Source organism: Brachionichthys hirsutus, chromosome 23 (assembly GCF_040956055.1).
Source record: "Brachionichthys hirsutus isolate HB-005 chromosome 23, CSIRO-AGI_Bhir_v1, whole genome shotgun sequence".
Classification (NCBI taxonomy): Eukaryota; Metazoa; Chordata; class Actinopteri; order Lophiiformes; family Brachionichthyidae; genus Brachionichthys; species Brachionichthys hirsutus.
Window position 1 is genome coordinate 2,091,259 of NC_090919.1, and position 144,179 is coordinate 2,235,437.

At 46.5% G+C, this 144,179-nt stretch overlaps 1 protein-coding gene across 1 annotated transcript; it reads right to left on the bottom strand.

Moving 5' to 3' along the window:
• Positions 1-12,399: 12,399 nt before the first annotated feature.
• On the bottom strand, positions 12,400-86,863 carry pcdh7b (protocadherin 7b). The gene is made up of 3 exons (XM_068756082.1): positions 83,789-86,863; positions 50,299-50,518; positions 12,400-12,869 (listed from the first exon to the last, which is right to left on the bottom strand). Exons 1-3 carry the CDS (start codon positions 86,861-86,863, stop codon positions 12,400-12,402), a joined length of 3,765 nt encoding a protein of 1,254 aa, XP_068612183.1.
• Between the last annotated feature and the right edge of the window lie 57,316 nt (positions 86,864-144,179).

Sequence of the window (144,179 nt, forward strand, 5' to 3'; positions counted from 1 at the left end):
TCCGCCTCTCTTTTCCTTCTCGTCTTCAGCATTCAGCAACGGTGGGAAAAGCACCCAAAATCTCCGGCTGCGGGATAAGCGAGTAGGAACGAGGCGGGTCCGTCGGTCACACAAGCGGGGGGGGGGGGGGGGGGGGGCTCTGGGTAGATATATTTTTACATCCAGTTGATGCAAGAGGATTGACCACTGCTTTATAATGGCTCCTGCAGCACACAGCATGATGTAAACACACGGAAATGCAGAGCAACTCGTCCGGATGTGGCAATAGAAAAATCTCCACGCCACCATAGAGGCGTAGCGAAACCTCCCGGGGGGTTATTCCGTTCATGTATCTGCAGTTTTATTTCATTCTTTTAAAAGAAGTGAAAGTCGAGGGGCTTCAGGCTCATCAGAGGGGTGCCTAATTGAAAGGGGAAGAGGAAGCCAAGCACGAGCGCCGTGGTCGAGGAGCAGGCCCCCACGGGAATTCCAGTGAGCGCTGGTGATCATCGCTGTGTTAGGCTGGGCTGCGGGGGGGACGGGCTCTGTGGGGAGGGGGCGAGCTGTCGTTCCTCCTTTTCCAGGTTCTTGTACCCGGATTTCATACCCGCACGCACACAACCTGACTGGCGTTGAGCTGCAGAAAAGGAGCTGCCTCCCTTACAACCCAACAGATGGGGAGAGGAGGCATGGTGCACTGCGAGTACAATCTAACCCCCCTTCCTCCCTGTCTGTCCCCCAACCCTCCGGCTAAACACGCTCCATTGTATTCCTCGTGTTCACTCACAAGTAAAAGTGTCACCAGCGTGTGCCATCATCCGGCTCCTCGGAGGGGAGTGGTGGCAGCGCCTGTGTGTGTGTGTGTGCGTGTCTGTGGGCGGGTTGCCATCCGTCCTTCTCCTCCGTTGAACCGATTGGCATGGCAGCGGCGAGCGCAGACACTAATCGCATGTGCCAGGTCGGAGGCATCACGCGGGCTGCTATCGCTTCCACGGATAAACAAGTTACTGTCACAGAAGTCACGCTGCCGGAGTTCGTCAGCGGACTCCATAAATGACAGCAGGAGGACCGGGGAGTTGAGGCGGCGCACAGAGGTGACAGGCCGACGTACGACGAGGACGTCCGACAGGCCGCAGGTTCAATGGAAATAGAAGGGGACACTTTGTCTCGGGCGAAAGCGCCACAGTCCCTTCGTGAGTTACAAACATTTGCAGACCTTCCTGCCGCCTCCATTGTCCATCCTGTCTCCTAGAAGTGATCCTAAAAGTCTACGTATCAAACAGCATCATTAATAAAGGCTAAAGGCGTGAGGTCGAACATTACGGTGACACAAAAACATCACTTCTGTTTCCTGAGGCTGCTCCCAGGAGCTCCCGCTGCTTAGCATCGACAAATCCATGTGGATTTATTGCATGTGTGTTTTTGTACGCGTGCACAACTACACACGCAATAGTAAAGTTGTTTGCTTTTTTTTCTTCTTGCAATTGGCTAACACACTTGCACAGGTACACACACACTTTCTCCCTGAGGGAGTACAAGCAGTCAGCAGAGAATTTTTAGTGACGGGTCCAGAAACACTCAAGCATCTGCAGGAAACGCACTTTCCGTCCTCGACACCCATCCGGCTCGCCTCGTCCCATTGGCTGCAGCTCAACAAGGGAGACGCAAGATGTTAGCGAGACGGCCACAGGGAACGCGCGGCTCACGCTTGGATGGCGAGAGTGTGAGAAATGAAGAGGAAGAACACAAATGGGGGGGGGGGGGGGGGATATTTTAAGAAACAAACCATGTTTTTGAAAATCGCCACGTGTGACATCACGCTACAAACGCACGGATGTCTTGCAAAGTCAAAAGCATCTGGCTGAGATGCAGCCTTCTGCTTCAAGACGATATATTAATGCAAATAAGCAGATGCAGCTTGCATACATGCACACACACACGCACACACACAAACCAGGGCACAAACATGAACGCTTGATAATTATGCTAAAGCATGCATGCAAAAATGTGCTCACGAAGAACCTCAAAGACAAAGTGTTGTCCTTTTTCAAATATGATGCGTGCATAAATACATATGTTCTCCACGTAATACTGTTCTGTTTGTTGCTGTTGACTGTAGCAGGGATGAACTCGGCTAGCAAGAGGCCGCCGTTCCCAGAAGGATCGCTGCCCGGCTGTCGTCCAGTTTATTGTATCGGCGTGCACGTCGAGCCGATCCATCGATCCCGGCGGAGGCAGAAATTAGCTAATTAATTAGCGAGTCGGACAGATTCAAAAGTTGTCCGTGCACCAAACGCGGACCTGAAGTCGCCCCGGTACTTCTGCTGGCTGCAGGTTTAGGCTCCTTATGTAAATACACCCTGTTGAATTATTCATGGTTAAAGAAGTGTCATGGGCAATGTTGCTTTGTTATGCAAATTGGATACATAAATTGACAACATGTTGGACCAGTGGCTGTTTCACGGGATCGCTGAGGGATCAATAGTTGAATGGTTTAGAGTGGGCGAGTTTGTTTATGCATTTGCACATGTTTCTGTCAGATGCTGCACAGGTGAGCGTGAAGCCGCCGATGGGGGGGGGGGTCAGCATTGATGGTGAGGTCATCATGGAGCCACTTCCAGTTTTCCCTCCAGTTCTGTTTTAGTTGTTCGAGGTGAACGGCGCCGATCACGCTGCTCTGTAACGGTTTGTTAACTTTCACATCAAGGGGAAGGCTCTCGCGCTTCCCTCCCCGGGATGAGTCCAGGAGAACCGAACGATGGTAAAAAATCTGTTCTATAATTAGCGATGATGACGTCGGGTGACAGGCGGTTAGTCTCGGGTGCGAAGGTCGGTGCACGAGAGAATTCAGAGCCAAATCGCGACCCATATTCATCCAGTACGGGCTTGTATCATATTTTTTTTTCAGCGAGGGGCTGAATCCTGTGTTCTATGAGACGTTCCAATATTATGTGGGATGAGTAGCGGTCCTAATGAAATCGGAACGCTTCACGGCACAAGCCAAAATGTGCCTTGTGGTGACGGCGACTGATGTCTGGGTGTTATTGGAAGAAGTTCTGGTGGGATTTTTAAGGGGCTGCATATCTTATAGGAACATCATTCCTCCCATACGTCCCCTTTTCTTACCCCTCCAGCCTGCCAGGAGATTTCTTTAGGTCTGTCAGTAATGAGAAGCGCACCAGAGTGGCGGCTCTCGCCAGGGCGCGGTGGGAGGGGAATGGCTGGGTGCCTATCAAAGTGTCAAAAATGGAATATAGCTGTGCTGCACTTTGGCCTTGAGCCACGGGGATGTAAGAGATTCAACCCACACATACATGCTGACACACACCTACAATGTAAGGGTAACACAATCACCTCTGGGTGGGAAGAAAAAGCCGTGATATAAAGGCAGATAGACAACAGAGGCATTTGGGAAAGGGTTAATCATGGGGCTGGACGTCTATCACACACATCTGCTGTGTACATTACACATTCATCCACGTGGGAAATAATGAGATCACGAAGATCATTCTCTCAGAAACAGAAATCTGTTGCATTTTCATGGATGCTGCCCCGTGCATGTTAGCAGCACGCGAGTTGACGCGCACCAACTCGCTCCCTCGCTCTGTTTTCTCTCCCTCGCTCGTTCCCTCTGGCTTTGCTTAATGCAAAAAAATATGAAAGGAATTAGAGCATGTGTGGAAAATGCACGAGGAGTCCACAGATGGCGATAAAGGGGTTGAATCAGGACAGAAAGAAACAGGAAAATGAGACGTGAGCGTCTCGACAGCAGAGGGAATCGCTGTCAGACGCGGCTAAATGTGCAGACGTCAAATTCAGCTTCCTGAACAGGAAGGAAACAGCGAGACGTTCACCCAGCTTGGTTCGTGTGTGACGTCTCACACACGACTCATATGTCAAAGATGATCCGTGCTGCAAATGAGAACACACTACATGAGGCGGCCTTTACACGAGTTAATTAACTTTAATCCACAGGAAAGATTGAAAATGGGTGCGACCGAAAGGTTTTCGTTGTTCATGCAAACGAAGAGGACGTTTAGTTCAGATGAGCAGAATCGGACAAAAGTTGTTAAGTAAAGCGAAGGAATAAAACTCCCAGACACCTGGAGGAAGTCGTTGTTGAACGAGATCGCCGCACCTTTTGTTTTGACCGTAACCGACCTCAGATATGTGGGCGTAACAAGTTTGGATGTTGCCGCTTCCTTCGGAATTTGTTTGCGGAGGTCAAAAGATAATTCTGCCAATTTCAGATTTTATTTTTTTTGCCTAAACGTGCTTCTTTCCCTCCCAGGCATCCGGAGTCTCTCACTCTCGTTCCAGAATGCAAACATTTTCTACAGTAAGACACAAAACAAGCATTCCAATAGTTTCCTGCATCGTTTGATGGCTTTGCTTTTGGCTGCACTCTTTAGGAAACTTTCTTATTCTAACTTTAATTCTCAAAAATGGGTTCATTTTTGCCTCGGCTCATTCCTGCTGCATTTAATCGCCTCTGTCCGTAACCTTAGCGATTGGAGAGCCCGTCAGATTTGTTTATTCTCATTTAACGATGTAACAAGAGTGACCCTGTTTTCTTTTATTCGTCTTGATAAAAAACCAGGAAGAGAAAACTAATCCGCAGGATTAATTAATTCTGAATATTTCGTAAAGGATATTTTAAAATGCTTTTTTTATAATTAAGGACATTGTACGCCTCAAGGATAATGCACAATGAAAGTGAGTCTTTTTTTTGTTTGGACAAACCTTTTGATGTTTTATTATTAGAAATAAATTGATTGTGTTGAAGGTTCGGGGGCGCAGAGGCGCCATGAACCTGCTCGAAACCACATTGCATGCATGAAAAAGGGAGCAAGGTTTGGACGGTTGACCGTACATACAGTTAAGACTATTTTCTATTTTTACTTAAATTAAAAAGGAATGCAAAACAAATTTGAACGATGCGCTAAAAGTTCAGAGCTTCACTTGTCGGTGAGTGACGGCCATTATGACGGGGGCCAACGACATTTTGGAAACTGCATAACTGTCATGACAAAGGGAGGGGGAACCAACTCGCAATTCCGTATCTTCTGTCGAATGCCACATCTCCACCCAAACTGTCAAAAATTAAGGTGGGAAGTTGTTTTTTTTTGTGATTTACAATGTTGAAAGCAGATGTTAGCATTTCCAAAACTTCCAGGAGAAAGAGCATTCCAAAAGGAAAAGTTTGGGATGATGATTTTTCATGGGTTACCTTCTGGAACATGACGTCTGGTTATAAGGTGTCATGGCGGCGGTGGGGGGGGGGTACCAGATAGTCAATCATGCAGCCACCTTTTTCTCCATCCTTTTGCCCCACGGTCTACTGCCATCTATTTGTTATTTCTCTACCTCCTCCAGCTCTGTCTTCACTTTATTTCTCACCCGCTCTCTTTTTTTCCCTCCTGTGTACATAGTTCTCGTTAATCATTACTCGGCTTCTACCGCTCAGGCTTGTATGGATTTTTGTCAAATTGCCTCTGCCGCATAAATACCACATATACATTTGCACGCATTCAACCCTCAACCGATGTGTGATTAACGTGGGAGTGGGTTTTTGACCCGGACAACAACAAGTAGCGTTCATGCCTCGTCTTTAGCGGGAACGGCTCTGTCGAGGCTGAAGGTCACTGAAGGTCGCAGATGGAATAACTAATAATAATAACTAATGACCTGCACGCCCCTCACTCCTTTGTTCTGTCTGTTCCTTTCTGCTTTGTCCTGGTTTTGCAGTTGAAAACAGTTTGTCATCTGCAAAAGCAGACAGATGAGAGCAAACCGGAGACGGTGGCGACGACGCCTTCGCTAGAGCCTCCAGTTCCCCGCGTTACTACTGGAGGCTGTCTTCAAAGGACGATCGGGCTAAAGCATGAATCGTATTTATGACGTTAATAACTCGAGAGTTATGCAGCTGTCTGCTCATTAAGTCTGCAATTTAAAATCATAATCATTAAATCAGAGTTCGAGACGTTGTAAAAGAAAAGCTCTGATCCCTGTAACCAATTTATTGCAAAATGTATTTACAATGACAATTATTTTATACATGTGATTGATGTTGATTAATTCTGATTAACCTGCCGCCTATTTTTTAATCGATAAACATCACTAATTTAAAAGTGGGTCCTCCCGTTCTGTTGCCAGGCGCCGGATGGCTCCGTCTCCTGGCTTTTTAAAAACGCTTGTGAGGATTATTATTAAAATGGTGCATACAATAATTTCAATTGCTAATGTGGCTGCTGATGCTAATATTGATCATACATAAATAATGGCCTTTAGAGTATCTGACTTTTCCGTCAACTGCGAGTGAATGAATTATCATGTCTGGCACGATGATGCTTCACAGATGATGCACAAACCTGAAACCCTCAGGACAGTAAATAACACACACGCACAGAGAGAGAGAGAGTAAACCAAGAGTTTGACCAATTGTTATGGAAATCAAGGAATATTAATTGGCTAAATTTAATTCATGAGAGGAATTTGTCACAGACGACATCATTAAAAAGCAGCACTATTCTTTTCATTAAACTCCACGCACAGACCTCCCGTGCACTGGATGCGCCTTTGGATATTTAGAAATGTTTAATCGTGTTGTTCACTTATTTTTACTTTAATCATGAAATCAGAATATTTCTCACAGATGAGCTGTTCGCAGCAATTGCTGTTAGCCCGTTAGCCCCTTAAATAGCATCCTCCTTGCCTGTGTTTCCTCATTGAAGTGACTCTTTGTTGGGGATCCTGAGCTCTTCGTGCTTGTTAATCTTTCAGGTGTCCAGTAAAGTTAGCCGGTACTCAGCGGTGAATAATGAGCGCCGCTATAATTTGGCCTTGCTGCACTGTGTAATATCCAGGGCACTGAGCTGTCGCTGAAAGCCTCATTAGCCAATGGGAACGTGAATAAATAGCCAATCACGTGAGAGGATTGTCTCGGCTGTAAAAGCAAGATCAGGAGAACGCTGCAGAAAGCGGATGGCGATTAATAAATAAATAGTTTAACTGATTAAATAAATACACTTCCTGTCAAAGTGGGGATAGCTGTATAATATTAAGGTTGTAAATTTTATTTAGATTTCCATTAGAAAATGCTGACTGAAGCAAAAGACAAGTCATCGCGTGGTGAGTTGGCTTGCCCATCGATAGCAATTCACTGTAATTAGATCCTTCTCCAGAGGGGGAGGTGATCGAATGTGTCTGATCTGATGAGTTCTCTCTTGAACTCGTTTATTTGTTAGCCGCTCCTCAGGACGTCGGCGAAACAAATATGAAACAGAAATCCATTTAGCAAAGCCCGAAGCCATTTCCTTGCAGTTGTGCTAGCAAAATAAAATTCTAAGACAATCAAAAAGCCATAAATTGTGGCTATCAAATGGCTTCCTAAGGTTTACGGTCCAATTCCCCTTGCTGATGTGATTTGGAGTCGTTATTTTGCACCAGTGCGCATAAATGGGAATCGAATTTATATCGAAATGGCATGCCTCATGTTAGATGTGGGAGAAGTGATCAATGATTTCATTAATTGGTTTTCACAGCTCTTATGATGCTCTCCTTCTTGGCCATGTGCCGCTAAGGCTGTTCCCCTTACCCCTTAGAGAGGAGGTCAATGCATGACCTGATCTTTAAGGGTGGAGCCTAGTGGACGCTGGAAAGGTCGATTTAAAAGGCTTAGAAAAAAGTCAAAAGTAACGGACATGAACGCAGTTATTGACTTCACCTGCAATTCCAAATTGTCGAACTTTCCCCGAGGTGATTTTTTTTTTACAGTGTATTGTAGTTCTCTGTTAAGAGTCCATTAGCCGTCTGACAGTGTTCGAGAGGCTGTGAGATGCTGTTAATCAGAGCGTAAGGAAAGGAGTGGAATTAATCTCTAATCACCGAGGCTGTAATCACCCCATATATCAGCAGGGCATACGGGCAAGAAACGGGATTGAGTGCACGGGATAAAACGCGGTGCACGTGGTGAAAGGAAAGGCATCGGTTTCCCATGCAGTTTTGGACACAGCTCAGTTGCTCCGTGTGCATCTTAATTTTAATGCACATTCCTCATTCTCTTAAAAAACTACAGTTTATAACTTATTGCATTTATTATTATTCTGCGATAATTTGTACCACTATCTATTTGCATTTAAATAAACTCACCAATTAATTTTTGCCCTCCACTGGAATCTGGGTCTGATAGCAATGTGTTTGTTCTCTAAGTTTGAGAACTTCGGCCCAATGGTTTAATTTTACGGCCATAAATCAGAAAAAATAGTGGAGGGGAAAAAAAGCTTTTAAAATGTCACGTCCTGTCAGGTTTTCTTTTCTTTTTTTATAGCACAGGGGGTTGATGGAGACCAAAATAGAGATTAAAAGGAGTGTTTTAGGAATTAAGATGGTAGGAACATGAAAAATTAAAACTCGTTGTCAGTCAAGTCCGCTATGTGTAAATAATCTATTTAGAGAAAAAAAAAAAACACATTCTTTTCTGCCCCCTAATGGCCACTACGTTTTAAGGAGAGAGAAAAATGACAATTTTTGTTTGGAAAAAGAACTACATTGTTGCAAAATTTGTTGGGATCAATGAAGTTGGAAGGAAAATGGGAATTTAAAAGAGTTTGAAAGCAAATTTAATATTTTCTAATTGCTAATTGTCTAAAAAAAACACAACAAAACTACAGACAAAAAAATATTAATTTTACCATGTTATATTTTAATTTCTGCAGAGACAAAAATGACAAGCAATTTATTTACACAAAACTGTACAAAAGCAAATAAAAAAAAAATATGTAAAATATCTCATAAATAGAAGTGGACTTGCGCTCAATACACTTTGCCATGTTCGGCTAAGCTGCGTGCATAGTGACTCAAATTCAACAATGACAAAAATGTGTTCCTCAATTTTCTACGTCAACATCCAAGTCGCAGGACAAATAGTAATGGTTAATACCACGAGTCTCATTATTACACACTGTGAAGGCTATATGAATAGAGGGAGGGTCTGAACTGAACACACACCTCAAGGCAGCAAAAGAAATAACCAACTCATAAACAAACAAACAACGGCGTATCGACGGGGGCGGGCGTTGTTTATTCAAGGATCCACTTCAGAGTCCCTGCTTTTATCTGATCTATAAATTCAAAGGCGCACCTTGGAATCATCACAGCAAACGTCGTACCGCTCTCGGGGTTTCATCACCTACTCGTATGCATATGCTGTAAATCTGCATTTTCCGTGTTGCGGCGCTCGCAGCATCCTGAGGTGTGCGTTCTGTCGTCGACTCTCCCTTGCAGCTTTTTTTTTTCCCGTTTCCACTCCTCCTAGTAAGCTGTCACGTTTGCATTTTTTATTCTCTAGGCTCCCTCTACTCTCTGCACCTCTACCGCTTATTTCATGCACAGATAAGTTTAATTGACCTCTGATGGGTGGAACACGACAAAAAAAATCCATTATTTGTTTATTACTACCAACGAGCAACTTTTGAATGTACCTGTACTCACTCTGTGATGCAATATGCGAGGAATGGTTAATCCAACAAGGTAATTGAACCTGATGAATAATTATCATTTGAGAATTACCTGTCAGGTAAACTGACGTTTGACCATTTGACATCATCGGATTTCATCTAAGATATGCAAACTTATTTGTCCATATAAGTCCATTCTTAAATGTCGCTCCATCTACTTTAGTAACCACGTCGACATAATTGCTTATGCACCGTTTCAAAACCGTCATTGAATCATACCAATTGGTATAAAAGGCACAATTGCATATTTGCATTCACACTAGTATTTTTTTTATAGTATTTTTTTCTTCTTCAAATTTTTCAGAAGCACTCTAAATATACAAAGCGGCACAAGATAAAGGAAAATAAAACACACCGTAGTACATTTTCATGATAGTTTTCTGTGGTTTTGACTGTTATCAATGTGAGAAATGAATAAACGGGATTATAAAAGTAAAATACAAGATTGTAAAAATATGCAGATTTGACATTGTGAAGATGACATAAATAAGACATGGTGACTTGCTGATATAATTGAGCGAAATACTATAATGAAATTTGAGCAATAGAGGGGAAAAAAACTCTGATCTTAAGGGATGTACTAAACTGTACTACATTTCTCTTTAGGTATAACAAAAGCAAGCAACAAGGTGTATTACAATGTTTACAAGGAAAACATTTTTTTTGTACATTTTGTTTTACAGATTTTTCTTCTTCCTTCTCAGCAAGTGAAGTAAGTTCCCATTAAAACGTGCAGTAAAAAGTAAATATTTCTGTATACAGTTAAGTATAGGAGCACTTTCCTTCAAACGACAAGTAGTACTTACAGACTATAGATCGGCAGAATGCAAAAAAGAAAGCAGCTCCAGTCAAACCAAAGGGGAATCTGCTAACATACAAAAAGTTCCATTGCATCTGATTATTCTTTTGCTTCGTTACAGACATGAGATTTTGTGCCTCTGTAGTTGCGAAGAAAGAAAAATCGTGACGGTTAGACGGGAAGCACAACATCTCAACATGGTGATGTGGCCGCCGGTACGTGGTCTGTAGGCGCCGGTTTGGAGGATTTAATGGGTATTTTAGTTGAGGCATCACATTCTCATCATTCAATCTCAATCTTCGTGTTATGCATACTTAAAGCAATGCTCTCCCAGAAAGCTATCTTTGTGTGTGGTTGGCGAATGCTTCATCCTGTTTGGCGAAGATTTGGTTTCACGTCTTTTCGCAAACCTTTATTCCGGATTTTTTTTTTATTCGATATATAATTAAATCCTTGTATTTCCACTTTTTTGATTGAACTTTCTTGAGCTGATTCTTACATTCGTGCTCAAAGGGGCGCCTTGGCTGTTTACTATGGAAAGCAACATCTACTAGTGCTAAAAGGGCTCTTGGACAGCCGTGCGTAGGTCGCCGTGAAAGGCTCGAGGAAAAAGTGACAAAAGAAGTTGATGCTTGTTGGTTTTATGTGTACATGATGATATTTATTGCTCAGTCTATTACACAAGGAGAAAAAAATGTGAGACATGATGATAAAAAGCTGTCCTTGAAGCTGTTTTAGCACCAGCTTGGCCACATTAAGCCCTAATAAGCCGGTGTATTATCGGTGTACAGAGAGTATACACTAAATATAGCTGGGACACACGCTGTATATACTGCATATCTTACCCATAAACACACAGAATTTCAATTTCACCTCCAACATTTTAATCAAGGCATGCCACACAATGTTGTTGCCCAAGCATTTCGATCAGTGCAGCAGCGCCACTGGCCTGAATTACATGGATCTCGCTTTTCTGCCAATGTGTGTGCGTCTGTGTGTGCTATTGACAACAAACAGGGTAAGTAGTACGAACAGTGGAATCCCACCGGAGTGATCCGAATATGCGCAAACATGCTTTTCTAGCCAAACGCGGCGACATGTCTTGGTTTTAAAATGTGCAGTTTCGCGAGACAGGCTTTGGTCTCGACCTAACCAATCAAAGACAGGGAACAAGAGACTGAGGAAGGGAGACTAAACTGAATGACAGCAGTTAGCATTGTTGCTGTGGGTTGATGTGTATGTACAATGAGTTACGTTCCACCTGTGAAGAGTGCGCACACTGGTAGGTTAGTCAGCCAGCATACGTCCGTCAAGGTATACCAGTAGTGTCGCAGTCTGAAGCAAAGTGTTGCAGCAAATCCCATTGGTCTGTCCAATAGTCTCTCATCCGGACAGGACTAAGTGGTTTTTTTGGGCTGTATATTTAAAGCTTAGTCTTTGCTGTCCAACTTGAATACGGTCAAGTTTTTGGTCTTTGCTATAAAGCAACTTGTATTCCAACAGCCAAGACGATGGAATCCAGAGGCAGCTCAGTAAAGCAGAGACCATTACATCTTATATATCGATACAGCCTCTGAGCATTGTGGCTGGAGTGTTCCACACAAAAAAAGGCATCGCCAGACACACTTTAAAGTCAAAATAGTCCACATGTACAACTCGTTTCTACAAAAGTCACAAACATAAAAAGAAATGGTCTCTATTTGTACAGTGCCATCTTCGCAGGATGGGGTCTCCCCTGGGGCGACAGCAGGAAATGCATGCATGTACTGTATATGTAAAATGAGCTGATTATTGTACAGATCGACTGACAGGGAGCAGATTGTGTCCAAAGAGCCCAACTCGCCACGAGAACAGCCTCGTATTTGCCCTCGGTTTTCCCTCCTCCTCCTTTGTTCCAGGTAATGGCTGGAATATCACTTAAAAAGTGGTACTATATTTATATTTCTACTCCATTAAGGAGCAGTCCTAAAAGTCTTTGGAGCAAGGTTAGTCCTCATGTGGAACAAGGGCAGCACAAAGTTTCTAGAGCTGTCGTGGTGGTACGACCCTACTGAGAGTTTTTATACCGTACGTTGTGGCACAGGTGCATCCAACCCTCCCATCTCACAGGTAGACCTCCCGCCGTTTCAGAGTACCACATGATGTGGGCTTGTACTCCCCAGTAGGTGCAAGAGGGATTTCCTCAATGGGGTGACCTAGCTCTTCCTCCCCGCTTCCTGGTGAGTTGCAAGAGGGTGATCCAAAGGCCTCGTAATTGGAGGAGGAGGAAGCCATCTTCTTGTTGAGCAGGTTGCGATTGTGGGCGGCCGCGGGGTCTCCATTGGCCATGGCGGCCATGGCGGCCATGGCGAGGGTCTCTTGGCTGCCGGGCTGCTCTGCGCTGCTGCTGCTGCCGCTGCCAGTGCCGCTCATGAAAGTGGAAAGCTTTGGTTGTTGTGGAGTGGTGGTTGACTTGGAAGGCCGTCGCTCGGGCGACGTGCGCACAGGCATCCAACAGGAGTCAGAGTGGCCGTACTCGTCGCATTCCCGGGTGCACTTGCCAGTCATGGCTACGTCAGGCAAAGGCCGGGCGTCTAGAGGGAGCAGAAGGAGACAGACTAAAGTCAGTGATACAGTTTGCTTCACCGAAGAGTGATATTTTTAGCTAAATAAAGTCCCCTGCACTTAGTGTTTGTGTGTGATATGATTATGATTTCCTTAATTAGATGTGTGAATATGTATTTTCTCCCTAGTGGGCTCATCACCACATCCAAATGTAAATGGGTAAAGTGGAAAAACAACAAAAACTGCTGACAATGAGAGCCAGACACATGTTGCCACAGCCGATGCACGATCACTAGTGGACAGAATTCAGCTTCGGTGGATAAAAAATTGTTTTTCATGCAGAGCCCAAACCACATGACAGGAAAACAACGGGGAAAGGAAGACTCCCACGGCTACAACAAAAGCCTCAAACTGAAGAACAATGGCGTGAATCCGAGTTGAAATAATGTCATGCTTCAAAAACATATTTATGCAGGAGGGGAAGGGAATGAGAAATCGATGGCGTAGAAAGGAGGTCGGATTCTGTTGTCTGACTTAGCTTCTAGAATTCAAGATGCTGAATTGAATCTGCTCCGTTTGTCTGTATATTTGTAAGATAGGAGCGCCAACAGCACCATGTTTTCTTATCTCATGATTGACAGATGGCAATCACGCCATGATCTAAGTAGCTTAATAGCTTTGTGAGGCTAAGGCGTCCTGATATCCTCTTAAACCCACTAATAGGGGCCTTAACCGATTACCTAGCGAAGAGCTGGACTCAGATTACCTACATCTACTGCATTATTTTGGAAGGCAAACTGTTTGCTTACTGTGCTACGCCGGGGACAACACGTTTGACAGATCCCCCTACTGTCAGATGGTACAAGAGTTAATTCCAGTGCAATATACGAGATGTAATTATCCCAAATGCAGCACGACAGAGTGGAGCAGCTGGCTCAATGTAAGACTGAAAGGAAGGAAGGGGGGGCTGCTCCAAAGCCACGGCCGTATGCTCAGACGTTGTGCAGTACAGAGTCAAGAGGAGTGTGTTGTTAGATGCTACGTTAAACATCATTTATTGAATGAGAAGTGCTGTGAAGTATGGAAAGAAAATCAAGCAAAGTGAAGGTGAGTGCAAAGCAAGCCAAGCATACCTTTCACCCATAGTACAAAAAAAAGAGAAAAAAGCAAGAATTTGGACCATGGCTTACTTTTAATGCTCTTTTTCTCCTGTAAAAGAAACAAAATAGAACAGAAATCACTCTTTATGCTTTCCACTTATGCATTAGTATATATATATAGGTATAAACATGTAATGTAGGAGAATTACTTGAGGAAAAAAACCCGAAACGGCACCACAACACGGCGTTATGCAGAGCAGACACATGGCTGAAGACACAATGAAGCCGAGACAGAGACGGCAAAGACAGAGAGCGTAGGACAATAGAATGAGACTCGTGTGGCCCTACCCGTTTAAGTTTTTTTAATCAAAAAAATCAATTAATCGTTTGGCTACGAATAAGAAAAGTCAACTCACTAAGAGTGACATTCATGTGCTGCTTGAACTCCAGAATCCATTTTCATGCAACGAGCATAAACTGATAATTGCCAGCTATATAGCAAATGCCTCAGGGAGCAACTTTCACTTGAGAGAGAAATCAAATAAGTTTTTTGTTGTCATTAGTGAGCTCCAAACAAATGAGCGTCTCTGTTTAATGAAATGAAAACATCTAAGCAAATGAGGAGGCGGGCATGAAAACAAGAGTGGCAATATACAAATGGCTAACATGCCAGTGGATGGTGGTGAGAAGGATCATGCTGGCTTATGGATCATAGAATCTTTGACGTATTTGTCTCACTCTTCACCGTCAGCTTGACAAACAAAACCCACAATGCCTGGTGTTTCCTGTGAGGTTGCAAGCAGTCCGCCCGCCCTGCCTGCTAGTTAGCTTGTGCTGTGTGCGCTGAAAGGCAGATTATGTCTAAGCCATGGTCCATTGACTCTGCAGGGTTGCTAAAATTGAAGACGTTTCCAACTGAGCTAATGAATTAGGCTGCTATATCATGGCAAAAAAGTGTCACCTCCCTCTGAGGTCGGGCTAATCAATAAGAGTGTTTTAAAACCACTGCAATAAATCCGTCCTTCAGATCAGCCTCGGCGTTAACTAGTACTTGAACCTGTTGGCTGAAGGAACGGCTGCAGGGAGCGCTAAATTAATTTCAGCGTCCTCTCAGCCTGGTTTTTATTATTTATTCATTCTGACAGGATCATAAGTCATCAGAGTTAAAAAGCAAATTGCATCACAATATGGTTGAGATATAATAGGTTGCCTCGATTATTTCTGAGAACGAGGCACGCAACGTCGTTCTCAAACGTATCCAAAGGCCATTTCGAGACCCAATTCGAAAAAATCAGGACGTAGAAAACATCTTTGGAGAAAAGCCCTTCAAGCACATGGAGCGCTGCGCCGGGCTTTTGTGACTCGATCACAAAAACATCCTGCGAGTCACAACGCGACACAATGCAAGTGGGTCATTAAGCTGTGTCGAGAAAAAAAAAGCCTTCCTGCACGACCGAAGGCCTTCCATCCCAGGTTACATCCCCCAAAGGCCTGTGCCTTTTCATTTGGGGATCAAGAGCTTGAAAGCAGCAGCATTAGCCTTCTTTTACTGAAAAAACGCTGAGCTGGAAGCAGGAAGGAAGGGTATACGGGAACAACCGAGGGGCAGAAAGGAAGTGCAGCCCCCTTCCCAGAGTTCTAACTCCATGTGGACAAAAGCGGCTTGTCACTGGAGCGATGATTAGCCGACATGGAAGAGATATTTATACCTCGTGTCTACAGTGCAGACTTTCTCCATTTGTGCCGGGCTGAAAGTGGGCCAGTGGCTTTTCTTAGATGGCTTTAGTCAGCCACCCAATCAGATGACTAGCTTACTTTGTGGGGTGTTTCATAAGAGCCTCCTCTGGTGGGACCCAGCAGCGATTCGATGCGGCGGCTTTAGCGCTCGCTAAGATCATACAGTGGTGGGGGGGAAAAATGAACCAGAGACTTGTACTGTTGCCCCTTCTGGGCAAATATGCTAGCTAATAGCTGCTGCGTGGGCAATTACAGTCAAGGTGCTGTGCACTGGGATTCCAATGCAGCTTGTCATCAACATCCACTCTCCGCCAGTCTCGTCTCAGCATCGCTTCTTTCCTCGCTATATTTTGCGATGAAACTCCGGAGCTCTCTGACCTCTCAACCCCCTTTTTTTTCAGGCCGGCGGATTCGAGTATGCATCAGAGACTCCGAGAGAAAGGCACGGAGCGAGGGATGAGAAAGGAGAGGGAAAGAGGACGAAGCAGAGGTGAGGCGCCCGCGTGCATTATCGCGCGTCTGTACCGTGTCTTTGACGGACGCCGCAGTTGTAACGGACAGTGGATAGGGGTCAAAGCGGGAGGGGGGGGGGAGGATGACAAGAGGGGAGGGAGGGATCAAGGAGCAGAGGCTCGAAGGGCGGAGAGCGTTTGTGCCACAGGCCAAAGAGAGGAGACGGAGAGGAGAAGGGGAGGACAGGAGAGAAGGAGCGCCGATAAAGAGGCCTTTGATAATAGAAGTTTCAGCATACTTTAAATAAATCATGGAAACATGTGCTCTCAGGTGAAGCCTCGCATTAACCAATCATTCAACAGCGAAGCCTTGTGTGCCTCCCCACTAATGCGGCCTAATATGCTTCCATCACGTTACTCGCGTTAAGAAAGCTAAAATGAGACGCTCGTACCTCCAGATGGCATCTACCCCCAACCCGCGTGGTTTTAATTCAGACCGAAACCAAGCTTCTATTTGATCCGGACAGGCAAAGGGGATGAGGCAGAACGGGACGCGAGAGGGCGCCTGTGTGGGAATGCCGAGTGGTGCTCGGGAAATGGCTTCCTGATTGCCTCGCACCCCCCCCCCTCATCAAAAGGCCTCCCCGTATATGGACGGATCTATTTTGCACGGCAGAGCAATCAGCGCGAAGATGACAGTGTACATTGGCGGGTGTCACACAGATTACTCCGTGTGGCTGAGGGAGAGAAAATGAAATATTTATCCCGGGAAAAACCAGCTGTGGGAAATGCTCCTGACAAAATAGGAGAGGAGAGGGAAAAAGAGACGAATAAAAAGTGACGCGAGGAGACAGCGACATCGACACGGATGAAAGTCGACGAGAAAAAAACCAAAGAGCTGTGGTTTTATTCTCTCTCCCTTTCTGCTCGTTCTAATAGGATTTCTTTTAATTCAGTGAAAGTTGATGACTAATTGTGGCGGAAGAGCGCGTCTCCGTGTCTCTGCGTCCCGTCCCCCCCGCGCCCCCCCGCGTAGCATCGCCTCGGAGCTAAGAGGTCGTCTGATGTCGACACTGACAGAGACGCTCGTCCAAGGAAAGGTGGAAGCTTGGGAAAAAATGTCAGAAAAAGAAGAGAGGCCAGAAAAAAATACAGTGGGGGGGGGGATAATCGCTGCTGCATTATTAATGTTGCGACGGCGAGTTCAGACGGGACAATATCAACAGGAAGAAGCGACATTTGTCTTTCTCTCGCTAAGATGTTTGCCAGATAATTAATGGAGGATGGAGGAGGGACAGATACGCAGCAATGCAGGAGAAAAGGAAGAACAAAAGGGGAATCCTGGGGAGCAACGACCTTTTGGAAAACCAAGTTGTGGCGTGCTCAGGGCGCATCGGCGTTAATTGATGCCGATGGCAGTGGAGGGATTTTCAAACGGTTCAAATCTCAAATGCACAACCCCAAAATCTCAGTCCCGTTGGAAAAGTACGTTAAATAACGCGCTTTCACCGCCACATCGATAGGCAATAACACAATTCCTTTCTCCGACGTAACCTTTTCCCTTTCGGAGCTGTGCTCGGAGGCCGGCGACAAGAATGCCTCGAAAAGAGGCAGCAGGAGATCTATTGTCTTTCCTGCTGAGCTTCTTGAAGTATTTACTGCTTGGCAAGGGCATCTGAGGGAATAATCTGGAACCTCCTGCTACGCCTTGAGATGTGCAGGAGAAGAAAAGGAGGGTTGACTGAGCGAGGGAGTGAAAAGATACCTAGACCTCCTCGAGGTCTGTGATGAGCTGTCACCTCCTGACTTGCAAATGCCCGATCTCTTTTTGGAACAAAGTACACAAGATGGAAGATGTGTTCTAGACACACTTCCTTTTGATTCCCCCGCTTTGCTAGTTTAGCTTGGGAGGTAAAGCTTGTGGTATGGGGTGGATGTTTGTTCTCACAGAAGGGTCACCCCTCCTCCTGGGATGATGGATGCACTGCGGCCTGCTCCTGAGGTAATTAATTGAGGATAAATCACTTAGCATAATTTCATTCCGTGACAACCTCTCAGCCAATCATCGGTGGCGACTCAGACTCTTCCTCCCCTCTGGACACATCCTCTATAAGTAAAGCGTACCTGCGTGTCTGTGGTCGTGCACGCAGACACGCTAACATGCATGTGAGAGGATTTGCAGGTGAAGCTCCTATCTGCAGCAGGTGGTGTTTACTGTCTCGGGTGTTTGAGCAGCACAGACGAGCATCCTCAGAGCTTTTCCGACCTTTGACCTCATCTATAAATGGGGCCAACAGGAAGATGACGTGGAGCAAAGAGTACAAAAGTGACTCATCCACCCCAGCTAATAAGAGTGATGGCGCTGGCTTCCTGCCACACACTGAAACAAAAATTCTGCCACGCTAAATATGTTATAAAATCCACAAAAAGCTGAAAACAGAAAACATTTCTTCAATTCATAAATGCTTGAAGAGACACCCAATGGCAGCATGAAATAAAGCACTGCAGCTCCTGTTTTTCGCGCCACTCTTTATGCAGCATTCTGAGCTTATACAAAATACTCCAGAAGACCCGCACGGATTAGCGTTAGCCGCTCTGCCGCGACGCGCACGCTCAAAACACTGCTAGCAACCGATAAAGCGACGTGGCATCTTCGCCTCATTTTTACCCACAAACGCCGTGGGGTTGAAGCAAACCTTGCATTAGCCATGCAGCATATGTGAAGTGTGTGTGTGTGTGTGTGTGTGCTCAGCATTCCCAGCCACAGACAACGGAAGCACACAGTATTCATTTGGAAAAGACAAACACAAGACAGGGCGGTGGGTGTGTAGAAAATGGTAGGGCTTGCACTGAGCTACTGTGAGTGTGTCAGCGAGGGGTTAAATCAGTTGGAAAATGTGTAGTTTTGTTTTATTGTTTATTATTCCTCTAAATTCCCTCTCACTCCGTCGCTCCCTTCCTCGCCATCCCTCTCCAGTCTTGAGAAGAAGTGTCGTTGCTTCTCCTACACTCTCGCTCTTATCGCAGACGCCCAGGCACGCTCGCACAATGGCCTGTTTTACACCGTTAAATGGTTATTTGTCAAAATACAATTTCGATTAAATTCTCCCTTAAATAAATAAAAATCAGAAGAAAACAAAAAAGGAGGGAGGGGTCGGTGCGTTTGCTTTTTTCCCCACTGATCATTCTAATAAGATAAAACATCTAAATCATAGCGAGAGTTAAAAAAACAAATCTGGTGGCGACTGCGGCGTTCCCTGATTTTCTTTTTTTTTTATCTCATGCAGTTAAAATGATGGTGCCTGTATAGAAAACAATTCGACCAGCAAGCAGTTTCTTAATGTGACAAAATAAAATCAGTCTGAACTCTCATCTGCGTCTCACAAGCGCCTCAGAATATTGCTAATTTAATCCTAAACTATATTTTCTTATCTCCTTTACAATCTTCATCATGGAGTTTAGCTCCTTTAAGAAGAACAAATAATGATGCTCAGCCATGTTTTTTTTAACGACACTCTTATGTTGTGAGCACTTTTCATGACCTCGCCAATCCCAAAGAGGTTTTGCATGTTGGAGTCAATTATGTAGCCGAAAAAAACCCTCATCTGAACATTTCGACTATCTTCTCCTGCTCGGCCTTCTTCGGCGACCGAGGCGGAGCCTGGGTGACGTAACCGTTCATCAGTGCGTGATTTCCTGCAACTAAGTCTGCAGGGAGACGACAAGGCTCTCTCCAGTCATCACTCAAACGTCGTTTACGGTTTAATCCCCTCCAAAAAACGAGTTTCATCAACATTGGCACGTATTGCATGGATGAACAAGAAAGCGAGATGCCCCAAAGTGGAGTCAATAACAACGCCACTCTTTCAACCCACAACACACACACCCTCCTTAAAAGGCCAGTTTAGCAGCGTAGAGCTACAGCGGCGTGGCTGGAGTGATACACAGTGCATTATTTAAAGCACCCAGGGCCCAATTTGTCACTCTGGTGGGTTCATCACAGGCGAACACCCTTTATGAAATGCACTTTTCACGCTGCGTGTCGGAGGGATCAAAGCAGCAGCAGCAGCAGCAGCCGCCGCCTCGCCTGTGTCTCCCTCTTCAGTCGCCCTGCTCCGTATCCCGCTGACAAAATGAGTCCATTTAAACCAAATGGATCCCCCCCATCAAAAATCACAAGAGAAGTGGGTGAGGGGGGGCTAGACGGGGAGAAAGAGATTCGTATTGTGGCTGTTTGACGTTTGGACAGGTGGCCAGTAACTAGGGAACAGGGACAGCCTGTCACTTATATTGACTAAAATTGGTTGGATAGAGGACATAAATGCCACATCACTGTATCAGAGCTGAAGTCGGCTTCCTGCTAAATTGAGGAGAAGGTCAAAGCTAGCATGTAAAAGTGCAGCGTGTGATGAAAATAGTCTTGTTTTCTCTGCTCTTTCTGGGAGTCAAGTCACACATTTTATTTTATTTGACTGAACGTGCTGGGTATCAATAGTTCAAAGGCGAAACATTACTTTAAGGCGAATTCAGTACATTGGACTCTTTACTGCCATTATGCATTAGCTGCTAGCGCGTGCAGCTAGCTCAGAAGGCATGTGATCAAGACTTTGAAGTGGACAGCAACTCCAGCAAATACGACGAACAGGTTGGAGATTTTTCGTTTCCACGGTTTTAATTCCCAGCGGTCAAAAAGCCGTAACGCAGCACTATCCCTTCGCTAATCAGCAGTTCTCGAGAAAGACGGTAAATGAATACCTGGGAGTGTGTTTGCCTCAGCATTCTCTGCATTATTTCCGGCTCATGCGAAACTCAAATTAATTTGACATGATGGCGCAGGGTACATAACTTCACCGTGGCTTTTCTCCTTTGCCTTTGAAGCACAGAAAACACGCTTCATTAGTCATTCAGCTTGACAGGCCTATTCCCCCCCCCCTCCACCTCCTCCTTTTTTGCAAAGCTCCCAACCAATTGATTTTTCCTCTTTCCTCTGCCCCCCCCCCCCCCCCTTCCCGTCCTTGATTCTAATGCTTCTTGGTTGTGGGAAATATTTATTCAGATTGATCGATGACGGAGCTAGTCTTTCATGAGCGTTAGAACTCAAACTCTTTTTGTCCCACTGATGTCTCCAAATATCAATCACCAGTGGGTAAAGGGAGGAAGGCTGGACTACTGATTAGGGGCCCCCAAAGGCCAGACTCATTTTCCTTCTGTACTATAGAGAACAGAAGACGATACCGCCACACATCTGATGATTTGTCTTGCAGGCTCATCGCCATTAAAACTTTTGTGCCAATGGTTGATGCACCTGAATCACATCCAGACACCAGTGAGTTTGGGCCGGAGGTGGAAAAAGTTGTTTGCTTGCTGTGCGTGACGCATTTACCGAAGGCTAGAGGGTGTCCTCCAATGATAATTCCTGCTTCTGTGTTGTTACCATTAAAATTGCAGAGCCAACAGGATATTTTCTGCATCAATTTTTTATAACATCGAGTCTCGACACCCCCCCTTCTGACACCCTTACACTGAATAATGATAAAGTCCTCAAAGCCTTTGCATCTCCCTCTCTTTCCGGATGAATGCAGGAGAGGTTTTATGTATCAGGCATGTATTCGGGATGCAGACAGGACAGCGGTCTACCTCAAGGGACTTGGACTTTTTTGTGTGTGTGTGTGTGTGCTATCGCCCAGATGAGCACCTTCACATGCGTGGATGCACACATGCGCCAACATCCTCCTTGTCTGCACAAAGGGAAACATGAATGCTACCCCAGCGAGGCTGAATTATTGTTTTCACCAAAAAAGAAATATCTCCAGAGGTGACCTGGGAACTCGATTTGCTGTCATATAAATGCAGGAGAGAAGAATATGTGCATGCATTTAAACAGCAGCCCCCACACACACATACTGTACTGCACAGCCCATTGAAATAATGTACAGTAGAGATGGCAGCCAAGTTAGTAAACGCATTACGTCTAATCCTCATGAATATCACAACCCGATCTGACTCGACTGCTCTTTTCGTGTTTTCATTTTCATATTCTGCTGTGACATCCAAGATAAAAGCACATCATTGCAGCAAACTAAAACTCCGCAAAGCCCCGTTACACCAATTGCTGCATGCAAGGTCATATGTAAATATGCTTCCCCTGCAGCTGGGGAGACGGAAGCATCACGAGCCGTGTCGGCGTCGTAAAAAAAACGCTCTCATTTTAGCCTTAGCAAAATACGTTGTGAGGAAATGTTCCGGAGGTACAGTCAAAACACTGGTCACTTCAGCCTCATTAACATCCTCGCGCCGCACGCGCCTGTGTTCGCCCGTCATGCGCGGAGACCAGAAGTAGTCTAGCGACTCGTTTGTGGTCCCGGTTAAACTCTTATCATGGAGAGAGTCTTCAAGAAAGAGGTTGCAAAAATGATATTAAACTAAAAGCGCTGGATTTAGCTCTTTCTATGCGCAGAGCTGAGGCAAAAAAAAAAAAGAAAGTATCTTTTGGTGACTCCCAACTTAATCCTGGCAAAGCCGACAGAGTATCTGCTTTCTATCCGTCTCACTGGTTGAAAGATTAGCATTATCTTTGTGCTTTAGATGAAAAGAATTTACTCCGAGTCGGAGAAGATAGTTAGATCCAGAACAAAACACAGACTGTAAATGAGCCATTAAAGTGGAGTTAAGGAAGGACGTGGCATTTTAAAACCTGATGGGCATCACTCCCCCCCTCTCACAAATACATGAGATCAGTTAGACGGACACGGAATCTGCATCGTTGGCGGCTCGATGATTGCAACAAAATTAAGCGTAAGAGGGAAATGCAATCAACGAAAGGTAAAGAGGGAGTAAAGGATTCAATGGAGAGAGAGAGAGGCAACATACTTGGGAATTTAATAAGGCTGAGCGCTCCTCAATAATATCACTTCACAGAGTCCTCTGGGAAACATGAAATGTGCCGATGAAGGATGATGCCTTCCTCTGACAGACGGGATGTACTAAAAGTGCAGTAGAAAAAAAACATCAGAATGCATCACTGCAATATCTAACGTACATGCAAATGTGCTCCAGGCATCACTTTAAAGAATAAAGTGATGCTCCGACCATAAACAGACGGCATGACGAAGGTGTGTAGCCTCCTAAATCTTGCACCGATGTGTTATTGTTTATTTGTGTTTCTCACTCTTCGTGGCGAGTCTTTCCACGAGAGTTTGCTCCACTAGTGTCGAGCATCCCACAAATCCTATCGTCAGTTCTTTGTTTTTGGAATATCTTCTATTCGATTCTCGAGCTAACTCACGCACGTCAAGCCCAACGTGTTCATGTTGTGATGCCAAAACGCCGGAGAGGTGCTCCCCGTGAACCGTCACGCCCCGTCTACCTAACATAAAAAGACAGCCTTTCACACTGCTGAGTCCGATGACACTTACATGCCACACTGCCGGGCGATGCAGGAATCACCCTGCGGCTGTACCGAGCCTTGAATTTAGGACATGGACTTTTTTTCGGTCCCATTCCCGTCTCCTGTCACTACCTCACCGGGACCTGCTCATGCTTGACAAAAAAAACCCAAACATGTACCTTGCTCACCGCCGCCAAAACGGACTAGCGGTTTTCAGATGGGGGACACAAAGCGTGAAAGGGGGAAAAACATGGACCTCCCCCACCCCCCCCCCCCCTTCTCTCTTCCTTGTTGAGCAGAAGCATCCTCCCCTTCCTTGCGACTCTGCTCACCTGCCCTTTTGTCTCCAATAATCCGCTCTCACACCCTCACTCAATCTCACTTTTTTCCCTTCTATACCTTTAAATATTTCCTCCAAGTTGTCCCCCCTAGTCATCCCTGCTCTCCTCACCCCCATCCATCCCTCTCATCGTCTACCTACCTCCGTCTCTGATGATCGGCCAACGACTCACAATTGGCAACATTTTTTTGCACTGGTGGGTGGATTTACTAAAAGGCCCCCCCTCTCCTCCCTGAGACAGCGCTCCTATACAGCTCTGCTATGTGGGGACCCACGCCCCCCCCCGCCGGTAAAGCTCTGAAGCCCTATCACTTAGCATGCACTGGGCTCGACTCCCAGGAGGAGAGAGAGGCGCTATGGAGGAGCAAGGGAGAAGAAAGCAGTAATGTCTGAGTGAGTGGAATACTAATAAAGTGCAGCACTCGAGAAGGGGAGGCGGAAAAAGACGGCGTTCTGCAACAAAATTGGCCCTTAATTTAATTCGGGGTGGTAGCATCTCTGCTTGCAGTGTGCGACACTGTGCGTCAAATTATGCGAATGTGCGTATGGCTGTGTGTAAAGTGCGCCAACAGGCCTGCTAAGACGCAGAGTTTGGGAATTCTCCTCTTAAGATATGCACACGCCTCAAGGGACTCTGGGCACAGCTCCATTCGCTCTCTTTTCTTCAATGTGTGCATGCACACAAGTTTGCGTTCTTGTGCGCAGTCGGCTTCTGCGAGCGAGGTGGCAATAGCATGGTTAAAAAGGACGGTGGCAAGCGACCGCTGTCTCAGAGAAGCCATGTGGCCGTCATGACGGGACGAGGGCGGAGCCCACGAAGACGCGCAACGCTCTCTTGATTTGGTACCGCAAGCGACGAGGGATGATAAGACGATTTTGAGAATTTACATGTTGTGCATGGTATTTTAAGAGCCTGTGTGTGTGTGCGCGTGCATCAAATATTAATGGGCACACATGGTCGATGGTGAAGCCTCATTATCACAATTTCTTTTGGGGAAAGAATACAGAAGAAAGACTTCCTTTCATTGCTACAACTGCTGAGTTGCAGGCGAAGGCGCGCACTAAAAATAGCCTCAAGGTTTAACGTGCTGTAAACCCAAATCTGTGCTCTCCTATTTGGTGGAGAGGGTGGCAAAATATCTTCTTAAACTTGCGTGGCTCATGATTATTCAGCAGCTCTGTGGTCCACGTCTCTTCATTGGAGCTTTTAATCATTTATCCAAGAATGACTTGCCCCGACGCTGCCTCAGCTTTCAATAATAGCCATCCGGAAATGATAAGGCCAGTAATTCCTGCCCGCCCCTTGGCTAACGGTCGCCGTTCCCCTGCTAGCCTAGGTCCCATCTTCCGCCTGCTGCGTAAAAAAGGAGAAGCCCTAACCTTGTCCGTGTTAGCAAAGTGGGAAGAACGTGTCTCCATCTTTGCCCGTGGCAGCATTCAGCTGACATTCCTTAATATTAGAGGCAGAGAGAGAGAGAGTGAGAGAAAAAGATTCCGAGGTACATTAGTGGGAGATTTATTGACATCTTTGCGCCGTGAATGTGGCAGATGCTCTTAGGCTACTTGTGAATGGTGGAACTCCCCTCAACTCCTGCCTCTGGAGATAAGTTTTGGGAAAGAACACACACACACTGTCTGTCAAGGTTGCTGAGACGTTGCAGGAACTTTATGAATGTTCTCTGCCTTGTCAGAGCACAGTGTGCAGCCTCTCGCTGACAGCGGGCGTGAAATGATGGAGCGTCTGTGCATGGCATTGCCAACGACTGAAAATTACCTGGCGAACCCGTGGCTAGACCTTGAGAACAGACTTTGACCACTTTTTCTTTTTTGCAGCCCGTGAGTCATATATGAAATATTTGAAATAACTGAGTTGTCTTCAAAGCAAGTCAATGAAAAGACAGCGATCCCTGAACGTCATCCATGTGCGTTATTTATTTGTCTTTTACCCAGCAACACGAGATAAAACATTGCTGAACAAGTCAATTAATTTTTTGCTTAATGAGGCACTTTGACTTTCAGCCCCGCTCCAAATTACAAGAGCAAAACATGGAAGTGTAAGATCGTTGCTTGTAGATGAATTAAATAATATTATGCTCCGGGGTGCGCTTTGCCGTTGTTATTGGCGTGACGGTGATGCGGTCGGGGCCCGAGGCGCTTGCACCGAGGTCCACGAGCATTACAGAAGCTTGGCCCTCGAGTGTCGCATTAGGATTATACAATAATTAGCAGCAAAATAAAATACGTAATCAAAATGTAGTCCTATCCCAGGGAAAATCATCATCAACAAAACCAACGTTTTACCGGGGTTCTCTAACATTTGTCATATTCTGAATAATCTCTTAAGGGAAGCTAGTTTACTACTCCTGGTCTCCACCGGTCTTTATTAAAAAAACACGAATCCGCCCTGTCCAAGACCGAGACCCTTATTTAGTGGTATCGAGACCTGTCTCAAGACTCGATGCAGATGGTTGACGTCACAGATTGCTTTGCAGGAACTGCTTGTATAACCTTCGATAACCTGCATGTCCTATGAAGGACTTAATTTCCTCATGTTGGAGCCCTATATGATTCATTTCTTGGCCAAACCCCAAGCCACAATCACAACCTTTTCACCCCAGCTTGTATGTCTTTCCCGAGCCCCGAGGCAAAATGGTGAGCTCCATCGCTCACTGCTAGGGAGCTGATGTATGGAGCAACGCATCCCGCTCAATACCGTTTAATTGTATTAGGCCTAAAGTATGAGATGAGCCTTCAAATCTATCCAGAAGAAGCAGGGATGCAATGCGAATGCTGGCAGCACGGCTCTAAATTTGATATGAATCAGACACAGTCCGACTGGATGGAGAGTCGACTCCGGTCTCGGGAGATAATGACTTCCTCGGTTTGTTTTTGCAGACCAGCTTGGCCATTTCGGTGCTGGGGAGGAGGCACAGTCGCTGATGTGTTGAGACTATTTATTCCCCTCGTTGTCAAAATTTCCCATGCAACTTGATTTTCATCCGCTACCTTGCTCCAAGCTCTCGGGCAAGTTGAGCTGGCACGAGAAATAAATTAGAAAAGGGAAGGGGAGGATAAAACCACATTTTCACTGGACTTTGTTGCAAGTGGGATTCAGCAGAAGTAGAATCAAAGGCTGGAGCACCATATTCTTGGGCTGTGTTCATTCTATATTTGGGGGGGGAGGTTAGGTGTGTTTTTTTTATAGGATATGAAGGGTCCCGGTATCCATGACAAATAAGGAAGTAGGCCATGTGTCATTCAAGTACACTCAAACCTACTATACATATACAGTTTAATATTACGCATGCCAATTTACTTCCTCCCGTGGACATAAAAGACATTGTGGCATTCTTAATACCTGAGCTTTTACATGTGTGGAATTCAAACAGGAATTCTGAGTATTTCCACAGTATTTCAGCTGCTAACAGTTGCATAAGGATTAGGCAATCTTCTGTAAAATGATTTTACTGGGATACACAATGTTCAGTAAATTCGATGACGTGGACGTTTGGAACGACTAATATTTGCTGCTGTAATAAAACTGTTGTATACAGTGCTGCTCAGTTCAGGTTGTTGTTTTGTTTTGTAAAATGCTGAAACTTGAGGTTAATTTAATGTCAAATTTGAATGCACTTATATGGAGAGTTGCTGTTTTGGTTAATGCATCTTTTGACTAGTTGAATACATTGTAATGCTGGAATTTTAATCCCAACAGACATTAAAGCTGTGCCATCTGTGCAGAGAGCTCTTACCAACAGATGCTGAAATAATGGCACTTCTCTACCCTCTCGTATTTGCTTTGGTCCCCCCCCCCCCATTTTACTAGACAAACGTCACTGATAAACAGGAAAATAAACAAAAAAGAAACGCTTCCGAGCTCCTGGATGCAGTTTTGTATTGTTTTCTTTTAAATTGATTTCCACTGGCTGAGGGGCTGGTGACAGGGTCGCCACTCACCGGGACAGCTTATCGATTAGCAGAGGAGGAGCAGCAGCAGGGGTGAGCAAAAGGGGTCAAGCGTCCAAGACGGGGAATTGGAATGTGGCCCGTTGGACAGGTAAAGCATCGCCGTGATCCCTGACACGAGTAATTAACGTGCAAAATGCAGTCGATTTGGGCTAACCTTTACCTTGTGTAAGGGGTCATCTTAGTATAGCTTAACAAGTGTCTGCCATATTCGTCAGATTCATCAAGCCAGGCGGTTGGAAAAAAAAAACTACACCTTTAATGTCCGTCTTGTCCCATGCTAAATTAACTAGCATTAGCTTTAAATGCCACAGTGAAAACAATAAATCCCTTTGCCCTCGATAGCGAAGTCGAAGTGTGTCGTCAGAGGACAGCGGCACGCTAAGAGGCAGGCAAGACGGATGGCATTTCGAATCCCCGTAAGGACCGAATCATCACAAGCCCCTCCCTCCTGGAAGTGTGCTGGGATCAGCGATATTTCACACTGACAGAAGGAGCCAACAGCAGGCATCCACATGCAAGCCCAACTCTTCTTTCACCCTGAATAATATTGCGAGTTGCCAGCTTGGATGAAAAGCACCTTGACTTCAAATGTACCCTTTTCCCGATACCACAAAGTTCTCCACTTCGGGTGAGCTTGCAAAAAAACAAACAAAGCCAGAGCGTGCGATTTGAAATCTCGTACTGGGTCTTGTTTCCAGTTCCAATCAGCGTGTGAATGCAAATGCGTCCCGGACCAGAGATTGAACGGAACAACCAGAATTAAAATATTAATGCTCAACGCATGGGTGTTTAAATGCCCCTGAATGCCCCCTCTGTGTTTCCTCTTCTCTGCTCCCCTCGCTGTCGTTGGAGAACATGACATTAAGACCTCAGCTGATTGAACCCTTTTGAATCTTCCCTTGCCACCTCCAACCCTTCCTCGCTTCCCAAGTGCCCCTGACTCTAACCTGCTTTGTGTACCAAAAGTAGGAAAAAGCGAGGTTCCTATCTGAAGATTATAATTCTACACATTTGGCCAGGAATGCAACACCTCTACTTGTTTGGCTTAAATTGCCTTTTGGCACCAAGGTAGTACCGGATTCATTTGCTGATTAGATAGCTCCACTTCTCTGTGATATGAAAGCTAAATTGTGTTTGTTTTGGAGATTGATTTGGAGATTGACTTCCTACTTGCTAACCCCTGACTAGGTTTGACTTCCTGTGGGACGACTGGCACGGAAAACTGTCATGAATCCTTCCCTTGGGAGAAAGCTGCCAAACAACTAAATCAAATATTTGTGTGATTGTATGTTGGTGTTGGAAATGGTTTTGCCAACATTTTCAAATGTAGTTTGGAACATTTTTGTTCCAAACTACAAGAAAAGGAAACTTCTTCAAAAAGAATGATTCCACTATCAACAATCATGATTGGTAAATTGTACCATTTGCTGGGATCAATTAGGCTGATTGGCTTAGGCTCTGTCTTGGCCAGCCTCGGGGCTTGGCAGTTGCAGACAAGTTGTCCAATTAAGTGAGCACAAGCACTTGCCAATAATGGTTGAATAATGGGCCTTAAGCGGGGGGGGGGGGGGGGGGGGGGGGATTCATCGCCAATATTAGGCACCGGCGAGTGAGTGTGTAAAAAAAAACCCACAGATTTCTCTTTTCAGATTACAATCAATATCAGTCCTGTGGCTTTGACAACGACCTCGGTGAAGGATTAGACTGTAAAGATTTGGCACCCTGGGTTGACGCCAATAGTCGTTTCCAGGCCCAGTCTACCAGGGAGGGCACGGAGCAGATAGGTCAACATCTGCTCCTCTGGAAGGGAGGCTGCAATTAGAATCGGCTGCAGATCATTTTCTTTATTCAGTCGGCGTAGCAGACGCTTGATATTGAATAGCACTGTGGCATTTAAGTATTGTTAAATTTACCAACGCGCGCGCCATTTGACAGCTATATTTACTTGCAAATGCGATCGGGTTGCAAAGTTTTTAATCTGATTCACCCGTGTAGACGAGACGGAGAAGTCTCGTTCGCCATTAATAATCAAGTTATTTTGGGTTCATCCTCCGTCGTCTCGTCGAGAGTAATTGTCACTAAGTATTTGAAAGGCTATCGTTTCTTCGGGTATCACGGCCCGTTCCCTATCACGGCCCGTTCCCTCCCTCCCCCTCTCTTTTCACCTTCTCACTCGCTTTTGTCAACACGTCTGACGCAGGCAGGTTTATTAATGTCACATGGAAGTAGCCTGTAATTCAGCGCGCCGGGCGTGGCGTGTGACACGCGTTTAATCTGCCACGCACCCCCCTCAAAAGGGGCCGCTTGAAATGAGAGACGTGCTAAACAATGGCTGCCACCTCTCATACACTTTGTTATCGCTCATTTCCATATTCCGTATCTATCGAATATAATATTGCGGTTATCTGAGATGTGTCTCGTGTTGGGACGAGAAGAGGAGGACAAAAAGCTCTGATTCGCTTTGCATCTCCGCCGCAGTATTGATCAGGCATTGATCTGATATGTAACACGCTCCGTCACTCCGCTTGTACCTCAGCATTGTTGTGTTGATCTCTCAGGCTGTTCCTTCCGACGTTCCCGCTGGGAAGCGATGGAATTTGTTACCTCCTGAATTATTTGCCCCGTCTGCTCCGGGTTCATCCACGTGCACCGGCTGAAGGTGGAAACATGCAACAGGCCTGGAGGTTTTCCTTTCTAACATTTCTTTCCCCGTACTTCCTCTCTTCTCCCAGTTGGCCATCATAGGTCAGGCGTTAGCAGGGGAATGCACGGTTGGACAGGTGTGCACGCATATCCATTCACCCTATGCACGCATTTCCACACCGATATCAAAGCTGTCAGTCAGGATGACCTGGGGGGAAATATGTGCATCAATACAGCAACAACCTGAAACTCGCATAAATCCTTCTTTCCTTCACTCCCTCCATCTTTGTCTCCATCAGACAAAGTCCTCATCTTTTGTCCGTCCTCCCTTTGCAAGCAGAATCCTGCTTTTACAAGAAGGGTGCTTCTTTTTTTTTTTTTTTCTTGCAACTATTTTATTAGCTGCCAAGGAGATAATTGTTTAGAAGACACATAGCCATTTTAGGTAAGATTTAAACCGCAGACACGGGTGGGGGGTGGAGAGGAAGAGGCAGGCTGGTGTCATGTGCAGCCTGAATCTCATTAGATATATCTGATCAGGGATGCGTGAGAATTTGCTGACCACGACGCCATACAGCTACCAGCAATGGCGTTATCAGGGGGGGGGAAAGCAATTTACTGCAGGAGCCCGAATGGCCTCATGCATCAAGCCAATATGGGCAAGGCAAGAGCAGTTAAGAGACCGGCACATGATGCCTGGAGACTTGTAATAGCTCAAGCCACAGGTTAATGCCCCTTGCTGTTGTCTCGACATCTTTTTTTTTTTTTCAGATAGTTGATCAGTATTAAACTTTACCGAAGTGTCTGTACCAGTCAAGGAGCTTCCAAACATTCAGGAGAACGTGTGACAGCAAGCAACCACCTGTAGGCTTTGGGCTGTCTAAGTGAAAACATCCTGGTATGTAGCAGTGGCGCGCTAGCTGCTAATGATAACGATGGCAATCAGTACCATTGGCGCTGTTAATGGCGATGACGGCGCTAATGAGGACACTACCTGGGAGGCTGTTTGCTTAAGCTGTTTTCCGCACATGTCCTTCGGGATTTAAGACCGGCGACCTGATATCCTGTTGCAGGAGTCCCCTGGAGGGCACCCCGGATATCTTGAAAGGCTCTCGTATGCACCGGCTAACTGCTGATGCACGCCGCTAATTACAAGCGAGGGAAATTAGGTAATAGCGGAAGAGCCTTGTGGGGCTCGGCGTAACACTTGGTTCTCTCCCTTTGATAAAAACACCTTGCCCTCTTCCTCCCTGGAGGGTCACGGTTTACAACAGGATTTTACAAAGTTACTTAACGTCTATTTTTTATTTTTTTTTAGCCATATAGCTAAACACAAGGTTGCGCAACAGGGAAGGAAAAGGGCATGTTGTTATTCTGGCGAGCTCTCCGGCTCACTGTGCAGTAATTAAAACCTGAAATATTATTCTAGCGAGAGGTCGAGTCGATGATCAGAGCGATGGAAGAGAGGTGAAAGCAAAAAAAAAGACAGACAAGAGCTCTTAAGCTCGTTATGTGGTCCTCATACTGTACTTTCTGTCTCATGACAAAAATGTGAAGGAGGAGAGGAGGCGGGGGATTACGATGTCGCTCGACCGCCTCCGTAATGCTAAACCCCATTCCTAATCTGCCGGTATTGATCGGCCATCTTTCCCAAATGCAGGATAAGACTGGTAAAAAAAAAAAAACAATGAGCACAATACTCTCCCTCTCATCTACTGTTTCCGCTGCACACAAGGGAGAGCTAAAAAAAAAAAAAAAAAGCAGGAACAGGGTAGAAATGAGGCCCCCTGCCTTCACATTGGCTCAGATATCTGGCAGTTGCCCTTTAAGAGTGAGTGTCTGCAGGGTCCAATTGGAGATCGGAGCCCAATCCCCTATTCGGTCATTAAAAACGGTTTCTCGAATGGCATCCATCTGCTGCTCCCTCATTACTGCTGTGACTGATGGTGGTAATGTCCCTAAATCTGGTACTGGCGACTTGTCATCGTGACCCTTGACTCGGGAAGTGGACACAAGCCCGGCTAATGGTGCCAGCATGCGGACAGGAGTGAGCGCCGGGCTCCCGAATCCGACTCGATGCAGGTGGCGCACGCGGTCACATCATTAAGCTCGACGCCTCGCCGGACCTTCGCGTCAACGTCTGGCGGCGCGGAGAGGATTTCTCGTCACCGCCGCCGTGTCAGTCAGTGTCGCAACGGTTCTCTTCATCGCCCGGAACCCGGTTTCTGTTTTGAGCGCTTTATGACAGAGAGAGAACTCCAATGTGTGAAATGAGTAATAAAGCGTCGCCAAAGAGCTAAGCTGTGACTCAGCGAACGGCGTATTCACCGCGGGTAAAAAGCCTTTTTCCACGGTAGCCATTTTGATTTCACATCCGCGTCGTCAAGTTGAGGCTGGCATTATTTTTCATCTCCGCAGACAGTAAATCTCTTCACTGCTCAGAATGTCCCCCCCCCCCTCCCTCTCTCTCTCCTCTGCTCTCCATCCATGGCTGCAGTGTTGACTGCCATTAATTACCTGCTTGCAGAGGCTCTGCATTCGGCCTGCTGAAATAGAGCATTGATGCGTCACCCATGTTTTTTTTGGGGGGGCGGGGGGCTTGTGAGGAATGTCTGACACACTCACACACACACAGGCAAACGGCGCTGCTAACAAAGCCTTCATTTGCATGTGGCTGTGAATCTGAATATGCAAATAGATACAGTAAAGTCAAACAACGGTGGAGATGAACGACGCAACACACCGAGGGCTGATGAGCTCATCCTCTCTGCAGACCGATCCAGCCTGCCTTCCGCCCCTCTCCCTCTCTTCCTCGTCTCCAGCACTTCTTTCGTCATTTCTAAGTGTGTCTCGCTTCTCCTCCTACTCCCGACTTCCCTTTTTCCCTTTCCTTCCCCGAGGCGTGTCCCAGGGAACCTCGGTGATCCGGCGGCTGTTTGTTTGGAGTGCAGTTGATAAGGCACACGGGTACCTTAGGGCACAAACGGAGGGAGGCAGAAAAGAGGTGAAATGAGGTGAACGGAAGGTGGAAATAACGGTTTTAAGGCTTCACGCTCGGAGGGAGCAAAGTGGCGGATGTCGCCGGATGAGGCTGCGTCTGTTTACAGCATTTGGACTTCTTGCACAAAGTTTGGGAGCCAAGAGTGCATTCGGAATCTTGGATCTTTTGTTTTTGTCACATTCTACCCCGGAGCTATAGAACTAAAGTTTTGAGATTGGCCCCCCACACTCAAGGTGCCCTATTGCATGTCTCTACAAAGAAAATACAACTTTTATTGATAGTCTGTGACATGGAATGGGGAATAGAATGTTAAAATGCTCTAAATCGTCTCCACTTTGACCTTCATACTGCGGTATCGATACAACCTGAAAATCAGGAGAGAAACTTCATTTGCACGATGTCCTCATAAAAGTCTTTGATTGGTAACATATGTTCACAACAAGGAGCTAGTAAACAGTTATTGGGGGGGGGGGGGTAACACAAGCGTTATTCGCTGATACTGAGCTCCATTTATGAGCTTTTATTTACGCTCCAAAGTAGCGAATGACGACCAGGACTTTGACTGACGAGCCCGGATGCCGTGATCCGTCACGATGCTGAGGAAACGGATGCGCTGCTTGTTCGGCTTAACAGGTGCCCGATAAAAAGGGACGATCCAATCCCGTAAAATGTGTCTTTCTGGTAAACGGCGGTCTGCTGCACCTCGGCTGCTAATTATTGCTGCCTGCCTGCGAAACGGAGACGGTTACTGCAACGAAAACAGAGGGTGCCGAGAACAAGACCAGGAGGAAAGTGGGACGTGATTGGGTACCGCTGCATGTAGTACAGACAGGGAGGGGCGGAGTCTGAGGGAGAGATGGTGCGTCTATCCAGTTCAGTACCAGGACTGCAAGTCTTGTGTAACTGTAGTCCCAAATTCATTTTCATTATTCAAGTTTAATTACTTGTCCAATTTGGGGCTATGGCACGGTGATTAAATTGGACACTATTTAATAACCTCGGCCCGCTTCAAAAGGGAAACACACCTTAAAGATGAAATAATTAAAGTCGAAGCGAGATAAGATTCATATCGTGCCCTCCCCCCTCCCCCCCCCCCCCACCTCCTCGAACTTCCCGTAAATTGGATCTGCTCTAACGAGAGAGCGGGAGCAAAGCGACGAGGGGGAGGAAGCACCGATGGGGTTGGCGGCGAGTGAGCGAGTAGCGGAAGAATTTGAGGGATGGGTGCGTGGCGAGGTGAGCGAGAGATGTGCGGTAAATCGACGGTTGCTGATTTGCTATTGATTTGTGAACAAAACCTGCAATCTTTAACACCTATGATACCTGGAACGAGAGCCTCCCGGGCTCTGGAGGGTAAATGGGTTGGTGAGAGCAGGGGTGCGTTAGCGAGGTTGACTTTGCGTTTGTCCAATAGTACATCCCCCCCCCCCCCAGGGAAGGGCTATTTAAAGAAGAGTCTTCACTACTCTCAGCAAGGAATGAGAGAAAGTGGGACAGGACATTTTCAGTGTCCTCCACGCACACCCAGTTTGAATTTACACGAGCAGAATCTCAAGGTTTTTTTTAGAGACGTTTAGTGGGAACTAACGAGACGTGTTCTGGGTTCAACTTTATTGTACCCGGTGGGCCGGAGGATATGAGCCAAAACACTAACAAATACAGGATAATGCATCCTGTCTTTTTACCTCTTAGAGCTTTTAGCATGAATTTTGCATCGACGCTGACCTTAGTTGTGATTTGGGAAAAGGGGTTGGGCCGGGGTTGGGACACGCCACTGTGTGCTATTGCGAGTCAAATGCATCCATGACAAGTTTGTGAGAAAGGTTGCTCTGCATGCACGTTTGTGTGTATTCGCGTGTCAGTGTAACCGCACCGACCTGTGCGCCCTCGTGGCCTCACCTAGTGAGAGTGCCATGGCTTGTTAAGCCGGCAAGGATAATGGGGCCTGACATCTATTTACCGTAGCCGCACAAACACACACAGGCGCACACAAATGGCCCACTTTGGCCAACAGCACCGCCCCCCCCCCCCACCCCTGGCAATTTTAATGCTCTCGCTCTTTGACTCCTTTCCTTCCCATCACACTGCTCCGACCCGCCCGCGTGCCTCCTTTTTCCTTCGTCCTAGTCTGAAACAATTAGTGTCATACCTGGGATTAAATCACGGGGCGGGGGGGGGGGGGGGCTTTCCTTTTCATTGGCCTATAATAGCTTCTACGTAAAAACACAATACCGTACTTTGCGCGGTGGAAACATAGTAAGGTGTCCAAAAATACGAAATGACAAATGAAAAGTTTGCAAAGAGCATTAATGAGCATGCACTGCTACGCTAATGTAGAGAAACGGGGGGGGCAGAAATCACAGCGTTCCACCTTGAGCTCAAACGGATCAGAGTCGGTCTTAAATGGGTTTTCACACACGCACCCTCAAATAAAGCCGACAAACGGCGCTGACCTTTCCAAACCGCCATCTGTAATGAAGAGACAGGAAGAAGGGGAGCGAGATTGACGGCGCCGCAGTCGCTCAAACTCATTCCAATTGAAACTTTTCAATTCTTCTTCCGAGTTGAGTACCAACTCCAGGGAAAGAAAGCAAATTCTCTCACACACACACACACACATTCATCCATGAGGTTCCTAATTCAGCGGAGACACGCGAGCGAGAGATCAGAAAATGATTTCAGACGAACGTTTTACCAGTGCTGAACGCTTATTGATCAGCTTATTTTCCCGAACGCCACCCCGAAAATCAAGAATGCTTTGCCTGAATTTCATTTTTTTTTGTTTTTCTTTCCCCCCCACAAGTTATGAAGGATTATATTCAGTCGTGGAGCGAGGCTCCGTTGGCATCTATAAATCTCGCAGGCGGCGCATGACTTAATTGTCCATGCCTGACATGCCTTGGCTGGGAAATGCGTGTCAAGCGAGCAGGTGGGTCGGTCGTCAACGGAGACAATTAAACACCTTGGAGGCACTCGGCCAAACCTTCCCTCTGTCTCCCGTTTGTCTGTCCCCTCCTACCCGCCCCTCGTCCTCGCGCTACGCCTGACAGATGATAATTCAGTGGGAGGAAAGGGTCACGGCCTGACAGCGAAGGGCGTCATCGGCCGCGACACAGACGCTGGCACTCAACAGCTTAAACCGGATACGGGGGGAACATCCAGGCCCGGATTTTTGTTCCGACCTCTCGCATGACCATGTATTTTTGAGTATGCACGGCGATGCCGAATCCGCTGTGTCGGCGGAGGGTGGTGCCGATTACACTCTGTGCTGCGGCGGAGTCGCTGCTTGCTCGTCCTAACTTGACTCCCCTGGGTGGACACATGGACAAGCAGGAAGACACAATACACATCAACTCTCAGCCTTTTTTTTTTATATTTTTTTTAGGTCAAACGGGTTCTCAGTTTTCTCTAGCAGCATCTTAAATGCTTGCTAATGACACAAGGCTAATGAGTATTATTGTAACCTCTCCAATTGCTGGAATATCCAAGAAGGACACCAAAAAAAAAAAGAAATTCTCACTTGCACATCCTCAAAGGAGGGATTATAATCCCGTACTGGATGGAAGTGTCACAAATGGGGATCGACTGTCAGCCCAGCTAATTATCTCAGCTGAGGAAGAGCAAGCTTCATTTCCCGGATGAAGGGGAAGCATCCGTCGCGACCTCATCCCAGCCTTTGTGAAGAGGAACATTACATTCAGAGCATGCCCCCCCCACTACCATCCTGCACCCAGCCCAATTGTTTCCCAACCTCAGCTCATTTAGATGGATAATTCCGGTGTTTTCATTTCAGAGCAATGAGCTGAATTCTAATGAGCATCAGCGCGTTAGCAGCGAAGGCGGCGGCTCTGCTGAAATGTGGCGTAAAACAGTTCAGCTCTCGCTCACAGCCGCAGCCAAACACACCAACGGCCTGCTGACTGATACCTCCAAGCGGATCCTCGCGCCGATTAGCACTAGCTTAAAGGCAGGCTTTAGCTCGTGGCTCTGACCGCTACGAGCCCCGCGCGGCTCGGATGGCGCTACGGTCTGCCTCAATCTGTACTCGCAGCAAATGCAATACGAGGCGAGGTCAAAGTCGGGCCACTCGTGATCGATGCTAACTTGATTAGTGACAGGCTAGCGTTCGGCCAGAGGCTGCGCTGGCTACTCGTGGAGGCGCTAGCAGCGCGTGGCTCGTTCCCATCGCGGGAACACATTTGAAAACCGGGAGCAGAGAGATGTATGCAGCAGCAGCCCGCGGACTATAATCCGTTTACGACTGTAAACATGGAGGAGGGGGAAGACATTTACTGTCAGATAGCACTTTCCCACAGCCAGTATATCATCGCCCTGTCAGCAATGCACACACTGCTGGCCTCCATAAAACAGCTGCGGAGGTGATATAACATTATCGCCTGGCTTCTAATTATCTATGACCCTCTTATTCAGAAGTTCATTATTTTTTTATATTTGCCATATTTCACACCGAGCACATCCAGGCTTATGGCTCGGCTTCGGCGAGCAGGTGTGGCCGAGTGTTTTAACAGGAAAACACGATTATCCGGCTCACAAGCAGATGAGAAGTAGCGTGTGTGTCACCTCCGGCAGGAGAGAATGTATCATCAAGGACTTTCCCTGTCATGGAATTGTCTATTCAGCCAGACGGAGGCAATCTGAGGTCAAGCAGCAGTAAAGCACAAATACCCGCCCTCCGACAGCCAAGGTTGTCCGCAGTGTCTAGATCAATACTCCACCTGGTACTAACTGCTGGAACACGGGGCGCATGGGCTGCCAAGCGGCGTGAGAAGTGAAGCGCCCGGCGCTCTGCATTCCAATTATGCTTCCAAAAAGGAAAAAGAGAAGTGGATTTCCTCTTTTTTGCTAGTTTACGGGTTTACGGCTAGTCATCTGAATCCACTGATGACTTGTTGACTTCCTGCTAACAAAGAGACATGCAGACAAGCCATGACTTCCATGGTGGGTGGTGGTGGGGGGGGGGGTCATAATAATTAAAATGAAATCCTGAAACCTTTTCTGAAGATCACAAAACATCGTGTTTCCAGACATCATTAGACTATTAGCGCCTTATCATTAGCAGCATCGGCTACCCGCCTCCCTCGCCTCCCTCGCCTCGCCTCGACGCGGCTGACAGCACCAGACGGCTGCCCTCTAATTGGATACGGAGGAGTCTGCGTCCACGTTTCACTGCGAATGACCATCAACTGGTGAAGATCACATTCTCAATTAAAATACGCCCCCAAAAAGTGGCCCTGAGTAACTTCCTGCGAGACGTGATTACTCCGTGAATCACTTTGAGGTGTTTGCATAAAGAGATGATCACAACAAGGTGTGTGTTTGTCTGTATGAGGAGGCGGTGGGGGGGGTCTTCTTTGCACATCAAATGGTTGGTATCTACTTTGTTTTTTCCGTCCTGCTTACATTAGGCGAAGACGAGGAAAGGAAAGCGCCGGCCCTCGCCGACTCGCTCGTACGTGGAGAACGAAAGCGAGGCAGCTGTGAAAACGTTGCTTCTCAGTATTGAGAGGAAATATGGGGCCATTTTTTGTACTGCCTGTCGGGGAGAGAATGCGAGCCCTGCCAGTGGACCTTTACGTTCGCCACATCGACTCGCAGCACGTCTTCCTGAGTGCGTTGTGAACATTAAGCCTGACTCTGAAGCGTTGTCGGAGGTGATTCTTGCATTCCTCTTCCTTTTTCCTGCTTCGTAGAAGGGCATTAGTTTGTGGCCTCGTTTTCACTACAATATAAACAAGTTTCATGAAAGCGATGGAGAGAAACGTTCTATTTGTTGGCCTATTTTAGACACCAAACATGCCACAGTTAAATCAACATACGGTGTCTCCTGTGTGTGTGTGTGTGTGTGTGTGTGTGTGTGCGCATGTGTGTGTGTGTGTTTTGATGAGGGAAGTTTTCTTTAGAATTTAACTACATGTTTTTACTTCACATCATCAGGACTCCAGATTAAATTGACAATCTCCTGCCTGAGCGACACACACACACACACACACACACACACACACAATTAATGACAAAAAGAGGAAGATTCTTCCCGGGTTACATAACACCTTGACTGGAACACAATTGCGTCTGCACGCGCCATTGTTCCCTCCCTCCCTTTCTCCCATTATGACTTTTGTCGGGGAATAAACTCTTTGATTTGCGGGTTTTCTATCGAACAACAGGAACCCAAAAAGGAGCAGCGCCACGTCTTTATTCCTGCAGCCTCTCCGCAGAAATCTGCTCGTGCATTGTACGCAGTTACACCTCTCTGCATCCAGAGACATTTGCATCATCAAAGACCCCCCACACCTCCACCCCAAGCCCCTCAGCTGACACTGAAATGAATTGCTTTGTCCTCAAATTCCGCCAAAGAACACGAATGTTGACAGCTAAGAGGACGAGGAGGATTACTTCATATATGAATTGAGTCGGATTAAGACTGAAAGGTCCAGATTGCAGCATTTTGGAAATTGGTCAGCACATCTTAAGCTGAAGTTAATGCGTCTAAAACCGAAAATCACCAAAAAACAGGGGTCGTAATAATCATAAGAACATCAAGGATTGTGGTAGAAAAAGAGCAAACAATCAAGAAATGTCTGTAAAGCTCGCCGTCGACTCCGGAAACCATCTGTTCGTTCAGACGGTCGGTTTTGATTAACATTAAACCTTGCCCGAACCCCGCAAGCGATTAGAGGAGTGAAGCTTCTTCTCTTTATATTTTTTAATAAAGATGAGTGATTTGGACGGTGATTTGTGGAGCTCGGGAGCAAAGGTGTGGGTTTGTGCGTTCATATGTGTGCATGCGTACGCGTGTCCTCCCTCCATCTGCGGTCTGCTCCGGGATCAAGATGATTTATGCCGCCCTGGCGTGACTTCGGACTCGCAACGTACGGGCCGATGGAACGATCACTCGTCTACTGCTCCCTCTTGGTCATTTTTGGCTTCAATGTCGGTAAAAATCTGATCCGTTTGGAAGCGATTTCCCTGAAACCGAGCGTGCTAATAGTTTTAATTCTCAAGAAAATATTTGCCTCGTTTGATTTATCTAACTGTACGAATGCACGGAGGAAAAATGGCGCCTTCAAAGAGCGCTGCAATTTAGAATTCCAATCCCAGAGGGCTGTCAGACTCACAAAAGTCAATGGATGAAAAAGTCCAAATGGATCTGTTTTAACATCCAGTGTGTATCCGTGCGTGTGTGTGTTCAGATCCCGACTACCCAAACAGCAGTTTGAGAATAAGCTCATCATATCAGCTTTTACTGTATAACGACTGCAACGTGTTTCTCTTCGCTGTGTGTGTGTATGTGTGAACCCAATCTGTCATTTCCAGATGATTTTCAAATCTGAGGCGTGCAACTGTGTGTGGGCGGCGGTCTAAACGCCGCTCCTCTGCATCTGTGCACATGCGGCGAAAGACTACAGCAGCTCAGCGCTTGCCAAATAGAAGCATCCTAGAACTAGATGTAGTATTTTAAAAAAAGTCTTTATTCCCAGGATGCAGATTCCTCTTTGCTCAACGACCCCCCCTTCGCCTCTTCCCAGTAGCAGCCCCCCCCCCCAACGATCACACAAGCCCTTTTACTCACAGCGAGTTGCGGGCGATGCAACGCTCGCCAAAAGCTGAACTCGGGGCATTCTCTTCAGAAGAAAAGGGGATATTTTTACACGCGTTTAAAGGCGGCATTGCACGTACGGATTTGTGCCTGTGTGTGCGCTTTTGAGTGAGCGTGGACATTGTTTAAAAAAGTCTGGATTAGGGCGCTTTGCTTTGTCAGGCCATTGGGCGAGGGCGCGGGGGCCTTTGTCATCGTGTCGGCCGCCCACTGCTCCCTTTTCTCTTTCCTCTCTTTCTTCTCTTCCCCCCTTTCATACCCGATAAAAGCCGGAGGGCTGCCGCGTGTTCAGACAAGAACGCCACAAAGACGTAGCGAAAAGGGAGGGATAACAAAGTTATAGGAGTCGAGAGGCTTCCTGTTAAATGGCTGACCATCGCTGGCCAGTTTCCTCCTCCTAACATCTAATCCGGGATGCCCCGAGGAGGTGTGTCTGCAGCTGGTTCCACAATCCGCTCTAAAGCGATTGCCCGAGGCTTCGTTTGAGCCGCCGACGAGATGAAGGCTGTTGTTTTAGCCTTCAAGGCAGCCATTAGTCTGCAGGCAGGACGCTAACAAAGGAGTTCGGCCACAGGTGTGCCCCTAATGCATTTGTACAAAGGGTTAATCTTCTCTGCAAGGGGAGGGAAAACAACTCACCTGGCTTCCCCCTCCCATTAAAGCCTCGCCACATTTACCTCCATTGTTTGGTTTCAGTGTCGCGTTACTTTGCTCTGATGTGTTTTGGCTCTCGGTGCTTTTCCATTGTAGTTTAAATGGCAGCTTTTGACTGGTCCTCGCCATCCCTCACAGGAAGTTGTGCTCAGGGGGAGGGGGGGGGGAGCCATCAAGAGATGTGCTCAGCTGGAGCTTTGTGAGGGGAGTTGCTGCATTGGAAACCCGTAGCAGGGGACGAACGCCACTCAAAGGAGAGGAGAACTCTTGTTTTTTGCTGTATGTGGCCTTGTGGTAAATCAAATAAAGACACACACCTTGGGGGGGGGGCAGGGACTATTGCACACCTAACAAGCAGGTGCGCTGAAATGGAGGGAGTTTCTGCACAATGATGGAAAGAGGCTCGGGTGAAATTTGTCGGCTCCCAGGCTCCGGGGAGAGGCGCCTCCTGAATTAGTAGGTGGCGATGCATATTCATGCCGGTGAGACGGGGAAATGGTGCGTGGTGCCCCAGAATAATTCCCTGGCTGTCAGCGGGTTCTTTCATTCCACGAACGAACCCCACACCGTGCATGTCCTGCTTTGGGACGGGCTGAACGAGGGAGGGAGGTGCTTGTGTACAAAAAAAGGGAGAGGCCAACCAACAAAAGAGCGTTTCCTCATTAGAAAAGAACCTTTTAAACGCGGCGTTTCTGTCAGCCGCCGTTACGCAGGTTATGAATAGCAGTAAACAGCTCCCATTGTCAGCCGGCGGCGCACGCCAGCTAAAGCGCTAAAGCTCTTATCGTACAGTAAATGGGTCAACAATGCATAATCAAGCAGCGGCACACTCACAAGAGGGAAGCAGGAATAGTGCAAATATTAACACACACGCATACAGCTTCTTCCCTCCGACACTCCGCCGCACCAATTTCACGGCTTTGTAAATAGCGCAGCCGGTGTGAGCTCCTGGCCTTCATAAAACATGCATGGTGCTAATGCGGACTCTTAGGCGAGCTTCTTGCCTCGCAGGGAAACTGGTTCGATGGGCTAAATGGACAAGCCTTTGTAAAACGTCTCGCGCAAAATGCATTAAGTCGCAAACGCGCCGCGGGACCCGCCCACCATTGTCTGCGGGCCTCCCCTGTGTAAATGAGAGGAGGCGAGCGACAGCAGGAGGATCAACCCCTGCTTTTTGTTTTACTGGGTGACGGAGGGAGTCAAACGTCACTTCCGGTTGGTCACGGTGGTCGTTTTGCACCGCTGAGAATTCCCAAGACTGTGCCGGCATGTGCACGAGCCTGATGTGCTGTGTACGCATGCTTGAACACACACACACACACACACACATTGAATATCGATCCACACCACTTTCCCTTCAGCGCTCGGTCAAGATACCGTTTTACTTTAAGAGCATTTACAAGTATATAGTTACCTAGTTAGGAGCAGATAGACAAATTTAGGAGTCATCAGCTCCTATGAAGAAGAGCTAATGTAATTACACACTGTTGGAATGCAATTCATGAGGTGTAATAAATGCTCTGTTCTTTCTTTCTTTCCAAGAATATCACCATTTTTTTTTTTGAGAACGCTCATCCTTTTGCTTTTTCGCCAATAGTACTTGCAACAATGCACACACACACACACACACACACACACACAAACACACACACACAGATTTCCTTAGCTTTCTACATTAACGCCTGCAGCATGCAAGCATTTGTTTGCCTTTGCTTTGACAGTTTTATAGAATTTCGCTATGTTGTCAAACCACCCTGATTAAAGACGTGCGCGATGTCATATTCCTACATAATACGAGCTAATTGCTATCAATTAGCGATAGCAGCCTCTGCTGCTGGCAGAGCGACGAGTTCTTTCCTCCAAAAGATTTCCCTCCGAGAAGGAACGCCACTTTACAACCCTGCCTGCTGGAGACGTGACACGGCAAGCTGTTCCGTAAATAGAGGCACGTGGGTGAACCCAGACAAGGTGGCAAAATAAGCATAAAGTTTATATATACATAAAAAAGTTTGTCAATACTTTACGTGCAGTTTTTCACTAGTTTGTTGGTGACAAATCTGTGGGCGGCGTAGAAATGCAGTGTGAAATATTGAAATTGCCAAAGGTTAAGGGGCCAAAGTTGCACGCAACTAAGGTGTTTGTGGTGGCTCGGTCCGGCCCCACAGCAGGCGGAGCCAGAGCGATGGGCGGAGGCTGTGGATAACAGCATGGACTCAACCATCCGCACATCGGACCCGGGGGGGGAGGACCACACGTTGGGACAATACACCCTTCCTAGGGGCGCTCTGATGTGCCCATATGTTTGTCGCCGGGAATGTCTCCGAGCTGTGTTTGTTTTCCGGTGAGCACGTCAAGTGCTGAGCTGATTTATTTTGGGAATGTGGGGATCGTTAATTGGGTCATGCCCCTACTTATGACGTGGGTTACTCCACCCCTACTTAAGGAGCTGTTTGGGGTTCATGTGGGGCTGGTGACTCTGACCTCATTAAAGGACACACCTTTGCAAACCCCCTCGTCCGTGCCTTCCTGCAAGGGTCCACGACAGTGTTACAAACACGAAGCTGCTGCACACGGGACAAAATGTACAATTTCCAATTCCTGCTTTAAAGGTCAAAAGAGTGTCATTGTGTATATTTAAACTTCAACATACACACGCATGCATTTAGAAACGCATATTTACGTATGTCGGCTGCAGAAAGATCTCGCCTGCCTCCGGTTCATTCGGTTGCGACGGTAAAACACAATCACCTTTTGTCCTTCCTCAGGTATGTCTCATGGATGCACCTTGTTGTCAATCAGCCAAGTGTCCAAGTAGGTTATATTTTTGCTGCCGTTTATCTGTCTCTTGGCAAGATAATTAAAAAAGTTACAGACAGATCTTGATGACATTTTCGGGAATGTTACCAGGATCAGATGATTAAAATATTGTTGATGATCCAGAAGAGATCCTGGATTCAGGATTACTTTTACATCTTTGTTAGCATCGCACTCAATTGAGCTTCAAAATTTGTTCCTCAATATCTCGGTCGATTGTTGACCGATGTTTATGGAATAATCCAAATAGGAGGGGAATGAGCTGCTTGGCGGAGGTTTGTGCTCTCTGGGTGGTTTTCTAGTTTTTATTATTTTGCGTGTAAAAAAAAAAAAAAGCATCTTGCAGGAGTTCCTGCGAAGATGATATATACTCTTGTGTGTGTGTGTGTGTGTGTGTGTGTGTGTGTGCCTAAACTGTGAAATATAATGAGGGGGCAGTGAGAGAAGTGTTTGCACACCAAGTATAGTGTATATGACTGGTGCATGAATGAATGCATGAGAGCGGCCTGCAGAATGTGTGAACCCTGAATGTGATTTTCTGAAATCTATTTGTGCTTTGAGGTGATGAAAAGGAAAAAAATAAAATAGCCCATTTTTGTTTTCCACTTCTTCAGCCTGTTCTCAGATCTGCTGCTGGTGTGAACTCAGCTATGCGGTGGCATTTGCACATGTAGTAAATATGCGTAGATGCGCACACTTACGCCTTGCATCGGTCATTTTTAAATGCTCCTAAACCCTGGCTGTTGGAGTCGGAGAGATTACCGGAATCCCTCGGGGACGACCCCTTCCCGTGCTCCAGACCTCACGCTGAGAAAGACATGGCGCCCTCCGTGTCCCGGTGCTGCACGCCTGATGTTCCGGCACGCACCGGCAAATGTGATCCCCGAGCAACCTGTTCAGAATCATGTGCGGAATCTTAACCGGTTTGTGGAGACGTCAGAGGGAAAAGTTAGATCCGGGGAGGGAGGTTGGGGGATGGGGAAGGAAAACTTGGCTGAGTGCATCGGAGGTGTTTGATTGTCTTCGCTGAAGAGAGCCACCATCACCACCTGCCCCCCCCCCCCCCCCCCCCCCCCCCAAACAAACAATGCTGAGTTGCAGGAAGCATTATTTCCCCTCTGCTGTTAATCGTCTTGCGACTCCTTAGATTAATCTTGCAACACCTTTGGGGGAGAGTTCTGATTCCCGTGTTGGGAATCATTGCCCTAGAATAATCTCCTGCCTTCACAACAAGAACCGATGCGAACATAGATCATCTTTCCTTGCAGATTATTTTGGCTTCGGCCTTTGCTGTCGGTTAATCCTGTAAATTTGGACCGTTACGGGAGTAAAGCCTGCGCCGGCGGGGCTTCACATTTCCAGAGCGCCCGCGTGGAGCGACGGAGAGGAAGCCGGGACTCTGAATGCGACACCGGGGTATGATTTGAATACCTGCCTGTTCTGACTGAGCAGCGATCAATCATCCCTCGCCGTCAATGCCACTCCCTGCCGGCAACTCCTCCACGCATGCAGCCCCATTCCTCACTCCCATCTGTTTCCCATTCTCCGTCTCTCTATCTCCCCCTCCTGTTTTTTTTTTTATATATATATAAATTCATTTTCTCTCCATCACCTCGTCTCTCTCTCTCTCTCTCTCTCTCTCTCTCTCTCTCTCCGACCTCAGATTTATTTCTGGCCTCCTGCACAGTGCGTCCGTTACTCATTTACTCCGACTCGCCACGCTTCCCTCCCTCAGATTCTCTGGGCCGTCTCGTTCCTTCCACCCCCTTTGCTTGTCTTGCCTGAGGATATCAGGGAAAAGAAATCAGGGGCTAAAGGGACAGATGGAAATGAAAAACACAACAGCAAAACAAACACGCACACACAAACCCTTTGTGCGCTTGTTTTTTAAAATATGTAACTGATTATTTCTTTCTTTTCTTTCCCAGCTGTAATTTTCAAATTTGTTTTTTTTTTTGTGCGTTTGCGTGTGTGTGTGTGTGTGTGTGTGTGTGTTTTCCACTGTGATGCATGATGATTTTTCACTATAAATCTCCACTGGGTGGTGATGCACACACCCACCCACGCTCAGACACACACACACACACGAATGCCCATCCCTTCACCAACTTGAGGGGAAATCAGACCCAAGACCAGCGCCGCTGCCTCTCCACTCTTGAAATATGAATGGTTTTAATTAAACAAACTGGCTTTGCCATCTGGCTACAATCGAGTTCGCCTAATGAACGGCATCACACACAAACAAAACACACACACACACACACACATCCTCATTATTAACCAGAATAAGCAGCGTGTTTTCCAGCCAAAGCTTCGTATATAGAAACAACAACCATAAAGCGATGGTGAGATGCCTCGGGAATACGAGCGGGGTGTGCGTGAGATCTTATGTTCCAGTGTGACAGCATGTGTGGACTTGCCTGCTATGTGCTTCTCCTTTCAGTCGGGCTGGTTTTGTGAAACACCCTGAGTTTGTGTGCGTGCGTGTTTAAGCCTCTGTTCTCGAACGCCGCCTGTAACCGACGACTGCTGTGATGTGTCACTTGTCTGTCCTCTCTATGGGGCCGGCTGCAGCCGACATTAAATGATGATGTTTGTAATGCAATGTTGGTAGCCTAAGATTTCTCAGCAGGAGAGGGATAGAGAGCGGCGTGTGTGTGTGTGTGTTGGGAGTTGTCTGGCAGCCAAAGCACAGAAACGTGGGAGGCATGCTAACGTTAGCGGCCGGGAGGACGTGCTATTACTCTCTTAGAGGCTACAATAAATTTGCACTATTCATCTGTCTTAGCAGCTGGCATGAACAGAAGCAGCCATCGGCCTCTGCGAAGCTCAGCGATGCAGCGGTAAAGAAAAAGTTGAGCAAACTAAGCCGCCGCCTGTTCTCCACCGGCAATCGTCATGAGATTAATACTAATGTACTGTTGGCTTGACCCGCGAGGGGTCACCACAGCAAAACTCCAAAACGTCTAACCTTCACTGGCCCTCTTATTGTCTCATTTCTAATTCTGTCCAACCTGGTGACACCCAAGGACAACCTCAGCATCTTTATCTTCCACTTCTAGCTCCGCCTCCTGTCTTTTCCTCAGAGCCGTCCATCATGGCTGGCCTCACCACTGTCTTGTAGACCTTTCCTTCCATCCTCACTGACACTCTCCCATCACAGAGCACACCTGATACTTTCCTCCACCTGTATACGATTCTTCACGAAAGCTTGACGAAAGCTTTCATGTTTTGGAGACAGATGGCCAACTGTGGTTGGACGACCACCGTCCCGGGACTCTGTTTGAACCTTGAGCATCGTCGCTGAAATAAACAAGAATCAAAAGGGCACTTTTGCCTCGTCTGTGGTTCTTGAGTCACACAAAGCGGCGGCGATCAAACAACGACGAACGAAAAGGATGAATTCAGGTCGTTGCAATTTAAACTTCCTAATTAAAGTTCACATCTGGAGCTGATGTTGAGATCTTGACCCCCCGGGCAGTTGTTGCCTTTTAAATGGACACACCCCGTCCCGTGTCCTCGCGTCATTGTGCTCTGCTTGGAATAAAAAAAGAAGAAGATATACGCTGGCCGTGAATCACAGCTGCGTCACGCATGTAAATGTCGCTAATGACGCCGCTACCAACGCTAAGCACCGCAGCAGGCCAGCTGTTAGCTTTGACTCCCTGCTTCTAAAAGGCTTTCTTCTGGTCCAATGATGGCTGTGCGCTCTCTGGCCGCGACGCAAGGGGTGAGAGCGCTAATGAACGTAGTTAGGCGTCCCTCAAGAGGCAAATATTTGCCCTAACCTCAGATGATTGCATTTACTTTACACTTCAGTGTTTAGCTGATGCCCCCTCTCCGGAGTGACCGAGCGTAAGTGAGCTAGCAGAGGCTCCTCGAGAGCAACGGCGCAAAAACACAGAACTGAACGGGATGATATTAAATCAGAAGGCATGGATTCCAATGATATTCCCTCGGACCACAAGCCCACTGTGCTGCCCGCTTGCACGGAGGTCGTATCTCCTCGCAGCTTCAGAGTATCGCCGTATAAACACAAAACCGATTCTGAAGTTTCGTTTGAGGTGGAAAACAAACCGGTTAAATGGTCACATTCACTCAGCTGGTCTCGATGTCAGTCCTACAGCAGCTTCTCCATCCGTGCGCGCACACACACACACACACACGCACGTCAGTTAGGATGATCTCAGTAAAGATAGCAAGCAGCGGAAGAGCACGATGTTTCTCTTGGATGGAGGATGATTCATGAGTCAACCTAGAATGTATTCCTCCAACAAATCTCCTGGAAGGCTCTGGAATACTTTACAGCTGTGCTTTCTGAAACTGGAAAAACCAGAATGAAGGTTTGGACTTCTTGCAAAAATGCATGGTGATAATTAAATATAAGATATTCCAAATTTACAATAGATGTAGTTATTTGCTTTTTCAATTTCCATCTTTGTAGGCTAGCTCGCTGAGCTACTTATGCTAGTGTTCTCCCCTGATTGACAGGCTGATCACACCTTTGATCTCACTGAGGTTGCTTCTCTCAGCCGTCCCCGTCCAATTAATTCTTTCCAAATTAAATGAACCATTTAATCGCGTGCAATTTCACTAGTAGATTGCAGGCTGTTGTTGGAATTAGGAGACTTTTAATATCCAGGTACCTCTTGTTAACTCACATTAAAAGTGCTTTGAATCCGTTTTAATCTGTGTGTTGAGGCTAACGTTTGCGAAAGCGACACTGCGGACACCCGTCACGACACTGATCTGATACGAATTGATATAGACCGAAACGGCTCCGTCTGGAAAAAGGGGGAGGTTTGGGAATCTCAATTTGAATATCCTTTACTAAGCTGCAGTGGGAAGCCTCTGCACTTAGGCTTAGTGCTCTCAAGACAGCTACTCCTTGTTAAGCATTGCCTTAGCCTCCTAGACTATGAATGGGACCATTACCCCCATCTCTCGGTGCGCATCCAGACACACACACACACACACACACACTCACACATGGTTTAGCCTTGGTAGAAATAAAGCTAAGGCTAGCTGTGAGAAGATTTTTACAAAAGGAAGATACAAGAGACTTCAGTTCTTTGCGCTGCTCCCACTCAGTCTCTCCAGAGTACCGTCTCTTCACATTACAACCCACAGAACATCAGTTTTACCTCCCAATTGTAGAAAAATGAACTCATGCATGAGGGCCTAAAGCCAAATGCGTATCGGGCACATCCGCTAACTGGCTTCAAAACACTCCCTCCCCAACCCCTGGAGTCAAGTTGAGAACTAGACGACAAAAAGGAACTCGGGGAGAAATCGTCCCCACAAGTGCCGCAAACTAAAAGCGGAAAAAACGATGGAAAATGTATGATTCAAAAGCGTATATATCCGTCGGATATATATATTCCCTCGTGTAGCTTTGAAACAGAACCGTAAGTTTTATTCGGAAGCCGAGACCTTATTTTCCAGTTATTTGATTTGTCAAAGGCTTGAGCTTTTAATAAAAGTTGCAGAAGTTACTCGATCACAGTCTCAGTGCCACATCGCGCCTGATCCAACTATACAGGCCTGACTAAGCGTTGCCAGGAATCTACAAACCAACAACGGCTACAGAACTTTGAACTAAGCCAGGGGGCCGCATGTGTTTCTGTATGTTTGTGGATCTGTCTGCCTTGCCATCGGGCGTCCTACGTGAGTGTCCTCAGTATGTGAGTGCGCGTTCTCTTGTAGCCTAATGTCTTTATCTCCTTTCAGTGTTTGCCCCTACCATTTTCCATGTGCTCTGCCTCACCGACACTGCCATCCGGCGTTGTCCTCTCGTAGCTGTCCTCGGGAAGGGGAAGGGCGCCCAGCCGGGGGCCTGACGAGCTCTTACTGCTGGGCGTCTCCGACTCATCCAGGCCGCTGTCGTAGCAGCTCTGCAGCGATCCCTGCTGGTGAGGGTCCTGGGGCTGGCTCACCACAGAGAAGGTCACTCGGCGAAACGGCTACAAGAGAAACCAAACGGCCGGGGGTCACTATAAAAGGGACTGTTTGACTTTTTTTTAAATACTTTGACAGCTAGGGAGCTGGATCCTCGGGATCTTTGGAAAATGATCTCGCGTCAAGGCAGCACAGAATCAAGTCAGGAAAAAATGGGGCCTCGGGTTGAATGAGCTGATTCCTTACTAAACTCCAAGCATGGGATCCTGAATATTAAAATATCAAGTCTACTCTATCAAAAACAAAAAGGCAACAAAGAGCTCTTATAGCTCCAAACAAGGTCTTGCATTTCTCTCACTGTGAGGACGTTCAACAGGAACTCCTCGCCGGGAGGAGGAAGCTGCACAATGGCATCCTTTCACGGGCTCGCTTGAAGCTCACGCAGAAATGGCAACCGGCTAAACCTGTGCACTGAACGCAACGGCTAAGGACCGAAGAACACAACGCAGAGCGAACGCACGAGTCAAAGGAACCACTGCGTCTCCTCGACCGCGTTCGCACAAACGAGATGAGCTGTGGGCTCAGTCCGTCGATACGTGGAGCCTGCTCTGACACATTATTGAGCCGTGTCCCGAGTTAAGCAGTAGCGGAGCATGTCATTAAAGCCGAGTCCTGTTTCTCACTGTCCATTTGTTTTCCCCCCCCGATTCCCCTCGGCATCGCTTAATTCCTGCCTGAACATTGAACAAAGGTAGCGGCAGAAAGTCGGGATGAAAGCGGGGGGGTGATGAGCATGAGGCGGGGAATGAACGATCAGACTTGGTCAATACCACAGTAAACGGTATAACAAATGGCTAATGCCATTCATTAATTAGGTACACGGTCAGCGCTTGCTTCTGTTGCTGTGCTGCCTGTTCTTCCTGCCCCTCGCTGGACCTCCTCATGTCCCGTCCCCCCCCCCCCCCACTTCTTGCATCCGTCCTCCTCGTTTCCTTGTTCAATCATGACAGCGTCAAACAGCACAAAGGTCCATTACTCAAACAGTTCCTCTGCTTCCCTCTTGCTTGCTCCCCGAATGTCCCAACTGATGAAGTAATATCTGTGTGACGAGACGTTGCGAGAGCAAAGCGTCACGAACCCTCAGAACGAAGAGTGACGGAGGAGAAGCCGTTTGTTCTCGCCATCACATTTGCACCTTCATTGTGGGCAGGACTGAGTTTCTGCCAGCAGCACACTTGGATATTTTCTTTTGATAATGAAATTTTCCACAAGCCATTTGGGAACTATGGGCTTCCTGTGTGTGGGTGTAGAAATTAACATTTATTTATATACCCCCCCTTAGTTCTTTTTCTCTGGCTGGCTGGCTAACAGCAATCTTGGCAATAAATCATGTTTCCATGTAATTATAATCAACACTCAACTAAATGAATTGTTATAAATATTCATGCAAATTTCACTTGGATAGTCAAACATTTGTTGCATAATTAAAAGCGGGGCGTGGAACGAGAGCAGTTCTATATAAGTGTAAGAACAACTGAAGAGATGTTAAGATGTAAAATCCTTGCTTGTTTGTTTTCGGTTTGCTTTTGTTTGTTAGTTTTTCTGAAACTTGTTTGTTGTAAGGTGCGCCTGAACAATTCCCACAGCCAAGAAAAAGAACGACTTTGGATTAGATTTATTGGAGTGCGTACTTCTCGGGGGGGGGATTTCTAATGGTACAAATTAAACAACTGTTGCCTAATGAATTGCTGGCAAGAAGCACAAAGAAAGGAAACACTCCAGCAAATTTGTGAGTTTGGGGGTGAGCGGAAAAAAGCAGCTGATGGGGGGTGGCAAAAATTTTGCATAGATAGATTTTATGCACCTGAATTTTGCCCATGTTTTTAGTGGAGAGAGCGCAAGATAGAATACGGGAGGGGAGACCAGAAATGAGAAAATGAGTTCATGCAGAGATCGCCGGAGGGTTCAGATTCAAATGTGCGGCAACCCCCCCCCCCCCCCCCCTGTGCAAAGCGACCTTCACTCCCTTTATTCTGTGCCTTTTAAATAAATGAATAAAATTAAAAGCAATTCTTCCTTAGTTATTTTTTTCCCTTAAGTGTTCCTGAGTCTGCGCAGATGAATTGCCCGGCACGCCATGCAGGTATCTGGTTGCCACGGTGACGCTGCAGTTTGTTCCTCGCGTGATCAAAATACACTGTAAATGATTAAAAAAAAAAAAATCCTTCATGCACAGACATATTCACAAAATTCAAGTTGCTGGATAGATTTTGCACATAGGGAGGGAGCCATTTCAGTTTACACACTGAACGCGACCTACACATGGCGCTAACCCCCCCATGCTGTCAAGCAAAAGAGAGGCCAAGCTTTAAAAGCATGGCTTTCATTACAGAACATGTATTCTTCTTCATCTATCTTTACCAGATGCTGAGTCCTGGAAGCGTGGGGGGGCCTCTTTGGGGTGTGGCCGTGATTGAAGGCTGGCTGTGACAGCCACGGGTGATTGAGCAAACCTGTCCTCCCCCCCCAAAAAACGAACAATGCTAACAAGCCAAGGGTTTACTGGGAGTTCTGGCCAAAGTTTGGCCCAGCCTATTTCCTGAATGCGAAAGCGAAAACACGTGGGCTATCCTGACTTAGCCGGAGCCAATAAAAATATGTCAATGTTTGAACTCTTGAATTTGACTCCCAGTTCCTCCTCTCCCCAAACAGGGCTCGTTGAGGCGCCATCATCTCTCATACTTCTCTTATCTCCCAGAAAACCTTGAACGAGTAACGCACCGTTGAGACATGGATGCGCCCAGATTTGTTCAAGTCAATGATTCGAGCTGAAAAGACAGGCAAGGCCCATAACTTAAGGCTATAGAGTAGATTTAACTTGAAACATGTCATAAAATGTCTTTAGCGTTCAATCTCAGTGCATCTGCACGTTCCTACTTTGCACAATATTGACTCAATCCCCTGCTCTGCTGCTTCTTCTCTGCATGTCTGGACTCATAATTAAGGCCGCATTCACCACAGCCTCTGGACAGGGTGAAGTATTGTGGAATGGTGGAGGTAGTACTGGTTGAAAAACAGTGTGTGTAATTTCAGCTGTAAGTACCTTTGGTGGGACGGAAGCGGCCCACCGCCGTGAACCACAGGAAGTAATTGTGGCCAGGCTGGACTCGAGGCAATGAGAGCAAACCAGTGTCTTATTGCAGTCGACCGAGAGAGATGGAGGGATACAGAATGGAGCGATGAAAAGAGAGATAAAAGAGGCCAGTCAAAAACACGGGAAGGGTTTGGCGGTAAAGAGCCTTTGAGAGAGAGGAGTGACACGTGAGACGGGGGCACGACGGCCACAGGTTTGGTTCGGTAATTAAGATGGCGTGTTTCATTTTTAATGGGCAACTTGTGATACGCCACCCGAGACAGGCGCAGCCCGCCAAATCGCCACGGTGAACCAATCGACATACTTTCCAGGGTTGTTGGCTTGGCTTAACCCAATCACGGTCGCTTTCTTTACGAAGCTCAGACTCGGGCGACGCTTGGTGTAATTTAAGTCACACGAATCAAATGGATCCACAAGACAACGCCGACGCTGATGGGATAAATGAGACAAATGCCCTCGAGGTGAATCGCTGACTCGGAATTGCTTTTGGAATCTGATCAGGGTGGATTCGGGTTCTGCTCTGGCGTAGCTCAGTTCCACTAATGATAGAGGATAAAGCCGCCCATCCAGAGTGGGAGGGTTTGGTTTTTCAGGTGTTTGAAGACCCCAAGTGTGACCGGGAGACTTTCCAAAAGGTTTTGGTTTAAGGCTGAGCGGATTTGTTGGCACAGCGGCCTGCGAGCATCTCAAATATCATGTACGAGACAGATTGATGGCTTTGACCCTGTCAAGCTCCAGCGCTCCTCTTCACTTCCTCACGTTCCTTACTTCCTTCAAACTCCACTCCCACCTCCTGCATTCTTCCCGGGTCATTTGGGATGAAGAGAAAAATCCGGGGTAACATTTTCCAAAGAGCGCCAGAGACTCCAAACAAACAAATGAAAAAGAAAAAACGAAGCGGAGATAAAAGACTTGGGCAAAGTTAGCTGTCCGGTTTCTGCCCGAGTCGACAGTCGACAGAGGGCGTCTTTGTTTCCCCCTGCAGAGTTTGGAAGAAGTTGCTTTCTAACGTCTTTTTAGACAACTAGCCAGAGGAAGTAATCTCGATGCCAGTTCCTTTCTCCGGCTGAGCACACGCGTGATGGATTTGAAAATGACGTGCGAGATTGAGAGGGGGCTGCAATAGCTGCATGGGTGCAAAGTTCCATAGTAACATTTGAAACACCTTTAAAAACGCCTTCACTAAAGGAGGTGTAGTTGTCGTTGGCAACTCGGCGCACAGACTTGTTAAAAGTTGATGAAGCTATTAGCGCTCCCTTGACGATCTTCGAGCGCGCCAGAGACTTTTTCTGCCCTGCCATTTTGCCATGTGGCCATTTTACGATCTGACAGCGCACCGATCAATTGGAGGTCCATCAGTGCTTCTCCCTTAAGTCTTTACCGACCCTTTATTGCAGTATTTGGCAGAGGAAATAGTTGTAAAAATATATATATATATATATATATATATATAGGTTGTTCAAGTAAGAACAGACTGTTTTTTTAATAAATCCAAAGAGACGGCAGGGAAGCTAAAACATGAATTCCCTGATGTTTCTGACAATTGTTTGGTTGGGGTTGTGCCTTGGAAAGTAGTTGGACGGCTCACAAGTCCTCTGAATGACCTCTAGGGGGGCGGTGGGGGGCGGATAGATTCTTAGTTTGAGCGCTTGAGCCTTGGGAACAACTTTGGATAGCGAAAAAAGAAAGTGGGAACAAAAAGGATAGCAGCTTTTGAGAGCGGAAAAGAAAGATAAGAAGCCAAGTAAGGAGGAGGAGGAAGAGGAATAGACACTAAGAAATCAAGAAACTGAGTGATGCTTCCATCCCAAGTTCCATTTTCCCCGATTCATCCACGATGCTTTTTGCTCTTCTCTTCTCCCAGTGTGTTTGGAATGCCTTTGGAATAGTGCCACAGCTCGCACTTCCCTATTAGCATGCAACTCGTGTTTGCTGCCGGAGAGACAGCAGCAAAAAAAAAAAAAAATGAAAGGATCACACATGGTTACTTTCTTAAAGTCTGGGCTAAACTTTTAATTGCTCTTCAAGTGGCGGATTAGGCTACTGGTGTAACAGAGATACCATTCTAGGGGGGATGCGTAGGAACATCTTCAGAAGCTCAGTCCAACCCCTGACCTGCTCTGAAGGCAAAGAATAGCTTTTTTTACCCCCCCAGTTGATATTCCGGGGGGTGGGGGGGGGCAGCATTGCTGTTGAGTGGCTTAGCTTCAAGCTGACAAATAACAGCCTTTGTTGGGAATGCGCTGGCTCTCTGCAGAGGAGCCGCCGCGGTAGGAGGAGTGTCACATCTCTGATGTCGTGGAGAAAGACGCAACAATGGGTAAAATGAAACCAGGCAACAGGGAGGTTTGTATTTAATAATGTATTTCTGTTCATACCGAAATGCAGAATTCCATCTGCTGCTGTCATTCATGAGTTATGCTAGGTGCTTTCATGATGAATGGATGGGGGGGGGGGGGGGGGGCTTCTCCGGTGTCGCCGTGTTTAAAGCTGTAGCTGCTAGATGGCATCAAGCATCTGCCTCTTGCTGCTTACAAACGGATCACCTGCAAACCCTCGAGATTACGCTTCTTACTCAGCCTCTGGCTTCCATCGTAACGCCTCAAAATCACGCCGTCGGCCTCGCACACGCGTGCGTCCCACGTCAAACTGCTCCCGCTTATTCATGACCGTGTATCAATCTGTGTGTGTGTTTGTGTGTGTGTCACTATTTTGGCATCGCCATGTCATCTCGCATATCACACGGAGTGCTGGGTGTCACGTGTGGGGATCCGTCAAAGCGCTAACGGCCTACTACTGTCGTCCCGCGATGAGCCCGGGCCGGGCCCTAACGTTAGCTTGTTGTGACACCGGTTCGGGTGTCAGCAGAAAGCATGACACGGCATCAAGCGGTGACCAAACGCCACAGCTGAGTACCGTCTGCCCTCTAAGGAGACGAGACAGCTCGTGTCCTTCGCGACCTGTCCAACGCGGGCACAGAGGGAAAGGCATTGAAGCTAAAAGAAATGAACGTCATCGCGTGGAGCGATAGGATCTGCAGGCAGAGACAGATTGCGACGACAAGAATAAAGGAAAGGAGGAAGACACGGCGAGGGAGGCTGATTAATGATTCTTTATTTACCATCCTGAGTCGGTGATGAAGGATAACCCGCATTTAGGGGCTCATTGCTGCCATTCAAGCAGGCGGAGAGAGCAGAGCGATAGATCAGGGGCGGGTTAGAGAGCATATCCAGCTTAACCGCAAATGAGGCGCTCCATTTGAGTGCGATCACGCCGACATCATTTAAGTGAGATGAGAAGCGCACGTTTCCTCTGATGTGTGTTCTTCGGAGACGCCTGCAATTCCCTCGTCCAATTTGCATATGGCCACCAGGTGGGGCAGCGTCGCCGACATGGACGTCGTTGCCATATCGCATATCAAGACAAACGAGCGTCGACAAACAAACACATACGGCACCTGTTCCCGCCAACAAAGGCACAGGCCAACATGCTAAGCTGCTGGCGCAACACAAAGATTACTCATTTAACAGACCTTGAAACTTGGGAAGTTACCCCCCCCCCTTCCATGATCCACCCCCCATCTCCCACTCCCTTCCTTACCCTATCTCCGACTCCGTCACTCCCTCCCGCTCCCTCCTTACCTCGCTATCTCTGTCGAGATCACACAAGGTCAAACCTCCCTGACATTTGATGGATGAAAATGGAATTAAGATGAAAGCACACTTTCAGATAATGAAGATATGTGATGGGAGATTAGGAAGCCGGGGGGGGAGGGGGGGCTGCTGAGGTGCAGACCAAATGAATATTGAAATTTATGTCCGTTTGGGCTCGGGGCCCAGACAATCCCCGTGTGTTTCACTCAGCAGAGGGCAAAAAGTGGAAAACATAACCAAATGTTTAATAGCGTTTGGGAGGGGAGGGGTGGCACAGCGTTGGCTTTTATTTCCAGCCGTCAGTGTTCATTCCATCTGATGTCAGGATGCGAAAGGAAGTGGAGGACGTAACGCCGCGTGTGGCACTCAGAGAACTGACGCTTAAAGCATGTTTACATGTCGCCGCGTGGATATTCAGGCATCGCATCGACTTTGGAAGCCGCATGCCGCACGCATAGGCGGCTCTTCCGAACCAATCTTCCGCATCTCAGCGGGTTTTAAAGGGCCGGATCAGCGCACAAGCATTCCAGGAGCGCATTACAGAAGATAGGCAAAAGGGATAAGCCCCCCCCCCCCCGCGCCTCAGAAGGCATCAAAGATAGATGGTTTATCGAGGTCTCCTATCGCTGTCTGATGACGCCGATACGCCTGCTAATCCACATGTAAAAGATTCCTCTCCTCCGAGGCGCTTCTTCAGGAGCACTTAGCCAACAATGTCTCTCCTCTCCTCCTCATCCCTCCCTGATTATTTCTTTCTCTTTGACACGAGTCCTAGTGGGGGGGGGGCAGAGGAAGCTCCACTGTGTGATCCACAGGTCTCGGTTTCAGCACCGGTTCTATTAGATCTCATTACTCAGTTGTTGACTGGGCCGCCATTTTGGGAAGTTAATGTGAAATTTGATAATGGAGTCAGGTTGTTTTTGGTCCCCGCTGTCAGGCTTCTGCAGCACTGAGCTCGTAGTGCGGAGGGGGGGAGGGGGGGACACGGCAGTGTGGAAAAACACAATTAACAGTAGCAGCTGGTATATCTGAAAATCTAGCAGGGAAAAAAGTAAAAAAAGGAAATTCACATGCACTTTAATTTGGCCTGGGCTCTCTCTAAGCTGCAAGCTGTTCCCCACCTTATTGAATAAGAAAAGGGGGGGGGGGGGGGGGGGCGTGGTCAGGTTACATAGGAATGCGTCGACAATGAGGCTCGTTGTTAAAACATGAAGTAAACATGCAGAAATTAAAGTACCGGTACATGACTGAAATAGGTCAAACGCGTGGTTGAATCGCACCTGCACCGTCTCTCCGGTGGACTATGTAGCAGTTTACCAATGCCTGATCAATCCTCACCTACGTGTGTGTGTGTGTGCGTGTGTGTGTGTTGCTTTCACCTATCATCTTACGGGCAGCTGCGATGCTAGGAATAAAGGAGTCATTGGTGAGGTGGTCAGCGGCGGCGGGGGGGGAGATTACTGGAGGAGATTCCTGGGCTAGCAGGTGCAACGGATCATGTGTCGTCCTCCCTACGGCACAGGTAAAAGAACCCGGGCCCCACTCTCCCCTCATCCACCCAATCAAGAGGAGGCGCAGAGAACGTAGCCTAAGCTACCAGAGAGCGCGCTAGCTGTGCCGACGGCACTCCATGAAGGAGCTGCCTCTGGTGTCCAAGGTGGAGGAAGTCAATGTCTCTGAGATGGTTATTGATTTAGGTGAAGTCCACAAAACGGATAATAATGACGCGTGGGAGGAACGGAACTGTGTCGAGCGTGCAGCAGCATGAAGGATCTGTGATGCCGGATCAATATGGAAGGGAAGCATGGTGCCGGGTTAGCGATAGGTGTGTTTGTGATTGCTATGAATAGGCTCTTCCATCCTCGCGGATTGTCAGGGAGACTTCATGAGGGATGTTGCTCTCCTGTCCTGCCCCCCCTCGCCCCCCTCCCCCCCATCCCTCTTTTCATTTTCTCTGTTTTCTGTCAGGCAGTCACGACCAAAATGGCTTGGAAAAAACATAAAAAATTCAAGGCCGAAATTGAGGTTGTCACATAAAAAGACAAAGCATCCATTTCTTTCGGGCTCGTATTACGTTGCCATTTTCTCCCGCTTTGATCTCAGAACAATGGCCGGGATTTGCCTCTGACTGGTCTGCGGCCTGGTTTTCTGCCGAGCAGCTTTTCAGGCCCAGCCGTTCACAAAGCGAAAGCCTACGGCTGGGCGGAGGAGTGTAGCACCCCGCCACGCTAATGATAGCCCTCATCGGGACGGTTCATCGAACCCCCCTGTGCAAATCGAGCGGCGGAGGTCGTGGAGTGGAGGCGGACCTGTCATTAATCTGAAGCTGAAGCGGCTCCAGGTTAAAACAATAATCAGATCAGAAATAGGAGGAAACCGTCTGGCCCACATTCCTACGCTAGTAAGGGTGTGTTTTATTTATCTGCCGGGCGGGACCACATTATTATGAATTTGGGGCACTTGGAAGAGTAGTTATCGGCTATTCCCGATGTATTTACTTTGCCCTCCTCTCCTCCGCGCGCCTCCTCTTCAGCCAGAGTGAAAATCCGGTGTCCAAACACACACTCGATCGCCACTCTTCCCGCTCTGCACTAACGACTTCCATGTTATTCCTGCATTCCCTCGCATGACCCCATCGACCTCAGTGGTGTCGAGCTGGAATGCCATCATCTTTTGGCTTCTGTCTCTCAGATGGAGTGCAGCAGATCTCTGTGGAACCCTACGATCTCGTAAATATTTCATCAAGTCACATTTGTGGAACCACAAGCCACGGATCATTATGGTATGGCTGCGAGGGAATGTAAAGGGAATGCTCGCCGTTCTGTATTGTTGTATAATTCAAGTGCTGTACATGATATGCGATTTGATCAATGAAAAGTTTGCATCTGAAGGCAGCTCTGGGATGGATCTTAATGGATCACTGGGCCTTTATCTGCTCGAGATAGCGAGCAGACATCCTTTAACCAATGGGGAGGACTCGTGCTTTTATGGACCAATAAGCATCGGGCACGTTTGAGGCCTGTTTAATGCTTTTAGCATGTCAGATATATATCTGGTGATTATTAGCATTGACCAAGAGCATCCTTGACTCGCTGCACACTCTGGAGCACGACCTCCTGGCCTTGCTGTCTGCCAGACCTGCCGAGAACTAACCTGTATTGATTGGTTGTTGGGGGAAGGAGTGTGTGGAGGGGATAGAAAGAGATGTGGATAGAATTAGTGTTAAAGTTTTACAAAAAGAAAAGAAAAAATCACTGGGTCCCTGCAGGGATAATTTGAGCAGGCAAACAAGGCAGCCCAAAACTAACGCTGCCTGCCGCAAGCTAGCCGACCAAGGCCGTTACCCAGGGAAGTAGGAAAAAATACACTCCATCCTCACAGTTTGGGCAAAAACCATGCAATGCAAATGCAGAATTAGAACGGAAAGAACAGGAAGTGAACCTGTCCGGCTAGAAGGGGAGCTTGGGATACCGCACAAGACACGCCCATCCCACATGCAGCCCAGATCTGTCCATCAATCATGTGTTTAGCCATCCTTTAAAAAAACAGAGAGAGAAGAACTTACCCAATCAACACAAAAACCGGGGCTTGTCAGTCACACATTAGCAGCCAAGTCACCACAAGGCAGAGGAGGAGATGAGGCTGAATGCTTATTAGTGGCTGTGAAATCTTAGCCCCAAAGCCTCCATTGCATTCACAGGCTTCAGTCAGAGACACCCATTGGTTTTCACAAAATTATAGAGGAGAGAGGGAGCTGGGGAGGAGGAGGCAGGAGAAGCCGAGCTATGTCCAAAGCCTGCTGTTGCAAGCGTACGACTATCTCCTGCTAACTCAGACGGCTACTGTCAACGCAGGGAAAGTAGTTGTTTGATATAGAATGTTCCCAGAGATTAGGCGGCTCCTCTTTATCCCACGCAAATTTACTCTGCAGAGGGAGGCTGTGTAAACTCTGGTCATCGGCTGAGAACATTTGCTGTACATTTAAATTCGCAATCATCGTCGCTGAACGGAAAATTATGCAACTCCAACTCCCACAAGGTGGCTAGGCTACGGTCTTTATTCCTGTGTTATAACCTCTGTTATAATGCCTGAACCCCTTGTTTTTGTCATCCAAGATGCATCTTTTGTTTTCCTGCTCGAAAAGAAAATCCTCTAAAAGCCTCACTCGCCTGAAACAAACGGGCAACAAGCGTTTAAACGGGCGTGGCATTAAAACCAGGCGGCCCTGTTCAGATTACGGCTGTTTTTCAGGAGTCGCGCTGCTTCTGTCTCATCGATGTTGAAATAACGACGTCTTGACACACGTGTCGAGCAGATGCAGCTACTTGAGGAGGAGAGGAGGAGAGGGGATATGCAAAGCTTCATGCGTTTCTGTTTTCAATAACGACCCGCAACATTCTGTCAACCAGAGCTTGACCAGATTTCAAAACACACTCCCACTCGCTCGTCCCCTCGATAGCTGTCATGAGTCACCGCTAGAAGTGAATCCTGCAACGAGAGAGAAAAGAAATAGAAACTCCCAATCTCTGCAGAGGGTACGTGGCACCGGTGGCTAATAAAGACGGAAGTCTAACCAACACAACGATATTTTTTAGATTTGCCTCTCAAGCCGAAGGCTTTGTATCGGATTCCACGAGAGCCGCTAACTGTGGCTAACGCGCTTCAATTGCCTCATCCCACCTCTCGTCACATCGAGCGCCAGCCCGGGGATTGACCACCAAATCGGGCGCCGTCCCCGTTCAATCTGCTCATTGTTTGATCTCGCCGAGGCAAAGCCAAAGAACAAACAAGTCTATCACAGAAGGATTTTATTTTTTTTTGCATACAAAAGAGAAGCAAAGAGATACAAAACAAACAAACAAAATGTGCCAGCCCGTATGAAGAAGTTCTGTGTAATTAGGCAACATTCATAATACATGACCGAGGGAGGGAGAGGAGGGGAGGGGAGAGGAGGGGAGGGGAGCGTGCGAGCGCTGGTGAAGCTCCAGCCGCTGACATTGATTAGATGTGTGTGTTTGTTTCCCTTCCTCTCCATCATGTGGATATTTGTGTGTCCCTGGATCAGTGTGTGCGTGTGTGTGTGCGTGTGTGTGTGCGTGCAAGGTCTGATGGAGGCAGAGGTGCTGTGGCAGGTAGAAAATGGCCCGGGCCTTTTCATTTGACACCGCTGCGCCTTCAAACAAACTACCCAGGGCCCCTGCGCACACCCATAATCCATTCAAGCTAGCGAGCAATTTTCATTATTGACTGGTGAGAGACACGGGCAGCGAGAGGGCGAGAAGAAAGTGAGCCAGACGAGATGGAAAACAAAAAGAGGAGAGAGCGCGACTGAGCAGGGAGATGCTGGAAGTCGTGAAGGAGGAGAGAAAATAGATTAGAAATACATTTTTGAAAAGATGGGTGAGATGGGAGGAGCGCAGCCGGGAGACGGATGGGATTGAAACGATGCGTCTGGAGAGGAATGGGCGGAGCGGTGATGGAAAGGCGAGATGAAGGGGGATATAATCACAGCGTGCGCCCGCAAATATATGAAGTTCATGTTCACAGATGCCGGAGGTCGGGTCTGTAGGAGATCCGGTGCTCGCCGCTGAAGACCGGGGGGGGGGGGGGCAGCAAATAGAGCGATAGAAACAGATTTGGGATGTAGTGCTACTTTTTCGAGTCTGCTGCCCTGCTCATCCTCTGAGTCCGTTTTGTTTTCTTGTTCTTGCATCCAGATTGACATCTGACACGCCCCCCCCCCCCTTTAATCAATTTGTGCCTGATACCTCTGAGAGAAGGCTGGATTTGTCCTCTGTGGCCGTGGATGGAGCACGGTGGATGTGCTTCGCCGGCGCATCCATCAATCCTAAACCAATAAACAATAACTGTGCCAAATCGCAACTGCATCTTTGCTTTTTGCATTCACGGCCGCGACTCCCGGCGGCAGCCTCTTCCCGCTTCCGAATCCCTTATGCATGCATTCCAGTTTCATTTCGCCTTATCTTCTCCTCCTCATCTCTTCAGCATCCCTCCTTTCGCTGCAGTCACATCATCTCTTTCCCTCCCCTGACGCACACATTCACGGACATTACACTCACAGGGAGTGTGTCTCAGATTATGGGTCTCTCTCTCTCTCTCTCTCTCTCTCTCTCTCTCTTTTTTCTTTTTTTTTACGACTGGGGCTAAGGCCTAAAGTTGCTTCTGTCAGCACAATAAGGCCCTATAATGGATGGTAATCATTCAGCAAGCGTGGCAGCTACGGCTTGTCTGAAAAAAAGAAAAGAAAATGGAGTAAGCGAGCAAGAGAAGGAGAGATAGAAAGGGAGAGAGAGAGATGGAGCTTTGCTCTTCCGCTGGTAATCTCAGCTAATGGCTTCAGCGGATCCAAGAGAGAGCTATATGCACTAATAATGCAGCAGGGAGGGAAGGGTGGAGGGTTGGACAGGTTGCTGGTTGTGAGGATGGGGTCAGAGGTCACAGGAGTGTTTTGGAAATGGGTGAGGGGGATGTAAAGGAGAAAAGAAGAGAGGGAGGGATGGAGGAGGGAAGGGAATGACAGCAGAGGGAAAAGGAAAGCAAGGCTCAAGCGCATTGTTATTATGTGGAGGCAACCGCCATGGCATTAAGAGCTGAACACACACCCTCGCTCATGAGGTTAGCCCGATGCTAGCAATGCTAAGGTGTGCAGGAATTTAAATACACCAATACATGAATATAGTTCACTAGTTTGGATTCATCGAGTTTGCTAACAATTCTAATGTATTTGCCGGTATGCATGTCAATCAAAAACCAACAATTCAATGACCAAAAAAAAAACAAATTCAGGGATGTAGATTTATCAAACATAAATAACCTAATCTTTAAATGCAGGACTGTAAACAATCACCATTTGACAAAGCGCCGCATCGGCAGGTTTTGCGACGAGCACCGTTCTTTGAGGGATAGAACGTTTGCCTAAAGGGATTAGCTCTGAGGATGAGCGTACCGTTTCCTCGTATCTCCTAGCGACGGAAGAACAGGACTCATTTTTGCCCGGCTAATTTTACATTTCCAAATGTATATTCATCTCTTCACCCGGTTTGCATCATGTGTAAGATTAGCAGCGCTAGCTAACAGAGGTCGAACATATGAAACGTTATTTCAGAGTTTGTGCAATGCTAATTGGGAAGTGTGTCCAAAATAATGAACAACATAGATAAACGTCGATCTGGCGGCGGGTTTATGTTAGTAATGACATAAACATTTACTCTAAATCATTCTCACAGACGGATTCACAAACGATGGTGAAGTCGGGATCTTTTCTTTTTTTGCAAGAATGGCCTAAAAAAAAAAAACCAACGCTTCCTTACAACGAAAAAGTGGGTCAGATTGTAGCATCTAGCCAAGGGACAAAGCAGACTTTAGTCTTCTGTGCTGTGAAAATATAAAGCTGCACGGAGGACAGGGGAGACTGACAGGAAGAAAAAAGACATCTGAAACGAAGGGGGACGTAAAAAAAAACAAAAAAAAGAAGAATAAGCAATACAGAGTCGAAGAAAGTCGGTGAAAGGAAAATAGATGAAGAGGGGCTGTGGAGGAAGAGGAACGCGGAGGAGATGGACTAAGGTGCATCTTGTGTGCTTCTGCGTCGCCATAGCTCGGTTTTATTGTTGGTGTTATACGTCACAATAAAATCGAACACTTTGGATTGTGAAAGATTCCTTCCCGGAAAGCCTTCAGGTTAGTGTTAGCATTAGCATTAGCATCGTTCTGCAAAATCCAGTGTGTCTAAGATACAACCTTTGCCTCGCCGCCCTCACCTCGCTTACTTTGTCACCCTCCTTCATCATTTCATCCCTATTTTCTACTCTTCTCTCCTCTGCCTCTCTCTCTCTCTCCCTTCCTCCCTCTCACCCTCTTGGCTGTGTCAGGACTGATGTATGCCTGTTTAAAGCGATGGAAAAAGAACATTCATCAACAAAGAGCTGCCTCGTCGTGTCGCTTGAAGTGTGTGTGACTGCATTCGTAAACAAAGCTAATGCTATCAGAGGTATTAGACATCTGTGTGTGTGTGTGTGTTTGCCTGGGTGAAAACACACTTCCTTGAACCTGCTTCCACCTGCCGTGACTGACTTGAGGCGCTGTGTTGAATGCTCCCAGCATTCTTTATTGTTGTTGACATTCAAACAGTTTAGTTGCAAGTGAAGTGCCAGCGGTGGAATCCGTCTCGCATTATAAAGAAATGCGTCGACAAAAGAGCAAATGTCTAAAATCCGAGTACAGTTAAGAGCGTGTGAACGTCTAGATGAACAGGTGGAAGACAGAAGACGGAGGAGAAATATATTATTTGGTTGTTTTCCAAGGCTTTTTTTTTACGCCCATGATGGAAAGACAAATTCTATCTTCTCAAAGCCAGGATGTTGATCAAGGAGGAAGAGTTGGCCTCGGAGGATGGATTAGCGCCACTCTTGCTCATGCAGACTGACCTTTAGGTCGTCGCAAGGAGATGAACGCAAATAGAAAAGAACGGCGGGATGAGAATTTTGTTCCCCGAGCTAAAACTTTGAGTCTGCCAGAGAAGTTTGAAACCAGAAAACGTGTCCACGTCGAAGGTTTCCATCCCTTTCCACCATCAGTTTTTGACATTACCGGGTGTTCAAACAGGATTCTGGCTGATGCACAGAGATGTTCGCTCGCGAGCATGCACTTCACACGCCGTTCTGATCTGGCGCACGCCGAGGTGACATCCCGCTGCCGGTAACGAAGCTCGCTCTCGAGGAAGGAGAACCCGAGGTCAAAGAGGCGACTGCGATTCCGCCGGCTTTCATTTAGCACTCGGTTCAACCGCCCCACCTGTCTTTGAGCCGAGATTAAAGACCTTCGAAAATAGAGAGAGAAAGAGAGAGAGGGGGGTGAAAGAGAAAGACCTGGGAGGGGAAAAAGTCCAATGACAACAAAAGAATCCTCAACTGTCAAAACTCAATGTCATTGTATCTCAAAAGGGAATTGGGAATTGGCCGGGAGAGAAGGGGGCCCAGGAAGATGGTTCTTCTGGTGGGTAGAACTGTTGACGTATGCTGCGTGCATCGGCTCTCGCCCCGGGCGGGGGGAACCGGGCCTGGCTGCAGAGAAGCTGCACTTCAACAGCATAGTTCTAAAACTATATTGAAGTCAAAAGCACAACAATAGTTCCCATTGTTGTAGGGCGTATGAAAGGCAAAGTTGAGCCCCCCCCAACTGTGTTGATGAGAGAAGATGTGGGCATGAGTCAGGAAGAATCACCACTAGCCACTCATCAGCTATCAGAACCGCTCGCCGCGGACACGCAAGGGCGTCTAGCGAACTTTGACGGAAATATTTCAACAGAACTTTTTACGGTCAAGAGCTAAATCCGGCAGGGATATACTTTTCTGCAAACACGGCGGTAATTCTTTTTATATATATATATGCAAGAGCAGCTGTTGGAGGGAAAACCATCCAAACCTCAGCAGGAGGCTCTTGCGCAAGACAAAAAGACATTTGACTGTTAGTGAACTCTTCATAATGTTCAAGAATGCTTTATCGCCCCGTTGGTGTAACAATGACAGAGTTCTGGCCTCTGTTCTTATCCATTCAGCGTGTTCTTTGATCCCCGCGTTACGTGTAATATGCGGCGCAGGAATGCGATGAATTAGAGGTTCAGGGGAGGTCAGCTCATGCAAATCAGAGGGCAGAGTCACGCCAGCCATAACTCTGTCTGACTGCACTGGAAGACACAAAAAAAAAGCCAGACTCCATACACAGTTTAAGAGCTTCGGGTTTTCTTTTTTTTTTACTCCTCGGCACCATGGCTTTGGCATTCCAGTCCAAACAAAGTAATCCAGCCCCCCCCCTGATTAACTATTACATCCCAACTGTAGATGACGTAAAGACCAAGAGTCTTCTTGTCAAGGCCTCGGCGCTCCAGACTGAAATATTATTTGTACGGAGTCAAATTGAGTCGAACTGAAATCCACATTCCGACACCGAGGTGGTTGTTTGTGTTGGGTATCTTGCTCCGCCGACCTCCCACCCAATGCTTCATTGGGAGATTTACTTTCTTTAGCCATTTGTATATAATTCTAAATCCTGCACGGTTCATCCAGACGGTCACTCTCGGGTATAAGACACTCCGAAAAATCCAATAAGAGTCAAAGCGGGGGTTCGCTCGGATATCTTTGCAGCACTCAGCCTTCAATATTTCATGGTTGTGAGCATAATACTTGCATGTTTTGGGGATTCACTTCAAAGAAAGGGTCTGTTTAGCCGAGAAAATATATAGCAATTCAGAAAATTGGTCAGTTTCAAAGAGTGCGTGTCCGATTGTGTGGGCACACACCCACGGCTTTGGCTGTGAAGTCAAACTCGAGTCTTCAGGAAGGGGTCAGGGGAGAAAAAGTGGGTGGGACTTTGTCTACATGTAAGGTACAGCAACACGTAAGCGGCGCAACCGCTTTTCAGCCAAGATGTCGACACGATGCGGTCTGCGTGTGTTCCCTCTCGCTCCGGGCACCGCATCCACTGCTCGTCTTTTGTGCCTTTGACACGCTCGTACGTTCCGGGTTCTTTTTTTTTCCACGGTGCTATGTCGTGATCAATTTGCCGCTCGGCACATGACGGCCCCCCAGCGCCTCAGAGGATTTGAAGGACTTTGTGTGTGCAATCCCAGCCCACCTCGGTTTCTCTTCCCACGTGCAAAAACGGGCGAATGTCTTTTTACCCCACGCACGTCGCCGAGCGACAATGCGTCGCGGCTTTTGCGCTTATTCCAGATTATCGTTTGTTATAGAGGAGATGCATCTGCGTCTGTTCATGCACGCTGTAAGTGCGGTTATCTTAGACACATCTACAAATACACAATGAGAACTCGCCGAAGCACTTTGGAAACATCAGGGCCCAATCAGCGCTCATTTGTTCGTGGACCTTGAGAAACTGAGCTCATTGGAAAGGCCCATTGAAAAGTGTTGTTCTATGTAGCCACAGTGGGTTTGTGCACCTGCCTGCTTTTTGTTTTGTAAATGCAATCTGCCAAGAAAAAACAAACCAAATGCGTTTTGGCATGTGCTAAAACATAAAGCAAGATTATGTCCCGTGTTTGATTTTGTCGTTTGAGCAGCAGCCAAAAATGGCCTTTCTTTTCAGCGGTCTGTCACCAACATAAAACATGCAGCAGCATGTTCGTTTTCGTTTTCTGGTTTTCTTACCCACGTGATTGTACTCGTGCAACCTGAATCGTGCATTGCACCATTCATTCACTTTCTACTCTTTTCTCCTTCGGCTTCCTTTTCTTCTTCTCTGATCCCCGTGCTGCGTGGAAAGAGCGCCATGACGGCGACTTTTGCCGCAGAGCGTTTCTGCACTCCTAATTAAATAATGCACTGTAGTATGAAATCGCCTTCATTAAAGATAAATAAATAAAAAAAGTCCTCTAAGTTGCTGAGGTGAACACGTTTTACGGATGCAGAGGTAACTTAATGCATTCGGCTACCTCCGGTAAATGAAACCAAACCGAGAGCTGATTGATGGAGGAGAGAGAGCCGGCGCCGGTGGCGTCTTTGACCTCACGGCTGCACGCGTGTTTGTGTGCGTCTTCTCAAACTAACGGCTCTAAATGTGTCATTCCGTTCAGCCTCATGACCTGAATCTGCATTAATATTTAAAGGAGTAATAATACGATCGATAAATCGCCTTACATGTGTCTGTCAGCGCTCCTGATAGCCACAAGGCCACCAATCCGGAGCATCCCGGGTGATTTATGGCCCGCCTCGCAGACATCAATACGACAGCTTTGCCACAGTAGCTCATTTATAGCGCTGAATTAACGCCGCCGGTGCTGGAATACATGCACGGCACATTGTGTTCCTGCAGCGCGGCTTAACAAAGCTGCTCCAGAGGTGCTGCGATGCATCGGCGGCTGAAATCAGCACATTTATTTTTTGCTTAATTACTTCCTTAGTTGTTTTCATCCTTCTTTAATCATCAGAAATTTCCCTTTATGAACCCCGGCACAGGAGCTCGCCCGTCTTCCTCCTCCTCATTACACTTACATGAACCCGAGCTTTACCTTGCAACGCCGATCCAAACAGCGGCATCGAAGCCGCTGCCATTTTAAAGCTGGCCCGGATGCCGGCTGACCTTCCAGCCTGGATTGAGTTTATTATGAGAGCAGGAAGCACCGAAAGGGTGTCGACCACGTGGACCCCACCGATAAATCTTCCTAATCTAAAGCCAATAGTATCATTTCAAATCAACCGACCTCATCCCGCGGTGGATATGAGATTTCATCGCCTAATTTTGCTCCGAATTTTCTCGTGGGGATGAAACTTCCACAAATGACACTCGGTCAACCGTTTCCTGCGAGGTGCAGAGAGACAGAAAAAACAGGGGGGGGGAGAGTTGATGTTTCATTTGTCAAAAACTCTGCCCAGATTAATGCATTTCCAAAGTTCATTCCCTTGTTTGGACCTCCTTGTTGGGTTTTGTTGCATCCCGAGCATGTAGATTTAGAAAACTGAGGTGATGCAGGAGCAGAAAGCGAAAGGAGGAGGAGGAGGAGGAGGAGGGGGGGAGAACGGTGTTTGTGATGAAAATGCCTTATTTGGAGGTTTTTTTAGGTGATCCGACCGGCTCTGCCAAAATGAGTTGTTGGAGCAAAATGTAAGACAAGACACAGCTTACATGAGGAGCGCGTCGCCCGAGGCGTTTTAATGATCCCGGGGTCTAGAGGCGTGAGCAGCAGACGGCTGCTCCTCTCATCCCCCAGACAAGAACTGAATTATTACTGCAGACGGAAGCCAATATCTCATCGTAGGATCGCACAAGTGTAGCAGGGAAAGTAAAAAAAAAAAAAGAAAATCATCCAGGTGTCTGGGAGTCACGGCGGCCTCAAAGACGTGAGGATGCGAGCCAAAGGAGGGCTGAGGGAGGAGTTCAACGCGAGGTCATGAATGCGTTTTCACGTTGTCTGTGAGCAAACACAGTGGAGCAATCGCTCAGCTGTAAACTCAAAGTCACGGTTATCTCAAGGTAGCAATCTGAATGAGACGCAAGGCATTTATTGAAATCTGCTCAAATTTGTGAGACATTTCTCGAGGGTCACTTCCTCTTGATCTCATTTCGGGGAGCTTTATCTCTCCGTGTCGTGCTATTCCTCTTTGCCTAAAATATGCAGCGTGGCAATTTGCAGGTGACTCACCGCTTCTACGGCTATATCTTTCTTTTTTCTTTTGAAGCAACCTTTCAAAAGGCTAAGGAAATGTCTTGAATTAAAATACGCTGCGGTGTGAGCAAGCCTGCCTGTTCTGTGTCTCTCGGATTCTAGTTATTAGAAATACCGACGCTCCGAAGTGGAATAACTTTGCTGAGTGTTGAGAATTTTTTGTGCTGATGAAAAGATCTGTCGTTTGCTCTTTTTGTGCACGGTGCAGGCGTCACCAAAGAGATGCAAGCACCTTGTTTGCAAGAAAGAGGTTGACTGCGGCGATGAGAAGGAAGCACCTAGCCGTAGCGTGCCATCAGATCGCTCTTACATTTCGTCGTTACCGCTCAAAGGCGACGGACACGCCTCGTCTGACGCCGCCGAATCCTGCCGTTCCCCTAAGTGTTTATTTTAACAGGGGCAAAAATATATCCTTTGCTTGTTTACCTCGATCCTTGGACTCGTTCTGCACCGTGTGCCCTTTCATCTGGGAATCCGTCGGGTCATTATGTCACTTATCCGAATTCCACCACGGGCACTGCAATTATAATCTGCCTCGGGCCTCAGAGCATGAGGATCTGAGTCATCCTCGCCCTCCGGTGTTGTGTAGCCTAGCGAGGAGGGGGCCAATCGTCATCAACCGTCTGTCAGCGTGAAAGAACCCTCGCCTTGTTTGTGCCGATCTTACCTCACGGCACGCCATTCCAGAATGGCACGCGAATGCCCCCCCCCCCCTGTAGGATCAGAGTCAGGTGTTTGTTCCAACTTAGCACAATAACTTTCATTTCAATGAGTAATTAATGATTTTCTGCCTCCCTTTTGTGCGGTTTCTTAAAACGCTGTGTCAGCCTGTAATTGGCGAGCACGAGAGGAATCAAGAAAACAAGAGCGACTTGTTTTCCTTCCCGTTCTCCCCTGAGGCAAAGACGTGCCGCAAACGGCGTTTGATTTGGAGCCGATTGCCGAAACGCGAGCCGTCTTGAGACTTGAGACAATCTCAACTCCCACAGGCCGGCGGCAGCACATTTACAACCTGTAGGGGGGTGGAAAGAAATTAAATTATGGTCCTGTCTCAACCGGGGTGTACCTCGCCTCTCGCCCTTAATCAGCTGAGATGGGCTCTAACAAACCCGTGACCCGGAAGGAGGACAGGACGACAGGACGATAACGCGTCGTCCATCCACGGCCGTTGTCCTGTCTTTGCCCGTCGTCCAACTTTTACAGCTTCCATCCTGGGAATGTTTTTTTTTTGTTTATTAAACCTAAATCTGCTCAGTCGTGGCGCGGAAGAGCTTTTTAGGACCGTTGGTGTCCAGGAAATGTCAGGAATTTATTCTGCAGCCAGGAAGGGGGAAATAAAAGATACAGTAAAAGCTTTTACATTTCCTACCAAGAAGAATAATTCAATCACAGGGACCTGTAGCAGTCCTGACATCCCGTGGACACGAGCAAGCAGCAAGGGCGAAGGTGCAGAACTGCAGCTTTGTGAATCTCGACAGATTCTTTTTTCTTTTTCGGATTTCATGAGCTTCAGACGAAGCTGAGCGGCCAATCCAAGACGAGGGCCGCTCCAGAAACGCTCCCATCGAGGATCGGGATTGTTTGCTTGTTTGAATGCCTTTCAGAAATGAAGGCCTAATGTTTGTCTGCCATTGATCCGCACCTGTCCATGACACCTTGACTGTGAGGACAAACTGCTGTCCGTAGCTGCCATTATAGGAAATCTATAGCTAATACCCTCCTTATTATGAATGCACATACTTAAACCTTAATAACAGGAGAGCGGCAGAGTGGGCGGCGATCATCATTCCTTCAGGGGAATGTGAGAATAAGTGATTTTATACAGCTTGTTTCACTCAGTTGTTTGTTTTCCTTCATTCCTCAGCCCTTTGGTCACAAACCTGGGATGGGAACAATATATCGGTGCTGTAATAGCCAAGCTTTCCTCTACGTGCAGCTTGGACTTCTTTTACTTATTTAAATTCCACGCCCCCCCCCCCCTTGCGGCTGCAGGGGATTCTGGGTTGGGACTACTGCGACTCGGCTCAAAACAACATCACCAAGAGAACAGAAGCTTTTCAATTGAATTGTGCATTATGGATGTATCGATAGCCGGGCTCGTAGCCGCGGTGGGCCCGCTGAGCCATTCTAGGCCTCGAGGAAACGGCGACCCAGGAGCTGTCGAAATTAGAGCCGAGCCGGGTCTCGGAGGAAGCGTCGCCATTTGGGCTGGAACGGCGAGTGCGACCCTCATCTCGCCGCTCCTCACCTCCCGCTAATTGAATCGGGCCTGGGGCTGTTCTGTGAGGCGGGGGAGTCTGTTAAACCGAGTCTAAAATCATTAAAATGTGTCTGTCTGACCCTCGCTTCAGATAACCATCCAATATATTTCACACGCCAACGGATTGGGAAATTTGTGTCCTCTCACGACCCCACAGGGCGAATATATAACTCAACAAAAAAGTCATAATACATCTATTAAAATGGCTTGTGGACATTCCCTGGGAAAATGTGCATCATAAATGCGTCTGCTCCCCGACCAGAACCTGTTCCTGATGATTTTCACTATATTCAGATGCATAGATTTAATTAGAAACAGCGGAATAAGCATTAAAAATGCATGAATGGAAATTGCCGCAAGTTCTAGATTCCCCTTTTCTCTTTCCCTTCTACTGCCGACTGTTGAATATGCCAAAATAATGTTTAAGCATTGTTCAGCGGCAGAATTAATGGTGTTCCGGCGTGACGAAACTCGGCACCATCTGAGACATACATGGACACGGAAGCTCAGGGGGGGGCGCACTCGTTGGGCTATCTCATCCGCCTGTGTGATTTAAACATGGCTTTGAAGAGCCTTATAATTAGTTAGTAGTCTGGTTTAAGCGTGTTGGAGTAAACATGCTTTAATTGGGAAGGAGAGAGAGCGATCTGGGACAGATGTTGTGCAGGAGGAGTCACGCTGTGTCTGTTTCTGCTTTGTGTCACAGTGAGAGAGAGAAAAAAATCTTGTTATTCCAGAAAGGAGAACAAAAAAAAAGAAGGAATAATTGTTTCTTACGAAGGGACTCGTGGAGGACGGGACTGTGGAGGACGGGACTGTGGAGGACGGGACTCGTGGAGGACGGGACTGTGGTCCGGTGACGTTAAGGGCGGGACGACACAATGAACAGCAGACACAAGTAAGTAGTTCCACCCATCGTGGGTGAAGAGCTTATGTCCACGGCTCTGCAGGGCGGGTCGGTCATCATTTATCTCCGCGGGGGGGTTGAGGCGGGGACAGGTATCCGGAGAATGTCTTCTGGACTTCCCCGCTGAGTGACAGCTGCGCTACTTAACACCTGCTGATGGCATCGTGGGCCTCCGCCTCGGCTTAAGCCACGACTACGCCACAGGAAATCTCCTGTGCTCCTCCTCCTCCTCCTCCTCCGAGCAGCAGGAACAATTGCACCATTTTGGGAGTGCAACAAAAGGCGAGCTCACCTAAGGCAGGAGTTATGGACGCTAAGCCTTAAATAAACCACGTCCGAGAGGAGCGACGGAGGAGGACAATCTGGTGAGGAAAGGAGTGTTAAAACAAAGCAAGCTAAGGGACGGATGAAAAGGGGCGACAGCGAGCTGTGGGAGAGGAGGCGGGGCTGGGCGTGGAGGCGGAGAATCACGCGTTCCAGACAGAAGCGACACGGCACGATCACACAGCTATTTTTCATTCACACTCCTCTGCGTTCACACGCGACTCCAAAGGTATCCGAGCCCCAAGGAAGCCTTCCAGCAAACACTGTTTGCCAATTTTTCAAACCTGTCACTCCCCCCCCCCCAAGTGTATGATGCGAGGCAAGCAACCGCCATCACGCACACATTACCTCACTCTGAGATCACACTGTAAGGTGACAAGCATTTCTGTGGGTGGAACGGTGCATTTTCTCTCCGTCTCCCACCAGCGGTTTGACAGCAAACAATATCCATGCAGCGTATTTCCGAGGGTATTGAAAAATCACACGAGTCCTTGGAAATATGACTCGTGTGAATAAGTGGCGACGGTTTGAGTCGCGCCTCGGGAGGCGATGCGGGTAGGCGTCGCCACGGAGGTTGAACAGGGGGAGTTTGAAGAGGGCACAAAGACACAAAGTCCACAGAGACGCCGGGCTCCGTGATCAAACGGAAGCCGCAGCTCCTTCCTCGCGGCGGCCGCTCGCCGCTTCAGGTGGGGGGACGCTGTATTTAAAGGATATCATATTCCTTGTCTGGAGTCGCCTTGAGAAGCGTGTGTGTGTGTGCACGGTGAATATTTCATTGTGTGTGTGCCTTTCAAATTTCCATATATTGAAACCTCCCTGAGCGTAAACAGACAGCCGGATCGGCCTGTTCTGCTGGTCGAGGTCGTCGAGCCGATGATCGGGGGGGGGGGGGGGGGGGGGGGTGCATCAGAATACTACAGCATGCATTCGACATTGCTTGATCCTTGACACGATTCCCTTTAATCTACCTGAATGCATCAGTTTCCATTCAGCTCTCTTGCTCTCCGGATAGAGGGATGAAATATAAAGGACTCGTTTCATCTCTCTCTAAGATTTATGGCTATTTTATACCCTGAAATGCTTGAAGACAGTAGATCCCTACGTGGCGCACCACATCAATAATAGACTTGACCTTGCAAGACGTGTCTTTTCTCCAGAGGGCTTGGATGCGTTCCTCAGATCTGGGTAAAGGCTTCGGTTAAGCCACATCAAGCTCATTCTTTCCACTCCGAGCTCAACAAATACGGTTCCCATATTGTATTTTGAATCTTTTAAACCTCGCTTCACAATGTCAGGCACAAGAATAGATGCAGAAAAATAATCAACCAGCAGGCAAGCTCAAGCAAAGCCTTGCGTAAAGAGCAAACTATTGCTCTCAGTAGTCTAATCTGATCTTACGAATCAAGAACTCCAAAGTGGGAAGGGCAGTAAATTACAGGTCCCCAAGGACCGGTGACACGGGGAAGAGACTGGGACCGTTGTCGGGAAACAATTTGCTGCCAATTTGGTGTTCAAGGACCATCGTGTTTGAAATGTTCCCTGCTTGGCAAAATGGTTCCATCGAAAGAGTTTTGTGGCACATGATGTTCCCACAACTCATTCAAGTCCGGGCCAGCATCGTTAGGAGCGTGTGACTCCTGCTTGAGAGAGCCTTACCCCTTGCCAGCAATGCGTTTGAATTAGCAGGTACAAGCAAGATGAGAGAGCAGCGGGAACCTTTCATAAAACTCCAGGCGGCCATGGGCGATGTTGCAGCGTGTGGGGAGAGCGTGGCGGAGGTAGATTACCATAGTAACCAAAAAAATAGCCCACCGGGGACGCCCGAGCGAACACAGTCATGGAGTTTAAGCAGCGCTGATCCGAAGACGTATGAAAGACACATCTCTCAAATGTTCAAAGGGAGACGGAGGCGGAGGCAGGTTGGGATGGCGAGCATCTTTACACCTCTGGCTTGGCTAGCGGGGGAAGTAATTTCCGCTGCTCAAACACTTGCTGCAGCAACCGCGGAATTCCGATGCCGATTAAACGGAAATAATTCCCCTCTCCGTCCGGCGAGGGATGTCCCACGATCCCGTTCATCAATGTCACCCATGTAGGCACTTTGCTGCTTGTCAAAGAGCTCCTCGCCGTGCGGTTCGGCGTCCCCGGTGCGTTGACGTTCCCGACGGGGCCCGCCTTCCTTCCACTAAAGCCTGCCATTAATATATCATTACGGGCGGATTAAATGTGATGGATCTGATGTGAAGTGAAGCTTATTAAGAAAAAGGCTCGGCTTGAAATAAAGGTTGTGGCGAAATATGAAAAATCTCGTCTTGTTAAAAAGGCTGTGTTTACCATTATTCTAATCATTTTACCGCCCCCCTACCTGTCAATATGATTGATACTCCTGCCTTTCCCGCAATCCCAGACCTCATCAACCCACAACAACTGTACCAACGTTCCCTATTTTCCATGCCTCTATGGCTTCGCTCCCCTCAAGCTACTTCCCTCCGCTGAATCCACTCTGTAATTTACAATTGGCTATTGCGTCCCGTGTTGCATTGGACCGACTCGGAGTAAATGAACCACGTTAGAGACGGGTCTCTCAGTCATCATTACATCGCCTGCTTCCCCCCCCCCCAGTAATTGCAGCAAAACTGCTAATATTCATGCACCAAAATAAAAATGGGAGTTCTTCGCCAGTGGTCAGTTTGATTGAGTATTTGTAGTGGTTACTAAAAACACTGTCGCCGGGGAGGAACGAGGAGGAGGAGGTCTCCTTGTATATAATGAAGAAAAGGTGAAACCGAAGCTTGGTGATGATCGAGCTATAGGGCAAGGTGCTGCAGATCAATACCTGAAACCAGATGAAGTGTCTGGAGCTCCTGAAGCATTTGTCTGAGTAAAGCCGGCATTACTTTCATCTCTGTTTAATATTATCAGAGCTGGGCATATATGTGAACCTGTGTCAAACTCTATAAAGTGTGTTTTTGGAGGACTATATAGATGTTTAATATCAACAATAATAATGGAAATGATTTACTGTTCTTCTGTTAATGCCTGAAATCAGGGTTTTTTCCTGTCTCTTGAAATTCACCAAACCTTTTTAGCCTCCCTTTCATCGCCACCAGTGTTAAAATTATGTGTTGCCATGGCGCTAACGTGGAGCGTGAAACAATACGAGTGTATAAAAGCACATTAAAACTGTAGTTAAGTGACTAGTCTCTAATGGACAAGTTCGCAAGAGCCTAACATTAGAGTAACAAAGTGTTTACTGGACCCTACCCTCCTTTTCAATAAATGCACGGGTGATTTCTATAACATCCGGTTATTAATTGTGTTGCGGATCTTGGACATACAAAATAAAAACCTGAAAATAATAACAGCGTTCAGTCTCAGAGGTCGGAGCGCTGCCAGGACGCATCTGTCTTCATCTGCTTCTTGGTGATCGTAAGCTCTACCAAGGCTGTAACCTTGTTCTCCTTTCAATTTAATCCCATGTTGCCGCTCGCGGCGTGATAAATGAGCAGCGGCAAAGCGCAGGGAGGAGGCGGCGAATTGAACATTTAGGCTTTTCAAACATGCTCTGGCCGGACGTCGTACTTTTGTTGATTTGATAACAGCTGCCTGGCGAGGCTGCTCATAAACTCCCCGGCCGCCCCAGTTGACCTTCGTTCTCCGGGAGGCAGGCGGACTCTTCGGTCCAATGACGAGCGCCATCAGCCCGGGTTAATGGCTCGCCCGACCCAGACGTGAGCTCCTGAAGCTCCTCCATGCTAATGTTGACCTCCGCCGAGGCGGTTATGTCATCACTGGTTTGTTTGTTAGCAAGATAAACGTTATGGATGGTTCTTGATGAAATTCTTGGAGAATGTTGGGCATCTGTTACCAGGAACAGTTGATTGCATTTTGGTGATGATCCAGAAGAGATCCTGGATTCTGGATCACTTTGAAATTTTCGGTAACGTTGCAGTGAACCGAGCTTCAAAATTACTAAGGAGGGTTGAAATCCACATTGTCAGTCAAGGCCCTGCGATAAATACGTCTGACGGAGCGAAGGAGCTTCCGATCCTTCGCTCGAGGTCGTCATCGGCGTAGATCTGTCCCTGCTTTTTGAACGGCGGAAGATAAAGTGCTGCTCCAGCCCTCGGGTGCTCAACACCTCTGTGCTGTGTGAAGACGGCATATTAACCAGACACAAATACAAACACAATGATGCACATGCGTGTGCCCGGCGACTGGGATGAACTGTGGGGGGGGGCCTCCATTCGCTCTCCTCGCCAGCCCTCACAGGATAGACACACACACACACATCATACACCAACACACTTTATCACACACCTACGCACGCACATCCGCTACGTATGCCTGCTGAATACACATGCACAAACATTCACGCAGCCACACGGTGGGATCCACGCCAGAACAGAGCTAATAGAAACAGTCAAGCTGTCCTATCCCGCCCCGCCCCAAGTCGTATCCGTTATATTCCGCCGCTGCCTGCTAATAGAAACTTATATCCTTCAGACAATAAAAGGCAACGCCGTTGGTTGCATTATTTATCCTGGACTCGTCTTAATGCATCCTGTGCAGTCAGGAGGCTTCAGTGCATTTAAATTTTAGCAGCTCCTTAATAAAAGAGAGGGGGTTAAAGTCAGTCTACGCGGAGAGAGAGAGAGATGGAGAGAGAGCTGGTCCTTCCGTAGAAAAATCCATTTGTACGGGAAAGGCTGTATCTATTAAGTATACTTCGATTACACCGTTAAGCCTGAGAAGCTGTCAGAGCTGCACGGTTTTACCGAGTCCAGGATCTTCCTCCTGTCCGTCTGGGAGATGAATCGTAAGCTTGCATTTTGCAGCCAGAACAAACAGCAGTGAATTATGGATCGGGGGGGGCTGACCCCTGCTGGTTCAATTGACACCCCTGAACCCCATGTGACCAACACTGGACGGGGCGTGATTCGTGGAGATGCTTGCTCTACAACGGAAACCTAGCCCATCAAGAGGATCTCCCCCCCCAAAAAAAGTGCCTCTTTGAATGGGAATTGAGCGTGCGATTGGTCCGTGACCTTTCCTGCACAGCAACAGTGGAAGAATCGCACCGTTACGGAAGCGATTCTTAAAGGCGTCATTGCAACTTTGATAAGGTGCATCGTCAACGCAGAACAAAACAGCATCGCTTTGCAGCCGTTAGTCTCACAAACACGAAGCCTCGTGTCGGGTCTGTGTTGCGCCGCGGCGCGTCGACAGGAGGCTGTTCCCGAGGGGTCGTACGGCAGCGAAGCGAAGTGATGCCCTCGTTGAGCTGCTCGTGGCATCCGGAGTCGATACGAGAGGACGGCTGCAGCCAAATCAGCGGGGCTTGTGTAGCACATCATAGAGCTTGGGAGCCTCGTAAAAGTCGATTTACTGTACAAACTCCTAACAATTGCTATGAAAAACAAGCCCGTGCCGCGGCGTGTGTGTGTGTGTGTGTGTGTGATATTGCCACAGGAAAGGCAGATCTCCAGATCTGAATCAGCTTCATCCTGGCGAGGCCGATCCCTCCCTTCCCGCCATTTTTTTGACATCTCATCTGGATCGAAGTCGAGGCAGAGGCGGCGCTTCTTTACCTTCCTTCTCTCGCGGGTATTTACAAAATGCTGCAAACTTAAATATCAAGCGCCACCAGCATAGATAATGATGTTTTAATTTCCCACTGAGCATTCAGAATTGCGTTGCCCCCCTTGCCACCCCTGGCTGCCTGCATTGAACTGTTTCCTGCGGTTTTTCCACACGCGGGGGCTCCTTCCTCCAGCTTCTTCAAGCGAGAGCCTACCTGTCCAATCGGACACAGACCTCAGGGGATAACCAAACATGTGGAACCTCTTATCAAGTAATTACCTTATTTGCTTCAATGGCTGCCAGATCAAGATAAAATCACACGGGATCCAACGGGGGGGGGGGGATTTTGTGCCTGCGCATCACAAATAGCGACAGCTGCCGGAGAAGAATACCCAGAGGTCTGGGAATTGTTGACACGATGACTCAATCTTAAATTCTGTTGTGTCCTCACACCTGAAATGAATTTTGCGGAGTCACTTGTGGCTTTTCATGGGCGTTTAGGCAGATACATTTTGTCGGGTAAAGTAAATGAGGCCAGAAGCAAAGCAGTGGATTTTCATGTCGGTTTTCCCGAGAGCTTGAAGGTCGGTCGCGTCCTGCGCTTCGGCTACAAACGCCACTCGGTCAGATACATTTGCGTGGATCTATTGTTAGCCCTGTGAGGATTTGCACGATGCAAATCGAGCTACAACCGGCCAGAGCCCGGCAGGTCAGCAGCAGAACCCGGGGTTGAAGGCCACGTCTGGTTCTGCTTGCTTTGCATCAGCCAGCAGGAGTGAACGGACCACAGCGTTCGCCCTGCCCTGCGGGATGACGCTGCAGGAACAGAGGATGCTGCTGCGGCTAACCGCTGAGTAGAAGTCATCCCCCTGGGGCACGGATGGTACTTTGAAGCGCAATGACATAACTAAAGCCAATGGCTTGTGCTAATTCAATGGCGAAGTTATTTCATTACTCACTGCATTACGGTCGGACGCCGTTATTTCACAGCATCAGATGGAGCAGGAGCCTCTGCCAAGTATACAGTTAAGTGTTTTTTTTTTTAAGTGCAGGCACTAAGCATCAACGAATGATCGTATGCATTAAAAGGAGTTGCAATGCTGCAAAAAACAAAAAAACAAAAACTACTTGAGATGCAATCAAAGAAGTTGCAGGAGCCTTTAAAGTATGAAGCCTGTTGCCACTATTGTTAAAGCCCTCGACAGCTGCTGTGGTGACACGCTGGCTTCTCCCTCAGCCTTATCTCAGCTTAATGACTGTTTAAACGCCTGGTGGGCTCAAAAGAAAGGCTCACCTCAAGGATAAACTTCCTCAGTTGCCTGGTTACCTGGAGGAGTTGTTCCGCCTATGTGGTTATTGTTCTATTAGGTGGGTGATGAGAGAGAAGGACCGAACCTGATACCTCAGAGTCAATGGTCATCACTGTTCTCCCCCAAGTGTGTCGTCGCCCCCCCCCCCCCCCCCGCCGCCGCGCAACCCACTCCCGCGAAATGGTAGCAGCCATTCTTTAAGCCCCTAACAGGGCCGTCTTTCTTGTGCCCGTCTCACAGAGCAACGGAAACGGAGCATCTCTTCATAATCTGCTGACATGGATGCTAACGCAGCTAGCTCAGGTATTGAGGATCTGATGTTTCTTTCACTCTCCGTTTTAATATTACATATGTCACTGTATTGCAGGATTCTGCTGTATGTATGTAAATTGCCATTATTTTCATTATTTCACTGATAAAATAAGCCTTTTCTAGCCTCAAAAAAATAAAAATAAAATAAAAAACAAGATCCATAAACACAGTACAGTACCGGTACTGTACATATTGGAGGAGCTCTGCGTTCAGAAAACACAAAGAGCATACATGAGATATTAAACTCGTCTCGCTCATCCAGTTAGCATCGGCGTGTGAGTCGTTCGCGTTGTCTACTTTGCGCTTGTGTTTTGTGTGGACACGTGAAATAATGCAAAAAGAAAATACGGTGTCGCTACTTCGCGGCTTGTCAACTAAACCGGGTACGACTTGTAAATCTCAACAGACCAAAATATTAATACCGCGTGAACAGAAAACATAAGACTAAATGTCATCGGTGTCTTGCTTTCTGTAAATTGCTCCCCGAATTAAACAAATCGGAGTGCTTCTATTATGCTTAGCTGCTGACACTTCTGTGAGCAGCGAATATTTTTAGCTGCACCATCCCTTAGAATCCAGAGCAGGACCACTCCACTACTTAATCTAATATAGAGGTGGCAGCTTAATGTCATAACCGGAACACACCTTCTCTTCGCTGTGGTTCTCTTGTGCAGCCATTACATTTCGCCCTCTTCACCCCCAAACATAATTAATCAACAGTGACCATTTCCTGAGTGGGTTACAAATGGCAATTTTATCCCGACCAGTAATTGTGTATTCAATAGCTAACGCACAATAAACGTGGAGGATATTGAGGAATGGACCGCTGAACATTGTCTCCACGAATCAATTTCACTTTTAGCAGCACGAGAAAACGCATTATAACAAATGCACCTGTTCGTAAAAATTACAGCAGCATTAACAGAGAGAGTAAATAAATATATATATATATATAATATAAGTGGAGGATATAGCGACACACAATACACGCTGCTGCCGCAGCACCAAATGGAGTGCTTCATTAATTATGCAGGAGACATCCGAAAGCAACAGCACTCCTCACACTCTGGGAAGCAGCTCGGCGAATAGGCCCTATTACAAGCTGTTGGAGACGGAGAAGGGGAAGAGAGGGGAGAGAAAAGGGTCAAAGGGGAGTGAAATTATAGCAGGAGGGAGAGCGAGAGGGCTGCAGCGAAATAAGAGTGGATATTTTAAAAAGAAAAAAGGTAGGGGCAAGATGCTGAAAGACGTATGGGTGGGTGGGCGCAATGAATGCAAAGATATATATGGCACAGGACCAAAGGAGAGTTCAGGGGTGGAGAAGGTGACGGGGATGGAATATAGAAAAACACGAACAAAGACGTATCTAGAGAAGAAAAGAAAGAAGAACACACAAAAAAAACATGAAAAAACTGAATAATGCAGCCATGTTGGGGAGACAGCGGCACACTAGAATTCTAAAGGAGTGATGCTGACATCAAGTTAAAAAATTAAATCAATAATTCATTAGACTTTCATAGAAAACACATAAAACGAGTGTAATTTTTTTTTTTTGCCTGAAAACGCAAATCGGCCATCTTCATTATGTATCAGCTTAATTTCTCGCTGTTGTTGCAGATACCAGAAGAAACACAGCCCCCCCCCCCCCCCCCCTCAAAAAAAATAAAATAAAGAAAAAGTTGAAACCAGATGAAAAACATTTCCTGGAATTTGAATATCACATCGTGCCACCTCCTCTGTTTCCCAGCACTTCAAATAGAAGAAAGGGGGTTAGTGAGAGGAGGAGGAGGAGGAGGAGAAGAAGAGCTGGAGGGTGGATGAGGGTGACGAAGAAGAAAAGCATGGAAAAGGAAATGACAGACGTTTATACTTTACATGAAGTAAAAAAAAAGAAGATAAGTGAGTAAATGAAGCTGAGGCATGAGGGATGATATAAAAATGTCTGATTTCACCGCTCAGCCAGTGAATCGATGCAGAAGAATGTTCATATAACCTCCTGGCCAGATGTTCCCACTTAAGCCCAGACTGCAGCGCTGACTCACACGTCTAACAAAGCCACATTTGTGCTGCATCTACCTTTCTCTTTTATCCTCTTCTGGGCTTCTTTTTTTCTGCCTTCCTAAGAAGACAAGGCCGCCTTGTCACTGATAGAGGGCAGGGCTTGACATGGCTAGGGGGGCGAGGGGGGGGGGGGGGGGGGGGATGTGGCCGGCCTCTCTCACCTCTGCGATGAAATAAAATAACCGCAAACCAAACCCTTATGCGAGCCGTCTGGACCGCTCTCATGCATATTTGTCAAGGTTAGCGGTTATTACACCCTTTGACAGGAAAGACCACTTCAACACACATTTGGGATCAGAGTTAGCCATGTTGCGCAGAGTTACCGGTTACCGTCATTCGATGAGCGAAATCTGCTCCTTCCCTTTCAATACTACATGTGAATGGCACTCCAAACCACAACAGATCAATACAGCTAACTTGACACACATTAGCACCATAAAGGCAACACGACTACTGAGAATAGCCCTGTCAGAAAGCATTATGGTAGAGAGAACACTAAGAGGAGGAAACGGAGGACATTTAGGAATGTTGGATGAAAAGGAAAAAGAATATGGAGATGTGTCTTCTTACCTGTTTGTTGTACTTGTTGATGGTTTGACTGCTGTATTCGGAGCAGTGGTCAGATCCAAGGGAAATGTTATCTCCGGTGCCAACAAAGGTGTTGGCGGGGGGCAGGTCCTGAACTGCCTGGTGCTTTTTACCCGCCGTAGGCGACTGTGGGTGAAGCTGCACTGTAGGAAGTGGCGAACTGGACTTGTAGTGTCGGGCCAGATCCGGGCTCCCCGGACCTCCGTTGACCGAGCGGTAGCGGCCCATTCCGGGACTGTCCGACAACTTCTCGTTGACGCCATCGTAGCGTTGCCCGTTGGGCTTGGAGGCCTCCACGGTGACGATACTGCTGTAGAGCGGCTGCTTGGACTTCTGTTTTCTCTTATCCTTTTTGGGCTTCTTGGACTTATCGTGCTGCTGTGGTGTGAAGAAGTCCTCGTGGTCCTTCTTGCCAGCCTCATAGCCGTTCTTGTTCTTGGGGCGGCAGTAGCGGGCCATAACAACAACTAGAATAATGAGGATGACTGTCATGATGCCTGAAACTACTCCGATTACAATGCTTAGCCTCTGTTTGCTGAGATCGTAGTTTGGGTCACCGGCAATGTTGGTGTTGAGAGACGTGCCAATGCTCTTAGCCACCTGGGCCTCCACCACGGTGGAATTGGAAAGAGTCTCATTAACATACACGTGCACAAGGGTGGTGGTGCTCTGTGAAGGCTGGCCACTGTCATTCACCTGGACCACTAGTCTGTGGAGGCCATAATGTTTCTGCTCCAGCTTCCCCACCAGTGAAATGACCCCTGTGCCTCCATCAATCTCAAACAACTTGAAGGGATTGCCCCCAATGATGCTGTAGTTCAGGTCTGCGTTGATGCCGGTGTCTGAATCAGTGGCTATGACTGTTCTGACGACAGTTCTAATGTTGCTGGAGGGAGGCAGGAGGGTGTAGGAGCTGTTGATCGGGAATGTGACTGTCGGGGCATTGTCATTGTCATCCATGACAAAAAGGGAGACCGTGGCGGTGGCTGACCTGGGTGGGTCGCCCCCGTCCACGGCTTTTACGAGGAATGTGTACGTCGTTTTCTGCTCGCGATCAAAAGACAGAGTGGAGAAAATAGTCCCAGTCTCATTCTCGATTGAGAAGATGTCCTCCTCTTCCTCAACGAACAGACTCATCTGTGCATTCTGGCCTTTATCTGCGTCGATGACTGTCACCATTCCGACGGGGCTGTTTGGTTCAAGATTCTCTTTGACGTAGAAGGTGAAGACATCCTGCATGAATTTTGGTTTATTGTCATTCTTATCGGCCACAAGGACAACCACTGTCGCAGAGCCCTGGAGGGTGTTGATGCCCTTATCTTTGGCTATCACTTTGAACTCGTAGCGCTCTGTTTGCTCTCTATCCAGAATGGTGTTTACTCGTATGTCGCCACTATCTGCGTCGATGGAGAAAATCCCACTTACTGACGAATCAAGGGAATAAGCTATTTCAGCATTCTTCCCACTATCTGCATCAATGGCTGCCACCGTCGTTACCCTCTCGCCAGGGGCGTTGTTTTCTGGAAATGACACCTGCACAACGTTCTGGCTGAAGACAGGGGGGTTATCGTTCATGTCGCCCACTTTGACAAGAAGAGAATTATTACTTGCCAGACTGGGGCTTCCGGAGTCCACGGCCACTATGACCACACTATATTCCCGTGTGGCCTCGTAATCCAGCGGCGCAGATGTATGGAGGAAATACTTCTTTTTATTCTGTTCACCCTCCATCTCGCTGGCCGGTTTGAGCTGGAAGGGCACGTCCCCAACCACTGTGCAGGTCACGATGCCATTCTCCCCCTGGTCGCGATCTGACACCTGGACTAAGGCGATGGGCGTGTCCACCACAACGTCCTCAGCCACGTTGGCAATCCCATCTTTTAAGAAAATGCGTCCAATTTTCCGTATCTCAATAGCGGGAACATTGTCGTTCTCATCCTTGATGTTCAACACCACAGTGGCCTTGTCCATTTTGGGCGGCTGGCCTCGGTCGCGGGCCATTACTGTGAACCTCAGTTGGCTCACTTCTTCACGGTCAATGCGGTGCAAGACACTCAACCACCCTGTGCTCTCGTCCAACCTCAGTAGCCTCCTTACTGACTCAGTGGCTGCCCCGAACACGTACTCTATTTGACCGTTGACCCCGACGTCTGCGTCTGTCGCTTTGAGCTGCAGGATGGGGGAGCCAGGCGAGCTGTTTTCTGGCAGGTCAGCTTCATACACGCTCTTTTCGAACCGGGGGTTGTTGTCATTCACATCGGTGATCATCACCCTGAGAATGGCCTGGGAGGAGCGAGGGGGATCTCCTCCATCCCTCACCCGCAGGGTGAGCTCATAGGAGTCTCTCTGTTCCCTATCAAGGGCCCCTTTAATGATGAGCTGAGGCTGCTTCTCTCCATCAGAGGTGTCAGCAACTTGGAGTTCAAAGACGCTGCTCCTGCTCGCGCCTTCGTCAAATCTCCTCTTCCCGGAGTACGAATCCCCAGAAGAGCCCAAACGCCTCGAGTTCTCCCCGTTGTCTTGGATAAGCTCATATCTCTCTATTCCATTTCTGCCAAAATCTCTGTCTGTGGCTGTGGGCAGCAGATAAAGGGTTCCAATGGGTCGGTTTTCCTCCACAGACAGTGTCAGGACAGGGGAGGGGAAGGACGGGGTGTTATCGTTTATGTCTAATATGATGACTTTGCCCTCGAACAGGTCGACCCAGCTTTGAGCCGGTCCGATGACGGACACTTCGAAATCGATGAAACACTCATTCTCATCAAATATCATTTGGCACTGCTGTAATTTCTCCCGGTCTATGCGCCTCTCGTTGGTGGTGAGCTCACCTGTGATGTTGTCTATTTTGAAAAAATCTGAGCCCGACTCGAGGGTGAACGTCACCTCTCCAGAGCCGGCGACGATGCCCAGGTCGGCAGCTACGTTTCCCACTCTGACATCGGCGGGTCCCTCCTCAGCCAGACGGTACCGGAGCACTTGTTTGGCAGCGGGCTGATGGACGAGCTGCAGGATAAGCATGCAATAGTACAAATAGTCCACTGCGCCAGTAGTCCTCATTGTGCTCCCCTGGGAAATGTCCACTTAGACTTGGGGGGGAAAAATCTTTTTTTTTCTTCTACAAATCTGAATCACTCCGGGATTATCCGGGCATGCAGGAGAATCTTCATTAAAATCAAAGCTCTGCTGCGGGATGAGCAAGACTTCATCCTCCGGACCGCTCCGTGCAGCTCCCGCTGCAGTGACGAGCAGCAAGTTAAACGAGCTCTCGGCTTCTCTCGCTGCTTTGCTTCCTCCGTCCCTGGTTGTTAGTTGCGCTTTTTTTTCTGCTTTAGTAGATAATGGAAACGTAATGATGCAAGAAAAAAAAGAAAAACACCAGAGAGGCTCCGGACGCTCAAATTGATGCTCTAAATATGAATAATTATTGCGCGTAAAAGTCCAAATGTTCTTATCCGAGCATCACATCGCCACAGGGCGGGATTCATGAACTCACTATCCTCTGCTTTTACTCACAGTTCGGGGTTAGAATGTCCACTTAGGCCGGGCTGCACTAGTCCTCTATCCGATGATGTATGTCCACATATGTCAGAGGATCATTTAAATGCCCGCGCAGTTTCCAAACTCGTCATACAGCGAGCGTGGACTCCGCGGAACCTTGTGGATGAGGATGTGGCTGTGACGCAAATTGCCGGTGCGCTGTTCCTTTTCCTCCAAGCCACTCGCTCGCAGCCAGAGAACGTTCAGTCCTCTCTCTCCTTCCACCGAGACAACCTCCTGCAAAGATGAGATTGTGTTGAAAAGAAAAAATGTGAAACGTACATCCGTTGTTGCTGTTTTTTTTGTTTTTTAACAGACGTGGGATGAACTCCTCCGTTTTTTCCAGCAGATTCGGTCGGTTTTCCTCACCTGCAGACGCGCCGCATGCGTTGGCAGCCCCTATCTGCAGCACTGTGAGAGGGATGCACAAATTATATTGCAGTCTCTCTCTCTCTCGCTCTCTCTCTCTCTCTCTCTCTCTCTGTCTCTCTCCCTTCCACTCGACCCCCCCTTATGGTTTCTTCTCCCTCAGCAGCGCTTGTAAACAGGGTCGGACTTGTTGTTGATCGTCGGGTCCAGATGCCAGCAGACAATATTTGACGAAAAGGTACGGAGGAGGAGGCGGCGCCGGTTTCCTGTCCCCGGGCCGGGTCTCGGCTTTACGTTCACGTTCGATACGGCGAGACAGCCGGTAGTAAAAAAAAAAAAAAAAAGACGCAGCTATTTCACTCACGTTCTGACATTTCGTGGAACTGTTTGATGACGTTTGTCAATAAATCGTACATTTAAAGCCCAACTTTTACGCACGGAGGCGTCCGCGCGTAACGCCGTTTCTGGTCTGTCCGGCTGCGCGCGTCGCAGCCGCTGCAGGACAGGTGAGACGGGACGGGACTCGACGTGTGCGCGCAGCGCTGTGGCTTCCCGGAGTGCGTGTGGTCGCCGGTGGCTCGGCGGACTCCGGTGTGAGCCGAGCGGCTGCTTAGTTCACGCTGCGTCCATTATTTCAGGAACGTAAAGAGGAGCCGGCTCGGCTTCTCCTCCCGCGTACCGTCACACCATCCGAACAAGAGTTATGAGTATTAATATTATAATTATTGTTCCACTGCGGAAACCCTGTGTAGGATGCGTGTGTGTGTGTGTGTGTGTGTGTGTGTGTGTGTGACCGCAGCTGCCATCCGATCCGAGTGTTAAACATCCACGTGATGCCGACGGTCATCCTGACCGGACACACAGGCTTCAAATCTCCTCAGGACGCACCGCGGAGGGGCAGATGCGCACGTTTTCGGCGCTAATCTAACGCATCACCTGAGCATTTACCATAAATCAAATCTGGGTTTTGGTGTTTTTACGCACGTGAGCGAGGACGCTTCTTCTTCTTTTTTGGTCCTTTTTAAATCGGGATAATGAGTGTATGTAATGAGAGAGTGAGAGCCGGGGTGAAGAGCGATCGGGAAAGGAGGAGGGAAAGCCGAGTGGAGAAACAGTCTCGGTCGGCTGCTGGAATTCCAACTCTGGCGTTTGTATTGCTGACTAGCGCCCTCTATCGGCAGATTGAAATCATCCCTCTCTGTGCAACAGGAAAAAAAGGGGCAAATTCCATTCCTTTTTCTACTTTAACGAGGGGGCGACTGGGTTTCAGGGTAACATTTTCGATTAGATTTATTGTAACGGTTTATTATAGAAAGGATATTTAGTTTTACATTTAAAATGAGCAAGCTGGTTTGCTTCAACCAAATAAACATTTATCTAAATAGACATTTATCCAAACATGTGTTTGGGCATATTTGCATGAACACAAACTATTCTATTGAGCAATCTCTTCTAGAAAAATATATTTTTCACATTGTTCCCAGTATGTCCAAGAGAGACAGTTTACAGCATGTTCCTCAGAAACAAGCCCCACTCTCAGGGGTAGACAGAAGTAGTTGCCATGGAAATGCAAAAAGAATGTGACTCCAAAATAGGGAAAGAGACCACTCCAGCATATGGCCGATGTGTACTCGCGATTGTTTGACTATATATGAAATATTTTGCAAGTTAGGATCCACGCTGTCAAAAATTCAAAATTCAGGGAAAAACAATGCTAAAGATCCTCAAATATCAAAAGGCGCCACTCTCGCATGCGTTTGATGTGTCAGCCTATTTTCTACTTATTGGAAATCTGAGTAATAAACCCTTGAGGCAATTTATAAAAGTCAAAACATTCGCATTCAGCTCTGGACAGGCTGGTATAATAACTCCGAGTCCCAAGGCCTTTGGAATAACGAGTTAGAATATGGAATTGAGCTCGTAGGCAGTTTCCAGACAGTGTTTACGATTAGAAGCATGCATATCAAGGTTCAGAATCATCTCTGAGAAATCATTACCATTCGTCTGAGTAGAATCAATCTTGCTCTCAAGTGGATGATTTGGTCCAAAATGACGCCAGAGAAAGCTTCTTCACGCAGTTACAAAAAAACCTCATCATGGCATTCAAAAAGTGACTCGCACTCCCTCGCAATGACTGATAACACAAAATTAAAACCAGTACTGATAAGAGATGCAATTTGTATTTTCTTTTTTTTTTTTGCAAAAAGAAGTAATTTTCTGATTGAATCATTTGCATATTATTGAATAGATGGAACAAAAGTTGGCTAATGACTGAGTGACAAAAATGAATGTTGCTTCAGAATGTGAATCATTCTTCCATCATTTGTGCTCGTGGCCCATGGACTAGAAGTTTTAATGAAATGTGGGAAGAAAAATATTAGACATTTATATGACCCCCCCCCCCCCCTCCACACACACATATTTGTATTTTATTATTTTATTAGAACACTCTCTGAAACTTCCGCCGGAATGCATCCGATGGGACTTAAAGTTCCAGACTGACAAACAGCTGCTGACTACCCAAGCAGACATAGCGGTTGTTGTGAACAGTTGTGAAAGTATTGGCGAGCCCAGCTGACAGAAACATCAGGAGGATGGAGCTGGAGAAGATCGGGGAGCACCAGGGGCTGAAGAAACAGCTGGAATAGACATGTAAGGCGACGCCAACGCGGAGCTAGCGGTGAGCGGAACACTAGGGGATATAAAAACTGAATGATTAACATCTGTGATCTCTGGGAGGGGAACAGTATCTCGTTCCCGCCGCTCAACTCTTTGGGCATTCAATGTTGGCACGATCTTTACCAACAAGCTACTGGCTATTTTCATGCATTTTCCAAAGATCGCAGTGCATTTAAATTGAAAACGGATTGCTGACCCTAAGCATATAATTAGCGTAGATATCCCGTTTGAGGAGACATGTCCTTTGCATCGTCCTCCCCAACACCAGCCACTCTCATGTCCTCCCTCACTACGTCCATGTATCTTCTACCGATATAGTCCCTGTCTCTCCTCTGGACATGTCCAAACCATCGAAGTCTGTCCTCTCTGACCTTGTCTCCAAAACGTTTAACCTTCACTGTCCCTCTTGTTGTCTTATTTCTAATCCAACCTGGTCACTCCCAAGGAGAACCTCAGCATCTTCTTCTCCGCCACTTTTAGCTCCGCCTCCTGTCTTTTCCTCAGAGCCACTGTCTCTAAGCCGTCCATCTTGGCTGGCCTCACCACCGTCTTGTATTGGTTTTAAAGTTAGCCTGAAAATAGTCAACTTATAGTACGCTGCAGGAATTGCTATTTGTTCATTGTTTGTGTGTACATCCCCTTTTATGTATATATTTATTTACTTGCCGAACTTAATTATTAAATGTTCATTATCTACAAATGCCCTGATGTGATTTGCAGATTTCAACAGAGCTGAGCTCGTATGAACACGCCCCTGTTATCATTCCCTTCGGGGTAAGGGGCATGAACAGTGCAGGCATTAGTCCGCCCCCCCCCCCCCCCCCCCCCCACACACTCAGTCAGTCAGTCAGAACTTAATCACTGGCATGGGACATGCTGCTCTTCAAAAGCCCTCAAACTTCAAAGGGTGTTGGGGGGGGGAGGGGGCTCTCAAAGCAGTCATTCAGAGGCGTCTTTTCAATGGGATGAGGGTCACTATGAATGGACTGATTTGGAGCAAACGTGGTTTGAGGCAACATGCATTGTGATAATTCCAGTGTGGACACTCGGCACGTCTTCCTGATCCCAGATGAGCTCGTGGAGAGCGCTTTGAAAACACTTAAGAGGGTGATCGGCACAATAACCCTGCTAATCCCACTAGCCCCCTACCCCTGAAGAAGAAGAAGAAGAGAAACGCTACCAGAGCGTGCAACACTGGCCACATTATTAGGATCTGCTGTAGGTCCCTCCCCTTCTTGTGGCCGAAAAAGTGCAGTGCTTCCTAGATCTCGCAGCTGTGTCAGTGTCTGCCTGTTATTTACATGCATTAAAGTGCAAACAGCAGCTGCATTGTGGCACTCATTTTGTGTTGGTGCAAATAGTCTCAGACTGTCCCCTCACGCCCTCCGTCCTTTCCAATGAGAGGTTACTTCCTGATGTTTGTACGCATGCATGAGCGTGCACGCGTGTGCGTTTGCCCGTCTGCCCAGGCTGTGGGTGTTTTTTTTTATACATTTTATTTGAGAGGTATCGGAGTGTTTGTGTGCACCGTCCTGCAGTTGCGGCAGAAAATAGGAAGACACCTGCTTGGTGATTCGGAGTTAGCTGTCAAAAACCAGGAAAGAGAAGTGTGGTTGGAGGGAAGGGGGGGGGGGGGGGCAAGCCCTGAGATGTATCTATTCTGGCTCCACGCTCCCCTCAGGCTGCCGGTAGGAGACTTCAGAATGGCTCCACTTCCTGCCACAGAGTGGGCTCTGCCCTGTCAAAATGTCTTTGAATGGAAAATACGGACTGAAAAGTTCCCCACTTTCCTCCTCTCTCTTCCTCGTTTCTCTCTCTCTCTCTCTCTCTCTCCGTCATCCTCCCTCCATCCCCCTTTTCTGTCCATCCTTCATCGCACACTGAAAGGGCATCTCATCCTCTCCAGTGAAGCTCTCATTGAATGCTACCTTCGGTCTGAGAAAAACTCTCTCTCTCTCTCTGTCTCTCTCTGTGTCTCTCTCTCTCGCTCTCTCTCTGTCTTGGTGAGGTATCCGCCAGTCACTCAGAAGTCTATTTCTGACTGAAAGATGATGTCCATCTCCTGGGTCCTTTCTGTAGAGAAGCACAGGTCTCGGTACCTTTTGTCAAAAGGGATTCTGATCCGTGTCGCTGGCAGGCAGTCAAAACCCGAGTGAAATTAATTAATCCCGGTCAGTGACAGGGAATGATCTGCATATTTTAGAGCGATTCCGATTCTTTCAAATATCAAGCCAATGTTATTGTCGAAGGTTCTTCTTCCTTGCCCCCTCAGGGGTCGCCACAGCAAACCAACGTTCTCCATTTCACCCTGTCCGTCGCATTCCTTTGCTCCGCCTCCTGTCTTTTCCTTTTCCTTCAATTGAAGAGATTTTTAATCTGGTATGAAAAACATCCTCAGAACAAAATGATAAAGGAGGATTTGTCGATGTGAACAGAACAGAAGCAGTTGATCGTATCTGCTGAAATTTGCCTTCCGAGGCATCTTCCACTTTTAATCTCACACTTCTCCATGGCCATGGCCAAAAAAAATCCATTCCCCCCTTCACATTACTTCAGGTGGCCAGAAGGATCCACCTAATGGCCATTTTTATTTAATAATTGGTTATCTTGACATTTCCAACCGGCTGCATAATTTGTTCATCTCCACTGTGAGTGGCTTGTTAATTAGAGTGTGTCTGTGCTTAGCGCCTCATTTCCAAAATGGATTTGAGGTCATTGTGGAATTACACAGTTGGCATTCTTAGAATACGTTCATTGAAAGTGTCAGTTTTGCCAAACCGGCCTAAAAATGTAACCTAACCGCCCAGGATTAGCCGCGGGGAGAAAGTTAATATCCCAAAAAAGTATCCAGGCAGTTTATCTGTAAATCTGCATTCGGTCCTGCCGTTGCTGTGACATATCGTCTGCAGGATGGAGGCCATGTTCTCCGAGTTAACTCCAAGGGAAAAGGAGTAAATGTCCTTGAGAAAGTCTTCAGATGAGCGATGCCTCAGTCCGCGCCTTCAATCTCTCCACAATGCTCATCCCACTAATAACTCATTCTGCATCCTCAGAAGTGGAAACTATTGATTTTCAATGAATAACATGCTAAATTAGCATAAAACCCTGTCAAGGATTGCTGGTAAAGTTAAAATGGTGTGCCCTCCCTACCCAACAGGCGCATCTCGTGCATCCACTCCAGGTGGGTTTTTTTTATTTTTATGGCAGTCCAAAGTAGCTACAAGAACCTCTGCTGTATTTATTTACTTTAGAAACAGCTGTCAAACATAAAAATAAAATAAAAAAGCTTTCAAAATTAGTCCCTTCTTGCATACGCTCAGCCCTGCCGGTAATAATCCATGACGCGCCCGTATCAATGAAAGCGATTCCCGCAGGATTAATGCGATTTTCAGGATTGGTCAATAGATTATCCAAGATTAATGTTCCTGATCAGCGTCTCGGCTGAATTACCTCATTTCCATTCACTCCGGCATGCCTCAGGAAAGATTGAAGAGATTATCAAATGCACTTTTCCAGACTGGTATTAATCTCAAGCCTTCACACGCAGCACCTGCTTATTAATAAACCATCATCCAGCAGTTGGTCAACATAAAAAAAAGAGGCCCCCGGTGCACAATAGGAGAAATGTGCCTTTGAAAATAGTAACAGGATTTGTTTGTTCATGCATTCATAAGAGGAGGTATTCTGCAGTACGAAAAAGACTCATCTGCACTCTTTAGTGTTCGGCGAAGGGAATTTACGAAGCTCATCCTGTGTGCACTTTTGGAAATTGGCAATAATTCACACCTGAAGCCAAGGAACACAGTTCAGCGGGTTGATTTTTAATCAACTGGTCTGCTGTGTCAAAATCATTTTTAAGTAAGTGAGGGGGAGAAGAAAAAAAAAGTGTTATTGAGGCATCAAATCGCTTGAGTTTGTCCAAAAGAAGAATCCCCATCGGACGTGGGAGAACTCCAACGGATCTGGGATGTTTTCCATCCGCTTGTTTTAATGTGCACTTTATGGTGACCGAGAGTCAACGTATAAGCCTATGTAGAAAGGCTGCAGCTAATACAGATCATTTTCTAGGGGCAACAATAAAGTCACGGACTCGACTTGGACACGATTTTGTTGCTCTAATTGGTTTACTGATAAATCTATTGATGACTTTGGAGGGTGGGAATAGCTGATGATTGCCGCTGTTTGCAGGGCTGGCGGTGCCGTCTGTCGACAGCGGCACTCTCTCAGTCCGTGCATGCGTGCAAAAAGTCAGACGAGTTCTGATGTGCATCCAGCCTCGGGGGAACATATGGAAGGGACTTCATTGAAAAAATGACAACGAAATTGTGTTCACACAGCCCCGAAAAGAATAACTGGTTTGTTTCATATTGAAGAAAGTTGCTGCCTGATTTTAACATTTAAAACATGTCGTTTAGGATTGATTTACTTCTATGTCACGCATGTCCTTTAAGAGGAGACAACGTCCTTGTCAAGGTTTTTGTACATGATGAGTTTTCTTCTGGGGAAAAAAAACAGGCACTGGCCTTTTAAATGACTTCCCAGTGTGTGCTTGTGATCTTCCTCTCTCCTCGGGCCCTCGTGTCGCACTTTATACCCTCTGAAATCACTCAAGTTGTCCGGAGTTGGCACATTACCCTCCAGCCCTCACACTGTCTCTCATTTGTCCCCTCTCCCCTGGCCTTCGATCCACCCCTCTGGCCTCCACCAGATCCCCAGGAGTGCATTTTGTTGTCCTCTGGTATTGATCAGGCCCACAAGGTTTTGATTAGCACACTTGGCTGGATAATGGGGGCAGGGGTGGGCTTCACTGCATGCTTGTACTCAACTGCTCCATTGTCTTGCTCCTCTGTTGGCAACGGAGTACTTCACTTCATTGGAGTCAGAGATTGGATGCGCCCTGGAATCCCCTGTCCACCGTCTGTGGCGAAAAGATCCAAGAGTCTTTTTCTTTCTCCACTTGACTGAGTGTTTTGTTGGGTTTTTCCCACAGACGCAGGGTGCAATGTGCAACACAGAGGTGTTTACGGTAAATAATTTGCAGATGAAAGACGTGATGGTCAAATCGTTTCCAAGCTACTTAACATTCAAAAGCGAAGAGATGTGAGATCAATGCAGATGTGAAGTCAAGAGTACCGCTCACTTTTATTTATGCCACGGATAAACTATCAGCTGGTCAGGCCTCCTGGCACCGCAAGGTAAGAGTCAGCCAGAGTAGCCCTATTCACTGGTCAGCCCTTTGGGTCTCTTAAGGTTTAACAGTAGAGTTAATGCTACTATTGTGTGCCAACTAATGCTATTCCAGGCTTTCACACGCTTCCAAGCTTCCATTAAACGTAGAATAATGCCCAGGCTGTTCACACAGCAGGAATTAAAAGCGGTGCACTTTTATATCTAACTTTCAGACCAACTCTCATCTCACATATCCCCCCGTCTCCATTTTCATGCAAGGACCTAGTCTTTTAAATGAAATCCCCCTGTAAGGGCAAAGAAGTGTGATTTTTCCCATTTGACTTTGACTCTTCTTCGTTTTACTTCTCATTCTTGTCAGGTGTTCCGAGGTCGGGACGGTCTGACTGTTGCACGAGCTCCCGTTTCTCCACGAGTCATTGACTCTCGTCTTGAAGAAGTTTCGGGAAACTTCCGAGGCCATCGGGTTTCTGCAAACATCTCATGGCCATCTGACTTTTGGCCTCTTTGTTCCGCGCTGAGTCATTGTAAACAGAGCCTCTATTGAGAGTCACACTCACCAAACAAAAAAAGGACACTGGCACATTCCGTCTGGCTTGTCCATTAGTGGGGAAACTCGCTGTGCTGCATTCTGTGCACTCCTTGGATGAGCTTGGCCGACCACTCGAGCGATGTACTCGCCAAACAGATGTAGCGTAGCCTCTCCAAGCAGAGGGGGGGGTCTGACTGACTCAGACTTGGCCAGGAGTCTGGGGAGTTGTCGATGGAGCCCGAGGAATAGAAGAGGACAAGGAGAGAAAATCAAAGATATGGAGAGAGGAGGGGAAAAAAGAAAAGCTGGGGGGGGTGTAAGAGAAGACAATGAAGAGAGACAAATAGCGATGCGTGGGGTGTGGTACGTGGGATATGAGTTGTTCCCTAGAGGGATCGCTCTTGGTGTCTCACTCCACTGGTCCGTCTAATGTGTGACGCTCAGGAGATTGACAGACTGTGTAAAACCCAGCCCACAGGAGAAAACAACAACAAAAACAACAACACAAGTCAGACACATGAAAACGGCAGCTCTGCCTGGCTGTGCCAAAAGAGGTTGCAATGACGGGGGGGGGGGCTGGACGGACAGCAGCAATGGTTGGTGTAACCTTTACACATTCTGGGAAGGTTAGCTGAGCATGAGAGCCCTTTTTGTTCCCCTCTAAAAGCAAGAATCTGAAAGTCGTGGAGGTGAGTGCTCTAATTTGTCAATGCATTTTACAGTTCCCATTAGGAAATGCTCTTGTCGTGGGGCGTTAAATGGATTTTTCTATTATCTCTAGAGTAAAAAAAGAAGAAAATTTTACCGCATGGGTGATGAGGCCGATGCTTCCCATTGAAAATCCAGGGAAGTGACTGTGCTGCTCTTAATGGAGGTACAGAATTCAACCATATGGGCAATTGCTAAAGCAAGCTGTTTCTTCCCATCCTTGAAGTTTTCTTATGCCTCTGAGCCTGTGTGCTCAGGTTGTCTATCCGTCATCCGCCTTGGCTTTCTGTCTTTTGGATGCAATTCATCAACAAGGAGGAGTCGGGCAACTTTGTCACAAACATCAGTTTGAGCTGAAAGATGAACTGATTAGAATTCGGTGGCAAAAAGTCACGGCTGCTATTTCCTAGAAAAAAACAAATGTCTTCAATTATAAGTCAGATTGCGATGCTAGAAATTCCTCCAAGGTGAAAGGTCAATTTGAAGGACATATGGTCCACAAAGACATTGTTCAACTATGTTACTTAGAAAAAGAACTGGGGGATTGATAATTACCTCTGGAAAATACCTTTGACTAACTGAAGTTCTTACTGTTCCGATTCCATGAACTGAAAAAAAGACATAGAGCGCATTTTTATTCTGCCTGCACAAACATATTTATATGAATTAATTAACAGTAAATAAAATGCACATTCTTTATATGAATGTTTCCATCCATCCAATTTGGACAATTTGGTTTGACTAATTCACCTACCTTGCATGTTTTTGAAGGTGGGAGGTAGGAGCCGTTGGCGGGCTGATAGTCGTTGGACAGCGGAGGTTGAGATGGGTCATAAGCTGCAGAGGCTTGGTTGGTGAGGTAGCAGCAGGGAGAAGAAGCCATTGAGGTCAGGGTAGCATCACAAAAGGCAAAAAAACTGCATGCCTTTTATGTAACTCCCTCAAAGCCTCTACTATACATAGAATATTACAAGAGTGGGCAGACATAGATGCAAACTCCAACTTGCCTTGATGGCTGAGGTGCACAACTTCGAGGCAATAATCGCACTTTCTTGGGAAAAAAAAAAGTGCTGCTTGAAAAAGATAGCTCGGTTGATAGAGCATGGCACCTTCCCCGCTTCATTGTGGTGCACTGACCCACCCCCGGAATAACCCCCCCGACTGTCGCCACAGTCAGCGAGAACTGCAGTCATAGTGGGTGTCTGCACCATCAATCACAAGCAAAATGAGAGTTATGCTTTTCCAGAAGTTTCTTCCAACACTGTATTTGTGTGGTTTTACAATTTTTTTCCCCAAATTATATTTTTGTAGGGGACAAAATATATATATATATATATATATATATGAAAAAAAAACCTTTACCATACATTTTGCATACCGGTACATTTATATTCCCAGCTGCAATTTTTTTTTTTATTTCATTTCACTGCGTTTGATTTCTTAAAATGCAGAAACATAAAAAAAACTGAGATTAAAAGGCTTTTTCAGAATTTCTTTTTTATTAAAATATTGTCTTGTTTAGCAACAAAAAAAAAAAAAAATCCTTACGTGAGTTAGTGACGTCACGTAGCGGCCCGCCGATAGGTGTGACGGGAATGATTGACAGCTGCCCGTGATTCCCGTCAGCGAGAGGACGAAACAAAACAAACCGTAATGGGGGTAAAAATTAATTATCCCAGCTGCGCGAAAAATCGGAAGGAGAAAGAGAACTGGCCAAGAAAGACGTTTCAAAGCATGAAGGTGAGTTATTTGCTAGCTAGCGTGGGATAAATGTTAGCTAGCTGCCGGCTAGAATCTGCTCGTCATAAACTCAGCTTTAATGGGATTTTTTTTAGCTGCTTGCTAAATTTTATCCTGTCAAGAAGCAGCACGTTGAGGGTGGCCACTTCGTTCCAGCAATGTTGAAAATATTATCCAAAATGAAGTTATTGCCCCAGTTATTGCCCCCCCCCCCCCCCCAAAAGCTAGAAACGGCCCTGCTCTTGTCTCAATGGTTAAAAAAAAAGATTTGGGTGGTGTGTCTGCATGCTGCAGCTTTGGCATGTGTGTTAACACAAGTCTAAATCTACCCACACACATGCACACGCTGTTGAATTTTAATGCCTCGTCATTTCACCTCGGCTACAGTCGTCTCACATGACACACCTGTTTGTGTGTAACGTATGTGTGACACATCTCCCATCAGCTATTATCAGCTGCAGTCGATGTGACAAGACTAGCCTTGAAAGCCTTTCTGGGCATGTGTGTGTGCGTGCGTGCTGACTGTTGGCATGGTGACCGCTCATGACACTCAAGTGACATGCAGCGCAATTTAACTTGTGTGTCACAAAAAGCCTTGGCGACACACGCACACTGACCCGGGCTGTTTTATAGCTGGGGGGGGGGGGGGGGGGGGCAACAGAGCGTGTCGTTTCATCATCAGTTATGCGACTGACAGACGACACGACAAGGATTGAAACCGACTGTATGTGGCCGTTTGTGTTGATGCTGCCGTTGCTGAATGCGTTCTCGTCTGCGTTAATCTTGCCTGAACAGTGGAGAGCGGACCAATTACATATCTTGGATTAAACGGCAAATCCCAGCTATAATGAGAACCAATCACAATAGCTGCGGGGGTATCATAGCAACCAGAGGCACTGAGATAGCTGTTGGGATGTAATGCGGGATATTGTTGTTGCCGTGGTTGTTGTTGTTTTTTTGTGATGGGAGTGCAGATAGAAAAAAAAAAGACGACGACGCGCGAATAGAGGAAAAAGGGTTTGGAGTGTATAAATATGTACTGCGAGACAAAGAGGAGGGCAGAGAGGAAGATGAATACAGAGCGGGCAGGAACAGAAACAATGCTGTGAAGTGGGTGAACTGACAGGCATGTGAAAGGGAATAAAGGCAGACGGGAATGGGAGATGCGGCGAAGGAGAGCAGGGAAAGCAGCGAGACAGACGGGGAAAAAAGAGAGAGAGAGACGGTGGAGAAAACATTGAGGGCTCTGGAAGGAATTAGGCAGCTTAGAGGGCATTATGTCAGTGTACATAGGATTTAGAGCATAAATCTGGATTATGGCCTTTTGCTTTGATAGAAAATGCCACCTTTATAGGAAATGGAGCTGTGTTTTGTTCTTCAGGCAGATATCAAAGAGGGGAACCCTGCTGCTTGTTGGATTGCACCGTCAGGAGGTGGGCACTTAATCCTTCACACTAAAGAATTCAGATGGGATTTGCACCGGTTCTCGCCGCTCGGGCCCAAATGGACCACAGTACGCAAAGCAGAATGGACCGGACGGTGTTCCGGGGATGCAAGTAAATAAACAGAAACACACATATACAGTGAACACACAGGGACAAGGTGGCTCATTTTAAAATGCATTCCATCGTTCTGCTCTTTTTTTTGTACTCAATTTTAGATTAGTTTGCCAAATTTGAGGCATGAAAGGAAAGCGCAGATAAGAAAAAGTGAACGTAGGGAAACGTATTTCGGCTTTGCATTCAAATTTCCCCCGCGTCGCTTGAACCCTCACCCGTTCAAATCGAACGCTAATTCTCTCGCTTTACACTCAGGAAGTATTTGGTGTATTTTCCCAAAGTTATTTATTGTATTAAATGGTTCTAGTCTTGTCACATTGCGGCCGAGTTGCGTGTCGCATCGCCATGGAGGACGGCGAGGGATCGGTCGTGCTGAAACACGCATGCATATGTTCACGCTTACATCCTCACGCAATTGTCCACGCCTACGCAAGTGCTCGCCAGAATTGGCAGAATCCACGTTTTTTCCTGAGCGTTTTATGCCAGATGATGATGATGATGATGATGTTGTGCGATTGGTTGGAAATCCTACGCTCCTCCTACACAGTGATTTGCTGTTTTTCCACCATGGAGTTCTCTTTCAGGTTCCTAAACCTTTTGTGAGGAGGTTTTATTCCAATCTCCTCGCAGTTCGCAGCCCGTCATGTTCCATAAATGGCATAACAGCTATTTGGAACATTATTCATGGCACAAAACCAAAATTAATTATGTTGTCAAAAGGTAATTAAAGTACTGTACTGGAGCTTTTGTATGGTTTCGGTTAATTAACTGCTAATTGCGCATTCTGCATTTTGACAACAATTATGACATACCAGGCAGATTTCAATAACAGCTTCCATTCGTTTCAGTTGTTTGTCGTTGTTGTTGTAAGCCATTTTATCATTTGAAGAAATTCAACAGGAAGGGAAGAAAGCAGGAGATGCTCATGTTGAAGAGCTGAACTGAAAACATTCACTTTGCAGACCTTTAATATAAAATCTCAGGTTGCCAGGTTTTTCTTTTGTATTTATCGTTTTTCTTCTGCCACTCAGAAAAGAGTGGGGGCGGAGAAGTCAACGCCTCGTGAACTCCCCGAATGAAATGAAAGTTGTGAAAGTTATGAGGGTGATGTCACCCTGAACAAGTTGCCCCATCATGGCATGACTTACATTTACACGCCCCCTGAAGGCACGCGACCTCTGATGTCTCCCTGTCTGCGTTTCTGTCTCTTCCTCATGCTGCCTTCCCCAGCGTTGGAAGTTGATGTCAAATGGAGTCGGTGCCCACACCACAGGCCTGAGGGAACAGAGACAAGTTCGCCATTTCGCAGTCTCTTCATATTTCTCTTGAATTTTTTATTCTTTTCTTCAAATTCTCAGATGAAAGTTCCACAGTTTAGGAAGGTTCCTTCAAAATAAAAATGTCCTTCCTTTCCCGCCACAACAAGAGAAGTGCTTCGACTAAAAGCAGTCTAGAAAGATTATAATTACTCTCATAGACTTTTAATTAAATCATTTTTCCTCCATGATGGGCATTTAAACAAAAATGACTCGCATGGTCCAGCATGGTCCATATAGCCGCCGTCGTTAGCGCTAATTATTACTGCATCTTGCTAATGTGCTGGCACTGTGATGTGAATATTAATCTGGACTGGCAGCTCTGTTTTCAGATATAATCAATATGAATCAGTTTCACCAGCTTTTTCAAGGAATTTGACAGTGAAAGAACTCATCAAATGGATTTGTGTGTGTGTGTGTGTGCGAGAGAGATGAAGGATTTGTTAAAACACAATAAAGAATAAGTGTAGGAGGAGGGATGGAGGAGAAAATAGATGAGGAGACAATTAGAAACGGCGAGTGTTAGAAGCAGGCAAGGCGCAGATTGAGAGAAGCGAAGACGTAAGAGTCTCTTGTGATTTACACGGTTATTATCTCGTGCACTTGTGGGTGTGAATGGAGGCTGTCATGCATGCACCCTGGCAGGTCTCCTCTCTTTGTGTTTGAGGAACGGCGCCAGTCCCCGGGGCCCAAAGTTTGGCATTAGCATTCCGAGAGGTAATGGGCCGGCCCCCCATTTGCCACTTGTCACCAGAAGATAGGTGGCCACGCTCTCGCCAGAGTCCCTCCAGCCGAGTAGGGCTCCGTGTTCCCGTTGTGTTCAATGACCCCTCTCAGTCTGACTGTCAATTTCATCTTTCTCGGCCGCTCCTCTTCCTCTTGTTTCGCCAAGACCACACGAAAAAAACAAGACACAGTGAAAAGAGGTTCATTTGTCTTTGCCTTTGCTGTCAAATAGGTATTTCATATCTAAATGATCGAAAGCCGATTGGTGTCAGGCGCTCGGTGACCTATCTAATCCCACATGGTCCGATGAGAGCGGTTATTTTCGAGCTTGCCGCGGTCATATTAGGGTTCAGGATGGAACAGATGCTGGCGTGTAGGCGGGCTAATAAGGTAGCAGAGTAAGGTTCAGAGTTCACCCTACTCTCTGCCGGCGAGACCGGAGTTTGTTTGGAGTACTACCCTCGACTCGGCATCGCCCCGCACAGAGGAGACGGAGGATCACCGAGGTCTTCGCCATTCCGCAGCAGAGAATATTAATTGGAAAATGGTGGGGGGGAACTAAAGCGTCATGGGCTTTTCATGGGTAATTTCTGGGAGCTTATTGGTCGACTCAGACGTCGCAGGCAAACACTTGCATGCATGATATTTATCAAATGTAACATCGCCTAAATATTTGCATTTTCTTGCCTTTTGTTCCGGCCAAAGACAGGAATTATGTCCTCATCTTTCTGAGCATATTGAGCATTAAGAGTACGTTTCATAACCTAAAATCCAATGAACGCCTGAGATCAATGACTCATCAATTTTGCATGGCTGATCATTAGTGTGTGCTCCATAATGGCCCGCCAGCTGTTCCGTGAAAGCCGGATCCTTCAGGAGACAGAATTTATGAAATTTGCTGACATGCCTCTCCCATTTCGCTCAAATTAGAGCCTCTCTGCTCAAATATGTACAATGCTGACATTTACCATATGTCTCCAAACATGCTTTCTTTAATCTGTTTGTTTACGCTTGTCCTCATTTAAACCTCGCTTGCAACTGCGGCTGGGTCACATTGAGAAAGGAGACTGGGGAAATCAAAGTTTATGTTCCGTCGTGTTGTTTATGTGACGGCCCCGTATTACAGAGTTAGGGGATTAGCCGCCGGTTGGCGTACTGGCTGCTTTGTGAAGGTGAGGTGAGCTACTTGTTGCCTCGATGTCTGGGTTCCATCTGCACATAATGCCGAGCGACAGCCAGCCTGGTGTTTGTAGCGTGAGCCAAGAGGGATTATGGGTAGTGGGCTTTAATATCTGATTTTAATTAGCAGTTTAACACAGTGATCACGCCTCATTAGGGAGCTGGGGATGCTGAAGATGTGCGCGAGTATGCCGGAGAGTAGCAAGAAAGAGCCGAGAACAGGGAGGAATATAGAAGACTGGATAAGTGAAAACTGTTTTTTTTTTTTTCCGCCGATAAGAGCAGATTAATTCACTTTGCAGGCCGTGCTTTCCACCAGAGCCGCACTCCAAAATCACCATTTAATCACAAAACGGGACATCATCTTGATGGAGGCATAAAGACACATGCTATCGTCTAACATAACACCGCATATCTGATGTTGTAGAGCTCCATGTCGGTGGCTGGCTGCCAGAATTCATCTACTCGTGTTAAAGCCCCCTCACGTTTGTCCTCCAATGCCACTTAAGGGTTTTAGAGTGAGCGAGCGAAACCTGTGAATGGTCCTCTCTCTCGCAAAGGCTAAAAAGATTAAGGCATTTTAACCCGTAGGAATCCTGGTGCCCTCTTGCTCTCGCACATCCAAGAATTAGTCCGGCGACCCCAATCGTGTCCGTTTCCTTGTGTCGGTGCTGAGAACACTGCATGGCTGGGTGGAAACAGAACCCCGGCTCTCAGTAATGCTATAATGGAAGAGGAGGGTGGTTTGAAAAGCTCCAGCGGTCAGCTGGTAACACGCCACTGCTCTTTTTCTCCCTCCATGGCGCTCCTTTTTCTCCATCCCCTTCCCACTCATCGAACCCAACTCTCCCTCCTCCCGTCGCCGTCCTCCTTTCTGCCAGCGGCTGTCTGTGTGTGGCTCGAGATGCGTTCAATCCACTATCAATCCCCACCGGGTTTGGTTCAGGGGCCGTGCTCATTTTGTTGAAGGGAGTTTCAACCACCTCTCTAACCCCTCGTGTTGCTCCTCGCCTTTTCCCTCGTACGTTTCGCCAGTTTTGAAAGAGAGCAAAATCACACACTTTATAAATCCACCGAGACACCCTGCAGAATGACAAACAGCTCGTGCAGTGCTCTGCAGGGACACATCTGCTATTTGCATAAAAGGAAAACTGCAATTACTCTAAAATCTCACTTAATTCCATTGTTTTTCTTCTTTTGATCATTCGGAATTAATACCGGAATTCAGCCAAGATGTTCCCGAAAATCCTCTGCGATGCTACATAAACAAAGCAAACGACCGGAAAGCTGAATATGGATCGCACAGACCCTGCAAGTGTATGCAGAAGAAACGGTATTCTAGAATCAAGTAGAGAGAGTAAAAATGTTAATGCTCTTAAAGAGCCCATTAAGCCAGGGGATACACAGGAATTAAGGTGTAGATTAGGATCACAAATGGAGCAGTCGGTCTGCATCACAACTCAAAGTAATGGCTCGCGATGAAGGATAAGATCCATCGCAACAGATGTTGCTCATCTCTCATAACATGTTTGTGTCACTCAGACGCTCTTAATGCCTTCATTTGGTACGCAAGTATCCGCTGTTCTCCATTTTTAAAGGCCCGCCGGTGTGTTCCAGATATAGATCGGCTCTATCTCCGTGCCGATCTGCGCGGCTTGATGGATATCTGTCTACCTCGGTCTCACCGCAGACATTTGATCGCCCGAAATGAAAAGCGATGCCTCCACCGTTGTCGCGGCCGTCGTTCCGCATTCGCAAGGAAATGGCGCGTTCGCCTGAGACCTCACGAATGACTGACGCGCCCCCGTGACGCCGCACAGCTCCGTTGGGAGGGATGGTTTTAAACCCGGAGCATAAACAGCACTGTTTAGTCATCTCCCGCTGTTGGCCTGCAGATCTTAAGTCAAGAGGTGCTGGGAGTCTGGCCGTCTTCTCTGTGCCTCATTGAGCTCGCCCTTTTAACACCACCATAATTAGTTTTTACCCAGCCTCCGGCCTTGGGCGTCTGGTTTTGTGGTCCGTGTCTCTCAACGAATCGAACCTGTCTGGCAAAACAGAAACAAACTGCCCTGCACGACTCCACCAGATCGCACCGCCCTTCCCGGATTGCTTATTGAACTACGGGCGTGACAGCCTAAGGGCCGGAGAGGATTCACACCGAAGACAACATTTCAGGACACCGCTAAATCCCCCCCCCCCCCCATCGTTTAAACGCTCCCGTAATTAATCTACCTGTACATTTAATTAAAAGCAGAAGTTGAGGGTGTAATTGAAAGCAATGCGAGTCGACGCTGAGAACAATGCGAGGTGTAATGCATCGTGATAGTTAATCTGAAGTTGACCTCAAAGCAACTTGGCGAAAGAGAAGACGACCGACTTGAGTGAGACAGAGGAACACAGAAGGAATAATCCAATGTCCTGGTTTAAGGACTTACTTTTCTTTTATTTGTCACCACAATTAGATAAAAATACATAGAGATTTACATGCGTGGAAACCAAATACGTTATAGGCGTGGCGGTAAATACGGTTGTCTGGAGCGAGAACGAGGAAGTCGTGGTCGTGAGTTTTATTACAAAAGTTTCTCTGCAGAAAGTTCAAATGCACGGACGGCGTCTCGCCACGAGACGCAGAGAGAAAGAGCTCAGTGTGGTTTTATTAACCGTCTGTTCTCTAACGTGGACATGATGTGCAACAGATAAGAGACATCCTGGCATGAGGGAGAACACGGTGATCACGCCTTTAAAGTCTTGAAAGCCTTATATTGGTAGATTGTGGATTGCATAAAGGTTATGATATCGGAGACTCTCGTTGAAACCTGACTGGATCGTCGCTCCATAAAATTACACGCTGCGACCACGGCCTTGTTGAAGCTTTACACAAACACAAACTCCAGACCCGGGGGCGTTCCAAGGATGGATGAGATGTGTAGGCAGTAAGGGGGTTTGTGAGCAACAACCATCCAATCACAGATTCAATCCAATCTGGATGGTTCTTAGCACCGTGTCGTATAATAGCGAGACGGTTCTGGGTTGATTCTGATATTTAGAGCCTTGTGTCATCCAGCTGAACAACACAATGCTTGTAATATATTTACGATGTGAGAAAACAATGGCGCCTTTCATCTCATTTTAATTTTGTTGCTCCCAGCATTCATGTAAGGTCTTTCTGGTATCGAACTAGCTATGCGCCATCTCACCCTAAATATTCCCTGCCGCCTTATAAAAGGCAAAAATTGGTCTATGATGGACCCCTAACAGTCACATTGTGTCGTAATAAAATGTTGTACGATTGTCAAATTAAATGTTTATGATCGATACAAGATATGACCGTAAAATGTTGCGTCACGCGCCGAGCAGCGATGTCCATTAAGGGAGTGAGGAGAACCCCACCTGCTGCTGATGCGCAGCATTCGTTTGTAAAATCCAGCTAATAAAAGGTGTTGCGTTCGCTTCCCGAACACAGACGGAAAAGTAGGGAACGACTGTCTGATGCTAAAACACCCTGAACACAGCACGAGGCCAATATTGTGCTGTAGCTGTTAACACTATGGCGTTTTTGGATCTAGACAACAGTTCATTTTAGATTACCTTTATTGGGGGAAATGAATTTTTCATTTATTGACAAAGGGGCTTGTTTGGGCAAGTGTTTCTATCGGTTTTTATATTTAGAGGTGAGTAAAATCAGAGAATGTCCAATAACTGTTGTTTAATTACTGAAATTACTGTTGAATTCTGGCTTGTTTATTCCGGTTTATGGACTTTGCTTGCATGTTTGTTTGTTATTAACTGTGCCCTTCGGTGTTGATTTGAACTTGTTTCTTTAATATTGGATTTCTTTGCTTTTCACCTTTTGGACTATTTTTGCCTGTTTGGTTTGGATTTATTATTTTATTAAATCACTGAACTGCACTCCCGTTTCGGAACACTGTCTGCTTTTGGTCCTCACGTTTAGATCGCTGATACCACACAACAGAGCGCTCTTTTCGTCAGGAAGGACATTTGCCTGAATAATTTTGTCGGGGGAAGTAGGAAAGTAGTATAGCCATACATACTTGGTAGCAACCAACACGGATCCATGTGAAACAGGAGTAGAATAATGCATAGCGAGTCAATAACCGTAGATCATTTTTGCTTTGCATGACTTTAACTGAGAATATCCTGCTTACAGAGCATGGAAAGTAATCTAATACCTAAACTGATGTCTTTGCATGTTTGTCACCCCCAGATTCCTCTGCAGCAGCATCCCCGACGCCGGTGCAAGCCTTCAACAAACGCAGGTAAGTGTCAAAGCCCTCGATCACGGCTGTTCCTGGGAGGACTGCAACTCGTGCCCTCCACCCTGACACGGGGCTCTTTGTTGTGTCTTTATTTATCATTGTTTAATCAAGATGGTAGATGGGTTGACTTTAATTAACCCAAGTCGGCGATAAATGTAAATGTCAAATGTCTGCCAGTGGTGCAGCATAAAGGTTTTACGAGGTAAAGACCTTTTCTCGGAGGGGTATAAAGCAGCTCTGTGCTGACCCGCTGTTTCTGGAACGGCCGGAGGTTGATAATGAATCCTGTTACGAGATATGAAGAAAGTAATTGGAATTTTACATGCAAGCAATATGATTCATGGTTGTATTTCACTTATAGCACAGCTCTAACGTTATTAGATGCTATATGCTTTGGCGTGTGTCTGAATTTATAGTGCAGCTACGAGCAAATGAAGGGTGGGTTGCAGTTCCTGCACGTCAAGGGTTTGCTAAAAAAGCTATTTGATGCTATCTGCTAGACAATCTTGACGCAGTCTAATATTTTGCTTGCAAGATGGGGTTGTGCAACATTTTGTTAATAATTTCTCCCTTTAAAAATGGCCTTTGACATTCCAGGCATTCCATCGTTTTGCGCTGCCCCTTCTGCCTCTACCTCTAGCATAAGTTTAGAGAGGTTTTGTGTTTTACACGTTACCCTAACGATTCCTTTGAAGTTACAGAACATGTGGCAAATAAATAGAGCAATCAAACAGTAAAGCTGAGTCTGTGTTCTCGGATACTTCACGGCGCTTCTATAATACGTCTCTGGCTCATCTATAATTCATTCCATCACAGCAATTAGAAGTTTAAGCACCGCTCACCTTTGTTGTATTTTCATTTGCTGTTTAAGCATTTCACTTGAGAGTCCATTAAAGTTGATTCATGGCCTTATTGGCTATCACGGTAGCAGGGTGCAGATTCCCACACGCGTGTGCTTGAGCTCATGATGCTGTTTTTATGTTTATGTCATTGCACCCTCCCAGCTGCCTCTCCTCAAGCGGCTTAATGACTCTTGGGGCCATTTTCACGCCCACGCTCGCCGCCGCCGCCGCCCTACCTAAACACAGTTTGGGGATTTTCAGGCATTTAACTTACCTGTGGGTTGTTACAGCTATTTTTACGCGGCTAGTGCTTGCCGCGGCGAGACGATCTCATCTCCAGTTTTCCGTTTCCCGGTGACTCCCCTGTGCGGCTTGATGAGGTCTCAGCCCGGTTTTTATTGGTTTACGCCAATGCAATGGAGGCGGATGAGAAACAGGCGAGTGAAAAGGTCAGCAGTCGAATAAAAAAATAGAAATACTTTTTCTCCTGTAGATATTGGACAATACTTGGAATGTTTTTCTGAATAATTCACGACGCGGCGACAGTTAAATGGATCAGCCGCAAAAACGAAAAAACTCACCAGCAAGAACAGGAAATATATTTAAGTATTATTTTATATGGAAATGTGAGAAGCTGAGGACACAAAATTCATCTCAAGGCTGGTTTGTCCGTCATGTCGCGTCAGAGAGCACCGGGGGGGGGGGGTGAGGCAGGCCTTTTTCTCCGACAGTATTCTCCACACCAATAATGAAATTGATTTGTCAGCGTCCTGCAGCGTCTGAGTAAATACACGCTTTCTTTCTTTTTTCCCCCACTCAGGGAAATTAAACCAAGGAGGATGTGCTGGATGCTTGTTCCCACATATCTCAGAGAGTAACTTGATCTGAGGCAAACTGCCAGCTGCAGAGCGCGAGTCTAGACGGAGACAGAGATGGCAGAAGAGTGTTTCAAGTATATCTTTACACTTAGATCTCTAAGTCTCAAGACCACTTCCTACAGATGAGCTACATTTAGACTGTCCAGTGTTTTCTAGTCCTTGTGGCATCAAAAGACATCAGATGCTTCCAGTGAAAGATTTGGAGTTTCCAGCCACGTTTGTGGTGACTAGAGCTGTTATTTTCCACAAGATGTTGGAAGGATTTTCTGACAGTTTTTGTGCAACATCAGCAGGTATTTTAAGGCAAACATTTGTACACTTGAACTGCTCCAAACACAATCCAGCCCTGATCGTTCAGCCGACCTCCTAAACGTCTGTTTCTGAATGTGTCTTTATTTTCCCAAAAAAAATTTCCCCCTCTGGTGATCTGATTGTTGGCCGGTAATTGAATCCGATGGGTTGGCTCAAACACGCAGCTCTTCCCCTCGACGGCTTCCGTGACCTGCTGAGAATGAGAGGAATTCGAAGGCAACCTCCGTCGGCGGCAGGAAAGATTGAATCTAGCCGGATTGGAGCGGGAGAGGAGGAGGAGGAGGAGGAGGAGGAGGGGCGGGGGGGGGGGCATTTACCGTTAGTGTCCGGGATGTGTTTTGCTTTCACGGAGGATAAGATTATGTTAGATGCATTTGATAGCATGCATAATGGAGGGAGAAGTCGAGATCTTAACTCCGCGTTGCTTCTGACTTAATGGGAGAGCGGCATCCTTAGTAGTCTTGCAGGACTGAAGCACGTCGAATCAATTTATCTGTCTTCATTAAAGCAGAAGGCAGCCGGGCCTAGGACCAAACAGAACCTCCACAGCCGAGGATGTGTGACCCCTCTGCTCTGTTGGTGACCAGCAGGGGACATGTTTAATTCTGAATCATCTTGGCTCCAGGCAGAATAGAAGTTTTCTTCACGATCAACTCACAGATTTGCATTTGGGCGCTTTTTGCAGCACCCATTTCCGATTCAAGCCGTCGCTGTTCCTCTGGTGTCGCTTCAGAATGCATCAGTAAGTAACTCGGTGTTTATCGAATGGTTGGTGATTCAAGGTGTGTGAGCAATCAGGTTTTCTAATTGAACATGCCTCAATTAGAAAATAAAATGTTTGGATTGCTGATTGGCATCAGCGGTCCTTTGAGAATCAGATTGGGGATTTAATTCCGTCGGAGCTGGAAGATGGCCGCCGGCTCTGCGGTTCTATAAAACACGTTTAAACCGGGAACTGATCCCACTCTCACGTTGAATGGGTTATGTACGGCACCGTTGTCTTGCCTTGTCAAGCTTCCCCTCCTGCATTAATGGACATGTGCAAGTTTAAAAGCATTTCGATCAATGAGGCTGAGTTTTCTAATGGGGCCTCCTTTCAGGAAGGGGGGGCTGGAACATACGTTTTCATCACCGTGGCGCAGCGTTCGCTCGCTGCTCTCAGCCCTATATTGACATAAGAGGTGTGCGGCGTGAGTAGAAAGCTTCTGGGAGACAGAAAATAGTTGAGATGGATTCACTTGTTTTTCTGCTTCATCATCCGGTCTTTGATTGATCTTTTAATAGAGGTGATTGAGGAATTCTGATGCTCCACACCCGATGATGTCACTGCAGCCATAGATCAGTGGTGACGGTGGTTTAGTGGGTAGGAGCTGATTCCTCACAGCAAGAAGATGCAGGGTTCTAATCCACCGGAGACTTTTTTTTGGGTGGCGTTTGCATGCCGTGTCCCTATCCATGTGGATTCTCCGGGTTCCTCACTGGCGAAAAAGCTGCAGCTGAGTGGAATAGTCTAAAAGTCTTATCTAGGACTTATATAGATCCAGGATCTAGTTCAAGTCGTAAATTATTCAGGTGAAACGTTTTGTTCTAAAAGGTTATAACCTACTATGCACTCAAAATAAATGATTCTGAATGAACTGTTGCTCAACTTTAATTTCAGACTTTATTTTAAGCACCACCGTTCAGATTTCTTTCTACTAAATCCAATTTAGCAAAGGTGTAAAATGCATTCTTTACCATCAGAACACAAAGAATAACAGATCCATCAATGTGTGGACATTTACTTGTCATTTTATTTATTTATTTTTACATGTGATTTGGTGAAAGATTGTTCGTTTCCATCCTGAGAGGCAACACATTGCTGAGCACGGCTCCATAGGAGATCACAAGCAGTTATGGAAGCCATTCAATGTTGTTGTTTTTTGACAGGAATAGAACAGGTGTTGTTTGATTACTGGGGTTTAAGGAGGTGTTGCAGCAGAGTGTGAACAGAGTAAAAATAATTACCGGTACGAAGAAATAATTCTTGGGAGCAGCAAACGTTTCCAGAGTGACGGCGCCGTGGTTCTGTATTTGTTTCCGCTACAATGTGTGTGTGTCCTTCTATCCTCATATTTGATCTCTATCCAATTTGTAGAAAGTCAATATGCATAAATGACCAGCACATATGACTTTATAAGATGACAATATCTTCATTAGGTCTAATTACAAGTGGCCGAAGTTTCAATTTCCCAACTTCCGAATATAATTAATCAACCTAATTTGTGACACATTTAATAAACTTGATATCGCCGTTGGTAATGAATTGAACTTGAGCAACAAAAAAAATTAATTACCTTTCCACCATTGTGGTGTGCAAATATGGAAATAATGTAATTAGGTTTTGGATCTATTGCCAAGTCTTTCCTTTCAGAGGACTGTTTTTTCATCCAGTGCAAATTGTGCTCAGGCACTGCAATCATGGGAACATGCTTTAAATCACAGCCGTATCCTGTGTGGGCGCGGCTCGATGTCGTTCTACGGCGATGCTCCGTCCAAGTTCGTCTGATTAACTGGATGCTTTATCGCTACTGGTAATGCTGTATGAAAATGGTTAACATGCTTCTACTTCAGAGGGTCGTGACCTCCGGCTTCTGCCTCCTGCCCAGGCTTCATGTCACATCGCACCTGCTGACTATTCTACTTTAAGCAGCTATTTCACATGGCGCCTTGATAATCGCAGGAAGAATGTACGGGGCTCACAATATAAAAAATATAATTACAATGGCTTGTGGACACTGGAAGAACATTCCGGGTATTTTGATATCTTCAATATTTAATCAGCATCCTTAGAAATAATACTTACACAGTTGACTTTAGAGGAAAAACAGGTTGTCTATTTTGAAATGTCATTTCCTCCCTTTTTTTATTTTCTGAAGTATTATCTCCCAAAATGTGTCTGCTGATAAGAGTTTCATAAAGACTAAAGCAAAGATGACAAACGCAAGTAAAGTGTCCTCATTTAACAACAGCACAAAACAATTAGAAGCCGCGGCGTTGTCGCATTCTTTGACTTTGCCTTTATCGATTTTGCCACTCGTCATTAAAGTTGGCACCTGAAAAGGAACGAAGATGCTATTTTCCTCTCATTTCCATATTAAAAATGTCAAGAAGATAAAATTCACAGAAGAATAGTTTGTGGCTTCAGACGACGGCAGAGATCTGCCGGCGGGTTTGTGGATTTTGAAAGCGAGTGAGATCCCTGTGAACATCGCAGGGTTGAAATGAACCAACGGCGGCGGCGGCTGAACATTGAGGATGTGTCACCTGTTCCTATGTAGTACAGCTGTAGCGTCTACTTTAACTGTAGAGCATCTGTGCTTCCATTATAAATCTTAATCTGTGGATTCACATAGATTAGTGGAAGGGAGTCGTTTCTGCATGTTAACCAGCTGTGATGTCAGTGGGAGGATGAGGAGGATGGATGCTGCATGCTCACAGGTTACAGTAGGGGGGTTGTCATGCCTCGCCGGCTCAGTAGCACCCCCTAGTGCTGGACCTCTGCGGCCTGGTGGCATCAGATCCTGTGTTGTGCTGCAGACTATAAAGCTTACCGCTCTCCATTCAACCCATCATCTTCCTCCTTCCTCTGAATCAGTGACGATGCTGAATCGCTGACCGGGGCTAACGTGCATGTTCACACTTCCATACCCGGGTTGCTAACAAACACCATTGTGCATCATTCAGTGTATTTTAGCACATCGATCGATTTCTTGAAATCAATATTGTCCTGAGCTGTAAGTCACGTGAGTGCCGGTGTGTGTTTGCGTGTGTGTGTGTGTGTGTGTGTGTGTGTGTGCACAGCCCAGAGGGCCCTTCCTGGAGCGCTACTCCAACACAGACAGCGGGATGATTAATGGAATGTAAATGTTGATGGATTATTGAGCAGGGAAATGATAAAGTCGGCCCGTGCTCTCATAAAAACCAGACAGGACTCTCGGCATCCATCCTGTGTGTGTTCAAGCGCCAGAGTGCATAAGGCTGTTTATGTGGTTAAACCTCATACCCTGAGGTTTAAAAGTCGTAACCCTTTAGCCAGCGTGGAAATAGCTCAACAGAAAAATGACATGTTGGCTAAAACGTGACCGTACGAGGAGCTGGATGCGTTTTTACTTTGGGATGAAGACGAGAATCTTCGCTGACTCACATTTTGCAGAAGGGTGGATTTAGTGACTATAATCTTAAGTCTTGAGACACAAATCAAGCAGGATGCAGGCGTGGATGATTAGATGATAAATCCCAGTCAGTGTAAAGATCGCATGGCTAAATAAAAAAAAATGCATGCCAAAGAAGAACTATTGAAATATAGGAGAAATAAAGAAATAAACGGTGAGATGCCGCAGCTCGTTTCCTTGACTTTGAGTCTTGCACCGTCGGATCGGAGCATCTTATCTCCTCTCGGATGCTTAAAGTTCGGCTCAGCGGATTTGAATCAACAGACAAACTTCAGGGGAAGAAAGAGGATTAGCTGATTGTTGGCTTTGCCACACTCCGGCTGAATACAAGCGCCGCTGTTTATTCCGGGCTGGTTTTACTAGACCTCCGCTACAGGAGCCCAAACGAAGCCCAAACGAGGCGCCGCTAAAGGCCACTTGCATAACTCTTCAGTGGAGGATGACCTTTAATTCTCCACTGGTACCAGAACCGAGACAGTGGTGAGGCCAGCCATGATGTACGGCTAAGAGACGGTGGCTCTGAGGAAAAGACAGGAGGCGGAGCTAGAAGTGGCGGAGATGAAGATGCTGAGGTTCTCCTTGGGAGTGACCAGGTTGGATAGGATGAGACAATAAGAGGGACAGTGACGGTTAGACGTTTTGAAGACAAGGTCAGACCAGACTTTGATGGTTTAGACATGTCCAGAGGAGAGACAGGGACGAGATCGGTAGAAGGATGCTTAGGATGGAACTGCCAGGGTACAGACATGGACGTAGTGAGGGAGGACATGAGAGCGGCTGGTGTTGGGGAGGACGATGCAAAGGACAGGGTGAAGTGGAGAGGGTTGGTTAGCTGTGACGACCCCCTCAGGGGACAAGTAGTAATTGTCCATTTTAGTCATGATTCTTACAAATGAGAAATACTAACTTCAGAAAAATACATGCAAATAAATGTGTTTTTGGGTGGACATATCCTATTCCACTGTTTTCCACGGCAGAATTTCACAGTGTGAAATTGCATTTTCAGTCGCACACAGATAACGCCTGTTGTCCGGGCCCAATCACAGCCACTGGCTCGCAGAAGGACTTCCACATTTTCCCACTGATGAAATATGTTGCTTAGCATGCAGCGCCGCACTCAAAATATCCGCATGCCAGTCTGAGGCAGATGCCGCCGCCGCCGCCGCCTCATCCTGACAGGCCCGGGCTCTCTGGCTAACAAGCCAGTTGTGGAAAAGTGCAGTTATAGCGTGAACGCCTCCCCAGTGCTCCACCATTACCCGGTTCCCAGCACGGGCTGAGGCAGATCATCATATTCACATAACAAACCGTAGATTATTATTCTGCAGACAGTTTCCTCAAGTGGAAAATTAGCTTCCGCCAGCCGGGCATCTTTTCCACCCACATTCACTGGCAACAATTTACCACGCAAAGAAAAACGGTGTAAATGAAACTAATCGCAGGAGAAGTGATCCCTGCATTCTGTTGGGGGAGTCTGTAAACCAGCTCTGATGGGGGGGGGGGGGGGCTGCTTATAGCTGAGCTTCTGAGAGACGGGCAAGTCTACGGAGGGAGGCAATAAATTGCTGTTCATGGCACAATTTACTAGTATTTCTGTCCAATTCATTTGGATGCGCAGATCAATGCTTTCAGGACCGTCTTTGATTACGCTTGGATTTAGCAGCTGCTGTTATTTGTAATTATTTGCACATTCTGGTTTTGCTTGCATAGAGTATTTGGGATTAAATCTAACGCATGCAGCGCCATAGACGCAGCGTGAATGTGGACTCGCCATCTTTGTTGATATGCAAAACTGACGGCGTTCATGAATATGTAGGTGTTCGTCAATGTCAAAGTCCTCGATCATGCTCTGAAAACGTTAGCAGATGTGAAATAAACCATAATGTCATCGAAGAAAAATGCATCAGTTTATATTTTTTGAGGCCGGGTGATTTAAAGGGTTCCTGATTGGTCAATGCGCAGCTGCTTCAAAGTAATTTGTGATTTTCTTTATGATATTTTAGTCTTTTTCAAGGCCAAGTCGCTGCCATCGCTAGCTAATGGCTAATGTGTGCTCTAACTCACAACGCCGCGCATGCAAATTGCCATTCATGCTAGCAATGCCTCAAGCATTTAAAAAAGATTCCCATTCCGCCTGTCCCACAAGTCCAACATGCATTCCCGATCACCTTCTTCCCCTTCATGCACCTGACTGCTCGCCAACAATGCGACCCTTTTGCGAGGACCAAGAGGTTACCCACGCATTTCCGTGGGGATCTGACCAATTTAAGACATTCGCAGTGGCGGGGAGAGCGTATCATTATGCATTAACTCTCTGAACGAGTCACATTCTAATTAATTGAATCATAACAAGACGCTGCTGCAGCCAGAGGCTACAGATGGAGTGAATTAGGGCCTCGTGGAAAAGAATGGAAACTCACTCGAACATGGACGGAGGACAAGCTGAGAGGTGGGGAACGTCCTCGTGGGGATTGTGGCTTAGGGCAACCTCTTTTCCAGGCAACAGATCTTCAGTGCATGTAATTAGACAGGGTAGGGTTGGGGGTCCTGGCAGCATTTTTTCAGCGCTGATATATGTTGCTGTCTGTGATTTATGTAAGACTGGGGCGGGGGGGCGCGCTAGTAAAAGCTAGCGCCACTAAATTAAGATTTATTTAAGCGTGTAGGTGGAATAAAAATCAAAGGATGGACTAAGATGGCACCATGGGACCCGAATGCATTAAAGTCCTGGTATGTGAGCTTAGCTTCATCTTTTACGATGATATGCATTGGCTTTTATCGCTATTTGGCTGCGTGGAAGCATCAAGATTATACTTCTTTCCTGGTGTAATTGACAACTTAAGGCTCCGAGAGGGGGCGTTTGCTGCGTGGCCCAGAAGGTTGATAGATGATGGGTCGGTCTCTCTGAGATGATTCTATTCCTGGTGCAAATTGGATAGCATGCAGATATTAGGATGAATGCTGCAGAGGCTCAACCACAGCAACGATGCACAGTGATGTATATTTGCAGGGTGAATGTATTGTATGCAGAGAATGTTTCTTCATCATCCCTGCTGATGAAGAAACATTCACGGCTCTGATGTGAGCATCAGCGGTGCCCTAATGCACTCGCCGTCATGCTAAGTCCCGGCTTGTATTCGCTCCATGCGGCAGGACAGGTGGGAAGGAGCTTCCCTCCTCTTCCTCCCTGATCCCCCTGCGATTCTCCTCGGTCGTGCAGACGGATGAAATCCGACTCCTGTAAACTGAACATTGCATCCGTCCCTTTTCCTGCTGCGCTAGAGCCGTCCGTCGACGGGCTGGACTTTAATGGAATACTTTGAGAGTGTTGACAAGATTGGAATCAGATAAAAAGCAAGGATGCGCATGTTTGAGATTGGGTGGTCATCATCACTGACCTCTGAAAATCAGTCGGTTAATCAATGAATTCAAACCAATGCGTGACCTTGATTCCTCTTAGCCAAAGTAAAAGTTGAACATACCCACAAAGGATAAAGCAAAAAAAAAATTGCCATGCTTTGCTCTCCGCCGCTCTCTCTATCTCTTCTTTATCTTTCTCTGGGTGATGTCTCCAGTTCAAAGCACACACTGCACACGGACAGGGACTTAATCTGCCGAGCATGCTACAAAGGCGACCTTGAGGGGGGGAGGTTTGATTGAGGTGTTCAAAACCCGGGTGAAAAAGAGGATTGATAGAATCAAGCAAGTGAGATTACTTCACATTCTGTCCCACACCCACCCCACTGACCCGGGGATAGCGTTGCAAATGAAGCGCCGGCGTAAATTTGAGAGAACGAATGAGGGAGAAGGGAATGAAGGTTGTGAGAAGAGCAGGAAGCTTTAAGGACAGCGGGAAGATTGGAGAGAAGACGGGAACTCAAACTGAAGCATCGCGTTAGATGGCGCATATTAATTGGGCACGGGCGGGCTTTGTGCTGCGCACGTTTCTGATTAGCCCAGTTGTGTCTGCAAGCAAAATAGATCATTTCTGGTGACTGGTGAACATTTCAAAAAGCAGAGGTTCAAATCTACCGGAGCTGAAAACCTCCCGTGTTTGTTTGCTCGTAGCTTCCTCTCGTCGAGAGCGTAAAAATTGCCGGTGTCGATTGGTTCCTTTTGTCTGGCTTTGGCGCTATGCTAAGTGGAACACAGCTCATTTGATGCGTGCTTCCTTGTGTTGTCACATAAACGCTCCTTTGTGTGTATTTCCTCGTTTCATCGCTGAAAGAAAAAAAAAAAGATCCACGTGGTTGGAGGGGTGTCGGGAAGCTGCCTGCGCTACAGTCTCAGCTGCCTCAGAGACTCGCAATTATTCCCCCCCCGTTCAGTCAGAAAAGTCAACCTGCCAGTCCCGGCACAGATGAATGACTGTTGTCTCCTCTGCTGGATTATTAGCCAGGAGATGTGTGTGCACCGACGTCTGTCTACCCCCCCCCAGTTCCACTATTCAATACGCTCCTCTTTGTGTTCCTCGTCAGGAAAACAAAATGCTGTCGGGACTGATGGGAAGAGGCAGCAGACTAGAGTGCAAATCGTGATGATGACGAGCATGAAGGTTCTCGTATCGGTGCTCCTTTAGAAATCTTTTATTTTTATTTTGCAAGCTCCCGGCAAGCCAAAAGAAAATTAGCAACGATCAGGCAAATGTGGAGTTTTATTAAAGGGATTCAGCCGGTGCTTGTATGCCCGTTTGGAATATATCACCCAGCAGCTCCACAAGAGAATGCCTCCCTCATATCTATCCACGGTGATCTGTCGATACCATCTCGCCGTCCATAATTGAATGGTTAGGTATCTGCTATAGCTCGTCCAATTCCCATTAGCAGTCTTTCACGCTTTGTCCATGCTCTCCAGACCGTTAAGCGGTCAGCCAGGAGAAAGTCCAGGCCGAGGGACGCATTAATTGTGGTTACTGTCCTGTCTTATGGCCTCGCAATGTCAGCGACCAGCAATAAAAGGCCAGAGGCCTATTATTTAAGGAGGAAAGGTGAAAAGGAAGAGCAAATGGGATGGAGGCTTCGTTCAGCTGTATGGACACAATCTCACTTCAGTCACTGCTGTCATCGGGGGGGGGGGGGGGGGAACATGTTTCGGTTCTCCGGGGATGTACTAAGAGGCCATGTTGAGGTGGAGCCAACCAGGAGCAGGATGCATTTGTTAAATACATGAAATGGTGAATGGAAACGGTAAGGATAGACAAGAACTCGGGGTGGGGGGGGGGGTCCTTATCTGACTCCGCAATGACTCCTCAACAACATTCCAACACGCAGGAATCAGAAACCAGAACGTGACACTTGTTGACAACGGCGCGGGCTTGTCGAGAGGAATTTACACTTTGGTACGCAATGTTTTGGAATCCGTCTGTCTGAATGCAGCGCACCACCTCGAAGATGATTTCAAGATGTTGCACCCGATGTGCTTCACGCTATCCGTCACACTCCAATCTTCCTCTCCAGCTGCACGGCGCTACATCTCTTCATTCCCGTTATCCGCTACTCCAGAGATGAATCACGGCAACAATCATTCCACATGCGGTCAAATGAGACCGTAATGCAAAAATGACACACTGAACTCAACATAGATTTTTATTCCCGTTTCCTGCTGCTCCACAAACCGTCTTCCACATCTTTATATTCCCTTCTTCATCCTTATTCCACGGGAATGTGCAGCGATTCCAAATCAGATTGTCACGTTGCTTTCTGTCGGTAAAAAAATAAAGATGGAGCTCTGACAATTCAAATAAAGGCTATTAATGATGGAGTGAGGCCTCGATGGGCAAAGAAAGCGTCATCCCTGCACCTTAAAGCTATGAATCATCATCCTATTCAAATACGGCATTCATCAGACAAAATGCTTTCGACATCAGCGACAGCCATGCAAAAAAGGAATGCAAAGATATTCAGAGATATGCATGTTGGCTGAGAGGATCACAAAGGCAGCGACAGACTAAATTGAAGTGCACAAAAGGACGACGGCAACAGAACGTCTCACTCGTCAACCTGAGCATCGCGTTTGATCGCATCTCTGATGTCTCGGGGGACTTTAAAAGAGATGCGTTCGGCACCGGGTCAGTGATCCGGCATCGTGACTACTGGCTTGTCGGGGGGGAAAGTGGTCAGGCTAGGGAGATGGGGGGGGCAAAGACGGTGTCTTTGTGACAGATGTAACATGAGCTGAAGTTATTACAGGAAGGCAGCGATAAAATGCACACTCGGTGCATTTTTTTTGCACATAATATGCACTCAGTCAAGTCACATTTGTTGCATCCGTCAGTTTGCTGTCAAATATTTTTTAGAAGACACACATCCCGTCTGTTCCTTGTGCTCGGCATGGATTTTATGCTCCTTCCTGTCTAAAGCAGCAGCCGAGACATCGCGCGATCGATTATCCAATATCACCCATACGGCGAGGAAAAGGGTTGCATGGAAGATTTGTTTTCATTTTTTTCTCTGGTTCCTTTCTAGTCTGGTCCGGTTCCGGTCTTGGCCCAAGAAAGGCGTCTTTACAGAGTCGGAGTTTAAAGCAGATGTCTCGCAGCAGATCGGCGGGTAGGTGTGTCTCAATATATTGGCATAAATGTTCTCATTTGGGAGAAAGGCCTCTCATTAGTGATTGAGATCAAGGCGTGGCTGAGAGGAGTGGGCGTCGACCTGAGCGACCTGACATGATGCAGCATTGTGTTGTGCATACCTTCCCAATTTTTTTGTTTGGATTCAATCCCTCTTGTCACAGCTGCAAAGCGGCGGCGTGCATAGAGCTAATAGGCTGCGGGATGCGCGGTGCGCTCGCAAATTAAGTGTATGTGACTGAAACAGCAGGTACGGCATCAGGGTGTGTTTACATTTGTTGACTATTCATCGTGACTCCTGATCCTTTATAGACAGTCGGGTCGGGGTTCACGAAATCGACGAGTTGGATTTAGGAATAACTGTGATGTGTTTGTGTTTCGAAGGCTCGCTGCGGCCGCCGTTTGCAGCGCCTCTTTAAATGGAGATATTGCTTCCTAAATTAGTCCCTGCATATTTAACAGACTGAGATGAATCACAGTGAATCAGGCAATTCATTTGGACATTTATGTTTTTGAGCGGACCAAAAAGTGTCTTTGACAAATGAGATCAATCAGATTAAGTTATCATTATGTTTAGTCACTGGTGATTCAGATTAATATCAAACTTAACCGAAATGTGACGTTATAGAAGTAAAACATATAATCACATGATCGAATAAAAGCTTCACAGCGCCTGCGTGTCCTTGGACTGAGGGAGAAAACTCACACAGAAGCATTAAAAGGAAAAGTTAACGGATTAGCAATGCGGCAAATCAGGATCGGTGGATTAACCCACTAGGGGTCCTGGGATTTAAAAAATAAAGTCATGTTGTAGAACGTATAGCCGCTAATACGACAGACCAAGATGATGCGCGGTGAACCTAATCGGACTCTCGCAGCATCTGGATCAGAATCAGTCACCTAAAATGGTTATTATATCTATAAATACATTTGTTGGAGCATCAAAGACGTTATACTCCATATAACGCCACCATTTTACTTGGCTTCATTAGCTGTACAACGCAGACTGAGGTGCGCACCGTACCTTTAGAAAACCAAACGAATATTGAATGAAATATACTCCGTTTTGTAAATGTGTGTGCGTTTGCGTGCGTTCACAAACAAAGCAATGCCTAACGTCTGAAGATGCGTTGCTTCACCGTGAATTTCAGTTTACACGGATTCTTTTTGGTTTTCCCGTTTAGCAGCCGCGTCGTCACCAGGTGGTGTTGTCATTTTGGACCCCTGGCTGTGTAATCTATCAGAGAGGCGCGTGTGTCACCGCCGTCTGAAGATATGACTCCTTTGTTCCTCTGAGGCAACACCCTTGACAGGCGGCGACAAGTTTTGGAGATAAGACTTGAAACAATGCTCTCTGTTTTGGGGATTGACACCCGTGCTTCAGATGAACTGTCGGGTGGCGCTCAGACGTCTTTATATCAACACCTTGTAACCTTTCTGAAAGCCAAAGCGATGGGCGTTTGTTCGAATCAGAGTGACAGCGGAGGCGCCGTCACGTTACGTGAACTGGATTGATGAAGGGCAGGTCGCCTTCCTCGCTCAGCCCGGTCGGTATGCAGGCCGCAAATTTACCCCCCTGGCGTTAAGTAGATCCAGTCTTTTGCCAGCCAATTGAAATTCCGTCACCTCCTGTTAGCATAAGACAGGCTGCTTGTGCTAATCCACATGTGGAATAAATATTCATATTCACACGGAGCAGCCTGTCTTAATCCCCTGGCTGAATTTTTCTTCCTTTCTATCTTCTTCCGGTCGGCTTTCACACCTGCTGTCGAAGACATCGTCTCTTGTTTATCGCCGCTTCCGCTACTTCTCCCTTTTCCTGCTTTCTTCCAACCTTGGTAGCACCTCCTCATCACCTCTGTCTGCCCATCTCCCAATGCTCCCTCCTTTTCTGACATCGCCGTCTCTCACAACTTTTCCCAGCGTGCTCATTCTGGCATCTGCTCCACCGCCCTTCTCTTGTTGTATATCCACCACACCTGTTCCCTCTCCTTCTTTCTTTCCGTCTCTCTGTTCACGGACCTGTCGCTGTCATCCTGTGTGTGTGGAGGAGGCTCATTTCCATGCCTCAGAGCAGGTGCGAAGTCCAGGAAGAGAGGTTTGGATCGACGAAGAGCTTTCTGACAGAACAGGAACAGGATCTGTTTGAGGAGAATTAACCCAGCAGGCCTTTCTCTCTCACCCCTTCTCTTTCTGTCTCTTTCTTTCACTCTTTCTCTCTCCATCTGTTCGGGCAACGCTTCCAAGCTGTGCGACACACACACACACACACACAGTGGTTGTTGTTCACAATTAGGTTTTATCACGCAAAAAAATAAAGCTCGGTTTATTTTTTGTCAGTCATTTCTCGTGTTTTTTTGCCCACTTTTCAGTTTGTACCACAATAAGAAGAAACATTAAGCCAAACATTCCTAGGTGTCACTAAAAATTGTGTAATTGCCATCGATTGAACCACCTAAAATCAATTTTAACACGGTCTCTAAGAATCTCCCAAGATAAAAGCCTCAGACTGGATATGCGTGCTGTAAAATAATATCCCATGCAGCAGATTGATGTGGATCAATTGTGGATTGATCCACATAGTTTGAACCAATGGCAGTGACGGGGTTAACCTGAGGTGTATATACCATGTTATTAATTTGTCTGGCTGTCAGTTGAAACACACGCATGTCTGTATTTATTTCCGTGCCCTCTCAGGCTCCATTAGAGGGTCAGGTTATTGCATTTTGATTGTGTTTATTCCCTCCTGCTTTTCATTTCCTCTCCGCGATATTAACCTGGAATTCCACTTCTCCCTCGTCGTCGTCAAACATTTGACTGATTGATCTGTAAATAAATATATAAAAGTTGGTATATTGCTTTGCTGTGATGAAACGTTACTGTACAGAGGTAGAGATCAGCTCTGCCTGTCCTTTATTAATCAAACTGCATTAGAGTCACTAGTTATTGATGTTTATGCAGCAGCGCTTTGTGTGTTGAAGTTGGTCTGAAGAACTTGAAAAGGAAAAATCCATTCGACTAAATCCTCTTGTAAAAGTTGAGTTGGTGAGGAATAAAATCCATGCTAGCTGAAGTTAGCATGCTCAAGCTTGGTGTGGTTTGACCGTTAAGCATCTTGTAGCTAATGCAAGAAGGGTTTAGATAGATATTGCTGTCTTACTAATTTCATTAAATATATTTTTATGCTTTACTGCTGTTCTTACACGGGGATAGCGCAACGCTGCAGCAATGAAGAAAATGGATAGTGGAATAAATTATTGTTTTAGCCCTCAGAGAAACTCGTGAGGGGGGGAGGGGGGAGGGGGGGGGGGGGGGGACAAAAATCCACATCTGTGCAGTTATCTCTTAATTTCAATTAAACGATGATCCAGCGATGGTGAAGGTCAGATCTGCTGGCTCAGGAAACACCTCGGCGGATGTGAGGACACGACAAGCTTAGCCAATTCCTTTGAATGACAGAAAGTAGGATTTTAACATTGCATGTGGCGAATGAACCACCGCTCTTATTACGGCCATTGCACAGCTTCAAATCTGCATGTTTCATGCTCAGACAAATGCATTACATCGCATCAAAGCCCCGCAGTTTGCCAGTTGTCACGCATTCGTGACCCGAGACGCACGGTTAAGGTTAAGGGCTTTTTCGTTATTTCCATTTTATTATCGATTTTAAAGAGGAAGTGCATTTAATTGGATCAAAATCCCAAATGTCCTAATTCATCCATCCATAAATTGGAGTGATGATGACCTGATCACACCTGACAGGATTGGTGTTCCTCGCACTCAGAGCTACCACCAGAGAAAGGTTAACGAGTATCTTAGCTGTTCCTGGGGCTGGACTCTACTGTACAGGGACCGAAAAAATCTGCTCCATTTGAACCTTGTCAGTATTTGTTAGCCAATCAATTAGCTCACCTTGTGGTAACAGAAGCGGAGTCACCTCAGATTTTATGCGTGCAACCGATCATCTCTCTTAAATGATAAAGACGAACAAGGGAGGGACCCATCTCACCCCTGATCTCTGAACCCCCTCGATCGATATCTCTAAGTGTAACACAATCAATAGTTCAGGTATTGCCTTGACGCTTGCGGTGACAAATACATACAAGAAGCCAATAAGCGTCAGACACTTTGGCTCCGCCTGGAGGGGCAAATTGTGAGGAATCCTGAAACCGACTTCACTGCACAGTTTGCAGGCTTTATTGTGGGATTAGTCTGTCCTGGTTTTTATACTTCATTTCCTCTGTTGCTCGGCTTCCTTCATTTCTCCCCCCTCACCCCTCTCACTTCCTGCTTTAGTCGTCCCTCCCGCATTTGATTGGTACGAGGGATCATCTGGGTTTCAGCATGGATGGATGCATGAGTCAATATCTGAAGAAGATTGGAGCTCAAATGAGGAGCCAGACTACCTGAGGAGGCAGCCGAGGGAAAAGATGTTGAAAGCTAAGTAAAGCTAAAAGCGCTGAAACACAGGCAGCGGTAATTTTCTTGTGAATTTTGCCCCACAGCAAAATTAGTCATGCATCGATTTTCTCTTTTGCCTTCTCCTGCAACTCCTGTTGTCCATTTTCTTTTGTTTCTTCTTTCGCTGTACTCCATGTGCCTGACACAAGTGCATGATCTTTATTCTCTCAAAATTGCATCTTTCTTCATCTTCCCGTCGATTCATATAACGCATGCCGTAACGCCGCCGAGACAATGGATGTACCTTTTTGAAATTCAGACGTCTGTTTTGAGATTAAAAGACAATTTGAGGCCATCTGCTCCTCCTCACCAAACCGCATTAAAGCGGTGAAACGTGTCATATTAACTGTTAATGCTAACCCACTCTAATCAATGTGCAATTAGAAGTTGGAGCAACTGCGACGAAAAGTCGCTTGCTTGTTGGAATGTTTATCGACGTCCCCTCCTGCATGTTAATTACATGTGAATAATTGGAAGTCGGTATCTCACGCATTCCAAATAGGTTCATTTAGTGAACCTATTTGGTGAATTAATTGTCTCGCTTATGATGTGTTCATTTCTATTTTAGGCCATCCTAGTCCTACCAAAGTAAAGAGAAGAAAGGTTACTGAGGTCATGCCGTTGGAATTGATTCTGAAAGTTTGGGAATGATAAATCTATAAACTATCACAGAGCTCAAGACTTTTTTTTTTTTTTTTACCTCATTCAACCCATTGGTCATAAGAGGTTTTCTCTTGGTCGGCATGGTGACCAAGAGACAATCAGCCATCAGTGATCTAATTAAAGCAATGTTCAAGTTAGGACAACGTAACTAGCATTTGTTGGGAATGCGTCATACCGAAGCACCTGAATAAAACCGAGGTATTATGGGAATGATGGGAACTCCTTTCCCAGCGGCCTCAGCGTGTGCCCTGCCGCGCCGCCATGCTCTCGAAAGACTTTTTTGGAATTGCCTGGCAACAGCCTCCAAGTCACGCTGACCTATTGATAAAACAGGCAAATATAAATAAGTAAAGCACGGGAGGGACGGCGCATAAATCAAGGTAATTGCTTAATTATGTAATTAATCAGGCATAGCTCGGTGCATAACGCTGAAATAGAATTGATTACAATGCTAAGTGTCCGTTATTGATTCATATAAGTGGACACATAATTATCACCAACACAATCAAAAGCGAGACAAACAAGCAATCTCAGAAGCAATGCTTTCTGTCTCATTGGAGTCCAAATAATTGATGAGCGTCATTAATTATCCTGGTGAGCGGAAATCACCGGCGGGTCGACGCCTGGCTCGCCCAGAGCAGGCCTTGTTGAGACATGGCCGATGTGAAGTTTGATCAAACCGCTTTATGTTTCTCCTCTATGCTTTACTAAGCCCGGTGTGCCCTGGGAAACCGTTACGGATGCAGGTTAAATCAGCGCAAGCATTTGTTTTCTTCACAGGAGCAGGAAGAGCAGCTTTGACAGACTGCTCAGCATGCCGACCACGGTAATGTCGCGGTAAAAAAAGAAAACAGAAATATTCCGTCCAATCCCAGGAGGAGGCCCGGTTCCTCCAAGAATTGTGTTGCGCACACGTGTCGGCGGTGTTTGTGTGTAGATATTCATGCAAAATCACTCCGTACTTAGATAAACGACTTTCTCATTCCGTGCAAACACTAATACCTTGATTTTCTTTCCACTTTTTGTTTTGCCGTTAATTCATTGCCTGCGACGCTCTCAAGGGTGTAATTAGGAAACATCACAGAGAGAGGAAACAGTCTTTTCTATCTCGTGTGCGTACTGCATCATTTATGTTGGATGCTCAGCCCAAGAAAGAAAAAAAAGGCTTCATGCATTACAGCATTCGTGATCTAAATGGTGGCAGTAATGGTATATAATAATCTTACAGTGTGTTTCGGTGTCCCGGTGAGCAACACATTTGTTTTGCAGGCACATGAGGAAGTTGTTAATTGGCAGTGCTTTCCGTGAAAGTTGTGACACCTCAAGCTGTTGCGCTGAAAAACGCTGCAGTTCCATAAGAAAATGTCTTTTCCCCTTGGGAGAGAGGACGAGCTCCTTGGCAATCACTTAACCCCAGGTAGCTATCATCCCTTCAAAATCAAAAAGGAAAATTGGAGGTGCGTGAAAATCACCAAGGGCGAAAAGGTCCTTTTATAAATAACGTACCGTGGGCGTTGGTTTGAATTCAAGGCGGATAAAATCCCATATATTCTACTCTGGGTGCAGCAGGAAGTTCCTATCTGGTTCTCCAATCTCAAATAGCTGTGATTAGATTTCTTTAGCATGGCTGGGAGGCCTGGAGGTGAGAGGTTGCGGGGCAGAGTAGTTTGGGAGCGGCGAGAGTGGAGGTCAAACCAGCCACGCTATCGGAGGACTTTCCGCTCCGTAAATGATTTAACTGAGGTTAAATTCCAGGGCATCTGTGGGGAGTCTCTAGGACTCCGATAGATGGGGCGTTGCTGATATACTGCAGTCATCCTGGAGCGAAGGTCGAACTAAATGACCTTCCTCTAAACGGCATTGAAAATGAACATCCCAGCTGTTGTCGCACAGATGCTAATCCAGATTAACGTTTGCATTTGTTAAATAGTCAACTTTTCTGCTGTTATTCTTCATATTGTATATTAATATCTGTACCCTCATCTCACTGATACATTTGTATTCTGTGGTCGAATCTGACTCTTGTTTCACAACCGCTGAGTTCCGCCATTTGAGTGATTATGCAGAAAGTTTGAAGTTAATAACTTTTTCGCCCGTATCTCTGTTTTGGCTAACCGGAACTGAAATAGGAAAAGTCAGCGCTGTCTGAGTAAATGGGCGACATTGGCTCTCGTGCAGCCAGCCGTTACCTCCTCCATAAGCCAACTCTTGCAATAGCCGCCATCCAGGTACACAGCGTCTTCATGGTACTCTTTATTGCCCCCTTGTGGAGGTAACAATGGCAGGTTAAAAAGTGCACTCTGCGGGCGTTGAATTTGTCTATTTTTATTCATGAATAGAGAATGAATGATCCTTAAGGTGGCAGTTTAAAACCCACACAAACCGCCGCATTGTAATTTATTATTCTGCTCATCTTTTCCATTAACTTCATGCAAATTGTGAACACTGGGGTTCTTGGAAATGCTTTATGGTAAATAAGGTTGTTTGTCTCCGGTCATCCTTGGAACCTCCTGCTCCCACAAATACACTTCCCTCATTCTAATCCAGAGTGTCTTCTGTGGAGACTATTAACCTGCCGAAATGTAACGGACCCGAATCCGCTCCAATGGCCTCGGCAGCATTTAATTATTAACTGCAGAAACATTTAGCGAATCAGGTAGAAATCTAGAGGATCGTGAAATTAAACTCGGTTTGAACTAGACCCACAAGATTTACGTTGGGCAAACCGCGAATCCCTTTAGAATGTTTTCCCCTCAGCTTTGTCTGTCAGGAACTCGTATTGTGTTCTCATTTCAGTGCGCCTGACGTCTGACTCCGCTGTGTGCATTAGCCAACGGTGGTGCATGTTGATTGTGCCATATTTAATGTGACATTTACGTTTGCAGATGAGCTTGCAAATCAAAGCTTTACTGCCATCACCAACCGAGGCCGCCGCACATTCATTTATTTATACTCTTAGATTGCTGCCATCAATGGGAGTGTTATAAATCTCTGCCCTCATCAATAGGCAATCTGCTAATGCATGCGGCCGATCAATTACTGAAGGGCACGGCCAACATGCAAAACAACTCATCTTTACCCACACACACACAGGCTTTCTCTAAAATACACAAACACCTTGCTACCCCGCGTAAACATGCATCCCATTTTGGGATCGGTAGTTTGATCATAAGAACCAATATGGCATCGCATTACTTAATCGACATGGAGGGGGCTTAAGAAGAGAAGCATGAAAGGGGCCCTGTTGCATCGTAATTATTTGATTAGTATTTATACCAACGAGTAAAGATGCATTCAAGATCCCAAGGTGTAAATAAAAGTGCCGTCATAACAGAATAACGGCGCTTTAAAACAGCAGAGGCCCATAATGTGATCCAAAGTTGCTGCTGTTGTTTCTTCCTTCATCCAAATCGCCGGGAAAATAATACAGCTGCACAAAATATCTTTGCAGCCCACGACACCTGAAGAGGTGATACGTAAAAGAAAGCAATGGTCGTCAGGTTTCTGGGACGTAAGAGAGGCTGAGACCGACGTCAGACTCTCAAACCCGGCCCCTCGATGGGTTATCACAGTTTAATATTCACTTCTGGCGTTTAGGCTTAATAAAACTTTCAAAATGCAAAAGCTGGAAAAGGAAATCTTTAATTTCCCTCATATGAAATAAAAATATTTCAGCATTTCAACTTCGATGCAGAGCAAAATAGCTCCAAACATTTGTCCCGTTTCTAAACTTAAAGTGAAATCAGAAGCTCTTTATCAGAATCCCTGTCTTACCTTGTCTCACAGCCGGCAGACAGTTGATGACCATCTAAGAGCCTTAAGTCTGATGCGCGCCCATAATAAGAAAAGCTGAAATTGTGTTTACAAGAAAAACACATTAAGTTTATCTCGCAGACAAGATAACAAAGCCGAGGCCAGGAAAAGATGTCTGTGCATGCAAACAGGAAACAACCAACGCAGGCGCGCTAAAGCGACTTACCCCACCCCATTAACCGCCCCTCAAACACCACCCGTGTTTGCACCGCTCATGGCTTTACCTTGCGAGGCGTGACATATTTACCACAGTTGGTCGTGACGGTGCCCTTGAAAGCGCCGGCCCCTTTTCAAGTCAATTGTCACCGTGTGTGTCAACACAGACCCCACCCCTTCCGATGAATTTCCATGAGGCGATGACGTTATGTTGGGTTACTAATGCTGGCATTACTGGAGGCAGGGGAGGGATCGACATGATACCTGTGGTGGAAGGTAGAATCCAGACCCTTGCTCTGCAGGCGGGTTTGGATATGTCATTGTAGTACAGAGTATGCTAATTATGTTGCTTAATTAATGGCTTTCCTTCCTTAACATTTTTTTGGATGCTAGCCAAGGGGACATTTTAATGACTATTCTCCTGCAGCGCTTTGCAGTGCCATGCCGAGCGCTTTCCCACAGCACAGCAGAGTGTTTGTGCGTGTGTGTCGATGGGCTGAATCAGCGGTTAACAGCTGACATGCCAGAGTTCCGACATTTGCAAACTTTCACGAACAACACGGTAACTCGGCTGGAGGAAAGAGTTGGTTTCAGACGTACGTTTGCTTTTTAGTCATCTTATTTTACAGTGTTAGCATGCTAATATTTGCTATAGCGCCAAACTCAAAGCACAACAGGTGCTCAATGTTAATAATTTGGCTGGATTACACTCATACAATTAATAATATAAGGCCGTACCAATGTTTGGGTACTCGTAAAGGTTTCGAGACAATCTTCTGACGGCGCTACGAGAAACTTATTTTCAATATTCGATTTGATTCCAAACTCGTCTCCACTTATCTGAAAGTAATGGCACGCAAGAGTCACTTCCATGAATCTCAAATAAAGTGCGAGACTAGTTATCTCACTTCTGTGTTTTTATCCGCGTTGAGCGGCTGCCGTAAAGTTTGACACATTTTCTTCCGCTCCACTGCGACTCTCTACTTTGTTCTCTTAACTTCTTAAAAATGTCTGAACTTCGTGCCCCATATCAAATGTTGTTTATTTGAACAAGCACTTTCAATGCAAATCACGGTTCTCCCGGTCAACCGAGAGACACGTGTCAACCTCTGCCAAGATCCTTTAAAATAATATCACACAACGGTTCCGGCGAGGACCCGCCACTAGTGTTTGACATTTCCTGGAAGGGATACAGTTTTCTTTTTTCTTTTTTTTTGCGCCTCACAGACTCGTGTTTGACAGAATGTAAACCAGCCGACCGAATCGGGCCACATGGGCTCCAGCTGAAAGGTCAGGAACTCCTCACAGCGATCGCCCAATCGGAGCGGAGATGCAGTTGTTGGGATTGGAGGAAGTTTAGGCATGGAGTGGTATAGCCATGGGGCAACACTTCCTGGAGTGGTGCAATTACGGCGTCAACACAGAGGCTGTGACCCCCCCACCCCCCACCCCCGAATAACACAATGCCTACCTATGATGGTTGTACATAAAGAAATGGACTTGTGGTATTGGTTTATTTTTTGTTGTAATACTTTGATCACCTTTACCTGATCGAAGCCAGTCCCCCATAAGAGATGTTTCCTCATCAATACCCTATTGATTGGTGTTGTGAATAAACACAAAAGCTCTGTCTTTCACGAAAGACGTGACACCTTAACGGAACAATACAATTAAGGGTCGGGTGTCATTAGTCCGTGTCCAGGCGCTGACATGGAGACACACACAGTCTGGTTATTAGTGTGGTCTAAACAAACCCGTCCCGGCGCTGTCCCTAATATTCCACGGCCAAAATCAAAGGTTTCGATTCCTCGTGTCGCGCTGGGCTCTGATTGTCTGCCCGTGTTGCAATAACAAGCGTCTCTGACGTCGTCAGTGGAGATGAGGCGAAAATCAGTTTCATTTGAGTCTGGTGTAATAAATTCAGAAGGAACTTTTCCATATTCTTGGAATGACTTTTATATTAAGGGAGATTTATTTAATTCATGTGTGACTTTTTGTTGCAAAGTTTTTAATTTCTATGAAACTATAAATGTAATGAAGTAAAAGGTCTGTGGAGATAAATTGCTGCAAAGGCTCTATCTTTCACAAACCTGTGACTTCACACCAAAGTGATTTGCTAAAATCAAACCAGACTGACAGTTTGAAAATACAATGTCATCATTTTTTGTTTGGGAGCTTTTATTTTTAAAAATCTTGGTTAATTTGATGTTGGAGCTGTCTTAGTTTGAAGCTGTCTACGCCACTGGTTACCCTCGCCGAAGGGGAGGCGAGGGTATTGCAATTGGGTCTGTTTGTCTGTTTGTGTGTTTTTGTCTGTCCACGCGCATAACTCAAAAACTAGTAACCCAATCGACTTGAAATTTTTACACAAGCAAGGTTCTGTCCGTGGCTCGGTCCTCCCCGAGAATGGCGTTGATCCGGATCTGGATCCAGATTATATAATTTATTTTACATCTGGAATTGTGCCTGTGCTGCAACATGGGAGTGTCACTTTAAGAGGGAGGGAAACGAATGGCATGATGGGAGGATTCTTTAACATTGCGAGAGAGGGCACTTGGAGGCGAGGGTCTGCGATCTCTGATTGATCAGATTGTTTTTATTGGTTGACCAAAACGTGAAAATGATTTCCCTTTTAAGAATTGTTTAAATCAATTTTAAAAAGCAATCTAACTTTCTTACTTCAGTGGAAAAGGATGCCTTTGGTCTCAAATTATCACTGATTTCTTCAGGATGTTTTTCTGCACATTCAGCAGCAAAACATGAATTTGGATAAAGAATTTTTGCATATATACTGATCCATAATCCCAAATATGACACCGTAATAAATTTAGCACTTTAATATCAGTTCAGGAGCCGAACAGAGACATCCACTGCAAAAGCTTAAGTTACCCTGCTTCCTCCTCCTCCTTCTCCCTCTCCCTGGGGCTAAATTTGAAAAAGCGGGTCATCCCAGACTTCATCTCCTCCCCTTGGAGGAGCAGCCGTGTTCATCTATCATGAAGCCTCCCAGAGGATTTCCCCGGCGTTGTAAATTGGGGTGCTCAAACATTCAGAGTTGAGGAAGAATGCATCTTATACCAAGCTGCTCCTCTTCCTCTGTTCCACCGTGGGTTTTTTTTTTTTTACTCCCCTCCCCCCCCCCCCCCCCCCCCCCCCACCTGTCTCTCGTCTTATCTGCTTGCCAAGGTCAGACAGGCTTGAGGCGATCAGTCCAGATAAATAGAGGTGTCGCTGGCGGGGTTGAGGCGGTGCTTTTTCCACCTGTTGGTCATATCGAAGGAACATGACCATCAGCATCAAGGCAACCGGTACAGAGATTTTGTGTTTTCATTTATTTTACATGTCACCATTAAAGTTTTAAAATGGGCTCTTTATATGCTCGGGTAATTATTGCCTGTTTATGTCGTGGCGTTTTAAATTCTGGTTTTTACTGCTCCTCGGGGGAGGACAAATAAGAAGTGACATTTGAGTTGTTTGCTGAAACAATCGCCTCACTTGACTCGAGGTAAGCCTGAGAGAACGGCAAACCAAAGGCATTAAAGACGAGAAACTCCAAATAACACAAACGTGCACACAAAAAACAAAAACATGTTTCTTTTTCTCACTCCGCTGAGGGAGTCGGTGCTCTATTAAATAATTCAAATGGCTGTCCTAGGATGCCAATCAGAAATACTACCGCCATAAAAGTCATGTCTATACTTGGTGCAGAGTGGAGCCCCTGCAGCAAATGGAGGCCTTAGATTTCTTATCCTCAGGAGGATGCAGCAGCGCTAGTATTTCTCCTGTTTCCTGCTTGTCGGACATTTCTTTTTTAAATTCATTCTCTGGGAGCAAGCGGAGATGTTTAGGTTGTTGAAGCAGGACATATCTGGGGGGTGGGAGGGACTGTCAGTCTACTTTATTCCCATTTGAATAGTCCCTCTGCTTGCTAATGTAAAACACTGTTGGAAAATGGGTTAGGAGGAAAAAGTGCCTGCCATGCTGGAGGTTTTCACATGGCCGACTCCCGTCCTCTTAATGCACCTGTAATAAGTTATCCGTGCCGTTAAAGCATCAATTATTCATCCCTGATTTGGGTCGCGTTGTGGTTTGGCGATTAGTTAATGTTTTTGTGTTGGAACTGAAACATTTATGGGTGAATCAGCGCCTAGCAGCTTTGTCGGCAAACCCTTTAAATAATTTACGTGTGGTTTAAAACTGAAGAATGGTGCGACAATCAACTTCAGGCACAAAGATTGGTCTTAAGAATTCCCATCGATTTAAATAAGGCCACACATGACAGGATTTTGTGGCAGAAGGTACGTGATGATAGCAACAATTCCTCTCCACTGGGACAGAGTTGAGTTTATGACGCACGCAGTCAGGAATTAATTTGCTTTCCATCTGAAGGCAACTTTTGCGTAGATGCCGGTCATCTCGCTCGCATCCACTTGACGCCGTTAATCGGAGTCAAATGTCTCCTTTTATGATTTCTGCACAATTAGCTAATCATTATGGCAAGGCAGGTGGTGCACTAATGCAAGATAATAACACACCTTGGGCTAAAGGCGCCACCGTACTGCCCAGGGCTTCTCAGCCCCATTGCACGGTTCTGCTGAAACCTGATTGGGTGGGGGAAATAGGGGTGGCATGCTTTCAGTGTAGGGCTGATATCATTCTAATTTTATTAATTCACGTACTGCTAAATCACCTTGAAATTGATAAAAAAAAGGGTCCTAAATTATCAATAAGTGTATTTTTATAGTACTGGCTTAGTGTCATTACTGATTCTCTGACAGACGAAGGAACTTTGTCACATAAATTTGCATAATTATAATCTGCCTGTCCCATTTTCCCTTACAAACATACATTATGGTTCCATAGCAGAAACCCGAGATCCGTGCAGCTGCAGCGACGAACACTTTTTGAAGATATTTTTTTTTTCCCCGACACCACAATGTACTCGCTGCACATGTTTTCCTGTGTCCTATTTCCAGATTGTCAGCCCATAAATACATCTCATGAATGTGTGATGAGGGAAGAACGAACCCTGTCTAACACTATATGCATCCGGCAGGTAATAAAATCAAGGCTATGCCGGGAATATTCTATTAGCAATTCACATAATGATATGGAAGCTTTTGCAAATCCAACGAAAAGTTGTAAATTCTAACTTTTCTACGCTTTCAATATCAATATTCTGCACAATTGTTGGTTGCTGTTGTCCTGAAAGACGAGCTAAGCGTCCTGTGTGTGACGCTTCTCTCCAAACAACCTTTGACAGGAGAGTTTTCCAGGTCAGTCCAGCCACTTGCTTTTGGGGAGAGCTCGTGTCTCTGCGAATCAACGTCAGCATGAAAGTAAGCTGACAGTCAAGACTGTCAAAAGTAGTCCGCTTCAGTTCCAGTCTCACACATGTGGTATTCGAGGAAACATTTAACACACCCTCGCATGGAGCCGTGAATGTCCTCATCTTTTTATTTTTTTATGTTAGCGCTTCTTGAAGCCAGGATGCTGTGTTTCTGTCCCTGGCTTTGACTGACACAGTGCTCATGAGCAGTGATGGCTGACGGGCTCCCGGGGAGCATCTAAATGAACTGAGCCTGGCAGTGTGAAGACACTTCAAATCCACTGACAACATTATTGTGCTAAAGACCTTCCACAGGATGATGAGGCGCAGGGAATCGATATGATTGATGCGCGGCGCCCGCTGCATGATTCCTCACGTTTATTTAAGGCGCTCGCTCGGAGGGGTCGCGACTGATGTCAATCGGAGAGGGGCTGTTACTGCGTCGAGACTGTTAAATATTTGAAGCCGTACAGGAAGTAAAACTTAACCGAAGCCGGTTCCACGGACAACACCACAGTCACACTGCTGGGCTGCAAATACGAGTCCTGCAATTTGTTTTTCACTCTTATTTAAACAAAACTGCGGGTGGAAAACAGAACAAAGAGCAGGATCAGCACCTTGGAGAGCACAAAGTCAGCATCCTGAAAAAGTACGCTCTTTTCTTTAGGTTCTGAATAACTCAGCAATAACGGCACAATATTCCATGTTATTATCTATCTATGAAGATAAACATTTGAATTAATACGATTCTCTTTCTGTAATGCCCCCCCCCCCCCCGTTCTTGTCGAGCATCTGTTTACACTGAAGCCGTGCCACACACCAATACCCACGCACTGCTTGCCATATGTCCTGCACAACTGTTGCTTTGTGCAAAAAGCTACATTCAGCGGTAATGAAACATACAGAAAAAGAAAAGAATAGAAAAGCAGAGATGCCAACAATAAAGTCGTGGTTTTTATTTGATTATTTGCCATTATTTTATTCCTGTTTTGTCAGCACTTGTGTCAAGAAAATTCAAATAATGTTCAGGTGTAAAGTAATAATCGCCAGTAAATCCATCGCAGGCTAAATTGAATTATTCAGACGAGATGCGCTACCCACACATGTTGGAGGGACGCTTCACTCCTTTGCATAATGCAGAGGTAATGCCAGATACTATATATAAATACGTTTTCAGATTTCAGCGGTCGGGATGTAGGTGGGAAGCAGATGGCAGAAGATAAAAAAAAAATGCTAACTTTAAGGTTGATTAAGCTGGTGAGAAATTCTATGCTGCTTGCTCAGGGAAAACGTATATGCCCCCGGGCTACATCCCATCCCCATGGCTGCTTACAAGGAGATACTGGAAGGGATGTCTGCGTGTAAGAGGTGGGGAGTGGGAGAGGTTGAGAAGCAGGAAAGATTTTGAGTGGAAAATCTCCCTATTAGCAAATCACAAGCACACGCTCCACGATGCTCAACGCGGAGCCGCAACATTCATCAACCCACTCAGTAATTCAGATGGAGAATCAAGAACCGCTCGAGCCATTACGGGGAATCAATTAAGCTGCGCCGAGAATGGCGTCAAGATGGAGGCTTCGACGAGGAGAGACGTGATTTATTACGTTTCTGTCCGTTTGTCTGGCAGCAAGATAACTCAAGGAGTTACAGACGGATTACACTCTCAGGAAAAGTTGGGAATGTTACCAGGAAACAGTTGATAAAAATGTTGGTGATGATCCAGAAGAGATCATAGATTCTGGATCACTTTGACATTTTTTGTTAACATTGCAGTCAATGGAGCTTTAAAATCGCTTCTTAAATCTCATCTACCAGTGGAATAAAATCCCAATATTTTTTTAGAGAGACCATCACCATCGTCCTGCCAACACCCATCATCAGCTCCTACCTTTGCTTCTTTATCAAACATTTAGCTCATGAAAAACCCAGCGATTCTTTTTAACTTCCAAACGCTTTATTTGCTGTGCTTGAATTTACCCAACAGGAACATGGAACAGGTAACACAGATTTTAATTCGCGTGCACGTTGGAGTTGATTGAATATATCAGGCGCTGATGTGTCGGAGCCAGACAGCTCTGCGCTTGGAGGAAAAGTGTTTCCAGGTCCCTGCAGTGAATTTAGAACGGTTGCCTCAAAACATATCACTCCTGCATGAGTTGCAGAATGAAATTGCCTATATCTATATAAAATAGATCTTGATGTGCCCACAGTTCCTATAAAAGCTAGTATTAATATGTCCCTGTATTTATTCCTGAGTGATGCTCGGTACGGAGTCATGACTGGGATTAAAGTTTGTTCCTCCCTAATTATTGGCTTCCGGTTATCCGTCTGTTAATCTATCAAAATAATCCTTCTGGAAGTTCCCACAACAAAAAAGCGCATTTTATATTTTTGATCAGTTTACTTTTGATGACTCGACTGTAGAAAAAGGAACACAAAGTTCTAACTCCAAAGACATCCTGACACGTCATCTGATGTAATTAACAATTATTCATACTTTGTCGATTTGAGTCTGCCCTGATGGAATGTGCCCAGCTTTGATTTTAAATATGCATTTTAGTCTCACAATAAATTGACCTTGTACTGACTAACGTAGATATTATGTCTCAATAAGTTCCTTTTGACAAAAAAATCAATGCAAAGATTAACGCGCTTTTATTTCTGTCTATTATGAAGGAAGATATAACCAGAAGAAAGCTAACTTGCTTTAGCATAAAGACAAGAAACAGAGGGAAAAGTCAGAGTGCCGTCTTTTGATTTATTTTTCAGTTCCTCACTGTAGAAGACAAATTTGAATTGCTTACCTGTGGGACTTGTGAAAGAATGAAAGGGGCCTTGACATCAGCATATTCTTTCATCTTGTTGCTAAATCAAATCAACCGCTCATGTGAAGATGTTGATGTTTATGAAATAAACATGGCTTGGAAAGCAGAGACGGTCTGAGAACAGATTCTATGAGCAGCAAGATAATTGACAAGGAAAAGCAAACCAGGCTGGAAGGCTGCATTTTCAATTTGCTTCTCCCCTACTTTATACTAATACAAACAAGACTACAAACCATCCCAACAGCTACATTAGCAACACTAAATGCTATCTATTTGGTTGTTCCAGAGACCTTGGCGACATGTCGCTTAGGTCTTTGAGGACTAGTTAGCATCTCTCTTCTTAATAATGCGATCCATAGTTTGCTACTTCCTGTTCAACAGGAATGACCGAGACCATTTGTTGCTTGAAGGAAAGATAAGGAGACAAGAAAAGAGAGGAGGGATGGCGATGAAAGGCAGAAAGTGGGAGAGAGAGCGAGTCGGAGTAAGTGGCATGCCAGACTTCGTAAAGAACCAGGGATGAAACATCGCTTTCCTTATAAGATGATTATGTTGTTAAATGAGATATGGCAATACTCTTGTAAGCTCTTAATCCGAGGATCTCCAGCTGCCATGCAAATGTAGCAGATGTCAGCAGGATGAAACAAAGCCGACCAACGAGCGACAAAAATTTGCCTCTTCCTCCACCTCCTCCTTCATGCTTCTGTATTATTTAACAGGGGTGCTCGTGGTAGCTGGAGCCGATTGCACTAATTCCATCCACGTAGCCAAGCGGGCGGTCGCAGCAAAGCGTGCAGCTGGTCCGAGCTAGCGCGCTCAGAACTCTATCTGTTGGGTTTCTCTCTGAGACGGGGCCAAGCTTTAAGGCTTATCTGAAGTTGCCTAAACTTGGTAATGCTGGGATATTTCTGGGCGACTTCTAAGATGCAGCTTTTTTTCTCATGTCCCTCTAAGCTCCACGGCGCTTTTATGCAGCTCTCCAGGCATTCCCAGGTGGGACTTTAGGGGGTGGGTGGACCGAATCGGAGTGGATTTCCTTGGGGGACATTAAAGTAAAATGTTTGACTCGTCCCACTGGGATTCACTTTGATGACATCATGACTGGGAATGTGTGAGCTTGTGCCACTCCGGGCCCATTAAATCAGATAGCAGGATCATTTAGTCTAATTTGCTATCAGCCCCACTAATTGCATCTGACTTGTCGACTCCAGAGACTATTGTGATTCCCTTGAACTGGTTAAAGCGACTGTGCTGGGCTGCACTTGAACTTGCTTAATGGAAGATGATGTATGCTTCATTCTTTATTAATAGCTTTCCTTTCATCAGCAATGCTATGTATTTGTCGAATAATTGCCACTCATTATTGTGCTCCCTTGGGCGCTTTTTTGGGGTATATGGGGTATCCTGGAGCTCCATGTGAGCTCTCAGTGTGTCACTGAAAACGGATCGGTTCCATTCAAATACCAAACAAGCATAAAACCAAAATGTACAGCGAGATCAAGCTCGTCAAATCAGTCGTCAAAAACATTTACCGTACTGTTCGGCCTACCGGGAGGCTTTTACATCGCAAAAATGATGTCTCTAACTGCCCCTTTCTCTTTTCCTTCCCCTTTTCCTTTATCACTTTTTTTTCCCTTCTCCCGTCTGTGGCTCGCAGAGCTTTGTGCTCATGTTTGAGTTCTCGCTGGCTGACAGGTTGTCACAGATAATAAGTTTTAATTCCCCGTGTGGGACCAAAACTCACTTGCCTTGTAATTTCCTCATAATTTGATTCCCTTTTGAAGCCCATTGAATGTAGATCGGTGAGATGTCAGTTACAAGTGCCATAAGCTATAATGTATTCCGCTACACTTAGACTGGACTCGCTGTCGAATTAAAGGGAATAAAAATGCATGTTGCGGGAGAAAGAACAAAACAATTCTTGATTTTAGATTGGTTGTAGAAAACAAAACGTCCGTCAGTTTTGCCTTCCTGTCAGAGCAGCGCTGTCAACACGGTGAAACAGGGATGATGCTGACTCTTGTGAGTCATATGATCTTACTCCAACCCCTGATCTCCATTTGTCCCAGCGGTGATGTGTCTAAACGCACCACAGCAGCTCTGATGGACACTTTTCCTTGAGCCCCTGTTCACCCGTTCCGCCCCTCGATGCCCGATCCAGAATAATGAGCCTTTCAGAAATTCAACTCGGGGATTCCGGGCCCAGTGTTGTGCTCAGCAGTCCAGATGTCTTCCCTCTTCCTCTTGCTAAAGCCTCTGCTAGCCCCGCAGCTTCCATGCTGCTAAAAAAAAAGTCAAAGCTTTGTCGGCCAAGTGTGGCCGCTGTTTCAGCAGGATAAGTTGTCCAGGGGACTATTGTCTAAGTCTCCCTGAATGCAAACGAAGCACCCTTTGCCCGTCACCCCAGATGCCCGGCCCGTGCTCTGTCATGGATGGTCGGATAGGCTTTCTCTACCTCATAAAGGCTGCAGCTGTGCTGTGTGAGGAAACAAAAGAAGGCTCTTCTGAATTCATGCCCAGACCTTCCCCATTCCAGGACGGAATTGTTACAGTGAGGTTTCCGACTTCTTTCGCAGATGAGAAAATGTTTCCTTTTCTTTTTTTTTTTTACCAAGCAGAGCTGGCGATCCGGCGAAGAAACTGTTGATGTGTCACATCGTCCACCTGAACCCAAATTAACCCATTGTTTAGACAGCTGGATTATTTCAGCTGGGACTGATGTTCATGCATTAGTTCAGCATTAGTGCCATTCCTTACCAAGGTGCCATGGGGGGGTGTTCTGTGGTGATTCCCAATGGATCCCATCTGATGGATGCTCTTAATGAAGGGTGTTAATTTAAAGTCTCCTGCAGGCTATGGTCCCTTCATCCAAGAGGCGGCTGCATCATCGCCGACCCAATGTGCTTTCTCCACTGACAGAGGAAAAGCCCAGGGAGAAGTGAAGAGATGGAATTGGATTTGAAGCTCTGAGGCAGGTAATAAAAAGCAACACTCCCACACACCAAGGAATGAGATTTCCCCAAGTACCCCTGGCAGACATGTTGAATTTCTTGCTGTAATGTATAGGCGACCAAGCTATTCATAACACGCAGGACCCTGGCGACTACACTGGCTGAAACTAGCTTTCTCATTAAAAAGACTCTCTTCTGGACCAAAATGCACAATGTGGGGTTCCGTCTAATGCACTTTCTTACTTCCATCGGACGTTGTAGCTCCGTCTGAAGGCCTCGGTGGTTTTCACGGTCGATTCATCTGATGATTCAGATAGAAACCTATTATAGGGGAATATGAATATGTAATTGAAGAAGAGTTATATAATGTGTACTTTGACAGAAATAATTCATGTACATACATCCCAAAGCAGTGGATTTTTCTGATGTATTTCCCCACATTCCTGAACTTTGGAATATCACAGTCTGCAAGAAGCCGTGTCTTCCTATTCAGTAGCACAACCTCATTTGCATCATTGTTAGAAGCATGACCCATGGGATTGAGTGTACACCACAGCGCCTCTTCAGAATAGAAAGAATGATTAGAAAATTAAAATGGCAGAGGTCAACGGCCAGAGCCTTTAGAAACAAAGGAGTACGTCAACTATACAAAGGCAATAAGGTCGATCCTGGACTCCTGTTTGTTTTGTGTTGAGTTCTGTTCATTACCGTTTACATCACTCCCGGTTTATCTTCTGTGCATGTTCCCTCGAAGTTCACGACTGCAATGAGCTGAAGTCAGTTAGGGCCAATGGAAAGACTGCTAGCAATCAATACTCATTCAGGTGTTGTTTTTTTCTGTTGCTCTTACCAGACTGGTTCCATAGCATTGGTTTCATGAACAGACATCCAACTGTGATAAAGTTCCGTCTCTGAGATGTGAGGCAGGTCTTGCAAAGCCTCTGGATGCCACGTTGAACACAGCCAGCAGCGTGTTTTCATTCCTGACACGAGGCTGACCTTGCAGAAAGGCAGTGTATTTCAATTTCCCCTTCAGTAGTTCTAGAGCAGTGTCCAGTGAGTGTTGCAGAGACAGTTTGCCATGCTAAAGGGTCCTTTATGCAAGTCCCCTAGAGCAACAGCGATGGCCTCGGGCTAGAGCTGAGCCCCATGCCTGCCTCGCTGACACTGAGCAGAATCCCTTTATTTGCTCCACCTTAATAATGCAGGAAGTGTTCAACATCTGGAGCAGAGGTCGAAGAAAACACTTCATTTCATGTCTTGATTTCATGTTGATGATTTGGTATTGACCAGCGGGCAAGAAACCCTTGACTTCATCCTACCAAAAACTTTTTTCCTCCCACATTTTTCATAGAACGCAACCGTATTACACAAACGATACTTCTTTTAGAACTCTTTTTAGGTGAAAGTGCAAAATGTACAGCGCAGCCACTTTCTCGGCGAATACTCCATTAGACGTTTGGTGAAGAAACATCATTAGTTTATTTTAATGTGCCACAATGGAGGCTGAGTGACACTAATGGGGGGCTGAGTAAAAAATGGTGTCAATCTCGCCGCTGTGATGGTTCACTGTGCAGCGCATTAGCGCTAAAGGTATTCCAGGTCTTTAAGCATGTCTTCCACTCTTGAGTTTGCGCGAGAAGGGAGAAGGGCCACTGAGGCAATTTGCAAATGCGTTTCAATAATCATAACGGGGAGGAAACTGAGAGCGCACATTGTGAAACAGACTGTTTGGCATACAGGCAGTGAATGTCTCAATTGCCACTGCCGTTCCTCAAACCTAAAGATGCAGGAATGCTGAATCCTCTTTCTATCCCAAAATTCACTGTCGGTGAGGATGACTTGAATGCAAGATAACACCATCCCTCACTCGATAAAAGGAAGCGCTTACAGGATGCCGACGCAGCAGAATGTCGCGAGGAGATTAATGAGAAGTTTAAAGCGTGATTATTAACAATTCTGGTTGTTAAAGCAATGAGATGTGATAAAGTAAATAGGCCTGGTCTGAACTTCTGGTGGATGCAGAGGCAACAAGTCAATCCACCGATGGGTGTTTTTGATTTTCTCTCAGCGTCTGCATTTTGAGGTGCTGAGCAAAGACAGGACGATTAAAAAGACTAATTCACTGCCATCACTTCCAATGATGTAATAATGGCGAGGGGGACAAATGTCTGTCCTCAGCCGAGACGAGGTTTAGGCTGAAGCTAAAAGCTTATATATGCCTAACTTCTTGGCCACTAGGTGGATATTTCCCTCAGGGGCTAATTTAAAACAAAACAAAACAGAGAGGTAGTTAAGCCTCCTGGAATTACATTTGAAAAATTAAAAAAATTAAATTTATGTTGCTATGACTGCCAAAACTGGTAGAAGTTAGCAACGGTAATTAATAACATTATAAGTTCCTCTTGTGTTTAGAACTGCCCCCAAGTGGCCAAAAAATGAATTAATGTAGCTGCAAGAGTAAAATCCTACTCGGTAAAGGATGACATTGGCTTTTAAGATTGAAATTTCTCTTGGAAAAAGTGAATGTCATTGAGGAAAGAACTTCGAATATGTGCACATTTTTATTTTAATTTCATGCATAAATCAAAAGCTTGTTTCACCTGACGTGAAATTCCAAGCAGGATGGAACACAAGCACCGAATTAAAACAATGTGCCTGGAAAAATGAGAGATCCTGCATACAATTTGATAAAAGTGAGAAGATATACAAATCGAATGTCGAGAGGGCGAATTAAAAATTCAGACAGGCAGAATCCTTCCCGAGACAGAAGGGTGAAAACAGAGAAATGAGAAATACAATCCCTGGTGTCTGTTCGGTTCCTTTTCCTTTCTCATTTTTTCTTCTTCTTCTCTCGCTCCTACAGATTTCAAATCTGGGACACTGAGATATGCATGTTTGGAATTCCAGCATGTGTAATTTTGTGTAAAAAAAAAAAACGAAACAAGCTTTTCAGCGATGACGCTTGAGTAGCTCGCTGCTCATGTAGAGGAAACCTTCAATATAGTCATTAAGAGACGGGATGGCACTCAAGTCGAGGTCAAATTACTCTTGACCCTTCTGGTGTGTGAACAAGAAAACATGCTGTCCAGAATGGATCTGCGTTGCTTTGTTGATGCCATGGAAGTGTGTCCACGGGAGTTAATAACCAGTCCTCTGCAATTCACCTCCCCTAAGTGATGGAGCAAAGGTGGGGTGATCCCAGCAATCTCCTTCTGGAGTATAACCAAGTTGATTCCTCCATTGTTTTCATCCTCTGTCCTTTCTGACCTCTATCTATGCTTGTTTTTCATTTGCTCTGGCTTGGGAGGAAGGTTTTGCAGAATTGTCCTTTCCATGCATCACCCTGGGTGCCGCTGCCAATCTGGGACTTTTGTGGCGACCCTGTCTAATGTCCAACCAAAAAAAAAAAAACCCTGTGGATATAATTGTCCTCTGCCTTGTGATGCCAAAGCATCAAGAGGATTACTTTGTTTTCCTCTTAACTTCCCTGCGTCACTGTTGTTCATTCACACTGTATAGCACTGCCGTGTCAGAGCTATCACTTTCACG

What these genes read in the sequence shown, in the direction of transcription:
- pcdh7b (XM_068756082.1), bottom strand. Translation starts at nt 86,863, where the DNA reads ATGAGGACTACTGGCGCAGTGGACTATTTGTACTATTGCATGCTTATC. An exon ending in TCAACAAGTACAACAAACAG is followed by an intron (nt 50,519 to 83,788) that starts GTAAGAAGACAC and finishes TTTCTCTTGTAG; the next exon opens with CCGTTTCGCCGAGTGACCTT. An exon ending in GGCAGAGCACATGGAAAATG is followed by an intron (nt 12,870 to 50,298) that starts GTAGGGGCAAAC and finishes TGCTCCCTCTAG; the next exon opens with ACGCCCGGCCTTTGCCTGAC.